The sequence below is a fragment of the Syzygium oleosum genome, unplaced genomic scaffold, assembly GCF_021117445.2.
Source record: "Syzygium oleosum isolate NSW1041296 unplaced genomic scaffold, Sole_v2.1 Sole_v2.19, whole genome shotgun sequence".
NCBI lineage: Eukaryota > Viridiplantae > Streptophyta > Magnoliopsida > Myrtales > Myrtaceae > Syzygium > Syzygium oleosum.
This window is the reverse complement of record NW_026607503.1, coordinates 4,116,108-4,258,163: the sequence shown is the minus strand read 5'-3', so window position 1 is coordinate 4,258,163 and position 142,056 is coordinate 4,116,108. Positions and strand designations below refer to the sequence as shown.

General features: G+C 40.5%; 10 protein-coding genes and 1 long non-coding RNA gene across 21 annotated transcripts; 6 read left to right on the top strand and 5 right to left on the bottom strand.

Annotated features, from left to right (window-relative positions):
* Positions 1 to 2,085: 2,085 nt before the first annotated feature.
* LOC130140532 (uncharacterized) lies at positions 2,086 to 3,759 on the bottom strand. Its single transcript, XR_008818519.1, has 3 exons — positions 3,582 to 3,759; positions 3,375 to 3,428; positions 2,086 to 3,110 (listed from the first exon to the last, which is right to left on the bottom strand). It is a non-coding gene; the product is annotated as an uncharacterized LOC130140532 (long non-coding RNA).
* Positions 3,760 to 10,950: 7,191 nt separating this feature from the next.
* On the bottom strand, positions 10,951 to 13,184 carry LOC115673939 (DELLA protein GAI). The gene has a single exon (XM_030596204.2). The coding sequence runs from the start codon at positions 13,149 to 13,151 to the stop codon at positions 11,292 to 11,294; it is 1,860 nt and encodes a 619-aa protein (XP_030452064.2). The 5' UTR covers positions 13,152 to 13,184; the 3' UTR covers positions 10,951 to 11,291.
* Positions 13,185 to 42,929: 29,745 nt separating this feature from the next.
* Positions 42,930 to 48,447, top strand: LOC115673981 (glutathione S-transferase DHAR3, chloroplastic). Of its 5 annotated transcripts, none has more exons than XM_030596246.2 (8): positions 42,952 to 43,080; positions 43,161 to 43,202; positions 43,901 to 44,176; positions 45,111 to 45,201; positions 45,339 to 45,482; positions 46,230 to 46,347; positions 47,497 to 47,637; positions 48,039 to 48,447. In XM_030596246.2, the coding sequence occupies exons 3-8, from the start codon at positions 43,951 to 43,953 to the stop codon at positions 48,123 to 48,125; spliced, it is 807 nt and encodes a 268-aa protein (XP_030452106.1). In that variant the 5' UTR covers positions 42,952 to 43,080; positions 43,161 to 43,202; positions 43,901 to 43,950; the 3' UTR covers positions 48,126 to 48,447. The 5 variants fall into 5 exon arrangements, with proteins under 5 accessions (XP_056176132.1, XP_030452106.1, XP_056176133.1 ...); XM_056320158.1 differs by having other exon boundaries at positions 42,953 to 43,080; positions 43,161 to 43,206; positions 43,905 to 44,176; XM_030596245.2 differs by having other exon boundaries at positions 42,961 to 43,080; positions 43,153 to 43,202.
* A 3,713-nt stretch (positions 48,448 to 52,160) lies between these two features.
* LOC115673980 (senescence-associated protein AAF, chlorolplastic) lies at positions 52,161 to 59,408 on the top strand. Of its 2 annotated transcripts, none has more exons than XM_030596241.2 (13): positions 52,161 to 52,222; positions 52,758 to 53,150; positions 53,544 to 53,696; positions 53,844 to 53,917; positions 55,836 to 55,912; positions 56,029 to 56,100; positions 57,569 to 57,637; positions 57,833 to 57,879; positions 57,995 to 58,124; positions 58,218 to 58,286; positions 58,394 to 58,497; positions 59,034 to 59,109; positions 59,228 to 59,408. In XM_030596241.2, the coding sequence occupies exons 2-13, from the start codon at positions 52,816 to 52,818 to the stop codon at positions 59,372 to 59,374; spliced, it is 1,353 nt and encodes a 450-aa protein (XP_030452101.1). In that variant the 5' UTR covers positions 52,161 to 52,222; positions 52,758 to 52,815; the 3' UTR covers positions 59,375 to 59,408. The 2 variants fall into 2 exon arrangements, with proteins under 2 accessions (XP_030452101.1, XP_030452102.1); XM_030596242.2 differs by lacking the exon at positions 52,161 to 52,222 and adding an exon at positions 52,436 to 52,535.
* Positions 59,409 to 61,235: 1,827 nt separating this feature from the next.
* On the top strand, positions 61,236 to 64,961 carry LOC115673979 (myosin-binding protein 3). 4 transcript variants are annotated; one of them, XM_056319884.1, is made up of 4 exons: positions 61,236 to 62,859; positions 62,977 to 63,201; positions 63,277 to 64,695; positions 64,786 to 64,961. In XM_056319884.1, the coding sequence occupies exons 1-3, from the start codon at positions 61,533 to 61,535 to the stop codon at positions 64,692 to 64,694; spliced, it is 2,970 nt and encodes a 989-aa protein (XP_056175859.1). In that variant the 5' UTR covers positions 61,236 to 61,532; the 3' UTR covers position 64,695; positions 64,786 to 64,961. The 4 variants fall into 4 exon arrangements, with proteins under 4 accessions (XP_056175859.1, XP_056175858.1, XP_056175860.1 ...); XM_056319883.1 differs by having other exon boundaries at positions 63,277 to 64,961; XM_056319885.1 differs by having other exon boundaries at positions 61,239 to 62,859; positions 63,289 to 64,961.
* Positions 64,962 to 68,413: 3,452 nt separating this feature from the next.
* Positions 68,414 to 70,092, top strand: LOC115673984 (HMG-Y-related protein A-like). Its single transcript, XM_056320195.1, has 2 exons — positions 68,414 to 68,601; positions 69,338 to 70,092. The coding sequence occupies exons 1-2, from the start codon at positions 68,551 to 68,553 to the stop codon at positions 69,836 to 69,838; spliced, it is 552 nt and encodes a 183-aa protein (XP_056176170.1). The 5' UTR covers positions 68,414 to 68,550; the 3' UTR covers positions 69,839 to 70,092.
* A 9,958-nt stretch (positions 70,093 to 80,050) lies between these two features.
* On the top strand, positions 80,051 to 85,172 carry LOC115673983 (THO complex subunit 4D-like). 3 transcript variants are annotated; one of them, XM_030596249.2, is made up of 6 exons: positions 80,051 to 80,254; positions 81,100 to 81,243; positions 81,325 to 81,393; positions 82,588 to 82,775; positions 84,332 to 84,382; positions 84,777 to 85,172. In XM_030596249.2, the coding sequence occupies exons 1-6, from the start codon at positions 80,051 to 80,053 to the stop codon at positions 84,937 to 84,939; spliced, it is 819 nt and encodes a 272-aa protein (XP_030452109.1). In that variant the 3' UTR covers positions 84,940 to 85,172. The 3 variants fall into 3 exon arrangements, with proteins under 3 accessions (XP_030452109.1, XP_030452108.1, XP_056175895.1); XM_030596248.2 differs by having other exon boundaries at positions 84,774 to 85,172; XM_056319920.1 differs by having other exon boundaries at positions 80,051 to 80,259; positions 81,105 to 81,243; positions 84,774 to 85,172.
* A 17,466-nt stretch (positions 85,173 to 102,638) lies between these two features.
* On the bottom strand, positions 102,639 to 104,730 carry LOC115673999 (transcription factor MYB20-like). Its single transcript, XM_030596285.2, has 3 exons — positions 104,256 to 104,730; positions 103,931 to 104,060; positions 102,639 to 103,592 (listed from the first exon to the last, which is right to left on the bottom strand). Exons 1-3 carry the CDS (start codon positions 104,386 to 104,388, stop codon positions 102,896 to 102,898), a joined length of 960 nt encoding a protein of 319 aa, XP_030452145.1. The 5' UTR covers positions 104,389 to 104,730; the 3' UTR covers positions 102,639 to 102,895.
* Positions 104,731 to 117,162: 12,432 nt separating this feature from the next.
* Positions 117,163 to 120,640, top strand: LOC115674000 (ADP-ribosylation factor-like protein 8c). The gene is made up of 6 exons (XM_030596286.2): positions 117,163 to 117,543; positions 118,823 to 118,904; positions 118,985 to 119,017; positions 119,112 to 119,233; positions 119,967 to 120,128; positions 120,259 to 120,640. The coding sequence occupies exons 1-6, from the start codon at positions 117,506 to 117,508 to the stop codon at positions 120,374 to 120,376; spliced, it is 555 nt and encodes a 184-aa protein (XP_030452146.1). The 5' UTR covers positions 117,163 to 117,505; the 3' UTR covers positions 120,377 to 120,640.
* Positions 120,641 to 120,922: 282 nt separating this feature from the next.
* Positions 120,923 to 124,692, bottom strand: LOC115673998 (probable inactive receptor kinase At5g16590). Its single transcript, XM_030596284.2, has 2 exons — positions 122,918 to 124,692; positions 120,923 to 121,849 (listed from the first exon to the last, which is right to left on the bottom strand). Exons 1-2 carry the CDS (start codon positions 124,239 to 124,241, stop codon positions 121,197 to 121,199), a joined length of 1,977 nt encoding a protein of 658 aa, XP_030452144.1. The 5' UTR covers positions 124,242 to 124,692; the 3' UTR covers positions 120,923 to 121,196.
* A 6,049-nt stretch (positions 124,693 to 130,741) lies between these two features.
* LOC115673901 (plasmodesmata-located protein 7-like) lies at positions 130,742 to 132,410 on the bottom strand. The gene is made up of 3 exons (XM_030596162.2): positions 131,530 to 132,410; positions 131,331 to 131,444; positions 130,742 to 131,228 (listed from the first exon to the last, which is right to left on the bottom strand). Exons 1-3 carry the CDS (start codon positions 132,272 to 132,274, stop codon positions 131,221 to 131,223), a joined length of 867 nt encoding a protein of 288 aa, XP_030452022.1. The 5' UTR covers positions 132,275 to 132,410; the 3' UTR covers positions 130,742 to 131,220.
* Positions 132,411 to 142,056: the final 9,646 nt, after the last annotated feature.

Sequence of the window (142,056 nt, the reverse complement as noted above, 5' to 3'; positions counted from 1 at the left end):
AAGCAAATGCTAATACACGATTAATCAAGTTCCTGAAAAGAGGAACGTGAGCCTGATGAGGAACTCCTATCTTTTCACTTGACAATTTGGTATTGATTTCTTGAAACTGATTCTCGACTGCAAGGCATATTTTCTTTTTCATCTTGACTAGGGTGTGTTTGGAAATTGCTTTGCCAAGGGTCCTTGAGCAAATGCAAATACCATTTGGCAAATTTTATGGAGAGCATTGGGAAGATACAATTGCATTTCCAAAGGCCTCTAAAGGCCTTTAGCCCAAGGTAGGTCCGAGATTCTTTGAGTTTTGAACATCTTCGAAATGCAAATAATTTTTTTTATCTTCCAACTTTGCCCTCGTTCAACTTTCATAATTCCAAAAATGTCCCCACCTCACGCAATGCCACAAATGAGTTTAGGCCGCTGACGGTGCCAGATTTGGCTGCCGACAAGTCAATATGGCATCGGCCAACCTCGCCCTAGGTCGCCTGACCTCAAGCAAGGCCTAGGTCGTGGGAACCCAAGCGACGGTCGCCTGGGGTTGCACGACCCAAGTAATGTCGCCTGAGCCTGAGGTCATGAGTCCTCAAGCTTGGCCAGCGACTGAGTTCCGCTGGCAAATAGTTCAAGAATTTAAAAAAAAAAAAACTAACAAAAGTCCTTTACAAAGTGTAGTTTTTTCCAAACGGCATTTAAGTTAAAGTTGCTTCCCACCGTGTTTTTAAAATACACTTTACCAAATACTATTTGCATTTTAGAAAAACCCTTTCACCTAAAGTCCTTTGCATTTTTCCAAAGACTTCCCCAAAGTGTTTCCAAATGCATCCTAAATCCCTCGTTGAATCTTGTAAATATGCTTTCAAAGTTGAATGCACCCCTTCAGCTCTTGAAGTAATATGACTTCCAAAATGCATGTGCAAATCATTCCAAGTGGGCACAAAAAGATTTTTGAAAAGAAGCCATGACTATTTAATATAATTAAGAACCGATGGTTTTTCCTTATAACAATCTTCAAATTGCCGAATATTTTCATCATATTTCGCTTCACTCTTGGAGTTCAGAACCTTGGACCAATCGGACATAAAAGAATCTCAATTCGTTTCTTCTTCAAACTAAAATTTACATTTTACCACAATATTCTCCTCAATGTGTTAAACATATGACAAGATCGCACTTCTAAGAAAAATGAATCGAACTACATTCATCAATGCCAACTCTCTATCGGTGACAATAGCTTAAGGTTGACAATCAACACCCACTATGTTGCTAAACATTGTCAAAGCCTAAATATAATCTTCCTTTTTCCTTTCTAAAAAATGCAAAGCATGAGTAGAAAGAAGTATTAAAGCTTCAAACTCTAATTATATCCAACATTAGTCTTGTAAGTACAATCCATTACAAAGACACTTGAGAAGTTTTTCATTAGTGCTATGGAGATAGGATGATAAAAAAAAAAATGTGTCAAGTGACCCTCCGCGTGATGTTTAAATTTGTGGATAAAAATCCACCTGCACTAAGCTCATCTGATAAAGCTCGAATCATAGTGCGATCATTTGATATTCACGACGGAATTTCTCTTTCATGTTGTAAACATTTTTAGAAAAAGCTTAAACGTTGGGATTTCTTTGTCACAAGGAAGAAAGAATTTGGCGAGGAGGTATGCCGGCTTTAGACATTTTTTGCACATGCAAAGCTTCAACTTCACAAAAGCAACAACAAATCAAATGTCTAGACATATCACTCGAAGGATCATGATTGTGTGATGCACTCAATATTTGAAATGACCATGATCCGTTCTTCTTTTTATAACAGTAAACTTCAAAATGACAGCTAATCAAACGAAATCTTATCTATCTTCTCTGACGTGCAATAGAAATATTGTGTCAATCACGATAATTTAATGCAATCAAGAAAAACATATTTGTCTCTCTTTAATCTTTAAATAGAGACAACATAACCTTAAGCAAGAAGATGCCTACGCACACTACTCAAAAGATCCTCTCGGGTTAGAAAATTACCAGGTAAAGTTTCAAATGAACTTGTTGACATGATTGATTGTTCTAACCACAAAACCCCTCTTCATTGATAGACAAAAATCAATTCCATTCAATAGATATTCACCTAAAATAGTTAAATCCACGTTAGTTTAGACCAACTAAAACACAAAGTAGTCCGCTTTCTCCTCCACTATGATCAAGAGGTCCAATTAGAATTCATGCTACCCCATTTGGTTTTTGGGTCTACAAAAAATTCTCAATCTTCTTCTTTAGGAGCCCCAATTGTAGCAGTTTCTTGTTACTTGACCTTTGTACGATCACGTAAGATATCCGGGTCGCTCACGCAATTGTCGAACAGATCAATTTAGGCCCATATCGACCAAACTTATTGAGTGTCCTGTTCAATCGTATATTTGGACACCCTATTATTGCAACTACACAACTCCTCGAATGAACGCTGGCGTGTTAAGATATTGCAATTCTACCCCCGATAAAGAAATTTCTTCCTCAAAATTTGACGGGCCTGATTCATTACTCAAATAACTCAGCATACTTTTTCAGCGTTTCCTCCTCACCTTCACACGTTGCTTCCTCGATTCCTTGAAGACGCCATAGAACTCTCACCGGAGAATGTGCTTTGTTCGCAACGCTTGCTCCTTCTGACCAATATTTGATTAGGCTTCCCAATATACAACACCGGTTCATCTATCTCATTATCCATCGCTCGATAATCAAGTTGCTGCAGAAGAGAACGTAAGTATTTGTTTAAACATAATAACTTTGCCTCCACATGCAGCCTATGGCACAAAATATCCACACCCCAGCGTTTTCACAGAACCTGTATATTCTCAAAAAAGTGCAGTACATAGGCCCAATCACTGTATAATATTGAGATAGAGCAGCACACAGGATCACTTGCATATGCACAATACACAGTACATGCAACGAATAGGGTTAGCGATCAACCGCGCATGCGCAGTGGGTGACACAAGCTCGATAACTCCTGTACACTTGTACTCAACACGGGCAGCAGAACAAAAGGATAACCAAACTTTTCCAATGCTGCACAGTCCATCCCCTAGTCCGCAATATAAGGCCTCCAAAGTAGATCATGTCCGCCTGATCAGTCCTCCACCAAAAGATGTATCAACTCTTAGATTTGTCTAACCTGGGGATATAGAACTCAAATGGTAACAGGAATTGAGTCTAAGTCATAGAACTATAACGACATATACAACCAATTTATCGAATAAGACACATACTTTGACTTTCTTGTGTTAAAAATTTGACTCGTGAACAAATAAGTACTGAAAATATAAATGAGGAGTGAGTAAACATTAACTCGGATAACAAAACTTCCATGTATAAAGCAGAAAAGCTGACCATAATAAACCCCTCTCGCATTGATAGATTCTTGCTTCAGTGGCATTCCTGAAACTATCCATGATTCATTAAGACAAATACACACTTTAATATCAATAATGCATTACAGTTAATGCACACAGATAAACATATATGTAACATGATGTGGAAATACCACATAGAAGACCACTAATATGCACAAGCGGATTCAGTACAGTCGACATCTACCTAATAATGGCTCATCTCTAATAAGACGCACCATGGTTATCGCCCTGAAGGATAGACGGCAATGCAAATATTCTAGGATTTCAAGAGAGAGGGAGAGAGAATCAATAAAGCCTATATTTTTATGGGCGATATAGACGATTGTCTTTAGGAAAACGTGTTCCAAATTGTTCGACATGAATTCGGAAAATGGTACGACCGTAGGTGGGAAACTGAAGTCTCATTAATTTGAGCGTGCTGAGCTGTGGCTGGGTCCAAGTTCTTTGGGTCGTTTCTGGGCTGGTTTGGGCTTATATGTGCCATGCACTCCCCAAGACTTTCTATATGACTGAAATAGTCGTTTTATACCGTGGACAACCGACTGAATCTCAACGGGTATCCAACCAAGAGCTTGGTCAAAGCACAAATTTTGTAGCAAAACACGTAAAAAATTTTGATGGTCAGTGCTTGTCTTTTGCTTCGGTTTATGGGGTCGTACTTTCTTATTCTCGAGTATTTTAGAGATAGAAGGAAGCAAACGAGTATAACGGGGAGCCTCTGTCGGTGGGTTTGCTATGTTAGTTCCACTCTCAATAGCCGGTCCGTCGTGCCTTTGAGTTATTGAAAATTTAATAAGAAGATTTAGCAGTGGTTCCTGCAGACCATTTTACAGGAAATTGGTTGTGCAGTTTTTAGCAGAATTAGGGAAACATTATCACGTGCCCATCCAAAGGCAACTACTGATTGGAAGGAGGGGCTCACCACACCTATAAACTCACCCTTGCATGTGCATGCTTTTCATGGGGGACTAAAAAGTCGATGATGGTCCAAGGCCCCCACTATACATTAAGAAGAAGCAATGATGCAGTGAAACTGCGTAAACAGCGCAAACTCGTACACGCACATGCACAAAGGTTCCACACACTCGAAGGGAAATAGATCGATATACACTAACTTAAATGACAAAAACACAGAGATAACGAAGAAATTACGAATGGGCCAAAAGACGAGTCGAAGAAGACGAATCATGCGAAGAGAAAACGGCCTCGAAACACTGCGAAAACCATGGATCTCGAGATCGAAAACAACCTCGGAACGAGCTCCTCGGCTCGGCCCGCCGGGTCATCCTCGATTCACTGCCGATATCCTCTCCTTTTCAATCTTGTGATGGCGACAAGTCACAACAGGTTGGTACGTATCGAGAATAGCCACTTCCAAATGCTCGAGAGATTATATCGTGATGACACGGTCCATATCGCACAAGGCATGCAAAATCTCATGAGCCGCACTCAAACTCTACCACAGCGGCCAAGCTCACACCAATCAGAGAAGCCACTCATGACCACAATACTCAAATTTTATGAATCCACTAGTTAATTGTCCATCTGATTGACCCAATCATGCGCGCGGCAAAAGCCTCTCGCCTTTTCGCACCCTTCTTCTTTTTGCAATCGCTTACTCTGATACCAATATACACCGCCGTATCTCTTACCGACGTCGCAGTCTTTTTTCTCGAACGCAACAGGTTGAAGTTGATGATTCGCACTTGAACATGTAAACCAGATTACACTAGAAAACACATGATTAGAGAGAGGCCTTTTCATGGGGGGAAGGAAAAGGGAGGGAGGAGATTTAGTGGAGATATACTCATACCCAATTACTCACACCCATGTAATAAAGAAGAATTACTTTGTGATTTATCTATTACTTTCCCTTTTTAATTTCTTGCCTTTCTAGGAGTAGTTGTTGAAGAGGGCCAACACTTAAATGTGTGCAAATGTGAAGGAGGTCTCATGCATTCGGGGGCCCATGCTGTCTGCCAAAAGCAGAGAGAAAAAGCAGAACCCAAGAAACAAAATAGGGCGAAAAATGAGAGAGAGAAATGAGAGGAAGTGCTTGCTTGGGTGGAGATTGTCAATGATCACTATCATGGAGCCACGCCCACTAACCAGTCCATTCCAGAAACATCATATGGAACGAGCCTCTGCTTTGCCCAATCGATTATGGCCACTGTAGAACTAGATTAGATTGAGATCGATCGGCCCCAAAGGAAAAAAAAAATTAGAGAGAGAGAGAGAAGAAGAAGAGGAAAGTGAAGTTTGTGCAAGGCAACTTTTTGATAGCAACGTTTACACATTTCTTTAATCAATCATATGAACAGTCCTATGTTGACTTGGCTTCTTTGATGGTGTGGTGTGAGAGAAGACCAGCCATCATGACAGCTCTGTTCCCCATTACTTATTGCCACCGATTTGACCCCAACTCATTATTAACTTCAACTTAAAAAGCCGTTTACTCCATGAAAAATATAAAATTTTAAAATATTTTTTTAAAATAATTACTTGTATATATTATGAAATGAATTAAAAAAAAATATTTTTCGTTTACTAATTATTTCAAAACGATCAATTTTAGGAAATATTTTATAAATCGTTCATTTTTCGCGAAACAAACGGAGTCTTGTTAAGAAAGTATTTACGAACTCGACAAATTCAAAAGGTTAGAGATTCAGATTTTGGGAGGTATGGATTATGTTACTTCCATCATATTTGTCGAGATAGATACACTCGAAATGACATGTTAACCCCCTTTAATAATACGATCTCGATCTGTATCATCATATATAGTCATCGAGGAGATATTTCTTAATCATTGTATTTCACATCATCGGTCGACTCGATGCACACGAAAACCTAATATATCACATGTGAACCACACACGCATCGGATCTCATTTGCAACCACGAAGCGATTATGGGGAAAGTGGCCGGTTAACACGCTAATCACACGTTTGGCTCCCCCGCCGCGCTCAATTAACGAACGATATGCCATGCAGCGACTATCGAATAGCCCCTCTTTCCATATTTACCTCTATGCATCCCATTTATGCACGAACAAAGCTCGTGCCCTTCTTGCAAGTTCACAAAAAAGCATGGATGTGATAAGGAGACGAACGCAAAGTGCGGACGTGGTAATCAAAGATCGGTGCATGAATGCAAACCGACGGTCACGCATGCAAGTCCACATCATCTGACTTAGGGCAAACTAAGACTCACAAGCAAGATTTTCCAAAGACTTTCTTCCTTAGATATTATGATGGGGGGAGCTCTGATGTTTCCTCGAGGTTTCACTTACCTGCCGTGAGCTCCCACTAAACCTGTCAAAATGTATACTAAATCTATTTCTTAATTTATATATAATCAGCTGGACTGTTATACAGATTAGTTATATTCAATAAATGAGTTATATAATATAGGTTAAATGAGTCATAAATTGTTATGGCTCTCTCGCACTCACTCACTTCGCACCCTCATTTCAGTTTGTGTATGAGTTTTTTAAATATTGAAATAGCATAGGTCGAATTGTATGGGTCACTAGATTTACGTTGCATGAGAATAAATCAAATGGGTTAAATAAGTTTATTTAGGTCGGGTCATTTTTGGACCCGACCTACCCATTTAACGGGTCCAGCTCCCGCCCTCTTCCAACCATTCAATTCAAACCACCAACGGTCAGTCTCGGTACAACAGTTATTTACCCGATCCAATACAAGCAAAGGTTCGAGACATCAAGCCGGTCGCACGGTCCCGCTTGGGATCATTACGTGCGACTTGGGGATTCATGTCGCGTTCATGTTTGCGTTGATAAGACTCGACGCCTGATTTGGCCGACGGGTTAGATAGATGCGTTCAGACTTTTATCAGGAAAGAGGCGTGATCAGCCACAAGGGAAGGTCCACCACGGACTCGATACTTTGGGACATATTTCCATTGGAGTGTATACAAGTAATTGAATTGCGGGTCCCCATTTATATCTAACCAAAGTATTTAATAAGGATGACCTACCCAAGATCTTAGCACATTAGGCCGATGACAATTCACTTGCAACAATATCAATGAGTTCTAGGGGACAGGTACCGAAAAAAATCATAAACATATTGCACTTGTATCTATTCAGTCCAAACCCTTTTGATTGTGCCGATTTAGTCCTGAACATTTTCGCAATTTGCCAATTGAGTCATTCCGGCCAAATTTGGCCGGAAATCGCCAACGTGGACGCCGGCCCTCCTAAATGGCACGGCCGACACAGTCGTGGACAATTTATACAATTTTTAAAAATGAATTTTTATTTTCTTTTCTTTTCTTTTTTCATTTTAGCTGGTGAGGGTCGCGGACCTGACCAGTTCTAGTCGAGGCGACCCTCGCCAGCAGCCAGCAAGGATCGTCGGCCAAAATGAAAGGAAAAAAAAGAAAAAAAAAACAAAATCGAAAGCAAATTATTTTAAAAAAAATCATAACTTGTTAGTGTTCACATCAGATATTTCTAGCCAAAATTGACTTAATGAACTTAATTGGCAAAATATGAAAAAGTCTAGGACTATATCGATGTTGGATTGATCGACCAAATGCGTACACGGATCGAGCTATGAGGCCGGGTTATTAATCGGTTGGTGCCCCCACATCACTAAGTCAGTGTACGTCTATGACTAGCTCTCATGCATGCACGAATTTCAACTACATCGACCAATTAATCAGAGTCGTGAGACAGCTATTTCACGGCTTAGATCAAAAGTCCGGAGAACTAGAGCCAGCTAGGAAGCTATAAATTGTGGTCATTTCAAAATCGGGTTTTGACAAATCCTCCATCAGTATGCCCTAAGTCGATACCGTAATTATCTTTGGATTAAATGTTAAAAAAATGAGATCTTTTTTTAAGCGAATATTTTTAAAAAAAATATTTTTCGGATCATTTACTTTCCGTGAAATAAATACATCCATCATATAAAAAGAATCAGATTTTTTTTTTTTGGATAACCGAGGTGTCCGAGCCAGCTTGCGCGCACCTCGACTATTCCTCGGGAGAGACTAACACAGTAACCCACCGCCATGGCCCCCACTTAAATCGCAAGTGCTCAGCTGGAGAATCGAATTTGGGACCAGTGCGCTTAACCACACAATTCCTTCTTTTCTCTTCGTTTAATTTGAAGGTGAAAGTGAGTCCACCAAATCGAGCCCCGGTTGTCCCCCAAAAATGCCAAATATGGTCCCAGCACAACATGTGAAGATTTCCATCTTTCCCATGATAATGTCTTCAGAAAAACTGTGCAGGTCTAGCAAAATGGCCCCTACATGAAAGCACCTCTAATTATTGTATTTGCTTATCTTTTTAAAAATATGTACATACTGGATTTATCGATTGGCCGAAAAAAAGATTGGCCGGGCGATAATATGAACGTAGTCTCCCGTGAAGTCTTAGGGCATGCTTGTTTAGATATATAAAAAGCGAAAAGGCAACTTTTACATTATAGTCGAAATTTGAGTTATTATTCGAGTCTCAAGAAAATTCGGAGAAAATTTTAATTGAATCTATTTCTTAAATTATTAGGAAAGTTAAATCAAAGTACATGCACAACCAGATTTGGAAAAACGAAAAATAAATAAACAAATGCCCCAAAAGTCGTAAAATTTGTCGGAAAAGTGCACTTCAGTACTTTCGTTAGCTCCGGTCAATTCGAGTGACGGAAAATATCGGCGAAGTAGAGGGCGATGACTCCATATAGTGGGCTCGTTTCGTAAAATTTGTAGCCCCTTTCTTCTTTCAAGCGTTTCAAACTTTTTTTCACGACGTGACGCCACATCAGTGCAACCTGTCCTTGAAATATATCGTGTCACATAGGTAATTTCCGTCACTCAAATTTGACGGAACTAACGGAGGTTACTTAATTGCAACAACCTGACAAGCTTTTTAACCACGAATATACTCTTCGGTCGAAAGATTTAGGACCCGATTACGATTCATGCACAAAAAAACAAACGTCAAACCGATCACTCCAAATTAGGTTTTGCTAGGTTCGATTCTCACACACAACGGGCACACGGTACACCTTGAGATCGGATCACAGGAAGTGAAACATTTCCTTCGTACATTCCCTCACCCCCCCTCCCTAATCCCAACGCAGGTAAAGGCTCGACCCAGGCGCAGAAAAGCTGACAAGAAAACAACCATTTCAGCAACAAAAACCAAAAGAGACGAGGGCACCGGCATCTTCCCCCCACCCACCCTTTTGCATGAAAAATTTGCATCCAGATCCCCTTCATCGTTTCGGCCCTCGACCGTTCAGTTGTACCCGGTAATGGAAAGGCAGAGAGAAGCGCGGTCCTCTTTTGATTCAGCGTCGTTCGTCATCACCGATGAGAGCAGACGGGGGGAGACGAGAGGGGGTTCTTGTTTCAGGGCCTACCCAGATCGTCGCCCCTCTCTGCTCGTTGCCGCAAATGGCAAATTGGGATTCTTCGTGTATTTGGTAAAAGATTTCGCTTTCGGGAATTGTTACTCGCCTCTTTTTGGTGAAAAAAATCGCTGCTTTTCGCGTACGATCACTTCGCCGGTCGTAGTAGGCTAGGACGAAAGGGAGCGAGTGGATGACAGCAGAGACCCGGGATTTCCACTCCCGGAACCCCTCCTCAAAGATCCTACTGTCGTGCCTAGAGGGCTATGGCTTTACTGTTTTCATTTTGGGTTTCGATGTGATCTTTCTGCCATTGATGCTGAACAAATGGTGCCATGCGCAATGTCTTGCCGCATGCTAAATACCCATGTCGACGCGAATGATCTGGCCTCTTACCAAACCGGAAAACCGACCGGACCCGGAAGAGGTTTCGGCCTGGAGTCGCTCACGAATCAGAAGTTTCTGCAATATACACTAAAGCTCCTAATGAATCGTTCGTCTCCTGGATTTATGTTCTAAGAAAGAAGAAGGGTGGACTAAGCAGCATATCTGATGATTCGGTTTTCCCTATGTCCTAGTTCTTGTAATCGCCATCCACAGGGCCTCATATGCTTCTGCTATCTGACATCCACCATCGCTCGCTCAAAACCCAACTCGGTCCCTCATTGTTATCAGTCACAACAACCTTCATTTAGGTCCACATCAATTGCAAACACCAGCCCGAGTTCAAGAATCACCATCCCTTTCCTCTCGGTTTCTGTACCATCAGGTCACATCATTACCTGCACCTATCATTAAGCTCTTATAGGACAGCTTCTCACACACCCGCATGAGATTTTAAAGGATCTAAGGTATGAAACGGCAGGCTTGGAGGAATACCCGGATTGCGGATCCGCAGGTTGCTCTTGCACTCTTCGAAAGTTCATCCCCCGTTTCTCTCTTTCATCAGAAGTTCGAAGCTTGCAACAAAGAAACCGGAAGTCAAACGCCTGTCGCGCCAACAAAAATACCTGATCAATTAAGTAACAGCAATCGCACATAGGCATATAACAATCATTCGTCATTCATAGTTCCGGAAACCCATTCGAGTAATGAAAACCAGCAAACAAGTTTTGCCACACAAGAAGCGATAAAAGCAAAAAACCAGGGTCCGCCAGCGGGAGAATCGTCGTCGTCGTCGTCATTTTATTCCAAAAGTTAAATTCAGAGGATACACATTCGCATTCATCCAACAACCCTGAGTAGAGCCCAAAGGTCTAACCAAAATCAAAATTCATGAAATAAATCAATAAGGGGAAGATTGGAAGATGTTGCAGAAGACTACACAGAGGCAAAAAAAGCAAGAAGTGGAACTACACGCTCTGAGGTTGTTTCGTAGCCTCTCTCTTAGTACCTCTCCCCAACTCAGGCAAAGCACTTTTTCCTTCACTGATCATCTAAGGGGGTCAAACCGACACCACGATCTATCTCAATTTCGATTAAACTCACAGCTGAATGACACTTGATTCACCGAGTGGCGGCGAGTTGCCACGCCGAAGTGGCGATCAGAGGCCTCGTGTGCCAACCGAGCATGAGACAACCATTGTTTTCCTCTACTCTGTAACCTTCTCCACCTGCAAACAGAGCCAGTAACATGCTCGCCTGCTTGAACGCGTTGGACCCGAGATGGACCGGGTCGAACCCAGCCGATCCCATCCGCGCCCGCCACTGCGCCAAGGTCTCGTGCCGCTCCACTCGATCCGTCCCCTCGCAGGCCACAACATTGCAAATCTGCCGACCCAAGTAGACCTCGGACATGACCAGGTCCTGGCACGGGGGAGCCACCCCAGACCCTTCCAGCGAGTCGAACAGGCTGGAGTAGTAATGCAGAGCTTCCGTGAACCGTTCCACGAACACCGGGCCATTGTGATTCGCCTCCTGTTCCACCATCGTCACAATCTTAGGTCTCATAGCCTTGATGGAGGACAGAACCTTGTCGATCGCCCCCGGTCGGGCGAGCAGGCCGTGGAGCTCGAACACCGAGTTGACCGCCACCGTCTCGACCTCGGGTGGGCGGATGTCCAGCATGGCAGGCTCGAGATCAGCCAGCGAATTCGCAACGAAACCCCGGAATTTGAACTCGACCCCGATAGTATCGGCCAATTGGGCCAGCCTCCAGCCGACCTGCTGCAAGGCGTCGGTGTTGTCCGGCTGCGGCGGGCCAATCCCCGTGAGCCGGAAGGCGGGCGGACCGCCGGGCCTAAGGGCCAGAGCCTGCATGAGGGCCGGCCACTGCATACCCTGCTTGAGGCCGAAATCGATGACGTGGACGCGGCTGGCGGTGGCGAAGGCTTCCAGAATGGCCTGATTGGCAGTGAAGTGGGCGAACTTGAGGTAAGGGCAGGTCTCGTAGAAGTGCATCTGGAGGATGTCGTTGCACGAGGAGTCCAGGCCGCCGTCGGGGGGGTAGATCCGGTAAATCCGGCGGGCCAGCGCCTCGGCGAAGTAGGTCGCTACCTTGCGCATCGCGCCGTTCTGCGAAGCCGCGAGCAGGCCAATGTGCTTGACGAGCGCATCGGCGAGCTTCAGGTTCTCCTGCTGGACCGCCTCGGCGCAGGCCATGAGCGTGTGGACGAGCCGCACCCCGGTCTCCTGCGTGTCGACCAGGACGACCGGCCGGGTCGACTCGGGGGGCGCCGCTCCAGCGACCGACGAGGAGGACGAGGACGACAACGAATTCGACCCGCCGTTCAGGGTCTTCAACCTCTTCCGGGCGGCGCTCTCGAAGTCCGGGTCGCTCTGCGGGTAGGCGGCGACGCCGGGAATCGCCCTCAAGTCGTACTCCGAGTCATCGTTGAAGATGACCTGGGACGGCGTCTGGGCCTGAGACTGAGACCCAGTATGCGAACGCTGGTGCTGCTGCGTGAGGGTGGAGGACGACTCGGCCGGAGCGAGGACCGGGTCGGCTACCTGCGGCTGCGGCGGCGGCGCCAGCGGAGGGTTGAGCTCGAAGAGCATGCTCTGGACCCAAGAGGAGAGATCGGAAGGGTTGTAGTGGACGGCGTCGTGGGAGAGGTGGGAGATGCCGTCCTCCTGGGCAGTGCCCATCACCATCTCCAGCTGCTCCAGCTTCTGGGCGACGTCGGCCATGTCCGACGACCTCACCTTGTAGCCAAGAACCGCGAGGAGCTCGTCCATGCCGCCACCGCCGCCGCCGCCCACGCCGCTGGGATCTTGGTCGTCGCCCTCCCCCCACATCATCATCAACTTGGCCTTGCCGGAGCCGGGCATTGGGGCCGCGGCGGAGGAGGACGACGGTGGCTCCCCCTTCGGGGGGGCGCCGCCGCCGAAGGCGCCAATACGGGTGTCCTGATGATCCCTCTTCATCTTTCTTTCTCTCTCTCTCTCTTTCTTTCTTTCTTGGCCCCCCGCTTGCTCTTTCACTACTCCTGTGGGTTTCTGTGGGGGGGGGTGTGGGTGGTGGGTGGGGGAAGATCAAATTTAGAGATCTTGGGGAGGACTGTGAGTGGGGGGGGAAGATCAAATTTAGCTCAGAGCTCTGTTATAATTAGCAGGAGGATGCTTTTGCTGGCATGTCTTCTCTGTTTGTTCAAGTTTTGTTTCTTGATAAAAGCAGGGAGGGAGGGAGGAGGAGGAGGAGGAGCAGCACTTGGGAGGGAGGAGGGGAAGGGAAGGGTGGGAGGTCCAATGAAGGAACAGCAGAGGCTGTGGGGGGGGGGGGAAATTGGAAGAGATAAGGAACAAGGGAAGGGCATAATAATGGGGGTCACTGTCTCTCACTCTCTCTCTCTCTCTCTCTCTCCTGTGTTTTCTCTGTTTCTTCTCTTATCCTTTTTTTTGGGGATTTTCCTCTCTTCTTTTTCCTTTTTGTTCTTTTTATTCCGTTCATTTTCTCTTTCATTTTGGATTCCAAATATAAGGGGATAATATAACGAAAAGCTCCGAAACGCCCATGATAAATTTAACTTGTGCGCCCGTGACAAATTCGCCGTCCGTTAAGTTTTCGTTGAATTTTACCGTCAAATTGCTGAGTTTGACGACACGCGAAAGTTGACGGGTGTACCAGCTTGAGATTTTATTCTCTATTTGTCATGATTGTATCTATTTGTGATTTTTTGTGGTACTAATCCAATTTAACGGAAACTAATAAAGGTTAAATTTGTCACAAGTATACCGATTTTGGGTTTTTGATGGTTAGAAAATTAGTTTTTGGTAAATATATCGCAAGTGTACTAGTTTGGTCGTTACAAGTATATTAATTTGGGATTTTTCATGGTATGAACCTAAATATAAATTCCACTTTTATCTTAGGTATTCTTAAAGGCCTTTTGGTTTAATAAGGAAATAGCAATTTGCCCCTTCAAATAATTACCATCCAACATTAAGGCTGAGCTTGTTTCACAAAAAATGAATGATTCAATTTTCACGAAGCAAACGGAGCCAAATAAAAAATAAGTTAATTCAATCCATCTCGCTCTATCTCAGGTCGAGTCGTCAACCTATTTTCTCATCAGCAAAAATTTGGCCATGCATTGACTACGGACGATATAGATGAATGTTCCGATCGGACCGTTGGCGCCGATCGAAATAACCGGAAAAGAACCGACACATTTCCGCGAGCTCTCAACAGATCGCGCCATCTCCTGTCGTCCCATTCCCCGACAAATACGCAACGACCTCGCTTTACACGTCAATTAAACTCGGACTCTCCTCGCGACGAATCGATTCTACCAGGGGGGGAGCACCGCTCCCGTGCAGCGGCATCGGCTCTCGGCCGACACGGCCCGTTACCGATTCTGCCCCCCCCCGGGGAAAAAGCCGGGAGTCCCGCCGGTACTAGCGATCCCGGGTTTAATTCCTTACGGTTGCTATGACCCCCGCTCCCGGGAAAGAAGCGTCTAAACATTATCGCGAACGATTTGTATACTTTGGAAAAGGAAAAGGAAATGAAAGGCACGTATGAGAGAGAGAGAGAGCCGTAGCAGCACCGCAAATGGCGGAGAGAAGAAAAGGTTGGGGAGACGGCGACGGCGATAGGATCACAGCTCGCTCGGGCGCGCGCGCGCACAGGCGAGGGCGAGGGCGAGGGCGAGGGCGAGGGCGAGGGGGGGGGGGGGAGGGGTCAGGTTGGCCTGATGAGGGTTTGGCCGTACGACGTGAAATCAAATTCTCGGGGGAGATTTTTGGGGGACTTTGAGAATTGAGACGTGGGGCCCGCCTCCCTTTCATGGGATTCTGCCCCCCCTCCCTCTCCCTCTCCCTCCCTCTCCCACCGCCCTCCTCGCCCCGCGCGTGCTCGTCACGACTCACGAACAACCATACATCTGTCATTTTAATTTCGAGTTAATATCGCGAAGGATACGATCGTAATAAATTTATACCGAGCTGATTTTTTTAATCACCAAAATTCTTAAATTGATATAACTGTGGTAAATTCATACCGAACGAATTTTTTTTTTTACCACCAAAAACCCCAAACCGGTACACCTATGACAAATTTACCCTCTTTTAGCTTCCGTTAAATTTTACTGTTAAATTGATGAGTCGGATGACACGCGGCAGTTGACGGGTGTACCAATTTAGGGTTTTACCCCTCCGTTTGTCACGGGTTTATCAGTCTGTGATTTTTCGTGGTATTAATCCAATTTAATGAAGGATCAAATTTGTCACAAGTATACCGGTTTAAGATTTTTGGTGGTCAAAAAATTAATTTGGAGTAAATTTATCGCAGGTGTATCAGATTTGGGGTTTATTGTGGTCAAAAAATTAGTTTGGGATAAACTTGTCATAAGTATACCAGTTTGGGCCCAAAATAATATGACTACTGTTTACGCTTCGTTTGTTTCGCAGAAAATAAATGTTTTGAAAAGTAATTTTCTATAAATGATTGTTTGTGCCGCTTGAAATAATTAGTCGATGAGAAATATTTTCGTTGTCAACGATAATTTATGTCTAAATATTTCATGGAATATTTCTCGTTTGCTCATTTTTGCAATGCGTTTTTTTTTTTTTGCGAAAAAATAAATGATTTGAAGACTATTATCGTAGAAATTTATTTATTGTATCGCTTACAAAAATGATATCGAAGTAAGAAATCCTTAGTTATGATCATACCGAACCTCGAGTTCAGCCTATCCTTGAAGGGGAATGTTAAAGTATTTACGTTTTAAACCACGTATTAAACCGTAAACGAGTGGCAATGATTTCGTGCAACTTTTACAAGCACATCCCTTCACAAGGAGCCGACGTCAAGATGCCGAACCTTCTCAAAGGTGATCCATCATAAGAGATCGTCCTATAACTTGCCCTTATGCTCGTGAGCGACGGCGCTTCTCGCTCGACGGGTGGATCTTGTAATCAAGCACCCTTCTACCTTCACGCTCGAGGGTCAATCTCCATTCGTCCTAGAAAAACCTTTGCAGGTCGATCTCCATTTGTCTGTTTGTTGCGGGTTCTAAGACAATTTAACTCTTCCAAAATGGTATTACATCAATTTTAGAATTAATACCACGGAAAAGCCCAAATTAGTACACTTATGAAAATTTTAGCTCAAATTAATTTTTTGACAACAAAAAATCCAAAATTGATATACTTGTGACAAATTTACCCAAAACTAATTTTTTTTACTACAAAAAAACCTAAAACCGGTACACTTATGACAATTTTACTATCAGTTAGTTTCCGTTGAATTTGATTAATACCACGAAAAATCACAAACTGGTATTGGAGGGTAAAACCTCGAACCGGTACACTTGTCAACCATCACGTATCATCAATTTAGCAATTTGACAGTAAAATTTAACTAAAACTAACATAGGGTAAATTTATTACAAGTATATCAGTTTGGGGTTTTTAATTATTAAAAAATTAGTTTGGAATAAATTTTTCACAGAAAGACCAGTTTGGGGTTTTTCGTGATATTAACCCTTGATTTTACCAATTTACTTTCTCGCAAGAAAGGTTCGAGGGTTTAAAAATAAAAAAACAATTAACGATGCCAGATTAAAAAAGAAGTAAAAAGTGAAAGTCACTCTAAACAATATGAAATTTATAAGCCCCCAGAACTTTTACTAAGCATGTATGGCGAGACTAACTTCACATTAAAATCATCGAAATCCATTGCAGTAAATGTCGAACAAATGCCATGATGAAATCAAGTCCTCGTAAAATCAATTTTGATTCAAAGTTACCTCTAGAGATCTTTTGTAACTCAATATATTTTATGTACAGTGAGAAAACTACTAGGGAGAATTTGGCCTGTGGTCAATGAGTTTTAGTGCATGTTGTGACCATACTAGTACTTTTTCTTATCAAAATAATAGCGTATTTTGACTTTAGAAATTTCCGTTTTTTTAAGTGAAATTGCACCGAAAGTCTCTCTACTATTGCCCGTTACTGAATTATAGTGCATGTTGTGACCATACTAGTTCTTCTTCTTTTTTGTCAAATTATTAGTGTACTTTGACTTCGGGAATTTTCATTTTTTTAAGTGAAATTGCACCGATGGTCTCTTTACTATTGCTCGAATTTCAAAACCATCTCCATATTTCTTTTTGTCTAAGATACTATACATTTTCTTTTCAAATGAGAAAACTACTAGTACAAGGGAGAATTTGCCCTGTGGTCAATGAGTTTTTAGTGCATGTTGTGACCATACTAGTATTTTTTTTTTTCGGGTCAAAATACTAGTGTACTTTGACTTTAGAAATTTCCGTTTTTTTTAAAAATGAAATTGCACCAGTAGTCTCTCTACTGTTGCTCGTCAATGAGTTTTAGTGCATGTTGTGACCATACTAGTATTTTTTTTTTTCGGGTCAAAATACTAGTGTACTTTGACTTTAGAAATTTCCGTTTTTTTTTTAAATGAAATTGCACCAGTAGTCTCTCCACTGTTGCTCGTCAATGAGTTTTAGTGCATGTTGTGAACATCGAAAGATTATTCACGACACAATTTTTTTATCTTGACTAATGTATTAAAAAATGTTGCTATTCTCATCGTGCTAGAGGCACGGTTTATCGCTAGTGTTAAATAAGTGGATTTAAATAGTGAAGAAGTGATGATGCATGCTGAGGAATTTTTTTATTTGTTCTGGTTTTTCTTTTTCAGATTCTACACTTATTACATTCTTAGAATGTAATATTAAATATTTTACTATTTAATGAAAAAAATTGTATATATTAGATCAATTAGAATAGTAAAAAGGTTATCTTACCTCTTAATCAGAATTTCATATTTATTTTTATACATCACAATATTTAATTTAATGTGTTTATACTCTTCCATCTAAAGTTTCTACCTCAATGCATACTGCAATAAGAGATTTTTTTATTGAGATGGAATGGTGAGCATGAATTCCATTTTGTTCAAGTGGTCTTCTTGGAATCATGTGTTGATTTTCTTTTTCAATTTAAAAAATGATAAAGTCTAATTGAATAATACATGCTAAGTTTTTTTTTTAGAGTGATGGGTTAAAATGTTTCTTTTTCTTTTTTTCATTTCGAATTGAAGAATATGCAATCGAGGATGTTATTTTTTGTGATTTTTTAGCCAAATAATAAAAGCCCAACTAATAAACAAAGCAAAATGTGATTGGTGTAATGGAAAACCTATTGAATAAGGACTTTAAATTTAATTATAGCTACACATTTCTCCTCTTCTTTATTGTGCATTTTATTCTTATCACTATTTGCACGACAAGAAAGTCACGTATAACGTATCTTAATATCTCATTTTACCTAAGTTTCAATCGCTTATGATACTTCATTGCACGTCATATATATCGTATCTTCAGCACCGACTTCGCGATATATTTGCTCGTCTTTTATGATCCTATAGCGTACTTTATGCTAAGTAGTACTAAACCAACATTTACAAATTTTGCATATTACAATTGCAATACAATAATTTAATTAATCGCGAGTCATTTTATACTTTTGCACTATCTACACGAGGAATTTTGCGAAGGGTAATTTAAACACAACTGTCCACTGAGAATGCTGATTTGGGATACTTAAGTAATGAAAGATGACAACTTTTTTCAATAAATTACTTTTGATATACGGGTTTATATGGTTTTACCATTAATTTAGTAGATTGAGATTATAAATATAAAAATGCTTACTAGTATAAATTTTGTTTAGTTGAGTACAAGTATAAAGGGAAAATGACACAAAATAGTCCATGGACGTTGGTCTAATGTGCAATGTGATTCATGAACTCTACCTCAATGTACAATGTCATTCATGAACTTTTAATCTGTTCAATGTGGTCTCTGAAATTTTGCTGCTTGTTTAATCTAATCACCGGACTATATGAAATGTTCAACATGGTCCCTAAACTTTTCCTACTTGTTTAATTTAGTCCCCGCACTACATTGAACAAATTAAAATTTTATAAACCACATTGCACATTAGGCTAAATTCAGGGATTATATTGAACAAATTAAAAGTTCAGAGACTACGCTACATATCGGACAAAAATTTGAGGACCGTTTATGTCGTTATCCAAAATACAAATTATAGTTAATAGACGAAGCCCAAACCGAAGAAAAGTGGCGCGTGGTCTCCACTCCGCGACGCCTCGAGCGTGGGGGGAAGGACAGCCTGCATCCCACGTGACCCCACATTCACACAACGAGGAGCAACCGCAAAAATAATGCCGTTAATTCCCTTTTTTATATTCCCCCCCCCCCCCCCCCCCTCCGAAAAACACAAAGGGGGGGCCCCACGCACGGGAAAGAAGGGTCAACTCGGGCGAGCGGACGCGCCGACCGGTCGAGCGGGAAGCGCACGCGCCAATCCCCGCGCGGGGGGTGGCTCCGGGGGCCCACGCGGCGCCGCTGCCAGCGCGAGTGGCTCAGCACGCGTGTCCGGAGCGCGTCGAGCGTCCGGGGTTTGGGGGGGCTTCGGGCAGCGATCTGCGTCACCCTCCCCCCTAAGGGTGTTATCCTCTGCGGGCGCCCCCACGCTAGGAGAGGGTGGGGGGACGGATGGAGATCGGAGCGCGGAGAATCAGACGTCGACATCGGTTCCCGGGGCCCACACCGACCCCCTGGGGGGCGGGTCCCATGAAAGCCGCGGGGGCCGGCAAAAAGAAGGGCCGTTACGGTACGACGCTCACGCCGTTTCGGGAAAGAAGTTTTTATTTTCCACGGGAACTTCACAAAAATCTCTCACGTATAATATATATAATTATATAGTCGATGGGAAATTTGGAAAAACCAATATTTTTTTTTCGGGTGGATACCAAACCGGTACGCCCGCGATAAATTTATCATAAATTAATCTTTTGACCATAAAAAACGATAAATTAACTCTCTGTTAATTTTCGTTAAATTTTATCGTTAATTTATTAAATTGGATGGTACCGGACAATTAACGAATGTACCGATCGGAGATTTTATAGCGAACGGGCGATGGATGGAGGGGGAGGGGAGTGTCCCATGTGACGTTGGCGAGCAATTGGGAGGGGAATCGTCCTTTTCTACGATTTTTAATTTTGCTTTTTTGGGGGGGGGGGGGTTCCCCTAACAATAGAGACCGAACAGTGAGAGACATGCGAAGGTTGCAAGAGACCAGGCCGACTGACAACTCCTGCACTCCAGTGCAGTGCCCCTCCCCCACACCATGTGATCCCGCCACGTTGCCCGCCCCTCCCCCACACCATGTGATCCCGCCACGTTGCCCGCCCCTCCCCCCACACGAGATTCTCTGCCCCATACGATGGGTTTGCTTTGGTCCCCCAACCCCCCACCCAGCTCCACAAGTTGGGACTTTTCCTCAAGCACTAATTAATATTTGGGAAAGCGAAACACAAATGACAGCAGTTTTGAACTTTGACTCGATACGTAATGCCGTTCCCAAACTTTAAATTCGTTCGATATTGTATTAGGAACGCGTGGCAGAAGCTCGATACCATTCACCCAGGGGGATAGCCAAAGAGAGAATCCAAGTCCGAACCCATCAACATATTCAGTTGAACTCACATTTATTCAAAAGCTTAAGCCAATGAATTATGATTCAATTAGGATATATTAACTGTTCAATACCTCACCAATTCTCCGATTTGGGACTTCTCTATGCAACAGTGTGGTCCTTGAACTTCGATCGAATGTTCAGTGTGGTGGTCCCCAGAGTTCAGAAATCATATCGAACGAATTAAAAGTTTAGGGGGGCGAGATTGCACGTTGAGCCGAAATTCATGGACCGCATTGCACAAATTAGAATTTATGAAACGGCGTTGCATTTTGAATCGAAGTTCATGAACCACCTGTTCTGTTATCCCCTAATGTTTTAACATAACAAAAAAATTGAAGAGAATAAATTGTATTGAATAATCTTTATGGAGGAATTTTTATAATATAAATGAGGTTTGCCTGGACCGTAGAACTCTTGTAGGAACTTTTGGTAGAATGCCCAAATGGTACCTCCTTTTTTGGTCTAAAGGAGCTACATATGTGCTGGATGAGGTGGTGTGAATTTAGTACGAAAACCATTTTTTCAGTGAAACATTACTCGTCGACTTTTAAAAAGAAAATGTGCTTTGGCTGTCTCAACTTTGATTTGCTTATAAGATGGCATATCAAAAACGTTTATTGAATTGCATAAGCACAAAAGCATGACCATCACGAAACGGCATTGCGAATTTTCTCGATCGGATATGTTCGGGTCATCGATCTCTGCGGATGACCTCAAATCGTACCAGCTCGCCCCCAAATGGTAAAATTCTACGGCGCGAACTCTAGTCGCCATGTTAGAAAATCCCCGACGCCTTAATTGGTTACGTCGACTCCGGAAGCCGGGAGCTCCTCCTGATTGCAAAGATTAGAAGGCCACACAATATGTTTGTTTATATTTTTTTTTGGCCATTGATCTTTGTAGAAGATCAGTTTTAGTTTTTACCCAACTGAAAATTTTTGATGGACCAAAAGTGGAAAAAGAAGAGGAAAAGAAGAATACCCTAAAAGAGGAATAAAAAACAATCGTGGTCCACTAAAAGTGGGCACTTGTGGGCTCATTGGCATCCATCTGTACAATCCCAAAATCGAGCCAATCATCAACTCCCTTGAGGATTTTACCCCTTATCCCCAAAGCTATTAGCTATGTACTACTCTACAAAAGCTACCCAAACCCTAAATTTCCTGTAAATTTTTCACCTTCTCACACCTTGCAGCAGCCCCCCCTCTTCAACCTTTTCCCTGCCCATTCTACTCTATGGGACTATTCTATGATATGCCCTATCTGCAAATCTCAAGTCCCAAAATTTAAAGGGCCAATGGCATTGACCTTCTCATCTTCTGTCATAAATGAACTTCCCACATAGACCCTAATCCTCATTCTCCTATATTTAGCAATCCACAAAAGGTCCAAAAAAATTAAAATTTCCAGTGATTTTTCTCCTATTGCCCTTTTGAAAATCTTGAAAAAGTTTTGCGATAACATATCGGCAACAACATTCTTGCCGTGTTAATTGGCTCATGTTATTGTTTTTTGGAATAACCCGTTTTATTTTGTTCGATTGGAATAACCCGTTTGAGTTTTCATTGATGAGCTTTCAGAACGCGAAATATGTTGAGCTATTCGAACTAGACGCACAAAACTAATTTTATATAAACTCGTAAAGGACGATTAGAATAGAGTCTTCTTTCGAAGTGGCATCCATCTTAATTTGTGTTTTAAAGAATTTATATCGTCTGAAATTTCTTAACGGCGATTAACTCAGAACCGTCAGTTAGAATAGACTTTTTCCATTGGTGCACCCGTTTTTACGAGCGGATCAAGAAACCCATCGTCCCAAAGTAGATACGCACGATCCACATCGTGTGAAATTTCTCGACGAGAATCGATTTTCATTCACGATTTAGAATTCAGCATCACAACGACTCTGTTAATATTCGCTGTTTCGATGCGACTTCATACCAATTCAACGCGGAATTTGGTTATTCAGTATTGTATATTTTCCTAAACTCCCTATCTCCAAGGATCTAATAGAAAAGCAGATAGACTTGGTCTGCCTTGAATTTCCCTTGTTTTTTTTTTAAAAACAAATCATGCTCTTTTTTCCCTTAAATAAACAAATTGGTATCTCTCTAAAGTGGCTTGTCTATTGTCTTTTTTTTCTTCATTGATCTCTATGATTTTGTACTGCTAGACCAACTCCCATGGGGTCTAGTACAAAATGTTAGCTCAACTCTCTTTTGGTTGCATGATTAAATTCGCTCTCGTCTTCCCGAGTTACGTCGCTCCCGAGTCAATCCAAGCACATCGATGTCTCGAAAAATTACGGAATCCCTTTCTTTATTTCGAGAAAAAGAAATAGAGAAATGTCTACGTTCGGCTCACATGATCAGCCCTGAACGCTCGCGACAACTGCGTGGAACGAGTGTTTTGCCGTCGAGGGAATTTATCGAAAACATCCACCTCAGAACCGATAGCCAGAATTAAATTATAAAATAAATAAACAAATAAGCTAAGTTAAGTTAAGACCTAGTCATGATTAAAATCACAGATAGCAATAATCATATAGTCCACACCACCACGTCTTCATCATCACCCATCAATCGATTGGCCCTCTCTATATTTTCACAGGCAAACGCCCGGATTCCTTCCATTTGTCATAAGCATCTCCCCCTCCCTTCACCTTTCTTTTCTTTTCAACTTTCTTTTCTTTTCAATAATTTATTCTTACAAAAAAAAAAAAAATTCCCCGTGCAAATGCAAGTCAATGAGATTCCTTTTCTGTAAAATTTTAAGATCCGTCAGATGTACAACACATTTCCCAATTAAATTAAGCCCCCCACAAAAAAAAAAAGAAGAAGCCAGAGTCCCATTTGAATAATTAATTAATCAATCGATTAATTAAATCGTTTGTCATTAAAAAAATAGGGCCAATTTCGTGGGGGACTCGAATTATTTGTGGTTAATACCACGAAAAATCCAAAATTGGTATATCTGTGATAAATTTATCCCAAACTAATTTTTTGACCACCAAAAGCCTTAAGCCGGTACATTTGTGATAAATTTACCTTACGTTAAATTGGATTCATACAAAAAAAATCACAAACTAGTACATCCGTGACAAACGGAGGGTAAAATCCTAAACTAGTAAATTCGTCAACTGCTACGTATAATTTAACTCATCAATTTGATAATAAAATTTAATGAAAACTAATTGAGGGTAAATTTATCACAGATGTACCGATTTGGAGTTTTTCGTGGTGTTAACCCGATTATTTAATGCGACGGAGGAATATAACATTCACTGTAATGATTAATATAATAATTGTGGGCACACTAGATCAGTGTTTGCTTAAGTATTCACGCCGGCTGCCCGGGCGCTAAAAACCAAGTACATATTCCCAAGTAATGAAAAGATTAAAATAATTGCTACATCCTTATCTAGGCTCTTTGGTTAGTGATACTCGTTCCTTAGTACCTAGTTCTCGATTAATTAAAAATTATTAACTTTATTATACGGTTTATTATCGACAAGTTGCCACGGCAGCTGATATCACGTTAGAAAATAATGGGAAACTAACCAGCCGAAAAATAATAAATTAAAAATCAATCGCGGGTTGTTCTTAGCGTTTAGCCTAAGTTGGTATTATTATTAATATTAACCACGGAAAAAAAAAACAAAATAAGATGAAATAAAATAAAGGATGTATAAAATATTTTCACACGAGACATGGTGATGGTGATAGAGTGACGAGAACTGCTCATCTTCTCCTGCGCTTTGTCTATCCAAGAAAGGAATTCATCAGGGTAGGTGATAAAAAAAAGAATTGGTACCAAAGGTACTTTCTTCCGAACCGCCATGTGATTGAATAAGTTCTCCTCTGCCGGTCGCCGGTCGAGGACTCGTTCTCCTTCCCCTTCCCCTTCTTCGAACGTCGATTAGCATTTTTCAAAGGTGAACGTCGATTAACAGAAGATGGTTTTGCGAGTAGGTTTCTCGTTGTGGATATGTCATTCTTGTATCTAAGATTTTTCTGTAAATTGGATAGTAATCCTTAATTACTTTCCCCGGACACCAAACATGAACAAATCTAACTGTCGAGTATCAGAATTTATCATATCTCATAATTACCATCGCTCGATCTTGATGGTGCCACTCACGAAGCGAGTGATAAGTCTTTTCGACGTATGAAAAATCATGAAATGAATGGCAAGTCGTCAATCAAACTTAAAAATGGAGCAAAATTCAATGGTCAATTAACATGTTCATGATGAAGGAAAACCAAAAAAAATATATATTAGCAAAATAGGAAAAAGATCTTGAAAATCACTTAGTCTTCCTAATATGACAACCAGTCGTAATTCAGTCATTTTCGTCGTAAAATTGAATCTAGTCTCCTTTACGAAATACCAACTTTATATTCTCGAGCTTTAAAGTCCTTTTTTTTCCATAAAATAAAGAATCACTTAATTGTGACGTTCAATTGAAAAAAATGCTTATTTAAGTTCACAATAAAAATTCTTAAAATTAAACAATCGAGTTACAATAAGTTGGCATTTTCGAGCAATTGGGGCTAGTAATTCATATAAGAGTTAATATCACGAAAAATCCAAAACCGGTACACATGTAATAAATTTACCTAAAACTAAATTTTTCACCACAAAAAATCCCAAACTGATACACCTATGACGAATTTACCCTCTGTTAGTTTCCGTTAAATTTTACTGTCAAATTGCTTAGTTAGATGACACGTGACAGTTGATAAGTGTATCAATTTGAGGATTTTACCCTACGTTTGTCACAGGTGTACCGGTTTGTGATTTTTCGTGATATTAATTCAATTTAAAGAAAATCAATATAGGATAAATTTGTCACAAGTATACCAGTTTGAGGTTTTTAGTGGTAAAAAATTTAGTTTGGGGTAAATTTGTCACAATTGTACCAATTTGGGATTTTTGATGGTAAAAAAATTACTTTGGAGTTAATTTATCACGGATGTACCGATTTGGGGTTTTTCGTAGTATAATCTTTCTTATAATCCCTCTTTTGAGTTATAATAGTTCATAATCTGCTAGAATTGGGGCATAAAATAACAAGACTCTAGTCATTATAGCGATAGAATTAGTTTAGAAAAATGGCATTTTTCATCTAGTCATTAATTTGCTAAAATTAGACTTTAGAATACCCTAAATAGTATTGCTATCTTGAGTTAAGTATGTTAATTGTTTTCACCCTGGCACTTAGGTCTCATAAGAGAATCATGTTTTGATATTAGTAATGAATTAGTTGATGACGTGCCAAATTATGACAATAAAAAATATTACGAAAAATTTTCACTTTTCATTTAACACTTGACCTTTCCCATCAAGTCCTTAAATGTTTAATTTGTCTGATTATATTCTTAAATTTACACAAAGTTCTTAATTAATCAAGTTCCATCAACGCTAATTTCAATTGACTTAAGTTGACTTGACTGTCGAACCGTGTTGAAACACGACGTGAGGAAAGATCGTGCCTTTGTGGTCCAATCAACCCCCGTGAAATATGACCGGAACCATTTTGCTTCGGTGGGGCAAAAGAAATACTCGGCTGCTTTCGTCAAGTGTGAGCTCAATCCACGCGCATCGTGAGCGTGCGAGACTTAGCTCCGGCGACAAGCCCCAGCAGAGAGATCTTTTGATGCATCTAAGGCGCAATGCTCCCCTACCGATGTATTTTTACATCCCACAGTTTCAGCAAATTGCTTCGCCCCGTTCATCTTCGACATAAGAGCGCTTGATCTGTGAGTTATTACGCACTCTTTCAAGGGGTAATTGGTTCAAGGCAAATCTCCTGGCTGTCTTGCACCTCCTACCTCCTTTATCACTAAGCGATCAGTTAAGGGCCGTAGCTGGTGATCCAGACTATTTCCTTTTCGACCATGAAGCTTATCTCCCATCGTCTCCCCGGCCGAGCTTGACCCGGCCGAGGATTCGGATTCGGATTCGGACGTGAATTTGGAGAGAGGGAGGGAGGGATAGAGAGAGAGAGAGCGTGTCGAGAGGGACGGGTGATGACAAATGGATGTCAAATCAGAGTGCCTGTGAATCACGTTTTGTGCGAAGGCTCGGGACTGTTTCGTTACACTGGGGGAGACGGAAAGAAAAGTCAGTGGGCGACCGTGTCGCCGTACCTGAGGAGCCCCCCTCCCTTCCATCATCATTGACTGCATTGCTCATTCGACGCTGTACAACACACGCCTGGCCCGATCAAACTCAAGGAGATGATGAGTAGGAGGAATTGAGAACCAAAAGCACCAGCACCCAAGTTTGCAAACAGAGAAGGCACGGCTGAGAGGGCCCCCCTCTCGTGGGGGCGACTGTTCCGAGTGGCGATGCTGTTTCGATCCCGTCTCGTGCTTGCTTGTCGAGTTCGAATCCATCCCCGAGCATTCCCGCGGGACTTGCTCGATGGGGACGAGCGCCCGTGATGCGCCCGAACATCTTTGGATAAAGGAGAGAGGACAAAAAAGAAGTACCGAATGTCCTTCTGTTGGACTAAAATTGGGAAAAAAAAAGGCCACTAGCTTCTCAATGAAAAGAACCAGGAATGTGCTCTGGAACCAAACTCAGATCCACGCCTTTTTCTTTACAATTTTTCAAGTGGAGGAATTATTGGTAGACCAATGATAAAGATTTTTGGTTAAGAAAGATACTATTATTCTCACTTCCATTGTGGCAATTTCATTTCTTTGCTTTGGCTATGAAGTGTCTAATTCGCCACGAATCAAGTTGTTAGAGTTACAACGCAGCTAAATATATCGACTCTCCAGCTTAAGATTTTGTCTCGCCACGCACTAACATGTGTAGCTTCAAAATCACCTCCACGTACATTAGTGATGGGTGCCGAATCTCACGTGATCAAAAAAGGTTGTACAGAATCGAGCTGAGGACGAGCACAAATCTTTCTCGGGCTCGATATCCCCACTGGAAATCCAGGCAGTAAAGAAACCCCCATCAATAAGGCCAGATCTTACGAGGGGTCCAGATGACAATGCGCCAGATCTTTCCCATGTGCAGCATGTTCCTCCATTTTATTCTCTTGCTTCCAAAAGACAACATCATCAAATCTCCTCCTCTCTTCCCACCCTCCTAATTATGCAATTTTGCTTCTGCCATTGATTTTGAGGCAGGCCTTTTGCCATTCATTAAAGGCAAAAAAAGAGAGGTCCTGAGATGGTGGCCCTTTGTAGGGGCAGTTTGGTTGTCCCAATGTCCCTTTGCATGTGACTTGGGGACAAATTTCACTTTGAGGTCCCATTTTAGACGATGGAGAATAAGGCTGCGAATGATAACCATTCTGTTTCAGAAATCAATTTCTGGCCAGAAATTGATTTTTCTATTTCTGTTTCTGGAGGAGTTTCTAAGCTAAAAAACATGTTTGATAACGACACAAAATTTCTGTTTCAGAAACAGAAATTTGTTTGATAACGGCACAAAATTTCTCCTTCTCATGTGACCGGCGAGTGGACGGCGGGCGGCGGATAATCGCTTCATTTCTTTTAGAAATAGAATAAAAAAATTAGAAAATCTGGAAAATTCCTAAAAATCTAAAAAATATTCAGAAAATCCATAAAATTTTCCAGAAAATAAAAAAAAGTCAGATTTCAGAAAAATAGGAAATTTGTTCATTTTTTCCAAAAAAATCAAAAATTTCAAAACTTCACAGAATGGGCTTAGAATACTTGCAGTAGCCACCCACTTTGAGTGAAGTTTAAATTTTTTGAGGTGCCAAAAAAAAAATCAAAAAATAAAAAATTTCAAAACTTCACAGAATGGCTTAGAATACCTGTGGCCACCCACTTTGAGTGAAATTTAATTTTTTTTGGTACCTAAAAAATTTAAATTTCACTTAAAATGGGTGGCCACAAGTATTCTAAGTCATTCTATGAAGTTTTAAATTTTTTGGTTTTTTTTGGGCACCTCAAAAAATTTAAATTTTACGCAAAGTGGGTGGCCACAGGTATTCTAAACCATTCTGTGAAGTTTTGAAATTTGTTATTTTTAAATTTTTTTGGGCACCTCAAAATATTTAAATTTTACGCAAAGTGGGTGGCCACAGATAATCTAAGTCATTCTGTGAAGTTTTGAAATTTTTGATTTTTGGATTTTTTTGGGCACCTCAAAAAATTTAAATTTCACACAAAGTCGGTGGCCACATATATTCTAAGCCATTATGTAAAGTTTTGAAATTTTTGATTTTTTTTTTGGCACTTCAAAAAATTTAAATTTCATTCAAAGTGAGTGGCCACAAGTATTCTAAGCCATTCTGTGAAGTTTTGAATTTTTTTTATTTTTTTGGAAAAAATGAACAAATTTCCTATTTTCCCGAAATCTGACTTTTTTTATTTTCTAGAAATTTTTTATGAATTTTTCTGGAATTTTTCAATTTTTAAGGATTTTTTGGAATTTTTTTGGCCGCGGAAGGCGGGCTGCCGATGGTGGCGGGAGGTGGCCGGTGGTCCTGGCGGCAGCTGGTGGGGAGGCAGCCATGGCACGAGACAGTGGCAGCGCGCGGCGGCGGCCAGTGAAGGGTAGCGGCGGTCGGCGGGTGGCGGCGGTCGGCGGGTGGCGGCGGCCGGCGATGGGCGGTGGGTGAGCGACCGACTAGTAGTGAGGGAAAGTGATGAGAAGAACAAAAAATTTTGTTTCTCATTTCTGTTCCAGAAATAGAGAAGCTAAAAATTTTAACTTCTGATTTCTCTTTCAAACTATTTCTGGAACAAAAATTTGTTCCAGAAATAGAAATTAAAATTGCGTTACCAAACGGATTTCTGTTCCAAATCTATTTCTGGAACAGAAATAGAGAAACAGAATGGTTATCATTCGCAGCCTAAGAGTCCGTTTATTTGAGAGAAAACTGTTTTCGAGAATTATTTTTTGACTTTTCAGTGTTTAGATGACGGAAAACTAATCGATCTATCAAAAATGTTTTCTATGGACCAAAAAAAAATAAGCTTAGGTCGGGGAAAAACGACTTCCCCTTCTGGCAATAAAGAAATCGCTCTTCGTAAATCGCCAAATAAATGAAAACGAACCGTTTAGTTTTTCTTGAAAATGATTTTCATAATAAAAAAAATTTATCATGAATTTTTCAGTGAAATAAATGCACCATTGAGTGATGCTGTACTGGTAGGCCAAGAGTGCAGTCCCTCGGTTTTGATTGCTGACTGACGGAATTTTTTGAGTTGTTGGGTGTTCAAACGGCCCAAAACTATTTCTCTTTCATTTCAGATCTTGTGGTGAATGGTTGGGCCCAAACTATTTTTTGAGTTGTTGGGTGTTCGTTCTACAGCCGAAACCACAGCTTCCTCCTTTGGGCCCCCAAAAAAGCAGAACCACTCTCAGAGTGTTCACTCCATTTTGATACTCGAAAAGTATTTTATACGTCGATTACACGAGATACGACTAACTTATCTCATGTTGAAATCGACCGATCACATTGCTCATGTGCTACCAACTTCTACATTTGAGTGTTGAAACTAACGGGGGGCGTAATAACCTTCATGACTCTGATTTGATTGTAATTTGAGTTTGTGCCATTGAAGGACTATGTTAGAACCTTATGGAGTTTTGTTTAAATAAAACAGTAGTGATTGTATCCTTTTGACTAGGTTAGGGTTTCACAAAATGAAAATGTTCTTTGATTTCACATGATGCAGCTCTTGAATTGATATCCTGTTGGGCTTAGTGTTGTGTAAGCCCAAGCAAGCAATCAAGAGGGTGACGAATTGGGTTTTTCAAGAAAATACAAATTGATTTTGTAGAATCAACCCCAATAACAATCATGCTTGTACGCACTATGTGAACTTGCAATATAAATAGCAAAAATTAAGGAGTTTAGGGAAAGAGAAATAGCAAACCTGATTTATAGGTTCATGTACTTGGCTACATCCTCTCTCCGAGTTCTAACATACTGAAGACACTGAATTCCACTAGTTATGCCAAAAGCACAACTACGACCTCCTCACATATGTAGAACCGTAGAAGTTTCTCTAGCGGGGGACCAGACTCCTTTAACAACTACCCACTATAGATCCAATCACTATTGAAATCAAAAGCTGGTCACTTTTGGGTGTCAACATAGGCCAATCCTTCTACGTTTGTTAAGACTTTGCAAAATCTGACTCTGACTCTGACTCGTGTGGTTCTAAAATCCGAACCAAGTATCTGCATGGCTTAAATACTGTGAGATTTTGGTGGAATCACTGCCAACTGTTCTAAAAATTTAAGCTGTTAGATGAAGGCATTGTTTTAATATTTAATTATTCTAACACTCCCCCTCACGCTTAATATTTAATTATTCTAACAAATACAAATCTCTGTATACTTGATAAACTTACCAAATATAATGGGCTAATTTTTGTTTTCATCAAAATTGTTGAGGGATGTTTTCCAACATGCGCGTGTGCCTCTGTGTTGCAAGTATGTTACCCGTGTTTACGAACTACGGTTCATGTCATTCTCGTTGATGTGATATTGTACTCTGCTCTCACTCTTCAATGCATTGACCACATAATAGTTGTCCATGTGATGTAGTACAAATAATGTGTGGTTTGATGTCATTATACAGTTCATACAATCATCATTGATAGTGACTATTTTCATAGTAATTGTATCTATGTATACAATTTGTAATTGTAATTCATAATATCTAGCACCCGTAGAGTGAGAATGACAATTGAAAGAAGGGCGCTTTTGAAAAGAGTTATTACAGTTGTGGCTATAGTTGGAAAAAAATCAGGAGCCAATTGGCCAAGCATCTCTTGTACTTTGGATTCGAACCATTTCGGATTAGCTTCACATGAAGAATTTGATATCACATCTCGGAATTGGCATTTCATAGCCCCTTACTTTAGGTTTAATTCCAGCTTAACCATCACGATGGCCTCTGTGGTCACTAGCTAGCCACCGCCCTCGAGTAAGGGTGATAAATGGGTGAATTTGGATCGGTCATAAATGAGTTTTGACTCAAATCCACCCACTTAACTTACATAGGCTTATTTGTTCGATAAACAATTTTGATGGCTTATACCCAGCCCAGCTCAGCCTAGATCCAATCCAAATCCACCCATGTAAATTGTAACCTATCCAAAATAACATGGAAGAAGGTCCATAAGATCTCAGAAATAAATGAACGAAAAATAACAGAAATTTGCAAAATTAAATGAGAATCCTTTCTTGTCCTTAAAAATGGCCTGCACAAAAACTTCAAAACTTTTTACAGACAATTGAAACCACGTCCACGTAGGGCTTGAACTTTAACCAAATCCAAAGACGAAGAAGAGCGCTCGAGTTTCTTCTCCCATGATGAACTCCAAAGCCACGACAGCGGAGGACAATCCGCGACGTTGAGTAGAGGGGGCGGGGACAGACGTGGGGAGGGCTCCGAATCGAAGCTTAACGATGGATTCGAGAAAATCGGAGGCGAACTTGTTGGAGACCATCGGAGGGCTGTTCTTTTTGCCGGCGAAGGAACCGAGGTGATGAATACGGCGGAGGGGCACCGTTGGTAGCAGTGCTCTTCGCCCTTTTCCCTCTCTTCTTTGACATCAAGTTCTCTGTTTCATTTTTCTTCACCTAATAACTTCTTTGGGATTAGATGGATTGTAAATGGGTTTGTTTTTAAATCCACTAAGATCCACGTCTAATTGGGTTTTAATAATGTAAACCCACTTTAACCTGTTTTAAATTTTCAAACAAGCCATATTTAATCTGGCTCATTGAATTTGCGTTCAAAAATGGGTCATGTGCCTATTTTGCTAGCTCTACCCCGAGACAGATTGATCATGATTTTTCAAACTTATGTTTTAAATCGAAGATCAAACTGGAAAGCGAATAGAAAAATGCAATTCCAAAAATCCATTCCATAGTCCGTGGCCTAGAGTCTTCCCTTCCCGAGGATGGGGCGTGCTACTATGATCGAAATCTTAAACCATTCTAGGAGCCGTCATCAACAATTTCCTAGGCCAATTTGACATCTATAACACTTGTGGTAGAAGGAAGTCGACTAATCACCTGGTGATCTAACTGGTCTTCAAAATCTAAATATCCAGCTCCACGGATTGGGTTACGCATGGAAAGGACTAGCATCCCAGGTTGCCCTTGCCGGATCATATTCCTTGGTTAAATTCTAGCATGCAACATAATGGGATTTTCTAATTCTAATATACATATAACTTTCTTTTGGGTTTTGAAATTTAAAAAGTTTGCCATCAATCCTCGGGTGAAATCGCCATATCACGGGGTGAATGGCGACCCAACTCCGTGCTGCCTTGTGCAATTAGTATCATTTTTCTAAAACATGCCATGCATTCCAAACAAATTCAATCGATGGAACCAATCCAAAACAAATAGCAATCTCAAAGGAGCATGAATCCAATTCCATAGAATAGCCAATACAGCTCGTGGATGCATGAAGAATTTTAATCCCATGAAAACAGCATTCCCTCTTAACTGGCATAAATTCTATTCCCAATCAAATCAGTAAGGCCTCAGTTTCCTTTAATAGCATTTGTAGGCCTAGGACAATAATCACAACGTGGCCCAATGCCTTCGAATATCTTTTCTATTCTTCTTATTTGGATTGGAAATTAGATTCCTCTCTACTTTTGCTTTTGTCTCGTTAATTGAGAGGCCGGTCGAAATAGAAATATCGTTTCATTAAACTCGAGCCCACCTACAAGAGTAAGGGGTATCAAAACACAGAATTTCCCAAAAAGGGAAAAGGAGGGGGCTAGAAACTCAGTTTTGGTGCAGATGACCAATTCTAGACTCTAAAAAAAAGCCAAGAGGCTAATACAATTAGTGATAAGTGGCTCAATATCCCAAGGACAGAGGGAAGAATATTTCAGATAGCTTATCAAAGTTGAACAGTCAGACTCCAGTGTTAGTTTTAGATGAGGCTCTCCAACAAAGTGTTGGAGAGCATAGAGACAAGCAAGGGCTTTGGCTTGAAGGGCGGAAAATGTTCGGACTGGTCGCGCGAGGCCTTCCATTAATCTTCCTTCTGAATTGTGGCATACGCATGCAATTGCCCCTTCCGTGGTCCCTGAGAGGTAAGATCCATCGATGTTTATCTTCAGCAAATCATGGTCTAGTGGTTTCCATATTGGCCGTAAGTTCAGCGATACTACTTCGCGCTTTAAGTTGCTTCTATTCCACTTTGCGTAATTGCAATGCATATCTAGAGCTGAGTCGATTATGCTGATTGGGTCCGTCTGCTCATATTGGAAGACAAGGGAGTTACGTGCTAACCAGATTTTCCAGAGGGTGACCGTGATGATCTCGAACGATATGTTCTTCTGGGTCATATCATTGTAGTTTTAGCAACCACTCCTCAAATTTAGTGACTTGGTGAGAAAAGTGGATGTTGAATTCGAGATTTGACCAAACCTGCTTTGTCTTGTCACAGAGGAGGAATAGATGCTCGACTGTCTCGGGCTTTTTGCAACTGTCGCGCCGCGCTTTTTGGGGTTTTTTCGGGATTTGCGCGCTAAGGAGGTATTTCCGTATAAGGGTCTCTCCCAGATCATACCTCACGTGACAGTGGAAGGTAATTTCTAAATTTGTGATTTTGGAGTCGCCACTAGTCATTATTGGTAGGTAGACTAGAAACCTAATCAAGATACGGGAGAAATACCCCGATCCTACGAATCAGAGATTCTGAGTACGAGGACTTGGTTACGTTATTGATCCCAAATTGAGATCCCTAACGCCCTTTCGGTACCTAAGAACGATATGATGTCTAACGTGTCATGCGAATTTCCGAGGCTTACCCACTAATCCTATCCGTTCTAATTGCAGGAAGGACCAAACAAGTATTTAATGCACAATCAAAATCAATCAAATCAATCAATCCTAAGTGGTCTCTAAAATAAAAATCAATCAAAACACCCCAAACGTTAATGAAGCTCTAAAAGCTTGTTCATTTCATGATTCACACATTTTTAGGGTTTTAGGGTTTTTTAGAGGTTATAACCCCTAAATTTGGAATTTTTCAAAAATGCCACTTGGGCACTTCCGAAAATTCAAATTTCACTTTTTATGGCTGGCCACGATGATTTTGAATCATTCTATGGATTTTCAAAATTTTTGAATTTTTTTTTTCGGAAAAATTTTTAAACCAAGAATTGATTTTTTATGATTTTCAGAAAATTTTTATGAATTTTCCAATTTTTCAAATTTTTTTTTGATTTTTCTGAATTTTTCGATTTTTTTGATTTTTTTGATTTTTACTTTCTGAATTTTTATGAATTTTCTGAATTTTTCAAATTTTTTTTATGAATTTTCTGAAATTTTTGAATTTTTATGAATTTTCTAATTTTTTTATTGTTTTTTTTATTTGAATTTTTTTATTGTTTTTTTGAATTTTTTAGATTTTTTTTTTAAAAAAAATTCCAGCCGGGAAAATGAATCGGACCGGCCCGGTTCAGACCGGTTCGGCCGAGACCGAATTGGCCGGCACCGACGCCGGCGCCGATCACCTCCTCTGGCGAGCACGACGCCAAAAACGGCGCCGTTTTGCCATTTTTCTCTTTGGCATTACGCCGAACACCTTGCATGCACAATTCTGGATTTTTGATTATCAAGGCCGCGACTTCGGATCGAAATCCGACGACCTTCCGGAGCTGATTTTTGATTCTGTGTAAACCTCATGATACCATCTATCGATTTAGCCTAATCGACATGCCGCCGGACCTCCGCCGGCCGGCGAAAATCGAGCTAAAAAACGTTAACCTAAACTGAAACCACCATTAGCTAAGATCAACATTTTCAGAACTTAAACCATCAATCTACATCGCCCTAGCCATCTAACACGAGTCTAAAGACTAGAAAATCAACAAACAAAGTTCATAGAAGCTAACTTGAACGGCCTATGGCCACGGGATGCTCCGGCGAGGACCTTCAAGCTCCGGCGAGGGGTTTTAATGGAGGTCGAGAAGATTTTATGCACGTTTATCACCCCAAATGCAATAACACAATGTAAATCGTGGTCAGAAGCAAGTTTTATGCATCAATAAGCTCATAATCGCAACAAAAATCATCTGATTTGCAAGATTACATTCTGATTATAATCTGAAAATTCTGGTAAACCGTGGTGAGAACCAAAGTTTACCTTCTTCGTTGAAGGATTGGACGAGGTTTTTGGAAAAATTGGCGATTGTAGAATTCTTCCTTGACAACTGAGCTTCAAGAAGATGATTTCGGACTCGCCGGAGAGGCTCTGGACTCGCCGGTCGAGGCTCGTTTTCAGGCCTTCGTGATAAGCTTCGTCTCTGGCTCACCGGATGTGGAGGATCACGATCGGAGCCGATTTGCCGGCGTTTTCTCATCGGAGAAAACGCTGATCACTCGGTCCTCGAACCCTCTACACGTCTCTCGAACTCTCTCTCTCTCTTTCTCGCTCTTTCTCTCTCTAATCTCTCTCCGTCATTCGTCGAACACATTCTCCCCTTCTTCCGTCAATTTTTTTCGTTTTTTTGTTGATTAATTTCCCGCTCAAAACTTGTTGGAACCGGATTTCGATCGGTTGGGGTGGTTAATTGGTGCCAGCTGGACATTTTCCAGCTAGCACAATCGATTAAAATGTGCCAAAATAACTGGAAATGATCGGTGAAGTGGTGGGTTTAATTCGGTTTTCTGGGTTTATTGTGCTTCGGGCTGAGTCGGGCGAAGAAGACAACTTACCCAGGTCGGGTCGGGTTGACCCGACCGACCCGGCAGACCCAGTTTTGAGTAAATACTCAAATTGGACTCAATTTCAACCTATTTTTTCAAATTAAACCCCAAAATTGAATTCCCCATCATATTTCGAACCAAAATATATAATTTTTCCCAATTTTTATTGTAATTGAGCCCAAGATTTTCTCATTTTTGTACTCGGGTTAATAGGGTTTTGCTCAATTCGATATCCTAATGACCTGATTAGGTAAAATTGAAGCCAAAATTGAATTACCCACATCTCATTAACCCTAGAAATGATGGTCTCACATTTCGACAATTTCATATTGGGCACGATTCCCAATTTGGGTTCAAAATTCTTGATTTTCAATCAAATTTCGGGAATTTTTTATTTTTATGTCAAATTGTACAATTGGACCGACCATTATGTAATTCAAGGTCCCAGAATCATTTGTTGTGAAGACACTATGACCTAAAAATGACTAGAAAAACTTTAATTTCATTTTTGGTTCAATTCGGGTTTAATTTTGCCCAATTTTGGGAAAAAAATATACCCGATTGAGATTTTCCAAAATTGACAATGTATTCATGAAATTGGATTTAAAATAAGACTAATGACTATTTTTATGGAATTTTTGGATTCTATTTGCTATTTTTCTTGATTTTCTTCTTTGTTTTGATTAAAAGAAATTAAGGAAAAATTAAGGAAAATTCTAAAAAAAATATTTTTGGTTTAGAACTAGGTTTCTAGGCTTGGCCAAGGTTCCTAATCCTATTTTTGAGATTTTTGAAAAATTTAAAAAATGAGCTAAAAATTAGGTGTCAACAGCGACACAAGGGACAAAATGGTTAAGCTAATACCCTTCTCTTGAACAAGTTTACCCTTGTAGGTAATGCATTTTGGCAGACGCTCCATAGAAAAAGTCTGACTTTTGGAAGTGTTTTTAGCCTTTAAATTTTGCTCCAGAGATCATTGTGGGTTTTGTAGGAAGAAAAGGGCTGCCCCAAGCCATGTGTGGTCTCATTCTTTCATAGCTCATTGTATCCGCTTTTGATGGAATAACATCCGGACCGATTTGGTGACCACACTAGCGAGTCTTCCTTTGGGGTAGATGGTAGTGGAGTAGCTAGGATTTCATTCACAACTTCTTCATCGAACAAGTTGTGTAAAAGTTGCTCATTCCAGAGAGGTTCTGCTGGGGAAATCAATTCTGCTACCATGTTGGGTTCATGTTGGTTTTTTAGTCTTCCTAATTCGCCCATTTCTAGCCATCTATCTTCCTTGATTCTGATATGCTGCCCGTTACCTACTTTCCACCTCACCTCCTTTGAAATGGCATCTTTTCCCATAAGAAGGCTCTGCCAGCCCCATGATGGGCGAGAACCCTTAACTGCATGCCAGAAATCGATGTTTGGAAAGTAACATCATTTTAGAACTTTGCACTATAATGCATCTGAAGTTTGAGAGACTCTCCAGGCTTGTGTTCCTAGTATCGCTTTGTTAAACGTGATGAGGTCTTTGAAGCCCAAACCTCCTTTGTCTTTTCTTTGCTTCAGTATCTCCCATCTTCTCCAATGAAGGCTGGCTTTTGATGCATGTGTTTTCCACCAGAATAAAGCTATCTTCCTCTCTATGGCCATGCAAACGGACACTGGGATTTTGAATATGGACATCGCATACTGTGGTAAAGCATGTGCCACTGCTTTTATTAAGATCTCTTTACCCGCTTTGGAGATAAAACTTTCTTTTCATCTTTCCAACTTTATGTTTACTCTTGCCAAAATCCATGCGAACATCTGTTCTTTTGTTTGGCCCCAATCGGAGGGGATTCCTAGGTACTTTCCCGTTTTGTCAATCTTCGGAACTCGCAATTCTTGGGCCATATTCCTTCTCAGCTGATGTGAGCACCCTGAACTGAAAAAAACTCCTGATATGTTGAGGTCGATTTCCTGACTTGTTGCGAAGCAATACTGATGTAGAATAGAGGTTAAGTTTTGGCATTCACCAACCTTTCCATCTATAAAGAAAATAGAATCGTCTGCAAAAAGTAGATGGGAAAGTGTCGGGCAAAACCTGTTGAGTCTAATTCCTCTAACACTCTCATTATTCACAGCTTTCTTCATGAGTGAGGAGAGTACGTTTGCAACAATTATGAATAAGTAAGGGGATAAAGGGTCTCCTTGCTGAGGACCTCTTAATAGCGCAAAGAAAGGAAGGGGTTCTTTGTTAAACTTGACACTAAGGGAGGCTGTGGTGACACATTGCATAATCCATGAAACCATCTCGCACTGAAACCAATCTTAACCATGCATGCCTTAAGGAAGTCCTACTCAACTCGATCATAGGCTTTTTTCATATCCAGCTTGAGGATGGCTTGAAATTTCTTTTTCCTCTTCCTGATTCTTAGCTGATGTAAGACATCTTGAACAACTGGGATATTATTTTGTATTTGTCTGCCGCTAACAAAAGCGCTTTGCTCTTCCGCTAACATATTAGGAAGCCAAGGTTTTAGGCGACTTGCCAAGACCTTGGAGATAATTTTGTAGTCGAAGTTGCACAAGCTAATGGGTCTGAACTGGTCTAGCGTTTCTGGGTTAGACTTCTTGGGAATTAGAACAATATGGGTACTATTCAAGTTCGGGTCAAGATGGCCAGAGTCAAAGAAAGTTCTCACCATAGTGAATACATTGTGCTGGATGATGTCCCAATGTTGTTGATAGAATAGCCCATTTAAACTATCTGGTCCCGATGCTTTCTTTGCTCTTAACTGGAAAGTTGCTTCCTTTGCCTCCTCCATTGATACACTTCTTAGTAGACTGCAATTCATTTGATCCTCCATTAAGCTAGGACACTGTTCTAGTACTGGCTGAAAGTTTCTTGGGCCATCGGTGGTGTATAGAGACTTAAAGAACTGCTCCGTCATGTCCTGTAGTTGCTTTGGATCTCGACACCATTCCTCATCTATTAATTTCAGCATGGAGATCTTGTTTCTTTGTCTACTTTGTACTATGGTTGCATGGAAAAACTTAGTGTTTTTGTCTCCCCACTGCAACCAGCTGATCTGTGATCTCATTCCTCAAAACAGTTCCTCTTGTTTCCCTAGTTCATCTATTTGTTGGTTCAAGAACTTCACCTTCTCTCTATTGTGGTGCACAGTTGGAGCATTCGTGATTAGGGGTGAGTGGTTCCGGGTTCCTTATAGGTTCCACACGGAACTTTGAACCTACCCTCGGGTACAGGTTCTCCATTTTTTGGAACCTAAAACCTATCCATCGGAACCTGGAGCCTGTAACCTATCATGTCACAGGTTCCGGGGTAGGTTCCAGGGTTTAACAGGTTCTTTTTTTATTTATTGCATTTTTAGTTAAACAAAACAAAATTGAACGCAACAATACTGAACAAGCTTGTCATTCATCAAAGAAAATACAAAAGACTAGTTTTCCTAGCATTATGGTTCAAATAAATATAACTAAAATGAGAAGTCATTGCGTGAATCGATATTAGGGGTGAGCAATTCCATGTTCCATATAGGTTCCACCCATGATAGTAAGTTCATCATTTTTTGGAACTTGGAACTTACCCTATTACAGGTTCGAGGGTTGATTCCAGAGTCTACTTGAGTTCCACCTGTATTATTAATTGAACAATTGCAGTAAATCATCACCTATAATACCCACCACTTACTGCTATGATCCACTAACCACAACTTATATTTAGACACACGAAGAATATGAAACATTAATAAGTCATAAAATGAAAACTCAGACTAGTGGTTCCAAATCATACACTCATCATCTAATACCGTGAAACACCACATGATCACGAGAAGACAGGTTTAGGTTCCAGGTTCCATCTCCCTGGAACCTAGAACCTACCCATCGAAACAGGTTCTCCAATTTTTGGAACCTAGAACCTATCCTGCATATCTTGGAACCTGGAACCTGGAACCTATATGTTCCCATTGGTCAGGTTCTCAGGTTTCAGGGTAGAACCTGGAACCATGCTCACCCCTATTAGTGATCTTCTGAAGCTCCCTTTTTAGTCAGTCAATTTGGCGTTTCGCATTTGAGAACTTCTTTTTGCTCCACTTCATTAATACTTCTAATACTCTTTGTAATTTCCTCAGGAGTTTCTCATTTTCGAATCCAGGTATACTCCACATTGACTGAACAACTCTTCTACATTCTTCATCTTCCAACCAGTATGCTTCAAACTTGAATTTCCTCTTCCTTTTTGTGGTTGCTGCTAATAGTGAAAGCAATAGGGGATAATGATCCGAGCCAACCGCAGGAAGGGCAAGAACTTGTGCATTTGGGTACATTACTCTCCACTCCACATTGTATATGACTCTATCAAGTCGCTCTTTGATGTGTGCCTCTTTGCCCATATAAATGCGCAACCCTTGCTCTCTACATCCATAAAGGAACATTCACTAAGAAAGTCCCAAAACGCAGCTAACATGTAATGATCCGCCCTACATCCTCCGACCTTTGAGAGGCTTTGGAAAGAATGGAAATTGAAGCATCCTCGGGGTTCGTTTGTTTTATTGAAAATTTCATGATAAAAAGAATATTTGAAAACCATTTTCCTTTTTGCCAAAAGGGACTGTTTGTTTTCTTCTAATTTTAACTTATTGTTTTTAGTCAATGGAAAATATTTACGCCAGGTCAATTGACTTTCCGTAATCCAAGCACCGGAAAGTCAGAGAATAATTTTCTGAAAATTGTTTCTTTCAAACAAACGACCCTAAATTGATTTGAGAAATTATTTTATGATTTACTAAAACCCGTTAGATATTGCATCAGCTGATGATCTTGTTGTTGGCCAAAGACTCCCCTTAGAGGCACCGCAAGTACAATTATATAAGTTTGTCGATGTACTCAATTGTCCCGATAACCTTTTGAGGTCGATAATATGGTCAGTTAATTTAAATCGATGATAAGAATAAGCAGAAATTACTCTTCGAAATAGAAAGAGTCTAGGTGTAGATTTTCATAATAAAATTTAGTTAAATGGACCACACTTCTTTAGCTGTGGTTTGACATGAAATACTTTTTACCACTTCTTCGATATTGAATTTTCACCAATGAACAAATATGTTGCATATAATCTTTATAGCCCTAATACGATGTGAGAAATGTTCCTGTTAACTTTCATAAGGTGTTTGACAAGCACTTTACAACTGCAAGTCCACCATACCTCTAAAGCTTGAAAAACATATTACCAATTACAGTGACATCCTAATCCTAACATGAACGTTGCTACCATTGATGTCATCCAACTGCTGGAGCGCCAACTTTTTATTTTTTATTTTATCATAGATTGGACAGAAAAGAAAAAAGAAAAAGTTTTGGGCTCAGTTTGTTTCGCGAAAAATTAATGATTTGAAAAATATTTCTTTAAAAGCGATCACTTGTTATCGCTTATAAAAATAAATGGACGAAAGATATTTTCATCATCGGCGAAAATAATTAGATATAAATTATTATCGATAATGAAAATATTTTCCATTGACTAATTATTTTAAGCGATACAAGAGACCATGTTTAGGAAAATGTTTTCTAAATAATTCATTTTTCAACGAAACAAACGGAGTATTAATATTATCAAAAATCCTAAACCGGTACACACGGACATCTATTAGCTTTTGTCCAATGTCTTTTTTCAAATTGCAGAGGTGGAAACACCCGTGTTAAACAACTCGGATGATGAATGTGCGACGCGGATCTGGCATAGTAATTCAACAAAATGGATATCCCAAACGATAGTCGTTTTCTCGAGAAAAAGCCGAAAGTGAATCAAGATTGTGAAATCCGCTAATTTTGCTCCGAGAGCTCATTCGGATTTTGAAAATCTACTAAAATCCACAATTTTGCCCCAACTTTGCTCTGAGATTTAGCTAGAGGTTACATGAATGTACCGATTTATAATTTTTAGGATGCAAAAATTAATTGGGTTAATATCACGAAAAATCTCAAACTGATACATCTGTGACAAATTTACCCCAAACTAATTTTTTTGACCATCAGAAACCCCAAACTGGTATACCTGTGATATTTGACCACAAAAAATCCCAAACTTGTACATTTATGATAAATTTACCCTCCGTTTGTTTCAGTTAAATTGGATTAATGCAAAAACAAAAAAACCACAAACTGGTACACCTGTGATAAATGAAGGGTAAAACCCAAAACTGGTGTATCCGTCAACTACCGCACGTCATTTAACAAAATAATTTAATAGTAAAATTTAACGGAAACTAACGCGGGGTAAAATTGTCACAAGTGTATCAGTTTGGGATAAAATTATCACAAGTATACCAATTTGAGATTTTTCGTGATATTAAGCCAAATTAATTTGAAGTAAACAAATTTTTTCGACGTGGCATTAATTCAGAAAAAAAAAAGAAGAAGAAGAAAGGGAGAGAAAAAAGAGGAGATGCTTCCCGATGCTGTCCTCGTTGTCTTTCTTCCGGTTCCTTCCTTCACCCACGACCCGATAAAGCGACGGCTGCGTATGTGGCTCCGAATTTGTCGTCCCACATCGCAGGGGCGCTTTGCAGATATTCGCGTGCGTCCTCGCCAGCCTCGCGCCTCTCCTCTCTGCACAGGCTTGGTCGGTTTGCTCGCGCCTGAACTCCTCCTGCTTCGTCTTCGCCATCTCATACTTTTTTTTTTATCTCGTCAGCTCTGCAGAATTAGCGCACCGTTCGCAGAGCCCCGAGTAATCATCGTTCTGTGAGTTGCCCACTTCTCTACGATGACATTATTGCAATGCCACCGCCGCTGATATCACCGTGTCGTGTCGAAATGTAGATGGGTTCGCGCTGGAACGTTGTTGTTTTCGTTCGTTTCTTCCGCTAGCTTTTTGGGTTGTTGAAGTGGGGGTTTTTTTTCTTCTTCTTTTTAGAGGATTGTCTCTCTTTGCTTTTGCTTTTCGGTCCAATTGTGTTGTCGTAGCTTGGTCATGGAAGCTGCTGTTGCCCACCCAGAAAGGGGATAAAGGAGAAGAAAAGGAAAGAAATGCCATTCGATTCACGGGTTTTGAGTGTGGGTGGAAGCTGAATTGGATAAATGCCTCGGACCCATTGTCTTTCGCAATGTGCTTTATCCAAAAATGGAGTTAATAGTTAGTAGAGGAGTAATTACTTCATCGAGCTAGATATGAGTTGACAAAAGATGGAAGGGGAATGTAAAACTGTCGATTTTAATGATGAGGGAATGTTCATGTTGGGGGGAAAAAAACTTTGAAAGGGAGAGGAATGTGAAGAGATTAAGGTTCTGTGCAATGGAAATGGAGAAGGAGAGAGAGAGTTTTCAGTTTTTTCTACCTCTTAGATGAAGGGGGAAGGGACACCATGCTTCTTGCAGTATAGAATTGATTATTCCGTTTGATTTTGTGCTTTTGATAGTTACAACTTTGCATATATTGACAGGTAGCTGCAGAAATTCTCATCTCTTGGACGCAACCGGAAGCGAATATCAGATGTCGACCGCAAAAATAACACCTACAGCCTCTGTCCTCTCTTTGACGATAAAAAACCTGGGTTTCGGTCTCCGCCTCCCAAGCTACACAATTCTACCTAACAACTTCAAACAGCGCAATGGTTGCTCCCAAAGAAGACTGTGTGTAATGGCGAAATCATCCGCCTTGAACCCTCTAGAAGTCTGCGCTAAGGCTTCTGTAACCATTCCTAACAAGTTGGGTGACTGTGAGTTATGCTTCCTCCCCTTTTACCTCTAATTGTTGCTCATGCTCTGTTTGATCATGGGGAGAGTGAGCCAAAGTGATGGACATTAATGGAATTGTCTAAACAGAGTGTATAACAAGAGTAGCCACATTGTATGAAATTGCATATTGGGAGTAAATTGTCATGCTTCTTATAGATATGTGTCCTTGAGTAGCCAAAGGGAAAAAAGAGAAGAAATTTGTGTTTTCCTTTTCCTTGCTGCTGGAGAAAGCTGATAGTTCCTGATATTATCCCGTTACATGGGTTCTCTAATATCTTTCTAAGCTATATTTGTATTGCTTAATATGCTTGCTCTGTATTAGTTGATTCATGAAGGGGGCAGCATTCATAAAAGTACTGTTATATGAATGGGAAGCTGTTAAGTGCATCTTGGAGATTCCAATATTCTTCTGCATTTGGAATTGTTTAGTAGAAATATTCATATTTGCCCAGATGATTGAATGAGATAAGTTGAGTGGAAGTTGTCTATGACGTGCCAATCTATTGTGCAGTAGTTGTTGTGAATCGAGGTCATTTTGAGAAAAAGAAAAAGGAGAAGTGGTCACCTTTCCTTTCTAATTATTATTATTTTTACTTTGTTGTCTTAAGTTACTCACCGGGATTTAGACTGTAGGCTCTCACATAACACTTGGAAGAGACATTCAAACTATTTACTTTTACTTACATCCATGTAACTTTTTCGTGACCTGCATTTAGCACATAAGCGAAGATGATAGCATGATATTGTGGTTGCCTGGTATTAATCTAAGCACCATTCCAAATGATATCCGTAATTTGTGAGTTATATACACCTGTCTTTCGGTCATCATGCATGAAATGTGTTATATGTGGCATACTGGTTGGAGTTAGTCTGCATACGAAACTAATTATTGGCTCCCTCAAATTCCCTCTTCAGGTCCTTTTTGTCAGAGGGTACTACTGACCATGGAGGAAAAGCATCTTCCTTATGACCTCAAATTGGTGGATTTGGGTAACAAACCAGAATGGTAATTTGTGGTTACTTCTCGGCTTGATATCTGTGCTTCTTAATTTCAAGCATTTGTTTTTGGATGCCTCTTTAGTTTGTTCCCAAGTAGTTCTATCAGCTAGTACAATTTTTCATATACTTACATCTCGTGTGTAGGTTTTTGAAAATCAATGCAGAAGGTAAAGTTCCAGTGGTAAAACTTGATGAGAACTGGGTTGCAGATTCAGATGTCATCACGCAATCCCTGGAAGAAAAGTACCCTGATCCACCATTGAAGACCCCAGCTGAGAAGGCTTCAATGTATTATCACATTACTATTATCATGTTGTTGTGCTTTTCTTTGCAGAATAATCATCTTATTGATTATTTCTGATGATATAAGTACTACTTTTATATGATGCTGTATGTTGTTTCCATTCTGTTTTTTTCTGTTGGGTGGATCAATCTGTTCATCGAGTTTAGTGGTGTTTTCTCATGACATGTTTCTCTTTACTGCATGCGGTTGTGCATTTGCTATCCATCCCAATTGCAACACCAAAAAAGATATGCTCACCCGATAACAATAAACAGCTAGCCGTTTGATATTATTGACGAAATATGTCAAGTTTTGTGAGTTGAAATTTCTAATCGAACCATCATTCAGACTCAAATATGCTTTTCGGCCTTTGATATATTTAATTTGGTAGTACCATGGATCTGAGCATCTGGAGGCAAGAAACCTGTCTCAGCTTTTCCTGCTAAAAAATTCAATGGTTTCCAGCTGTCACTGTCATTCAAGGTCATTCAGTAAATTTAATGCTATTCTCTTTTCTTCTTCATTTGATTTAGCAATCACCATGACTTCATTATGTTTTGTTTTTATTACTCTGATTCATTACCGATCTGCTGCATGTGTTTTTATTAGCTCTTGGATACAGTCTACTATATTGCCAATACCACCTGGCTTGAATTCTCCAAGAATGGCAACGGAAATCAACTGTAGGATATGATATTTTTAGTAAATTAAAGGTGATGAAATAAGCTATATGATGTATTTCTTCTGTGTAGTGGGTCGAAAATATTTTCAACATTTATTGGTTTTCTCAAGAGCAAAGATTCTGCTGATGGCACTGAGCAGGCACTCCTTAATGAGCTCAGTTCTATCAATGATCATATCAAAGAAAATGTAAGTCCTCCTTTGACTCTGTTGTAGGCACTCAACTTTTACTGCACAGATGTTATCGAAGGCCTATCTGAACTGGCAGCAATATTTGCTCTTACCTTTTAAAAACATTGCTTGCTGCCTGGTATTGATATCTTCCTTTTTATATATGATGGACTGATTACAAAGACCAGGCCTCTGAATAGGATTGCTTCTCTTGTTAGTTGTTTCATTATATAGATTTTACATTAACCAAGTGTGAATTTGTATGAACATTATGATGTGTCTTAGGAGGAGTTGGGCATATGACTGTTGCCGATCGTATGGTTTACGTCCTTATTGCAACAAACAATCGATTGAACAAGTACCAGATGCTTGTTGGCCAACAAAAAAAGCAAAAACAAGTACTGGATTCTTAGTTTGGGGAACTGTCATGAGCAGTATAATTAATATCTTAGTTAAAGTTAACGTTGCACTTGAACCTCAGTAATAGTAAAATAATCAATGTAGAATTTGGCTGATATAGGCAATAGGTAGAAAGCACCTAAGAAAGTGGGGGCAGCGTTATCAGCAATAGATAAATTCCTCTCTAGAGGTTTATTATCGGGTTTCAGAGTTTTTCATGTGGCCAAAAGATTAAAAAATAGAGAGAAAAGAGGGAAAATCAGAGCGTTTCATAAAGCCTGTAGGCTATTAGCATTTTTCTATAGACTGAGCCAAATTTGCTAAGTGTAGGAGTGGAAGAATCAATTTCTATCCTTTTAACCTGTGATAAAACTACATTGAGGCCTGACGTTTTTAGTGCATATGCTAACCAAATCATTACATAGATTTTGATCTGTCAAAACCACAGTAAAAAACTAACTAGAGATAGACCAGCTGTAGATAAGTGCTGCATAAGTACAATCGTAGAAGTAACAGAGTATTATGGTAGCAGGGAACAGAAATGATGGTGCATGAACTAGCTGTAGCGGCAGTTTAGCTTCTGATGAACGCCATGATAAACAATGGACAGGGACAGGTTAAATTAGATATTGAACAGCGTGGTGACACACTACATAGCACTTGAAAGTCTTTCACGGCTTGTTAATGAGCTGCAGGGCATTCACATAATATTGTTTCCTAATTCCTGCTAACTTGTCATTGTTAATTCAATTTCTTCCTATCCTCTAGGGCCCTTTTATCAATGGGAAGGAGATTTCTGCAGCAGACTTGTCCTTAGGGCCAAAGTTATACCACGTGGAGATTGCTTTGGGTCATTATAAGAATTGGGCGGTGCCGGACTCTCTACCTTATGTGAAGTCTTACATGCAGGTAACTGAAATCGGTCTTCCATTAGTATGACTGCTACTCGACTGTAACAAATTGAATCAGCGTGAAAAGCTAGTGCTCAATATCGATTGATGTCCGGAGATGATGATTCTGCCGATATTGCTATTATTGTCTCTTTCACCTCTGCTTGCTGCCTGATCATTTTACCCAAAATCCTATATATGCTGCTTTATCTAGACCTGTTTTGATTGCAGCAATAATTCATTGAAATTCTTTAAAATTTCACAATCTTTATTACAATGATATTTTGTCACATTTAGCAGACTTAGAAAATGCTTGCTAATTGGGCTCTCTTTTGGTAGAACTTATTAGGCAGTTGATCGGCCTATATTTCCTTTTAGACTATTGCCTTATTCTAATAACGCTCTGTTCCTCACACCCAGAGTGTCTTTTCAAGAGATTCTTTCGTCAAAACACGAGCGCTTAAGGAGGACGTCGTAGCAGGATGGCGTCCGAAAGTCATGGGCTAAACATGTCTCCCGGCGCTTTATGCCATTGCTGGTGATTTCGTATGTGTACATACCTTACCCTAGTAGACTTTGCAAACTACAATGATCAGTGGACGGATTTGTCATGGTTTTACCGGCGGAGTTAATTGATAGAATCGGCAATTCTACTTTTTGCTGTCTTGATATGGCGATGGACTTGTAATTCATCAATGACTCTTTTAGCAGGAGTTTACTTATGGTGCATCACAAGCATTGTATTGTACGAGGCTTGAGGTGGCACTGTATCGGCTTGTTGCCATGTAAAGCAGGCTATTCTATTTGTAAATCTCCTCATTTCCCGTCATTTGTCTTTCCAACCATACGGGTTTGTCGTCGTGTTAACACAATTCGTCTGTTTAGGATCACACCTGCCAATTGACATTGCCATCTACACTTGTTAAATCACCTATTCTCGTGAAAAAGAAAAAAAAAAACAGTCCCCAGTTCATACAAACACAGGATTTCTGTTTGGCTCGACAGAGAGACGATACACTTTACCAGAAGCATCATCATCTGCTTAACATATGTTAGGATCCAGATAGTACAACCTACTTTTCCAATGTGCAAAATCATACGGGGTTGAACACTCCTTGGAAAAGGGATTGTTTCATCTTGGGCCGGAACTCGGCATAGCTAATCGAATTCCATCTTTTACATGGTATGCTTCGGCGGAACTCGGTGTTGCCAAAAGCGAACATAAAGATAGAGAACTTCTTCACAGTCTTGCACTTTGGTTATTTGAGAAGGACCAGAGAACTTTTTGACGCAGTGTCAAAGTGAAGCCTTAAAATTAAGCCCAAAACACTAAGTTTTGCAATTTGGGCTTCGTGACTCTCGACGGTAGATCTCCGACATCCCCTGTCACCGGAAACGACACAGTCATGGCTGGTCCCTTCGACAAAATTTCTTCACGGCTATCTCAATCTGTCTTGTAGATTCATATAGCGTGGTGTTCTGTTCTTACAGCAAGACCGTGATCCCCCATGGTCCATCGTCTGTCATTGTCAAGGTATGCGATTACCTCACTTCTTCTATTCACGGATTCCACACCCCGAAGATGGGAAGCTTCGCGCAGTAGTAGAAGTGGTTCTTCTGAAATGGTCCATACGAGGACGATGAAGTAAGTTTCTTACAAGGTTTTTTCTGATCTTTGTGTCCACCTTTCTGATTCTCAAAGAACGAGGACGAGGAGATTGATCAAGAAAGATCCGTTGTTCTTATTATTCATCGATAGAGCGTCACATCTGGAGATCATAATGTATTTATGCAGTTACTTATTGGTATCTAATCGAATGTACGAAAGGATCCTGGACTAATCATAGGATGCGATGAAAAAGATTCCAAGAGATGTCGGCCGCGCCGATCGGCAAAATGTACTGATTTTATTTTTCATAAAACAGAGAAATGAAAGCCTGGTAACGGAGTTATCACCTCCTTTTGGTTTGATAATTGGCACCCTAGGGGTCCTCTTTACAAATTATTCACGGACAGGGATATTTACAACTCCGGGATTCCGCGAAGCTCTACGGTTAGTGATTTTTTCTCATCCGATTGGCCCCAGTCTTCGGTCCTAGACACACTTCGCTCCTGGCTGCCTACTGGTTCTCTTCAACCGGGAGTTAGCGATAGTATCTCTTGGCAGGGACATCCCTCCGGCGACTTTTCTTCTGCCAAGGCGTGGGAATCCATAAGGATCAAGGGCCAGAAAGTTAAATGGAGTTCATTCATCTGGGATCCTTCCATCGCCTCCAGATACGGGTTTCTGTTATGGATCACTACTCTGAATAGGCTTCTTACGCAGGAATATTTATTGAGGCACCATAGGATCGACGAAGGGTCCTGTGCTTTTTGCCGCTACAGACCGGATCCCACCGATCACCTCTTTTTCGACTGTAATATCACGGGCTCCCTTGCTAGCTTTTGGGCTTCCAAATGCAATCTTTCCTGGCGCAATAAACCGTGGCTTAACAACCTCCGATGGGCTATACGGGTCATTGGTGGCCATAGCTTCCACCAACGCATTGCTCGCTGCTCCCTAAGTGCCTTATGCCACATTATTTGGACGGTAAGAAATGATATCCTTTTTAGGAGCAAACCACTTTTTATACCGGCCATCCGCAACCATCTTATTAAGGTGACGAGAGATAGAGGTTTATCCTTTAAACCCGTCGAAGATAGTCCCCGCAACCGGAGAGTTCAAGCAAACTGGGGCATCTCTGCCTCTATTTTTGATTCCTAGTATTTGCTTAGCAGTTGTATAGCTGGCTTTCGCCGGAGTGTTCGGCCTCCTTGTTCCACCCTCGCGGCTTTTTTCTTTTCTCAATTGTACACCTTGTACCCGTGAGAACACCATCCTTGTTCCCTAAGGTACGAGGTTTTTGAGTACAATGTCCTTTCTTTGTACTTGGTGCGTTAAAAGTATAAATACATCTTACTTTACCAAAAAAAAAAAAAAAAGCCAATCGAGCGCCAAAGTTCTTCAGAGTACTTGATTTGTTTTTCCATCACAAATGAGTATCATTAATCACTTCACCATATCTCTAGATCATATCCATGAACTCAAGCTATCAAACGACTAAAAATGGGAGACATACTTAGATTTACATTGAATTTAGAGCGCTTCATTGATACTTCGCCCAATCCATGCTGCCCATCTTCATGGGAATCATCTCCACGAAAAGTCTTCCTTTGCTTCTAATTAAAAAAAAAGGCACAAACTTTACCTTAAGTGACAATTCTTGGCCGAACTTTTTTTGTCTCATAAAAAATCACCAACTTCAACTTAAATCCCAAATTTGACCTAAACAATTTGGAAATTTCATATTACAGGGGCCATATTTGGAACTAGAGTAAAAGTCAGCGCTTTTTATTCAGACAAAAAAAAGTTCGAGCCAGAATTGAATTAGCCCGCTTTCTACTCCTTATGACTACCAATATACAGGAAAGGGGAAAGCTATCTAGGGTTAGGAGTCGGAGGAATTTTCATAGTGACGCAAATGTAATTAAACTTTTAATAATTTTGACCCCAAAAAAAATCCCTCTAAAATAAGATGATTTGGAGGGATTTGAAAATATTTGATGGTTTGCATCTACTCTTTCTCTTCTTTCATTTTCTATAAATCATACAATTCATCATTTCTTTTCTTTTCCCTTTCCCCATTCAAACACATATATGCCCCGAGAGCCATCATGAAACTATGTTATGTACTACATGCACATCATTTATATTTTGAAACTAAAAATAATCCGCAATATCAAAATAACCTCTACACATAAGTTTTCCGACATATGTGACCAACTTGAGATGTCACGAAAAGTTTGCACACAGGTATGGTATCTTGAAGATTAAGGTTTACCGTCCACAAAAGTAAGTTTTGCGTATTAAAAGTTAAGACGGTCAATGAGCCAATCAACACTCTACCTATTTGAGAAGAGTCCGACATTACTTTGAGGGTCGTATTATTATCCATCCTCAGTTGGAGGAAAGCGATAAGATTGATGGGTCATCGTCTCGAGCATCGCCCACAAATTTAATCGAAAATAAACACGAATGGCGGAGGAAAAAACACAACTCTTTATTCCTTTTTCTTGTTGGCTTTCTCCAACAACATAGACTCAAGCCTCAACTCTACTTTCTGTTCCACATCTCAATTCAAAAAACTACAATAAAAGAAGAAGAAGAAGAAAAAGAAATCTGTCCTTGCTCTTCATATTTGGTGAGAAAAGTACAATAAATTTTCTTTCTTTGTTTTGTTTTGGGAAGTGGCATTGCTATCTAATCCACGGTTCCTGGTTCATCCAAAGTTCTTCTGCACCATGAAAGATTATCCAAGCTGACACTCCACCTCATCACCGTGTACATCCCAATAGCGACTGCGTGCTCCCGTCCGTCCTTGCTGTCTCCTTCCCATACCGCGCAGACGCTGGGGCGTTCCCCGGGGGCCACACGTTGAACGTGTGGCTCCAGTTCCGTCTTCCCTCTCGCTCCCTTCACCTTCTTCTCTCTCTCGCTCTCGCTCACTCTTTTTCTCTCGCTCGCTCTCTCTGTGCGTGCTCGAAGCTGGTGTTTCCTCGTATGGGTGAGTTACAATCACCCACTCATTTTTTGCCTTGCTTTGCAAAATTGCGGCAGTATCCTTTTGCGAATGCGCAGTTGTTCTTCGACTGCCTGTTCCGGATCAAGGGATGTGATGCAAATGCGCCATCTTTGTGCACTGTCTCGGCTGGACTTGGTTCAGTCCGAGAAGCTGGTCTGTCTTTCAAAATTTTGACTAGGCTGCAAGAATTCGTCCCTTCTTCTTCCCAATAGGCTGATAATTTATGATGGGTACCAGTCGTTTTCATCGGTAGTTCAGTCTGGTTTGGTGATTCTGTTCATTTCAAAGTGACACGGTAAGAGTCCCATTATTGTTGATCCATGCCCGTATTATGTGAACTGAGTTTACATGCTGGTCCAGTCTATGCGTATCAAATTAATGCGCTTTTGTTCATACCGATGCTTAGATCAAGCCTTCGATATTTGTCTTAGCCTACATCCATTTGACTGTTGCGTAAGTTTCTCGCCCCGATCTTGTACAGCGTATATCTATTTTGTTCTGACTTCGAGCTAAACAGGGTGTCAGGCAAATCCCGGCCTTGATCAGTTGGCTGACTGGGTAGATCCTCTTTTGTAATGGCACTCACAACCAGCAAGCTTTCTCGAAGTCCATCATTGACTGATCGGAATACCATCAGTAGATCATGTGGGACGACACCCTCTCTCGAAAGTTCGATTCAGCTAAGTCCTGTCCACCCGAGTCAAATTGAGCATAGACGTTGGCGTAGAGGACGTCTCTTGTCAGTGAAACCGAAATTTTCGAAGGATATCCTGCGTTACCTGTGCGGAAAACCTCTTCCTACTCACGGTGGCACTCGGGGATCGTCAGTCTTATGCTTTTCCACGAGAAGACCTAATACCGAAGCAACAGAATGTGCCAGACAGTCTAGGGATTCTTCAAACATAACTAGGTAAGACAAGTCACCCAATTCTGTTCATATTGTCCTCCAAATTGCTCTTCACTTTGTTGAGTTTTATTTCTCGTCGAGAGATGCAATAAGAATTTGTCATGATGCTACATTTGCTAAGCTGATGGGGTTGCTGCATATGGAGAACTCTGACAGCATTTTTGGCTGAAGATTGCTGTATTAAGCCTACACAATAGTCTGTTCCTTTTAGTTTGATTTTTTTTCCTCGTAGTTGCCATGCTCAATTATTTGCATGTGGTATGAAATTTTCTTCTCAATTTGCGTGTTGCTGATATCCCATAATTCTGACATGATACCGCCATTTAAAGTTTTATCAACACAGCCATAGCTATACTCTTAAGTGAGTAATGCTCTTGTGTGTGTGTAATTTTTTAGTGCACAAATTGGAGAAGACAAAGATGACCCACTAATTGCACCATACAGAACTACTCAATCAAGGCAGGGTTTAGCTGAAGCTTGCAGATTTGTGCGGAATGATGCAAAGTTTGTCAATGAAAGGGCTCGCAGTGACATTGTCTTGCTCTCCCGGTATCATTGACTATCTTGTGTCTACATATTATCCTTTCAAGAAAGCATGGGAAAATAATTAGCAAATCCTCCTTACATTACGTAAGAACTGCGTGCCTTCCATAAGTAATGCGTTGCTATCTGCTCATTGTTTACACTCCTTATCAGTGGCATAATGAGATTGGATGCTCGTGCACGTCAAGATGTCGCTATCCTTGGCTCAGAGTTTCTTAAGCTCGATGGTAAGTTATTACACCAATGACATTTTGATCTTATGTGGTTTAAGCATCTACAAGTTTACTAAAATGATAACTTGAGCTCCCCCAAAATCTTTGACTCAAAAGCGAACTTTGAGATTTAGGTTTTCTTTGGGGAGGGTTGGTGGAGGAAGGTTAAGTAATTTGTCTGGATTATCAACTATACTGCCAATGTGTACAGATTTTTGCTCGATAAAATAAAGGGAAATGTGGTGGCCGGGGCATCAGGGCCACCTCATGCTTCCTCGGTCGAACGGTGCTTTACTAATATACATCCTATCCTCCCTAAGAAAAGATGCGAGTCAATGCATAAGAAAACAGAAGAGTGATATTTATTCCTAGTTTCACATTTACATTATGAAGTGGACTGAACTTAACAACCAAAAGGGGGTTAATTGATTGTTGTAGGAATTTTAAAACTTTTTCCAGCAAAACAGCGTGTAAAGGATGAAGCAGTGTTTACAGACAAAGTATCTTCTGCAGAGCAAATATTTTCTATCAACAGAAAGTATAGGATAAAAGACTTTGCAAAGTGATTTATGGTGGTTCGGTCTTTCCACTTGGCCTACTCTACTCTCCTAGCACTAATAGCCCAATAACAAGGCTTAAAACCTACTCTACAAGTACTTTGCAAAATAATTAGCACCAAGGCACTCTACAAGTATCTTATGCACAGCAAATAACTTCAATCAGAAAAACCTTGTGAAACCTTCGAAGCCTTTGACAGCTATTGTAGAAGTTCCCTCGACACCGAGGCACCGTAGCTCACTCTGCAGGTACACAACCTTCACTTGATGCTGAAAGCTCTCTCTTACAATAATCACATTAAGACTCTCTCAGAAAATGCACTCAGATTGCACAGGGTTCTCCTCAAAGAATAAGCACGGGAGAAAAGAACAAGTGTCAAAACTTTTTGATCCCCTTGACCACCTTCAACTTTCCCTTTTACTCGTATATATATATATAGTCCTCCAAGCTTTCTCAACACTTTGGAGACTTCAAATAGGTCAAATTATCTGTTCATAGATTGTCCATATCTCAGAACATCTTTCTGCAGCCAATTAATGGACTTCACTCGAAATAGATAAAATTGTCTCTGCTTCCTGTCCGATGCTTCCTCTGTTTTGCCAAAAATGGTTAGCCCTGTTTTGACTTTTTGAGAACATTCTTTCCACGGTATTCATGGTCTGAAATTGGCTCCAAAGCGCCAATTTGAATTTGGATTTGAGTTAAATTGATTTAGAGCTGGGTCTTTGTTTTAATGTACGTGGAGTATCATCCACTTTGTTTGTAGTGTGAACTTACTCTACAATGTGGTCCATCTAGACTTTGTTAGTTTACCCAATTTTAATCTGTTTACCTTTGGTATTTAGGTCATTCCGAGCATGTTGATGTACTCAATGTTATCCAAGTTCTTCTCCTTCTAATTGATCCATCCAAGCACCTCGACGGTTACGCATCCATCACTTGTTCACATAATTCTAAGGTCTTTCCAACTCTTAACACTTTCCACTCGGTATCTTGTTCTCCATTTGCAGAGTAAGGAAGCTCTCCACCAGCTCAGACGTCCTGTTGTTAGCATCATTTGCATATGAGCTTATGTATGTAGAGGTCGTTTGCACACTCAAATACACATATTTGTTCACACATAGTGTTTTGTCATCTTCAAAATACGTAGGAGTTTCCCAACACATTAAAACTTCTAATGCGAAGATCTTTCTGCCTTATTAGTTGTTGGATGTACAGTTAAAGTGGTCAATGCTAGTGGTCCAGTATCTATTAACCAACTTCCATTGCACAATGGCGGCCACTTTTTCGCTTGTGTGCGTGTTTTTATCAAAATATTTTGGTCGTAACTAAAGGGGAAAAAATCATGATGCTTATCTTCACCTTCTGCTGGCAGCTCGGGCAAGAGAGGATACTGAGAAAATTGACCGTAATGTGAAGAAGAAAGCTGAACGGCTTAGTCATATTGCAACCGTATGTGCAATTCATTATGTCTCTGTCTTTAACAATAGAGATAGGATGATTGGTAGCTTCTGCCTCTATCTAATTCGATCACATTCTTCTTCACTTATATTTTCTTTCTGGCTTAGATCTTGAAAAACAAAGCACAGTCTAAACTAAAAACTGCTGCAGACCAGCACTGGAGTGACGGAGCTTTGGAGGTTTGTACACTTCATATTTTTCATTCTGTTTCTTTTCCTTTAATTGCTGATACAATTGATACATTTATTTGAAGAAAAATGCTAGTGATGTGCACTGGACATTCTTCCATGTTTTATATTAGATTGCAAATGCGAGTGTATGCTAAACACGCCTTGAAGCATTATTGAAGGTTTGTGATGCATGGGATGAGCTATGGTGAAGAATTGTTTTGGCTTTTTTGACTCCCATAGACCTGTGGGCTGTCAGTGTATGTAAATTCTGGAGGATGGCTTTTTTGTTATCAGACTTTCTAGCAGGATCTCCTTAGGTCATCCTGCTTGATACGCAAAATTAGAATAACCGATCATTGTAGAATTGAATGTTATGTACCTGCTAAGTCTATGATTAGCTCGCAAACTGAGCCCTCATCAATATGGGTGACAATTATCATTTGTTCCATGCGGTTGGTTGGCCATATTGATACAGTTGCTCCTGCGTCAAAGCACCTTATCAACTTTAATCCACCACGTTATGTCAATGATTTCTTTGGTGCATCTATTGCTTCCTTTATGCCTTGGGATCAGGTCATCAATGCAATTACTGACGCTCTTGACCAGGTCTTTTTTAGTCTTATATCACTTATGACATCCACATTTGTGCACTCTCAGTTGTATGAACATAATTTTCGTTATCATACAAAACTGGGTTTTGAAGGGCAGCATTGGTGCACGGTAAAGTTGTCGCCATGTGACGAAAAGGTCACGGGTTTGAACTTGGTATCTATATTGGAAGTCCTAAGAGATATTGTGTCTAAACTGGAAAGAATTTACGATCTGCTCTGTCTAATTGAAATAACAGGAATAGATTTCTCTTGCTTGACATCATTGTTGGCTATAAAGAACTCGTTACTTTTAGGTGATTCATCTGTAATTTTTCGAAACTTACTTTCTGTCGGTCTCTCTGACGATGGCCGGGACAAGTATTGGACTAGTATCTGCATGGTGTTCCTTTTTTTGTGAGTCTGATCTTTAGGACGTGTGGGAGAAAGACATATGTGACCCATGCATACCTGTGTGTAAAGCAATGGGGTAGAGATCCCTGTAGATGGAGTTGAGGGTAGTGCAGAATATATTGTGCCAATGTTGTTGTTTTCCACCCCCGTCTTTGCTTCTCAATGGGCTTGAACGATGTTTCAGGGTGCAACTATAGTATTTATGTGGATATTCTACCTAGGGTTCATTCTAAAAGTTTGTTTTCTCAGTTGTGGTGAAACAACAGTTAAGAGTGGAAAAGATATTTGTCTGTTTGTCTGACTGTCTCTCTCCCTTGCTCTACGCATGTGGATGTGCCCATGCACGTAAGTTTGAATGTTCTAACTCTGTCTTGAATACTTAACATTTTATCCTGTATGTGAAGATTGATCTCAACTTTCAGATCTGTTTAATGGAGATGTCACTTCCTTATCTCATCACAATTTGCTACTTTCAGGCTGATCTGCGTCTTGCTGACCTTCGTGCAAAACAGCGTGCCCTGGAAGATTCCCTAATGGCTTTGGAGGTGTGTTAATCAACTCTGTGATTTAGATGTGCTATGATTCACTTTGTAATGTATGTTCATAAGAGTTTATTATGCTGATCAACGAGAACAAGATAATGGTCATTTTCCTTTCATGTTTATCATCCCAAAGGGCATATGCCTTTTGAGTCTTTTTTAAGCTTTAGTTAAAAAAAACTTAATTAATGGATTTTGCAGTTTATCAAAAACATCCATGACAGGATGGTGAGCAAGATGTACAAATTGTAAGTTCGACTGCTGATAGCTTATTGTTCAATGCGAAATCTCCTTTAGAAAAAATAGACCAGAAGAATAGAAACTTACAAGCTCTCATCCTTATCATTTCATGTTTCTCTGTAGTCCTCTGCCTTCAGATAATGATTCTATATCATCTCAAGATGTGATGGGGCGCATAATGCTCGAAAAGAATGGGAAAATGCTGGATTCCTTCCCAGGGGAAGTGTCTGCTGACCGCATCAGTGCTATCCAGGTCCCTTATTAAAATGGTCGTCTCTCTCGATTTTCTTCTCCTCTTAGCGTCATTGAAGGATTTGAACTTACACTATTAGTTTGATGTAAGTAGGAAGCTTATTGGAGTATGGCATCTGCACTATCTGAAGCTGATGGAATAGACTACACTGATGCTGAGGAGGTCCGAACATCATCTAATTCCAAATGAATGTAATCTTTTCTTAAATATGTTCTCAATGCAATTGGTTCGCTGGTGGTTTTTTAACCTCTTGTATTTTGGGAAAGCAGCTTGAGTTGCTGGTTACAACCCTCATAGATCTTGATGCTATGGATGGTAAAAGTAGTGTGTCATTGCTGGCAGAATGCTCCAGTTCTCCTGACGTCAGTACTAGGTGAGCTATCTTGCTCAAGTTAAACTTTCAAATTCGGATGTGATATTACAAGGATACATAGCGAGATCTGAGGAGTGATGGCCCTTTAGTTTGTTGTACTTTTTAAGGATCAGAATCGTATACATCTGAGTTTCTTTATCATCTTTCGACCCCCCAAAAAAAGTTTTCTTATCATCTTACACAATTATTTGTCCTTGATGCATGCAATTTGTTTATCTTATCTTGTCTCAGCGATAATGATCTGAACCATTGTTAAAGCAAGTTTTACTAGCACCTGTGGGAAGACGTTGATAAGATTTTAGATTTTGTCTTTTAAGACCAAAATTGCATCCTGTATGCCTTTTGTACCTCTTCAATACACAGAAACTGTCTGAATATCTCTATCTGAAGCCTGCTAGTTTGAAGTTATCTCTGGCCATAAGGTAGTTCAGTTTGGGATTCTGGTAATGCAGATATGGATCTCTGTTTATAGACGTTAGGAATCTAATCAAGGAATCTGCTAAAATACTTAACTTTCCCTCTCTTTGTTGGTCTAGACGTGCCCTGGCCAATGCATTGGCAACAGCACCATCCATGTGGACACTTGGAAATGCAGGAATGGGAGCATTGCAGGTAACTATTTTTTATATGACCAAGCTTGTCATTTTTTGAAGTAAGATAAGTTCCGTAATTGGATATGTAAATATTCTACATTAACTGTGGGAGACCTGATGTTTGATTTTCATTGCAGAGATTGGCGCAGGATAGCAATCCATCAATTGCCGCTGCTGCTTCCAAAGCCATGTACGAATTAAAGAAACAGTGGGAAATAGAGGAAGGAGACAACTGGAGGTTTACGATGGACAAGGACCAGAAGGTGGATGATGCAGACACTTAGAGGTTTCTGGATACTCATCTTGTACATATATATATATGGAAAAAAAAAGGCCCAAGTAGTTTTAGGATGAACGCATTTATTGGGCATACCGAATGTGAAAGTGCGCTTCACTGAAGAAGGAAAGAAAAGGGAGCTTGTTAGTTGTCTGCTTATTGTACTTTTTCCCGCCCTTTCAGTATCAAGCATGTCAAGAAACCTAGGCAAGCTCATGATCTTTTTTAATGAAGAAGCAGTCGCATAAATGGTACGAAGATGTCTTGATGTCATAAAGGTTCAGAAACACTATTAATTCAGCCAGCTTCTTTGTAGAAGATGAGTTTTTATCTGCTTGGCCATAAGTAGAAGATATTGATGGAATCATGATTTTTCCATGGTTTCAAGGAGAAGCGAGTAAGACCGATGATTGGCCTCTAAGAATGTGCCTTGTAACCCCATGTAGTACCCACATGCAGAACCAAGAAGCATCCTTTTCAGGATTATGGAATGAATATGATTTTGCAGGGCATCTCTACTAACTCCTGCCAGTAGTTATCCCTAGTTTTCTGGTTTCGATATGCATGCGTGACTGCGAATTTCCTCTATTGTCAAACCAGTAACTCAATTCACTGGCTATTTCTGCCAATGTAGGTCGAGATATAAGCCGACTTTGCTTGGTGGTAAATAAATCTGGGATGGTGTTGGTGGTTGGGGTTGAAGATTAAAAGGCAAATGATTCATGCATGTAAATCCCCTTAATCGAATGTGATAAGAGTATCAAAAGGAAGACCTTAGTGCCTGCATCATTACTTCGTTTGGGGCCTCTAATGGTTGGTTTGTCATGTGATCCTACTTTTCCCAGGGATCCACACCACATGATTAGATGCCATCTTTACATAGGCCTGTTGCAACTCAGAATAATTGCGAAAGACGTACAAGGCATACAGAATCTGTTTCGGGATCTCAGAGACTATAATATCAGGAACATGGGTCACATTTTGGCTTCAGATAGTTGATTTCTTATACTAGCCCTAGGAAAAGAGGCTCTGTTTAAGTCTTAATGTTTAGTTGGTTCATACCAAACTCCAATCAATGTTGGACTTTAAATCCAGGAGAAGCTTTTCTGAAAGCAGGGGAAAAGCAAAAGCTTGAGACAGAGGCCTTGACCCCATCACTTTAATTTTCTTTCTTTTTTGTTCTGTAGGAAAGCTCTGTGGTCAGAATCAAGGTTCCTCGTTTTGGTCCATTATCTTTCACTTTCTCTTTTTCAAAGACTTTCCTGTACCTTAACTTTACCATGATGCCTGCCACTGTTTGACACCCCATGTTTCATCATTCTTGCCCTTCACTCTCATTTTTAAATCCTTGCACGTTGTAATGATGGTGTAACCATGAGTAGAGCCCCATGAATTGGAAATGGGAACCAGTACAGGACTTATGATGCACCCGACGCGAAATGGGACCGTTTTCGACCGAATTCGTCCGGTTGTTTTCATGCACTGTCTATCATTTTGTTAGCAACTTCTGCTGGTTCTTCTTTTCCAAATGGTAAAAACTAAAAGGGATAGCAATCAAGACCTATTCCGCCAATAAGACCGAGGAAGAAGAAATCTTGCCTGCTTTAGGGAAAGGGAGTGGCTCGGTGACCGATATGAGGGATGGAAGTTTTCCATATACGGTGAACTTTATCCCTGGTATGATTATATTTACAATATACGAGTGAGACGACAAAGCTGTTATAATATAGAGCGTTTGCCATGCCGTGGCGGGGCAGGTGGGCCTATGTTTTCTGATCACCTTTACGACCCCGCGTGAAGCAGCGCTAATCAAGCTCCGTGGAGCCCGATTCCGGGTGGTGTGTGTTTCCACCTATTAAACCTATTCCTAGTTCATTCTTTGGATATTTTAGACAGACATTCTCTCTTGAGCCCTCCCTAGGGAATGGTCTACTCCTTTTCCATGGCCATGGACATCCCATACTAATGCCTGGACATGTTAGGAATAGCATATATAGAATACAAGTGTCGCATTCACCTGATAAACTCTTGACACACTGTAACTGGGTAGCAACTGAGCCTCCTCTCTCTCTCTCTCTCTCTCTCTCTCTCTCTCTCTCTCTCTCTCTCTCTCTCTCTCTGTTTTATATGAGGTGGATTTAGACAAGACAAGGAAAGCAACAGACATGGCTGCCAACAAGTTTGCAACCATGTTGCACAGGAACACCCACAGAATTGTAGCCATTCTGGTGTATGCTGTCCTCGAATGGTTTCTCATCTCAATGCTTCTGCTGAACTCTTTGTTTGGCTATCTCATCTCAAAGTTTGCTGACTTCTTCGGCCTTAAGCCTCCATGCCCGTTGTGCTGCAGAATCGGCCGCGTATTGGAGCATGGCAAGAAAGCAGATTACTCTTTTGTCGACGAGGTGTGCGAGACCCATGCTGCTGAGATTTCCAAGTTGAGTTACTGTATAAATCATCATAAGTTGGCCGAATCACAAGGTATGTGCAACAACTGCTTCGCCTCTGGGCCAGTTCCGGACACATCAAACGGAACGACGAGGACAGCTTTTGTCTCTATCATGACGGAGGATACATGCCAGAATGGAGATGACATTTTAAGGTGCTCGTGCTGCAAAGAGAACTTAACCGGAAAATGGCACCCTTCTTGTTTGCTATGGAAGCCTTCTTGGAGCGCTTCGGATGTTATCCAGAAAGGAGGCCTCTTAATAGATGAAATGGTTGATGAGAATGCAGGAACCAAATGTGAACAGCTGAAGAAACCTGATGGACTGCAAAATCAGAGGGAAAGTTTGCGTGAGATAGAAGATCACAATGATGAAGCTGAAGGCGTATCGGAGGAGCATCAGGTACTTTCTGACGTTGATAGTTTTAGTTTTCGAGAAGCATCCGAGGAAGATTATTCAAAGTCCTTGTCGAGTATACTGTGGAATGAAAAGGAAGACACTAATGAGGACATTAAGGATGCTACGTCGGAGGTTGTAGAGAAGTACTCCTACAGCGTGAGCAATAGGAGTCCGACTTCCAAAGGAAAGAGCACAATATCTTGTCATAACGAAGATGATTTACTCAATGCCATTGATCTGCAACACAAGGACTATGATGCTTGCGATTGGCATCGGGTGATCCCTTTGGATCTGATAGATTACTCCACCAATGAAAACACGAAGTTTCACGCCTTGGTAGAGGAACATCTGCGCAAGTGCGATCATCATCACGAGGCAGCTTTCACTTCGAATTTGGTTTTCGAGACCGAAATCGGTCTCTTAGGAGAGTCATTCATAGTGGATGAGAACATAAAGAAGTCGGCCTATGCTGAGATGAAGGAATTGGGAATTTACATGGTTGATGTTGAGAGTGCTTCAATTCTCCCATCTGAAGAGGGGAAATTAGAACACGAAGATGCTTCAGTTGCTCCAGCAGCTCAAAAATTGGAAGCTGATAATGACAAGATTGAAGCAGATGGGATGGAAGAATCAAACAAACCAACAGGTACACATTTAGTGGCATAGTAGGCTTTTGCAGCATCTTACTTCATGTAGTGTCACACTTATTCCAAACTTATCCTATACTGGCCCAAAAACAACAAATCCTTACCTTCCATAAAAGTAATTCATTTTTGGCCAGGTGCCGTATTGAAGGATGAAATGTGTTGCATTGAAATAGCAACAGATCTCACCGTGAGAAGCACAAAAGTTCCCACTTCCGATCAGTCACACCCTCAAGAACTACTTACTTCATTAAAACTCTCGAAAGAAAATTTCTCTCTCGTAAAGGGCCAGAATGTTGAAGTCACCGACATCTCAAGTGAGTTTGGACCTCAGGATGGACATGGTAAGCTTCACATTTCTTTCTAGTGCAAGAACTGAGTACTTTATTGACAAATGTGTAGAGTTGATCTGTAAGAAGATTGTCGTGTAGGCACGCTTCCTCCAGGCACAGCAGATGCAGTAAAGAGTTATGTGCAAGATACCGTGTTGACCGACGAGATTCAAGCAAATCCAATAAATTTCCAGCCAACGGAGCCTGAAGTTGATGAAGAAAAGTTTCCTGAAACACCAACCTCGGTGGAAAGTCTCCATTATTTACACAAGAAATTACTGCTGTCCGAGAAAAGAGAATCTTCTATGGAGGAGTCGTTGGACGGAAGCGTGCTCAGTGAGATGGAAGTTGGTGATGCGGCGATATCCATCGAAAGGCTCAAGACGGCTTTAAAAGCAGAGCGAAAAGCTCTGAGTGCATTATACGCTGAACTAGAGGAGGAGAGGAGCGCCTCTGCAGTGGCCACCAACCAGACCATGGCTATGATCACGAGGCTTCAAGAGGAGAAGGCGGCAATGCAAATGGAAGCACTGCAATACCAGAGGATGATGGAAGAACAGTCCGAGTATGACCAGGAAGCCTTGCAGCTTCTAAACGAGCTCATGATCAAGAGAGAAAGAGAGAAGGAAGAACTTGAGAAAGAGTTGGTCATGTACCGTCAGAAAGTTTCAGATTATGAGGCCAAGGAGAGGATGAGAGCAATGAGAAACAACAGTCCTGAAAATTGGAGCAGTAAGAGCTCGTCCGACTTCGGCAATAATGCAGAAGATGGCGACAATCTATACATTGATCTGAACCGTGAGCTGAGAGACAATGATGCTGGCAACCTCTGTGGCCACCAAGGACTTAATTCCCCCAACAATACTCCGACCGATGAAGTTCTAAACTTGGAGGAGATGGCACTAGATTGCGTGAAGCACATGACTTCACTTGATGACTCCTTGGCAGAATTCGAGGAAGAGAGACTGTCCATTCTCGATCAACTGAAGGAATTGGAGGAGAAGCTTCTCATAATGAGCAGCAACGAAGAGTTCGTGAATGACAAAAACTTGAACGAGCAATTCTCAAACTATGATGAGAACGACTCTGATGAGCATCACAATTTAACTTGCCAAGAACAAAACGGGGTTTTGGACGTACTTCCGAAAGAACCAAATGAAAACTACCATCCTGAAAAGGAGACAATGTGCTTGATGGCGAAAAGACTGCTTCCTCTTTTGGATGCCACAGAAACTGAATATGAAGATGGTATGATTGTTCAGGATCCAGGTGAAAACATCTCCAGCTTTGAGGAGGACGGGAAGAAATTAGCCATCGAGGAGGAGGTCGACCACGTCTACGAGAGGCTACAAGCCCTCGAAGCAGATAGAGAATTTCTAAAGCATTGTATGAACTCCATTCAGAAGGGTGACAAGGGGATGAATCTTCTCCAAGAAATACTGCAACACCTCCGCGACTTGAAGAGCGTCGAGCTCCGTTCGAGGAATATGGATGAGGGCAACTAAGGTGATGATTTGCTTAATCAATCTCCTAATCACGTGTGCTTGCTCTTATATCTTGTTCTCTTCTGTTACGATTTGCTGAATTGCGAAGCAGGAAATTTTGTCACCCGAGTCTGTTCATATGCTTCATCCTCTGGTAATGGCATGTTGTTTGATAGACCTTGGTCGAATTGAGTGGTTCGAGAAAACAAGGTTGCTCCCAATATTAGAGTAAAACTACTTGGCTGTGTTCTTCTACATTGTAACATCAGGAAGAAGTTGGTTTGAATATATCTTTCTGCAGAGTACAACAATCTAAGCCAATATGTATGACTGATCGATCATTCTTTGAGCAACTGAGTCTGCATCGTGAGGTATGACCCTATATTCTTTCTTTTTTTCAATGTTGACTGTAAAAATGAGATGTAAAGCTAGTGATTGCAGCACCAAGAAGCATCTAATTCCGGTAAAGTGGACATTTTTAGCAGAACCAAGAAGTGAGGGACGGAGAAAGAACTGCATTGTAAGCGGCAAGCATGTTGAATGGCCTCAATGACAGCCTTTCATCCTAGAAATTACAAGGCACTTTTCCTCGCGTAGGTGCAACCTGCTAAATCAATCCTAACCAATTTCTTTAGTCAATTGCGAAAGGACAACAAAATCAGACACCAGTTAAATATGTTCTCTCATTATCTCATCATCTCCCGTGATACGATTAAGTAATGTCCATTTTGATGGCTCCCGAGCCCTTCCACGGGTACGGGAAGCAAGCGGTATAAACTAAGCGCATCAAATAAGGGTTGCGGCTATCAGGATCGGCAGATTTTCCTTCCCTACAAAAATTTCCTCTCATCACTATCTGGTGAGCAACTGCAGATGATAAGACCAACTCCTAGTCGAATAGATTCATGGGGCGTACGTTTTCGAACTCGGAGATGGTTGATTCCGGTATGCGCTCTTCCCTTCAGTTGCTAACAAAGTAACGGTCCTACAATGACCGGCATTAGGTTAGATATCAAAACGAAATTCAAGAAACCTTGAATCTCTTGCACCAGCTGCTTCAAATGGCTCTCTCTAGGATAGTGGCCAATCATCCCTCCGAAGGTGAATCATAAATCAAAGTTTTGTCACAAGTAAAGTCACCCAATTGTGGGAAACCTAATCAATTCCGTACTGTGTAGAATTCTGAGTATCTTGTTGAAGCATGGAAAACTTAGCTAAGTTCAAAAGTGATATAGTAACGACTAAATTAGCAAAATTGAATAGTGTATGATTAAATTCGCATCCATAAAATAAGTTTATGACTGATTAGGTAATTTTTCCTGATGTTAATGATAGGAGGTCTAAGATCTTCTGATGTACTTGGTCAGTGGGATTTAGTTGTGAACTTATTCTCCTTTATATGTTATTCAAATGTTCAATTCATGTGTACACAATTATAAGTTGCAAATCTCTTGTTATTATTGATAGGGAAAATTGTCACAAATCTATTGCACTTTTGCCAATTCAGTCCTAAACATTTTACTCGTACCAATTGAATCCTAAATATTTTCATGTTTTGTCAATTGAGTCTATCTGGTCAATTTTGGCTAGAAATCGCTGAAATGGATGTCGAGCCATCTTATGTGGTACGGCCGGCGCCAACGTGAACAATTTTTAATAATATTTTAATATTTTATCGAATTTTTTTATTTTTCATTCTTTTTCTTTGCTTCTTTCTCTAGCTGGTCACCGGGCCTCATCGATGGCCAACGATCGGCCAGAGGTGAGAGTCGGCCAGGTCTGGCCTCGACCTCGCCAGTGGCTGGCTGGGGCGAGCTTCGCCGAAGACCGACAGGACCGGCGGGGGCGAGCCTCACCAGAGGTTGAAGAGGCGAGGCCTGGCAACCGGCTAGAGGAGAATGTTAGCTCCATGTGGCCCATAATAATTTTACATGGGAGGAGAATGAGAAGGAGAGGAAGACCTATTTTCAACTTACAATTTATCCATCAAGACCGTCCGAGGGAGGAAAAGGAGAGGAAGACCTAGTCCCGAATCCGTACGGCCGCAACGATCAATTCAAGGATGGCGGTTACTAAACAAGGTATGTGATTTGAATCGAATCTTTCGAATTTCTAAACCATACATATAAATTATGAATTATTGAATATCTTACTGGTTGTTCTAATGTGGATGAAGCCCAACATTCATCAGCTGATATTAGCCTTACAGAGCAAACAAAAAAGATAGTTTGACTCGACTAAAGCTGACCATAGGAGAAAGGCCAAAGCAAAGACAGAACAAGAGCAAACAAAAAGACAGAAGAAGGCCTGACCAAACTGAACTGAGCCATGGACCAGCTATCGACCATGAAAGCCAACAAGCCTGCACCAGTGATTTCAGTCAGCCTCCGGTGAAACAGCCCAGACATTGCTGCAATTCCTGAACGAACCGTTGGGACACGACAGCGAAAAGATTTATCGGGTTTCGCTCCTGTCGAACATGAGATAATGACATAAACAGTCCCTAAATTTTGATCCAATGTATAATGTGATCTATGAACTTTTAATCTATTCAATATAGTCTCTGAACTTTAACCTATTATGCAATGTGGTCTCTGAACTTTTAATTTGTTCAATGTAGTTCCCGAACTTTCGGTACATGTTCAATATGGTCCATGAACTATATGAAAATGTTCAATGTGGTCCTTCCATTGATTCCAGTTCAGGGACTATATTGAACATTTTCATATAGTTCGGGGACCACATTAAACATGTACCAAAAATTTAGGGACGACATTGAACAAATTAAAAATTTAGGGATCACATTGAACAGTAGGCTAAAATTCAGGGACTACATTGAACAAATTAAAAGTTCAAGGACCACATTGCATATTTGGTCAAAGTTTAGGTACTGTTTGTGTCATTATCCCCTCAAACATCGAACGAGTGCTCATTTGGATAGCTAAATTCGACTTCACGCGCGACCTCCGGCATCCAAATGGTCCGAGATGAACCTTCCGATGAGTGCGCGCGAGCTGCTACGGTTAGCTTCGAGCCATCATCCCGCACTCCGGCGCGTCAGATCCGGCGCGTGCACGATCAGTACGATCCGAGGGTGCCAGATGTACCGGGCCGATACACTCCGGGGCCGGGGCCGGGGCCATGAGGTTTCCTACAAATTACCTGTTCATCGGGATAAATAAAATAAGTAAATTTCTTTTTTTTTCCTGTCAAAGCTCTTGTTGGTGGGTGGGTGGGGGGGACCATGTGACCCTGAGTGATAACTAAAGTGATGCCTCCAAAAATCCTCTCCTATAAATATATTCATTATACACAGAGGAGGATAACCTTTGTGTATTTATATATGTATATAAATATAAATATCAATTTTTTTTCCTGCCAGAAACCTTTGTATTATTTAAATGCACAAAGGGAGACCATACTCTTGCCTGCAAACGCGCCCCCCCCGCCCCCCGCCACGTCATCGATCTGCGCGACCCCCCTCCACAGCGGATCGTGCGCCCCTGGATCAAAGTCGCCATCACGATCCTGGCCGTCCAAACACAAAATCCCCCCAGCAGAAATTTAAAAGAAAAAACCAGAAATTTGTAATTTAATGCCCTGAAAAAGAAAATCCACTTCCCTGCAAACTCTTCTTTTTGCCCCGGTCTTTGCTTTTCTTTTTTTTTTTTTGGCTTTTTCTCGGGTCTAAATCTTACTGTTCTTGAGGAACAACAACCTCTGTGGGGGGGGGGGGGGGTGTTGGGGTGTAGCTGCTGCTCGGTGGGGACTGTCTTAGGATTTTCGTAGCTCCACACGGTCTCTCTCTCTCTCTCTCTCTCTCTCCTTCTGTCTCAGAGAGTGTGTGTGTGTCTCTCCCTCACTCTCTGTGACTTTAATGGCTGCTACAGAGTTTAATAAGCCTCCACCACTCCCTCCTTATCCTGAGGTAACATCAACCCACCCTCTCCCTCTCTTTCTCTCTCTAGCCCTTTTATGGGAATCAGCAGAAAGACCAAGGATTTTCTTGTGCAAAAAACCATGTCTTTTGGGGGTTTTGTACGGTGTGGAATCAAGGATGAGTGGCTGTGGGACGGTTTGGTTGCCGTCATTTCGGGTGTTCTTGGGTTTTGGGTATCTTTTCCTGTGATGGGTCTGTGGGGAAATGCTCGAGCTGAGGAGTTTTCTTGATCTTAGATTTTGACACCTGGTTCCACATGGCATTCCTTGGTTTGGTGTACTTTGTTTGATTCGATTTAACTGCTCAATTTCTTGATATGCTGACAATTGGTTTGGGTGGATGTCACAATCTGGATCCGATTGGGGGGCGCGCTAACTAAATTGAGCTAAGGTTTCGTCCACATTTCAGGAAAGAAAATATAAATCTAGGGGAATTCACTGGGTTGATCCAACCCTAAACCTTTTCGCCTCCAAGATTGAGGTCCAGCTAATTGATTTTTATTTCCACCCTGATTCTTTCCTTTCTTGGTAATTGAGAAATGCAGTAGTTTTTTTGTTAATGGTTGGGATCCTAGAGAAAATTTTTCCTGTTTGTCTGAACCCCTGTCATAGAGATGATGAAGATCAAGATTTTTACTTTCAGTTTTGCTTTCTCTATCTAATGACACCCTTTGATTCTTCTGTCTCTTTCCTTTTATTTTCTATTTTGAGATGTGTCATTACAGGTGATTATAGCGGCAGTGGACGCATTGAGGGAGCCCAATGGGTCCAACAAGACATCAATCTCGAAGTACATAGAATCCAAGTATGGAGAGTTACCAGCAGGTCACTCCCAGCTCCTGTCGCACCACCTCAACCGGATGAAAGAGAGCGGGGAGCTCGTCTTCTGGAAGAACAACTACACGATACCCGACCCCAACGCGCCGCCCCGCCGCGGCCGTGGCCGGCCGCCGAAGCCCAAGGAGCCCGTACCCGCCCCAGCCGCCCCGGCCCCGGCGAGGCCTCGGGGCCGCCCTCCGAAGGACCCGAGCGTGCCGAAGCCGGTGAAGCCCAAGGTCTCCACGGGCAGCGGGAGGCCGAGGGGTCGGCCGAGGAAGATGGCAAAACCGACCGGAGGGTTGGGTGGATTGACGGAGGCGACGGTGTCTGCTGCAGGGACCAGGAGGCCGAGGGGCAGGCCCCCGAAGGTGAAGGCGCCGCTGACTGAAGTGAGTGTAGAAAATTAGGATATGAGACAGTTTGCTCTGTGGGTTTCTTATGTCTGTTCAGGTCTTCTCTAGAGTTGGTCTTGGCATTAGGCAGTTGACTAATTTGTCTGTGTAACTCCAATGTGCAATGTTGATGTGGTTTAGGTTAGTAGCAGTAATGACAATCGGGGAAGTCTATTTCCACGGTCTGATTTGTAACTCTGTAGTTCTCTGGTGTTATCGTAGGATGTTCACTTTTGTTTTGCTCGTCTAGTGGGATTGTTCTTGTCCAATATGTTTCTGGGTGTTGTTCCATGAAACGATCGGTTGTGGATCTGCAGTCTCAGTTCATTTGACTTGGATGTTTGTGAGGAAAGTTGGCCGGGCGAGTCAAGCCACACTGTTTGATGATGATGACAGAGCGATTGCGAGAGAGCAGACAGGGCACGAATTGCACAGGCAGACGTTGACGTGATTCTCGACGGTGCTGATAATAAGGTGTTAACAGCAACCTCGCTCCGTACCCACTGATCTGTCCCACTTTAGCAGAGATTTGACGATGTCCGTACGAGGAACTGTTCTTGTTGGTAGTGGCGTGGCCTTGGAGTCGGCTATGAATGGTGTCTTGTCGTTCAGGATTTTAGGCCCACTTCGCGAGAGTATTTGGGGCCAGCATTGCTCGGTTGTGAAATCAGCAGTGAGCTGCAATCTTAGCAGAGGCATGTTACAACAAGAGCGAGTCTTAATCTGATCTTTAAAACGATTACACAGTCTGTGTTGTAAGCAAAAGCTGCTTGATTTCGAGATATCGGTAAACGGCTTATCAGCATTTTCTTATCATGGGTCTGGAATCACATAGGTCTTTCGAATGGTTTCGGATTAACATGTCCATGCGTTGATAGGTCATTTTGATTCCGCGACCTAATTATGGTGGACAACTAGGGAAAGTTCTCATTCGCAGATTCTAATTCCTAACCCAATGACAAAGATTGGTTTTCAACTCCTCTACACGCGTGTCGTGACCTACCCTTGGGATGTGCTACCTAGGGGTTCGGCTAATGGATTATTAAGTCTAAATCTAATTCGGGCCCTCCCAAACCCTATCAATTCGCGATTTAGATTTAAGTTCTTAACATGCAAATGTTTTCATGCTGTAGTCGTCACTAATCTATTTTACGGTGGGTCGATTAGAAATCCAAATAAAACATAGGGAGATATGTTTTATTCCTACGAACTAGAGATTTTGAATTCTGGGACTTGGTTACGCTAGAGCGAGTCTAACGCCCTTTCGGTACCTTTTATTTTCAAAAAAAAATGTTTCAGCAGGTAGCCTGGATCTATTTTATTACCTATTCACTAACATGCAAGGTGACCATGCGGGTGTTTAATCCACCAATTTAACACCCAGAAAATAGTGAATAAATTACTAGTTTAGGATAACAACGTACGTTTTAGCAACGTAAACATCTGCATTGTTAGCTAGAAAATCACACAGACAGTCCTATTATGATTTCTAATTAATAAGCACTTCAATCAATGTGTTCTTTAGGATTTTCTCTTTATTTAAATGAAAACTAACCTACATGTGATTAATGAAACCTAACATGCAAACTATATGATGCGACGATATAACCTACTTCTAATGACGGGCAAATGATGCATTTTTTTGGGTTTTTTCATTAAAATTCGGAATAATAAAAATGCCTAAAATAACATGCAATCTATTCTAGAAAGACACTCTAACTTATTCTAAAATGACTTCCTTTTGGATATTTTTTTATGAAAATTCGAAACCAGAAAATATCCTAAATAATCCATTAAGACTAGAATAATCACTAATTTAAACTAGGAAATAAGCTACCCTAAATACCAATTTTAATTAGAAAAATATCCTATCTTTTAGATATACCCGGGATACCCTAAACATGCAATATCTCTAACTTAAATCCTAACTAATATCTTTGGATTTTCTTTTATTTCAAAAATAAAGTAATCAAACAAAGGATAGCAATCGCACTCAAACAATCCACTCAATCTGCAAAGTTTATTTATCACGTTCAAATTAGGAAAACGATTCGAGCTAACGATCATATCTATATGGTCATAGATATCGATAGAAAGCCGACTGTTTGAATTTGGAAAGCAAATAAGATATATTATCGTATCGAAGTGGTTATTGATAAAATAACAATCTTCCGCACCGTCGTGTATTGTAAAACTTCAAGATGTTTGGAGAAACTTTTAAGAAGGAAGTGTTTGGAAATTCGGATTACAAAAGTCTCCACAAAAATAATAAAACGAAATGGGTACAGAAGATCCGAATATGGGTTTTCCAGAACAAGAGTAAAATTGGTTCCGATTGGAGAACCACCAAACTTAAATCATAACCATTTCTCAGGGACTGAAATTGAAGATGTTACACGTATCGTACCTTAGGGTTAAGGTCAAATAGTCGTTTAGGTATGTTGCTAAATTAGGAAAAATTCCTAATTTGGGGTATTTTTGAATATTGCGGATATAGCACACATTATCCCTAAAATATCTAGCAATCCACAGAATATTCACAAAATATTTAAAATATCCGAAAATCAAGAAATTAAATATTTAAAAATATTCGGATAACGATCTTACCTAATTTGTGGATATTTCCAATTCGAACTCGGATGGGGCTCAGAATTGTGGATTGGGATGATGGCCGATGACGAGGAATCGACGACGGCGGGACTGGGACACAGCGGCAGCATGGGCTTGGGCCTCGGTTCAGCGGGCAGCAGGGGCGTCGGGCACGGCCGGGGACGGCTTGGCAAGGTTGGGCGCGGAGCGGCAAGGGTAGCGGCAGGGAGATTGGCAACAGGGCTCGTCGGGTGCGGGGCTTCGGCGGCGTGGCAGGGGCACGGCCAGGCACGGGCAGGCGCGGCTCGAGGAGTGGCCGCGAGAACCGGTCAAGAGGGAGCAGCAGTAGGCGGGCTGGTGTGGCAGGGCACATGGGCACGGGTGGCCGAGTGATGGACGTAGTCGGCCGAGCTCGCCGGCGCGGACGGCGACAACGGCATGGGCACGCGCATGAGCGAAGCTCGGCCGGTACCCCCCAAGCGCTCCCCCCATTCCAAGGAGTATAACGACATATTTATAATCTACCTAGGTTAATTGACCAAGCTTTTATAATATAATGAGCTTTTTTAACCTGATTTTTCTATTTAATTCCTCAGTGGACTGAATTATTTCGGGCTTTTCTTTAATTAAAGTTTAATGGGTTGATTTGAGCTCAAATTAAGACAACCTAGATCGCTTTTACCCTCAAAATTTTCGGTCCCTATCTCCTTAGCTTGGCTGAGTATTGCTCAATGTGCGAGCTAGACTCGCGAGGCTGACTTCAAGTTCATTCGCCACTACAGGCCTAATGCATAATGCAATTATATGGGTTTAAATACTAATTCAAATACTTCTAATTTATATGCAATTTAACTAATTTTTTCTAGGGACCGGGATCGATCCTTAATTTTTATGCAATGAATGATAAATTGGGTCTCCAAAATTTAGGTGTCAACAATGCGTAGGAAAAGTTCTTTCATGATTCGGGTGTATGTGAGTCCAATTCATCTAAGTCACTGATATTGATAGATTTCACATGATTTAATGGTTGGGATGCACTGGGTTCATATGCACACAGTGCACCCAAGAATGTCTTCTTGCACAGGCTGGACTTTGAAAAAGTAGGGGTTTTAAAAAATACGAATAGGACCAATGCCGATCGAGGCACGCCAAGCCTGACACATTATCCTGTCGTGTTGTGCTAGGCACGGTTGGTTATAGCTCGATTTTCAAAATTTTTTTAAAGTGTTCTTAGTTTAAAAGGAAAAAAAAATACACTTTATGTTTCAAATAGTGAAAAAAGTAAAAAAAAATCGAGGAAAGTCAATGAAAACAATCAATCAGTTAAACCAAATTGAAATACAAGCACATCTCCAAAAAAATTGGATAAAAAAAATTAAACTTGGTGGCCCTAACGATCGCACACAAATTAAACTAAAAGAGAATGTCTGATAAATTTGGTGTTTTCGCCGTCACATCCCTCACCATGATTCAGATGATACGACGTCATTGTTGTCTTCTTGTTCATGTTGGTTACGTTCGTTTGGAGTCAATTAAACAATCATGGCCAACGACAACCATTTTTTAATTTCTCGCATACAAGCTGGACTTATTGTCTTTCAGGATTCATTGGCTAGTACCGAATGTTAACTCAAATGATACCATAGACAATGGTGGGGTCCGTAAGTCCCGAGCCATGTTGGAAAGAATCGGAAAACTAGTCACTCGCCCCTTCCATCGCTTCATAATGTCGATTTGTCTTCGCTAACTCTTCTAATATATTTGAAGTAGTGTGTTTCCATGTACGTCTCCAACTTATTAGTAGATGAAGACGAAAATTAGTGAAAGGTTGTGGGGTGTTTTCTTCTTACGAAGCATAGACCATACAAGTTTCTAGGCACAATGAGGGGCGCCATCTCCGTTTATGGGTGAAGCTCGTCATATCAAATCGACTGTTGTGTGCAGCGTACATATTCCAGAGCCTACTCATCACCATCGCCAATATCGGTTCCACTCGGGCTTCCTCACCCAGTCCCAACAAGGAGAGTTGCGGGCCCTTCCACCTTGAACCTCGGACACAAGGTAGTGGATGCCAAAAAAAACAGGTGGAATGTCCTGGTGATATTTGAGGGATTTCGCAGTATTTTGCCACTGCTACTTTCGTTTAGAAAGGGCTCACCCTCCTTGTTCGTTGATTTCATGCATAAAAACAGAATGGCTTAGTTGCTTGAGTAATTATTGCTGGCGCTTGAAGCATCCATCGCGTCTTAGAAAACTTGAAAGACGTCCCCAAAGACTTCGATAATCCTCCAATCTTGTCGTGTCAATGGCGGGAAACCGCCATTTTCGCTCGAATGGTAGGTAGAGCGTCAACACACCCATCTCCTCGCACGTCTTCTCCAATATCATGGTATGTTGAATTCCACCTCCTTCGTACGTCCTAAGGGAACTTTTCTACTTGTCTTCCCTGCATCACGTGCGAGAACTCCAGCTCTCAATGCCTTAGTGGGTGGATCTAATGTATTAAACCGACCAGGTATGTTTGCCATAGAATCGTGAAGTCTGCGGATGTCGTCTTGCATGCACAAGCTAATGCAGTGGCACACGCACCACACAAGGAAGGAAATATCATTACAAACAGAATTTATCTATTAGACTAGAGGGTGGATCAGGTGGTGTTCATGTTAGCATTATCTAGCTTGATGATGAAGATTTATCAGAGATACCAAACTCATTGACAGCTTATTAATTCGATAGCTACATTTTGGAAATCATACGAAAATATTAACTTCGTAAATGTAAGAGCTCGATTATGTTATTCACATGCCTCGTTGACCCAATGGCCAATGACGACACAGTACGTACAATTCAAAGAACTAGTCGATACATCAAAAGCCAAACAAACTCGAAAGTTACACTTCAACAATAGATTCACCAACGTCGTCATTTTCTCTTTGTGTAGTGACTTCTAGCTTGTGGAGTTTGTTCCTCACAAAACAGGCTTGAACTGAGGTTGCACGACTGTCTTTGAGCAGTAGACCAAGTAGGGATCTTCGACAAGGCTAAAGGATTGCTCGGCGAAAAGACAGCAATATGCAAGCTTTTGCTGATTCCTCACGCCATCATGCTTGAACAGGCTTCCGGTATGCGGTGTTGTACTTCAAGAGCTCCCCCGCCCGTGGACATCTCTTCCTCATATAAACATGGGTGCCTCCTCAAGTGACCCATCCCACTTGACGATTAACCAACAAATTCTTTGCCACATAGAGTAAAAGTGGCCTTTTCGAGACGGTCGGCATCGATCTCAAGTAGGATTGTCCTCCAAACATCGGAGGTTCTTCTCTATGAAGCCGGCACCCGACTTGCTTAGGGCTCTTCGAGAGTACGGGTATTGTCTGGGGAATCCTCTTGGCAAGGACTAACTTCCGATGCACGCCCGTGCAATCCTCCAAAGCATAGGACTGTTGTGTCTCGTTGTCGTTGAATTCGGCTAAGTTTTGGGGTTAGAGCCGGCACGCATACGTTGCCGTTGTTGTACTCACCGGACAAGTCCCAAGACAATTGCAAGGTGAAGTCTTAAGTTTGAACCACTAGGGGTTGCCCCAGTGGACACCCTTCTCACTTGCGAAGGGAGAGACGGGGAGTTCGCTTCCCCACCTTCTCCAAGGGGCTAGGGGTGGGGACACGTAATTTTAAGTGCGGGTTTTGACTCCCACGCTCTGCAAGAGGTAGAGCAAAAGTCTGAAAGTGAGATGCGAGGTAGAGTAGGAGTAGGAGTAGGACCGACAAAAAAGAAGAAGAAGAAGTCTGAAGTTGAGTTATAATGATTGGACAAATTGTTTCTGTTGTTATATATTATGGACACTATTAAAGACATTGTTTGAAGACATTGTTTGAGAAAAAAAATTTAAGAAAAGTGAAAAAAAATAAGAAAGAAAGAGAAATAGTAATAGAAGTCGGTTTTAAAGTATTTAAAAATTGAGATGCATTTGCAATATTCCTCAAGTTTAACACTCTAAACAAATTAAATCAAAATAGATATTAAAATAGAAATAAATTACTTTGGAGTTTACAATCTACCTTTTGACAAACAGTCTCCATCTATGTATATAATTTCCATTTCTCAAACAAACGGTTGAGGTCAGATTGATGAGACTTTAACATTTCCAAAATTTTTTTTAAAAAAAAATACTCGAGCACAAAAGAAGAATCTAAGTCTTCAATCGACGACTCGATCAACAGAGGCCGGGTAAGAAGCTAGAGGCAGAAAAATCACTAACGTGTTGAGAGCTGCTAGTCCACAAATCTAGTTGGTCGACAAGATAACCCAGTTTTAGCCGACAGAGGATATCGGCATTGTCTTGAAGCAAGGTGTCGACAAAAAAAACAATCAACACCTATCGGGCCATGATCTATGCAATTGTCGAGCAACTGTAACCAATACAACAGTTAAGTCATGGAGCCGACAATTTCAAATAAAACCGTCAAAGGAGCAACTGTCAAGAAGTGGGAGTCGATGCAATTGGCCAGGAAGTGGAGCCAATGATTCCGGGCGTAACCGACAACAGTAACTGCGAAGAAGTGAAAGCGATGCAACCATTGAGCAACAGCATCATTAGTTTCAAAATAACCATTTTGTTGATAAGAATTTCTAGATTGTAGCAGCCGAGTCGATGGTGTTTCATTTTCTTGTTAATTGTAAACTGTCAATATTAGGTATACTTGAGTTCTAGTTTGAATAAAGGACAGCAAATCAATCGAAAAAGCACCCGTTGATCATCTTCACTTCTACATCATTTTTACATTTCCAGTCCCTTCGACATAACCGGCAACCATCGTTCCCAATCTCAGCATCTTAGGTTTCTCGTGAATAGACCTGTCAAACGGGTAGGTCGGGTCGGGTCGGGTCGGGTTGGGTTTTGGTCGTGTCGAAAATGGTCCGACCCAAATAGATCAATTTAATCTGTTTTGACCTATTTCCATGTAATGCAAATCTAATGACCCATACCTGACCCTACCGATATTCAGCCCATATCCAACCCGAACCATATTGCTAAAACATTTCCATATTTAACTAAATTTAGGAAAACTCGAACCCAAACTGATATGAGATTGCGAAGTGAGTGAGGGCAATATTAAGTGAAGGCGGAGAGATGAATTGACTTTAAATAAGTTGTAAACTCATTTACGATCCATTTAACATTTATATTATGTTTATACCCATTTAGTGATTATAACTAAATCATTTATTACCCATTTGCTGATATGTGAGTTAAGAAATAGGTTTATGATCCATTTTGACAGGTCTACTGGTGATTCACATTTCCTACCCGAGGATCATCAAAAGACCCTTCGCACCCCCTTGTCGACTTACTTATCGGTCCGCACGCTTCGAAAAGACCGTTGGGAAATGTCGATGAAACCCCGTGCGCAATTATCTTCCAGTCATGTCAACTTTTCTTCAGCCTTGACCAGAGTTGACCTGATGATGCCTTCGCGAACAAAAGGAAGAGCATCAAAAGGAAAGGGAAGTTCCTACCTTGTCACTGCCCAAAAGGAAGAAGCCGTGGTGCTTCGGAAAGTGGCTCATGTGATGGAAAGTTTTACTTGGTCCTTAAGAGAGAGGGAGAAGAGTGAAACAGTGCTCGGTGGGGAACAGCTTCTCAAATAGAAATGTCATCAAATATATTTCTCTCAAGGCGATTGATATCCATAAACTAAAAGTGAATAATTCCTTAATTTCAACATAAGGAGAAAAATATAACGGAGTCAATATTATAGGTAAGAATCCCGATAAAAAATAATTAAATACGAGAATAATTAGTCGAGGATGGAGTCTAATATTTATACAACCGAAGCGGTTTCTAGTTGCCGGAACCGCAACCGGTCTCTCATTTTTCGTCCGAGACATTCTTGCAATGCATTATTAGTGCAAAGTCGAAGACTTTAACATTTTTTTCGAAAATCGATGTATATACTACTAATTTAAGCTGAAATCTGGGAGAGCTGGTCTCACTTTCAATTTCCATTATTACCCTTCCTCGCAAACAAATTCATCGCGAGGGTACCAATCGAAACATCCGGGTTGACCGTGTAATTCGGACATTTCCTTAGTTTTAGTTAACTCACGCACTATCCATTAATTAAAAATCGCGCTCGAGATATATCCTCAACGGTAGTCTTATACATGTGGATTCAAACCGATGAGAAGATTGCGTCAAACCAGGTAAAACCTACTTGGATCGAGATTTCCTTTAATAGCTAATGCTCAGGATCTATTCTAAGCGGTACTATATATAGGGTGGATTCGAACCGGTGGGAGAAGATTAGGTTAGACCGGTCAAAACCTCTTAGAAAAACGGTGGAATTAGAATGATATAATTATGAATTTTAAAAAAATCAAGCGTGATGATGATGCTGATATAACTCTATATAATTTCTATTTCGGGATAAAATAATAATAATAATATGTACGGAATTAATCCGATCAATGATGGGGAAACTTCGCTAAAACGCGTCGTCGCTAAAAAAAAAAGAAAAAAGAAAAAACGCGTCCTCAAGCCGCGCTATAAAAGCGAAAAAAAAGCGAAAAAAAAGAAGCGAAAAAAAAGCAGGAGGCATTCGATCCGCCGGAAGTGAAACCAGAGCAGAGCGAGGTGAACGCAAGTTTCGCCGCCGCCATCGCCCTCCCAAATTCCGCCGCCGCCGCCGAAGGAAACCCTAAGTCTCCGGCGACTGTCATCACCCTCACCGGCCGGCCGGTCGGCAATGGATCCTCAAATCTCCTGATTCGATCTCGCTCCATCGGTTTCCGTCGCTGTTCTTCTCCGTTCGTAGCCGTCTCTCTCCCTCTCTCGCTCTCGGTCTCTCTGTGTGCGCGTGTGTGGAGAGAGCTCTTTGATCGCCGCCGGTTCGGTTTCAGGTAATTCCTTGGTGGTTTCGATTGGTGTCCTAGGGTTTCCGCGCGTCCTGATGCGCGCCCTTTTTGTTTGTTTTTTTTTTTGGGGGGGGGGGGGGTCGCGGTAGAAGTTTAGTGTTGTTGATGAAGATGGGAGATCCGGAACTTGCGGTGGATTTCGCAGCTTGTTGTTCTTTCGAGAGTGTTTGTTCGGTCCGAATGCTCTGCTTGAGGATATGTTGGGTTTCTTTCCTTTAGGGCTTTTGCGAGTTTTGCTGGCGTGGTTCCATGGTTTAACCGACAGGCTGTGTGTCTGAATCTGGGGAAAGTTATGTAGTGTTGGTCTAATCGCTGAGATGCTGAAGCGGATTGATTTTTCTGAGGGTGCTATGGTTGGAACGTGCAATGTGTGGGGGGCTGCTGCTTTTGATTTCTTTCGTCGCCAATTGTGGATTGGAGGCTTCGTTTTACTTTGTTATGCTCTATAAGTAAGAAACAAACAAAGATGTTAGATTTCTATCGCTGTATGTTGTGATTTCAGTAGTCTCAGAATCATGCAATCATTGAGCACAAACGTCTTTTTAGCCGTCGCCTTAGTTGACTTGAAGTGACTGTGTGAATTCGAGCTAATAGTGTTTCTTGATTTTGGGACTGGTTCCCATATTTAACACGTTGAGGTCTTAATTAATGTATTCTTTCTGGTTTTCCTTTGCAGGTCTTGATAGTTGGTTTTCCCGGGAAGTTTTTGCACTACTATTTACATGGCTACTGCAGTTGACATGTCGCTCGATGATATCATTAAGAACAGGAGAAACAGTGACAGATTTAGAGGACGAGGTAGGGCTCGTCATGGCCGTGGAGCTGGGCCAGCTGGCAGGTCATTTAACGGTGGGAGAATGATGGCTGCAGGTCGGAGAGGTCCTCTTGGCGTCAATGCCCGGCCTTCTTCTTTCACCATTGCCAAGGCAAGCTCGGATCTGTGGATGTTTGACTGAGATTCTGATAGTCTCGTATAATTTCAAATATAAGAGGATCTATTCGTGCCATAGAAAATGAATAATGAGATCTCTTCTTTTGCATTATAAATGAAACCTCAAGAGGATCTCTGAACGTATTATATGGGGAGCAGCCAAATTTGGTAGATCATTAATGTGCTCTTCCGACCTGTTGCTTTCGACCAGTGTGTTATTGATGACACTAATAGTGGGATATTGAGGTTTATGTTTTGCGGAATGTACGGCGAAACTCATGCAGAAGTCTTGGTTCCACCACTACATAGTGCTTTCGCCACCTTTTCTAAGGGAGCTTTATCGTGTATTCTTGGAATGGAGCTCTACTTAGTAGGATGACATCGCCTATCTGTCGGCCCAGTCGTCAATATGAATATATAGATCAATTTTTGTGTAGAATTGATTTACTCTTTGATGAACGGTTGTTTAAAGGGGGAGTTATGGATTTTCTCGCTATATGTGCAACATCTCGGTGCAAGATTCGGTTTTCTTCCAGTTTATGGGCTTTTGCGAAGGAGCTTCCTTCCCTTAACTTCAGAACTGGAGCACCTGTGGCATAGCACCAATCCATATCATGTGGTCCAGTTCCATCATTCCCTACATCCATCTGTTGGCTTCATTTGCCGCTTTTGATTGCTGGTTGTTTAAGCATTGTCTAATGGTTTCTCCCCCATTAAGAGTTAGTTTTATTTTTGTGGAATTTCTCTCATAATGAACTTGAAGAAGGTGAATTATCTTTGGTCATTGGCTGATGCATTCCTTTGCTCCATTTCGCTTCCTTTTTCATTTGCATTCATCAGTCTACTCGCCGAACAAGGAACTTCCCATGGCAGACTGCTTTGTTTGAAGATAGCATTAGAGCTGCTGGTATACAAGGAGTAGAGATTGGAACAAAATTATATGTTTCCAACTTGGACTATGGAGTGACAAATGAGGATATAAGGGTATACATCGAGCCATGCAATTTTGTCTTATGCTTCGGTATCGGTTCTAGATAATCTCTTAATACTGGCCATGGACCTCAGGAACTGTTCTCTGAAATTGGAGATGTGAAGCGATATGCAGTGCACTATGATAAAAATGGTCGCTCCAGTGTAAGTACCTCATAGATGTCCTATGCTTTATTTTTCACAAAATTATTCTTGATTTGAAGTCATGAGCTGTCTGTTGCATTAGTTTGCAATTCATTTGTTTTTACCAATTGAAGCCCATACATGGCACTTGATTGAAATTTGACGAAAGAACAAGATGTTCTTTGTTATGCTTGAAGAAGATCTCACGTTCATAGTGTGAGTGTATTAAGTCTTATCTCCAACATTTCTCCTTAATTTTGGCATTTATTTGTTCAGTGATTCGTCCCTGATGGGGGATGACTATGAAATTTATTTGTGCAGAGAAAAGAAAACACACGTTAGTTGTCATTTAACACGACTTTGTTGTTTCACTCTTGATTCATGCAATAAAGTTCGCCTATTTTTGGTAAAATAACTTTCTCGGATAATTTGATGGTTCTTAGAGAAGATACGTCAGAGACTTCATTGATATGTCAAATTTACATTTTCTACACCTTGATTTTTACTTTTTACAGCCTTTGTGTCATTACCCAATTTTGTAATTTGAAATTTTTGTGGGAACACATTACCAGTGCCTGTGCTGGCATTTATTTTGAGTAATAAATCTGGCTTTGCTTGCTTAAATTTGGTCATGCTAAATGTTTTTCATTCGAAGAAGTTTTGTGGGAGAGCCAATGATTGAGTACAAAATTATGATAAAGATTGTTGCTAAATGTCAAAGAACAAAGGACGAGTTCTACATAGTCACACATTTTTAGCATATCGAAAACATTGCACAAAACATGCTGTAGTTGTTAACAAATGATTTAGTGAATTTAGTGAGGGATAAGAAAATCTTGTCTGATAGGTAAGCTGTATCAATGTGTTGGTTTGATGTGAATCTGATGTTGTCGTGCGTACTTCACCTTAATGCATGAAGGTTCTAATTTTGTAACTTGTTTTGGGTTTTGTAGCTTTACATCTTTCAACATTGTCTTGTTAATAATGTCTGTTACTTCCTATAAGGAACAAGGAATGGGCCTTGTGGTCCATGTCTGTGCCACCCTTTCCTAAACCCAAAATATCTCGATCCATTTCTTACCTTCCCTCTTCCCTTGCATTCATGTAAGGAAAGATAAACTTGTTGCTGCTTGTTAACTCTGATGCTCATTTTAATGATGGATCTGTTCCTGCCAACAAATGTTCTGATTTTGTTAAAATGTTAATGTGAATCAGGGCTCAGCTGAGGTCGTTTACACCAGAAGAAGTGATGCATTTGCGGCTCTCAAGCGGTACAACAATGTTCTTTTAGATGGGAAACCTATGAAGATTGAAATCGTGGGTGCTAATGCTGACATTCCTGTCTCTGCTCGTGTTAACGTGACGGGAGTTAATGGGAGGAGGAAGAGAACAGTTGTTATGACGTATGTGATCTATTCTTCTCTCATCTTTGTCAAAATGACTTTCAACTTAAAATGCTCATGGATTTAGGGCTTGTCTAGATAGGCTTTTGCTTTTTGTTTTTTATTTAATTCAAATCTTTCGACGGATGTACTTTGGCTGATTCTTAGCTTGTAACACCTTCACAATATACAGATTTTGACTCATATGTTCACATATAATTTTTAATTTTTTGAAATTTGGATAATATTTTAAATTTTGGTTTGAAAAGTTTCTTTTTACTTTGACTGAAGCATAAAGAAAGATGCCCTTAATGTGATAGGATTTTGATAGCAAGTGCCCTCAGTCACTCTTTTGATACTAAAGGAAGTTTGTTACTTTCAATGCAGAGTCTCTCTCTTGTTATGTTTAATAAATGCATTGGGAATTGAAACTTTTTTTTTATCAAATATAATTAACGAGCGCCTAGGGGACCTTGTTTACAAGGCCCAATTTGAAATTTTCAGCTTGCTTTGTACTACTTTTCCGCTTTATATGAATGCTCCTTTACTTTCGATTAGCTAGCTTAATTGTTTTTCGTAAAGATTCTTTAGTCTAGTCACTGTGTCAGAGATTTTTTTCCTTTCTTGTTTCCCCTTTTTCGAGGTAATAAAAAAAAATTTATCTGGGAAGGAATGCTTGGCTAATACCTGCAACAAGCCATATGAGTCTGTGTAAATATAGCTCTATCATTTTAAACTGGCATACCTCATCATTGGCCAAAAGAAAAAATCAAGACCCCATCTATGACAAAGTTTTCTGAAAAAATAACTTATGAACGTGTCTCTATAAATGTAGAAGCAACTGAACAACTATAAGCAGAATGATGGAACTTTCCTTTTCTGGCACATTAAGCATGATGCACAAGCATTCAAATTAAGCTTCATCAACAACTAGGCAAAGTATTTTCCTTTGGGGTCCCGCCCAGTGAACTTTCATCTGCCAATCATTGGTTTCTGTTGTTGTCAGCTTATCCTCGCAAACCAATAACAAAGTTGTGTTTGGAGATTTTTGGAGAAATTTTTACCAACTTAAGTACCAACAGACGTATTTTGAATAGGATCCTAAGCACTGTTAATACTAGGATCACAGCTAGATTTTTTAAGAGCCCTCTGTACTGTCTCCAGCTAAGTAATCATGCTACAAAATACCGTCGAAAGCTTTATGAATCTGAGTCATATCATCCATCTGATCTCGCCTTCAGCTATTTCCAAGCATTGTCTGCCATCATGGAATTACCTTGTGTGGTTGAAGGCATGTGAGCTTTTGCTTCTTGCTGAGTCTGCCCTCTCATCCAATTCTCATTTCCGCACTCTTTCATTGGAGACAATCAGGATAACTGGTTTGCCCTTGTATTCTTGGTTTTTTGTACATTTTTACCATCATATTATCTTTGTTCAATTGTAAAATTTGGTTGCGATGCTACTGTTTTATAGATAGAGATGATGTCCATTTTCTTTACTGCTTTGAAATTGTTGAATTATATGTTTTGTCTTTGGTGCTGTTCTCTGGCGGATGACTTATACATAGAGTGATGCAGGCCAGGGCGAGGTGGTGCTAGAGGTCCTCCTGTTGTAAATCGAGGGACTGGGTAAATTCTCCATACTTTCTCCGTTAATGAGCTTTATTGTGAGATGCTTATGTTGTGGCATCAGGCTGATGATGTTTAGTTTCGGGTGTTCTTGTGTGCTTCTCTTTTGAGGGCGATGGAGATATAGAAGGCTAGTCATATATATAGCATACCACTAGGAGATTGCACCTCTAGTTAAACTTGAGGTGTCATGACTAGATTCAGGATATAAGTTCAGGTGATAGCTGTGGAAATTCAGAATCAAAAGTTGGATCTTAATGGAACCTGCTGGCTGCCATATTCTAGGCATTTGAATTGGTTATAGGGGCTGAATAGGCATCTTGTGCGACCTTTAGTTTTGCAGCAACTTTGCTCAGTCAAATAATATGTTACACTTGGTGAACTTGTGCAGCAGAGGCCGTCGTGGAGGTTTTGGGAATGTTCGTGGCCGTGGCCGTGGCCGTGGCCGTGGACGTGGACGAGGCCGTGGCCGTGGAAACCCACCTGTTGAGAAATCTGCTGATCAACTTGACAAAGAGTTGGACAATTATCATACAGAGGCCATGAACACTTCTTGAGCTGAGCTTGGCGAACTGATGCATCAGAGTTATAGTTGTTGCGTTTTTCGGTTTTAGTTGTAAAATGTAGTCGCTAGTTTTCTGGATGGAGCAGTAGTCGGGAACGTGGTCTGGCTGGATTTTCGTAGTGTGCTTGAAATCAGTCTCTGTTTATATGTAAGATTGGATTCGTGATTTGGATCTTTTGGAATTAACTCTTTGGTTGCAATCATTTGTGCTGCTTGTTATCAAAATGTCGGATGTCAGGATACGGTGATAACTTTGACCGTATGATCGGATGTTCTTATAACGTTAGGACGGGTAATATTGCTTCACTGTATGGTTTCTCTGACGTGCCCAGCGAAAAATCTGCTGTGCCATCAACGGGGCGGATGAACTCACTGTTCATGGGTTGAGAAAAACTCTGCGGGGGAACCAATCACATGTCCGCGGGAACAATGCTGCCCTAGGTCGTGATGCTGATATGAAGGCATTTCCAGTAATTGCTCGTCTGGGGTGGAAATTGCAACGTCTCTGTTCTGCCCATTGCCGCCATATTTTTGTGTCGTGTTTCCACGAGTTTTGCTTCTGATTACAAGAAAAAGGACACACGGCTTGTGCTAACTTTGCATGTCTGTGTTTGTGGCCGTGACAATGTGGTCCGTTGCACGGTTTAATTTGCTTCGTTCTCTCTCTCTCTCCCCGTCGTGATGGATGCTCCGACTAAAATCACTGGGCTTATTCATCTCTGATTTTAGGAGCTCTTTGTAAGTTTTCGTTTGTTGATCACTGATCAAGGCTACACCAGGTGTCGAAACGGGGGCTCATGCGATGAAGAATTAAAGCATGACACTGTCCGATACCATTGTTTTTCTGGTTTTCTGGTGCTTGTTTTAATATGCTTTCAACTGCAGTTCTTCGGAGCAACCGTCTTTGAAGTTCTTTCTTTCTGTTATTCAGACAGACTCTTGATATAATTGGTACTTAGTGTTCTCTCAGTCATGAAAAGAAGGAAAAGGGTATGTAGAATTGGAGCTTGATTGAAACTGCCCCATTTCTGGAGGATTGGAAGATGGGGAAGAAAATAATGAAATGTTAAAGAAGAGACGTGTATCAAGTACCGTGCAAAAGAACCTGTGGAACCGATAGAATAGGCAAGGTCATTTCGGGAGCATTGAGTATAGGGTGTTCCATGTTATACCCATCTTGTACCTTATATCCTATGCCCGGAGAGGATACCTTGTAGAAAGATACGGGGTATTTTTTATAATATTAAAGGGATAATGACATTGCAAGCACCTGTACTTTTACCCTTTTTAATAATCGAATACCAAACTTTTTTATGTTCAATCATGTATAATCAACTTTTCAAATGTGGGTCAATAGGAGTCCTCTGTTAAGATCGCGAATATAAAATGCCAAATTGGATGCTAGGGGCGGTAAATAGATGTTAATTGTCCAATTAGAGTCCAATGTGGCTTCTTGAAATGATGTCATGTCAATAGAGACATATTGGCTCCGAAGATCGTCCAAGTTTGCACTCCCTCAATCTCCTCATCACCCAACCACCTAAATAGAGATGATGGAGTTTTTGCTTAGTAAAGCAAGCTAATTGGGACATGACAATTTATTTTATGAACACTTCACATTGAGCCAAATTTGAAAAAGTCGAGGTACTCGATTGAACAAATAGAAAAAGATTAGGTACTTGATTGTATAAATGGATAAAATACAATCGATTTGCTACCACATTATCCCGATATTAAATAAATCGATATGTACTAACTTAATTATAATTTACCCTTTTCTTTACGAGTTTTTCATGTTTAATGTGCGGAATGAGGAGAAGAAATGTATTTGTCTTAAGTATTTTACTTGCGTTGTTATTATACCATGTTATTATGTAACTGTAAGACATGAACATGTACTTTTTTTAGGAATCCACCTATGTCTTTATGTTGAATGTCAAATGTGTTAATAATTAAAAATTACGAATTTTATTTAATAAAAAGCTTTTAAAAAAGCATAGAGTAGTATCAGGTACCTTGAAACTCAAGGAACCAGCAGGTTCCGGGTTTTATGGTGGTTCCAATACCTTGTAGGATAGGTTCCACGTTATAAAATTTCGGAAACAGTATCTATAAGATAGGTTTTAGAGTAAGGCAACTATCCTACCCACTTTGGAACTTGCACACTCTTATCTGGGGGTGGCAATTCTCGACACGACCCGTTTGCACGATACGACACGACATGTAATTGACTCGCTTAACCTGTTTGGACCCGAATGGAAACGTTTAAATCAACGTACTAACCCATCATTTTTTGAACACTGCGTGATTAGGCATGTTTTAACATGTTCAATCCTCGTATCTAAACACTTTTTTCACACTTCAAAATCTATCAAAATAGCACCCATATTAAAACACTCAAATATAAAACAAAAACACATCAAGAGATATAAATTCCATAGAATAACAAGAAAAGCACAAACTCAACACTACACTCCAGATGTAATGTGAATAGTAATATTGCTTAGAAATGTGTCCGAACGTATTAAACTTGTCAATACAGATTATTATGGATAAACATATTTATTGTGTACACATATGAACGTATATTTGTCACCATGTTAAGGCATCGTGTCCTGTCGACACCTGATACAATAACACACTCAGTAATTGTATTAGTCAATTCGCGTCGTATATTAGGCGTGTCGTGTTCGTGTCGAGACAATTCAGCATGTCAACACGATACCACGCTAATTGTCAGCCTACTCCTGCCAAGCAAGCCCTTTTCTTGTTCCCTCGAACTTGGAGTATTGGCCCAAATGATAAAGCCCAACAACATCACGCAATCTACTTCTTCTTCTTCTTCTTCTTCTTCTTCCATTTTTCCGCTGAAGATTCACAGATTTTGAAAAACGAGATGATAGATGTCTGAAAAAAAAAAGCTTACTAATTATTGGATAGATAATAATATTTGGCGCATGAATGAGATGAATAGTAAAGTTGTTTCGACCTAGATATTCGATTTAATTGTGCACTTCTCCAATATTCACTTCATAATCGAAAATGTGCAAGAACCAACAAATATTTTTCCACTTATATTATCGGTAGAAAAATACCCTCAAAAGGAATTTGAATTATCAACAAACGACTTATTAAAAATTATTAATAAAATGACAAAAAGAGAGTAAGAAGCCATCTCTCTTAAAAGTTGCATATACGAACAAGTTTAGTACGCCAATGAAACAAAAGTTGCCTGATAACGCCGAGTGGGGCCGAATTCCAAAAAAAACCATCAACTTTACACTTTGTCCCAAATATACCCTGAACTTTTTTTTGTCTCAAGAAAAATCACCAACTTTTATCTAAGTCCCAAATCTGCCCTCCGTTAAAAATCCGTCAATTAACGTCGAAAAAAAAAAAAAAAAACAGAAGCAGGCGCTGTAGCGGTGGCCAAGCCTTCGCCGGTGGCCGTCGCCACGGCCGCCCGCCGGAAGGAGCGGCGGCCCTCGCCCGAGGCCTTCCGAAGGCGGCGACCCTCGCCGGCCCGGGCGGCCGCCGCGCAGGGCGCGCGGCCCCGATCTAGGGCGAGGGTCGCGCCCTCGCCGGCGGCTCGCCGGGGCCGGCGAGGGTCGCCGGCCTTCGAGAAGGTCCAGGCGAGGGCCGGCGACCCTCGCCGGCCCCGGGCGAGCCGCCGGCGAGGGTGCGCGGCCCCCGATCTGGGCGAGGGTCGGCGGGCGCGCGGCCCCGATCTCGGGCGAGGGCGCGACCTCGCCCCGGATCGGGGCCGCGCAGCCCCGCCGGCTCGCTCCCGGCCGGGCGAGGGTCGCCGCCCTCGCCCGGGCCTCTCGAAGGCCGGCGACCCTCGCCGGCCCCGGCGAGCCGCCGGCGAGGGCGCGCGCCCCGATCTGGGAGGGCGCGACCCTCGCCTCGAGATCGAGGGCCGCGCGCCCTCGCCGGCGGCTCGCCCGTGGCGGCGCGAGAGGGCCGCCGCTCCTTCCCGGCGGCTGTGGCGGCGGCCACCGGCGAAGGCTTGGCCACCGCCGCAGCTGCCGGTTCTCTGTTTCTCTTTTTTTTTTTTTTTTCTTGACGTTAATTGGACGGATTTTTAACGGGAGGGCAGATTTGGGACTTAGATAAAAGTTGGTGGTTTTTCTTGAGATAAAAAAAAGTTTAGAGTATATTTGGGACAAAGTGTAAAGTTGAAGGTTTTTTTTGGAATTGGGCCCGTCGAGTGGATAAATAATACATGATTACTCGATTGAACAGTGATTTAGTAATAATCGTGACAGCCCCTCCTTTTTCTTCCTTATAGTGATTCGAATTTCGTTAACGAGTGCTCCAAAATATGTTCGACAAGCAATAAATCGGAAAAAAAAAAAGAGCTATACAGTTTTTTTGATAAATGGTTCGAGGGTACTGGTGAACAAACTTTCGGATTGGTAGGGAGAATCCGAAATTTATGGAAGTTTGCACGATAGCCTTTTTGGAAAGGTGGAAAGAGATTTCGGCAGTTTCGTTTTCAGGACTTTATCTTTTTCATCGTTGCAAATCTGCCCCCCTCCCCTTAAGTGCACGATCGAAGCTGCCACCTCATGCGAACCCTCTCCCCAAGTGCGCATGACGACGTACGTGACGTCAAGGTCACGTCACTGGCTGAAATTACGTAGGTCCTTCGCTTTTGTTAATTCGCTTGGTTTCAAAATTTTTTTTTTCCTTAGATGAGGCAACCGGACAATGATTCTCTATCACGCTTGATTATATATAGATGCCAATTTAATCCTAAACTTTTCCATTTTGCCAATTGAGTTTTAAATTTATGCGCGTAATTCCAATGCAGTCATTCTGGCCAATTTTATCCGGAAATTGCTGATGTGACGGTGTGCCACGTAGGACGGTCGGCGACGACTGAACTGCCATGTCATCGATTTTCAGCAAAAATTGATCGGAATGACTATATTGGAATCTTGTACATGGGGTTATGACTAAATTGATAAAATTTGAATGTTTATGATTGAACTGACATTTCTACGATGAGTTCATGATTAATAGAGTAATTTTTCCTATTTCAACGTGCCTTGACTATTAGTATATTAGTTATAAATTTTATAACCATCTTTATCCACATGGATGAATGATTTGGATCAACGAGTTGTAGAATAGAAATAGGGTCGGGGACGGAGAATCTTGTTACAAGTAAATCATATTCACCGATACAAATTAGTTGCACGTGAATTGCATGAACTCAATATCTTCAAGATGGACTAACGACGCCCTCATTGGCATCTCCGAAACTATCAACCATTGATGCATTTAGTCGTAAATTTCACAACTATCCTTATTCATGTTGATTAATGGTATAGATATAACATATATACACGAGCGCAGCGGAGGAATGGAAAAAAAAATTCTTTTACAATTTGCACGGTTCAAGAAGGAAATCGAACTCGAATATTCTTGGCTAAGAAGCCTAATCAGTAGTCACCTGTTCATATATTTCTAACTATACTTGAAAATATTATGAAAGCTATACAATAGAGTTGTCTCGGTTTTCACCTTGGAAGCAGGGCAAACTATGTCAACGTATATTTAGGAAAAAAGGTGGAGAAGGAAAGAGAATAGAGGGTAGAATATATATATATATATATATATATATATATATATATATATATATGCATGGGTATGTATGTGTGTGTATATATGTATTTATATCAAAAAATTTTTGTTTCTCTTTAAACTTCCCTAATTACCTATATTAATGCTTAATTTACAACTCTTTTATAAATTAGGAGCATTAAAATTAATCGAGCATATGCATAGAATGTGCTTGAAGTCTAGTCTTTTTATTAAGGCAAAACCTTCGATTGTCTCACTTTTGAGATATTCCACTATTGCCCTGCATCAAACTCCATATAAAAAGTAGAATTACTTGTTATTCTCTCTTCATTAAGTAAATCAATTTGCACAATTTTATTATCTAACCTCATTGAAAAAAAGAATTACTCACTACTACGTCCATTCAATTAAATAATCACCAAGTTTCTTCCAAAACACGATTCCTTATTTTTTGGGTCGCGCTTTTTCAACTCCTCCTTTGACTTAGACACTCATTTTCTTTGTGTTTTGACCATACCATCCTTTGTGGGGCGTGCCACTTTTGATACAACTCTAGAAGAGTGATTTTTTTTTAATTATTCGGTCCTTCTTCTTTTTCCTTGTGGATCGCACTTTCTTTTTTCTTCTTTCTTTCCACGTCTCTGACATCTCAGTTCTTCGCTTTTGCAAATCGTCTCTATATTTTCTATCTGACAAGCCATTCTCTTAGGCCTCCCACTCCTTCTCCTTCTTCTTCAGTAAATCTATCCTGCATCTGCAATCCTTAAAAAACTGCTTACTTTCGCAATCCACACACTCCTCATTCACTATCGGAGGTATGATTGTGGTGAAAGCTTGTTTTTTTTTCTTTTTAGTTTTCTTGTTCTCGAATCATGCTCATCCTATTCTCTATTGAGTATTTCTTGATATCTTTTCTTAAAAGTGAATTTGACTTTTGGATCGTGGAAATTCTTGATTTTGTGATTCAATTATGAATTTAGAGCATAGTGTGTATCAAAACAGTGTTTGTGAATCAATTGCATAGTTGCTTTGTAGTATATAGCATACTTACGTCTTATAAACTTTTTCTTCTTGTGGGTTCAATTTTTTACTATCGTTTCTATAAGTTCTTCGTCATTAGTTTTGTGATGCTGTTGTTGCTTCTCATTAATTGACTTGTTGGAAATAATGATACATGATATGTTTAATCTGGTTGTTTGATCTTAGGAGAATTGAGGTAATCTATTTTCTTTGATGACAATGGAGGCCAAAGGCGATTTGCAAGAGTGAAGAATTAAGATGTCAAAGGCATGAAACAAAGAAGAAGAAGGAAAGTGAGACCTGCAAGGAAAAAAGAGAAACGATATCCAAATTATAAAAGAAGATCACTTTTGTAGAGTTGTACTAGAAATGGTGGGCTCCATAAAGGATAGTATGGTCAAAACACAAAAAAATGGGAGTATCTAAGCCAAAGGAGAAGTGGAAAAAGCGTTGCTCTTTTTTTTTTCAAACATAATTAATCTACAATTATGCAAGTGCCTCAAGACTAGTATATTTTTTTAAGTGAAATGTGCCATTTATCTCACTTGTTGCTTTCCCATTTAGCACTTATACACATATTACTTTAAGATCGTAATGCTATATAACATTGAAGAGGAAAACATGAAATTGGCCAAAGAAACAGGATAAAAAAATTCAATTACTAAAAGATAGTAAGTTACATAACATTTACAAGAATTATTCACTATAACATTTCAATTTTACTATTGATTAAGGAAGATTATGGCATTTCAATACAAATACTCAGTGATAGGGCATTTAGATTTATGTGCTGTAAAAGAACTCTTATGATTGTTGAGGTAAGTTACTAAGAATGTGGGTAAGTTTAAAATACTTTTCACACAAGCAGTTATGAAATGGAAACTCTCACCTACTAATGGAATGAATATAGTTGCAAAAATTTAAAATTGTATACGTGTTAGTGCCTGTATTCGGTTGTGTAATGATGTTTTACACCGCCTGTATACCATATAAAAGCCCAACAAAACATACAATAAGTTCAAGTTGCTTACAATGTCTTACTGGAAAGTGAAAAGTTGAAAAATTCAACCTTACATGACTTCGAGGTTAATTAGAACATTTGAAGGATGAAAACTAAGTTGTCATTTACAAGGACTTATGAAAATACACCAATTCTTGATAAAAATACTAAGTATATGTATCGCAGCTTATACCAATTTGTGGTATTTTACAATATTTTTTGTGAATCACTAAGTATCAACATTTTTAGGTCACGAATTAACTCTATAATCAACTTACCATTCACAGAGATAAATTACTTACTCATTATAAGTAGAAACTAGTTACAACAACTACAAAGTACGACCAATAGTAAATTTCTGAGTTTTCTATATTCCAAAAGTCAGCAAATTTCTGAGTAATTTCTCGATCGACTGACAATGATTTCAACGTCATATGGAGAGGAAATCCCGAGAGAGTTAGAGCGGAAAGACGCTCCCCCTTAGACCGCTGAGTTGAGGGAGACTATTCAATGACATTTGTCAACTTCTTATGGTCCTTACCCTCTTTCTAATCTTCCAAAGTTGATGATGATGCTATGGAAAGTCTGTCAACAATTAATTTTTGCACTTGCTATAAAGCAAAACGAAGGATTTGCATTTTCTTGGGTTCCCAATAACTAAACCGTAAAGACAAACTAGCGCACATTTGTTAAGACAAGATCGATCCAGGTTGCTTTTTAAGCCAATGTTTTTCCATCATTGCAGACATTAGATAAGGGTGAGGACAGGGATGTCGAGGCCTGTATGGGTCATAGCGCTAGAGATTTTGTGCCATTTTCATGAAAAGGGATATAACCATGGCCACCCTCCACTTCTTCCCAGTTCACATTAGGGAAACGTAAATTGATGTGCTGTAACTTTTTTTTTCTTTAATTAGTGTGTTATGACTTTCTTTTTGGCCAAGCAAAGGGGTGTCCAAGGTTGGTAAATTATCGATTATGCATATCGATTACGTAGACCAGCGTGTTCAAATGTAGGGGAATATTGTTGCTTAAAAATTGGCGATTGAGCGAGCCTGTTGGTCCTATCCCACCAAGATGCCAATGGAGACCAAAGACGGATGATACACGTAAGCACTGGACCCGTCATTTGAGGACTAATCAAGATTTCATAAGACCGAGGGTATACTGAAAAATCAAACCTAGGACATTCGGCTTGCAAATCAAGTCTTGGACCACTTGAACACCTACTTTAAAGTTAAATTAACGTGTCACGATAAAAACACATTAAAAATGTGTCCGAGCCTTTAAACTTTTCTCGTGAGTCATGAAGTGCAAAATTGATATCTCCTTTTTTCCAATGTAAAATATGGATAATATGCGTCACGAGAATACCCGCTAATAAAATCCATCACCTTATAAGTAATCAAGTCTTAAAATATGCATACTTCGAACACTGTGGAAGCATTACAGGCATATAGTGTTTGTAGCAGTAGATAAGGATGGGTTCGAAATGGGGGTGCCTATATGCAAACCCATTGAAGAGATAAAGATAGTGAAAGAAATGCTCCAATCCCACATCATTTTCAACAGACTTCACATTCATGAAGCGAAAGTCATCAAAAGCGAGGAGCGTGCACGCAAGTTCCAGAGATTCTGCGCGAAAGTCTCGCACCTCTCATCTTTCCTCCTTCTCTTCTTGTTTTCGGTGGGGTTCATGTGTCCTCTCTGCATTCTGCACATTTCTTCTTCGTACGAACTTTTATGCTGTCGTGTGGTATGTGCATGCTTCAATGTACGCCAGTTATTATTCCACTTCATTTCTCTTTCCTTGTTTTGGACGCATTACATAATAATGAGCAAAACCCTAACTATAGTCCCCATTTTCTTTTTCAAATTACTGTCCATACAAGTCCATCCCATATAAAGTAGCTTACCTAGTGCTCATATAATTGCAGAATACTAATGATCGAATTGGGAAATTTATATACATTATCTGTTTGTAAGTACCCATTTAAAAAAATTGGTATGTTGCTAACCTTTCTTTTTTCCTCTCTTGGATGATGGGGGAAGTATAATGAAGCGTCGCCTAGCTAGTGGTTCGTTTTGCACTCGGAGATAAAGTGCTCAATCTGGCATATGAAAGGGGAAAATCCAATCATCAATTTAGTTGAATATTCAAACTCTTTCTTTGTGTGAAAAAGAAATGGAAAAATAATGATGCACTGGAGGCCGGTGCCTTTTGTTTGGTAGGTTTTGTAATTATAGTGCCAGATACCTTTGTCCATATTGGAAAAAAACAGATAAATGAATAGAAATTATACGAATGACCTTTTCTGTTTTTTCTTTTTTTTTTCTTTTTCATTTATAGAAGATGGTGAGGATGGCGATTCTCGAATCCCCTAATTCTTTTTTGAATTTGCAATCGTTCGACTTCAAAGGTTTAAATCGTTAGAGGGTGCGACACACCTTGCTCGATAAATTTTAGGGACAATAAGCTACGCATGGCCGATCATAGTGTGACCAGTGCGTCGGTGATCTATGCTTTAGAAAAAGTGATATGAAGAACATTTTACTTTTTTCTGTTTTTTTGGGCATTCTTGCGCGTGGGGGTGGCTGATCTTGGACATGATCCCCAGGACAATAACTTTTTCCACTGATTCTGGCAGGCTCATTAGCTCTCTCCTTGACTAAAATAAAGGGCGAAAAGAGGTTGCTCACGCTTTCCATTTTTATCAAAAAGATATTAATTGACTATGTTGCTGAGTTGGGACATCTATAGCCACTCTCTCTTTCTCTAAATAAAGAAGTGTGACAAATGGCTTCACCCCATTTGCATTCTTAGCTTCTCTCCTCTCTCTTTCCTTTGATTTCATCCCCACGCGTAGACTATGATTGTGCTTAATTTCCAAAGAGAAAAAATAGAGAAATCCATAGAAAAGCACTGTTATTGTGGTGTGGATATTCTCTTTTTGCAGGCAATGCTCTCATCAAAATTCGAATATTCAGTTATTTGTAGAAAATTAAAGTATGTCCATATGTTAAGATTGTGTCCAAATTGATTTTCATGCTTGCACCAAAATTAAAGGGAGAAGGTGTGGCATTAGCCAGCAAGTTTGCTTCCGGCTTTTGACCTTGTAATCCAAGGATAATTCTACAAGCCAAACCAGAGGTGTAAAGCAGACTTTGGCAGGTCCCCCTAGCTTGTAGCTTGTATGTCTGGCTTTTGAGTTAGAATGAGTAAAGTTTAATCCACAATCTAAAAGCGGGGAATGAAGATAGAGCTTATCTCAACCTATCCTTTCGCTCTTTCTTGTTTAGCCACATAAATTATAGTTGGGAAGTTCAAACTTTGGAACACCTTTGTCTAGTTAAATGTCGCAACTCAAGCAGAAGTCATAAGTTAACCCAAAATCCATAACCATGCCAAATAAGCCCGAATCGAACTTTTTCATCCAATCAAAGACGGGCAGGCCTTCAGAAGTATTTATGGAGTGCTTAAGGAATTACTTTCTTGTGACCTCGCTTCTTGATATTGTTTCAAAAGAAAATTAAACATAATCTAAGGCTTGCAAGCCAAAACGGGAAATCGCCCAAATATTTTTTTTAACAATATGCATAAAGATTTGAGGGAGGATTACCAAAAAAGTCCTAAACCTATTGCAATTGTGCCAATTCAATCATAAATCATTTTTTCGGCCAATGTCCTAAATTTTTTGCTTTTATACTAATTCAGTCCATTCAATTGGCCGGAAATTATTGACATAGACACCGACCGTTCTACGTGACATGGCCGGCACTAACGTGAACATTTTTAAATAATACTTTAATAAAGTTTCAGTTTTTTTTTTATTCTTTTTCCTCTTCTTTTCTTTCTCCTTCTTTTTTTCCCTTCTTCCTTTAGTTGGTTGCCAAGGTTGGCAATCGGCCAGAGGTGAGGATGGAAGAGCTTGATCTTGTTAGCCTGACGATGGTGAGCCTCGCCCTTACCAGCCACTTGTCATTGATGGGCCGGCGAGGGCGAACCTCGCCAGTGGTCGACAAGGGCGAGCCTCGTCGGCCCAGCAAAGACAAGCCTTGACCAGCAATGGCAAGGTCGAGCCTCGTCGACCCTCGCCTCTGGCTGATTGCTGAACCTTGCGAATGGCTAAAGGAAGAAAGGAAGAAAAAGAGAGAAAAAGAGATAGAAAAGAAAAAAGAAAAGAAAAGAAAAGAAAAGAAAAGAATATAATATATAAAAATATTTGAAAATTTATTGAAATATTATTTAAAAATGTTCACGTTAGCGCTAACCGCCCCACGTAGGACGACCAGGGTCCATGTTAATAATTTTCGATCAAAATTGGCCAGATGGACTAATTAATACAAATACAAAAGGTTTAGGACTTAATTATAAAAAAAAAGTTTATAATTGAATTGGCAAAATTGTAATAGGTTTAGGAATTTTTTGGTAATTTTCCCATTTGATTCATTTGCAGAATCAAAATTTACGTTAGCTCAATCGGAGATGATGGATTCATAATTATGTCGAACTTAAATTTGGATGGTGAGAGATTCATGGATTCTCGACAATTATCTTACTTATCATAAATGATGATTCAATCCCTCTAAGTTACTTATGCGCAATATATTTGACATGTAAGCATATGATTTCCATGGAGCCTTTTGATAACAATTCGTGGTTATGGTTTCTATTGCATTTGCTTTATCAATAGCAAAGATTGGAAATTCAAATTCATTATGCATCTCTAAATAACCAATAAGGCAGAACCTCCATAATGATCTTAATTAATTAATTTGGGTAAAAAGAGAGAGAAAGAAATCGATGATCTCTGTAGTTCGTATGGTGCCATTACTATACTATAGCCTTGCATTAGTCTTTGTAATTTTTGTTTGTAATCTCATTGGAAAAATTACCGAAAAAGTTCTAAACTTATTGTAATTGTGCCAATTCGGTCATAAACTTTTTTTTTTCCAATTGAGTCATAGACCTTTTGCATTTGTGCCAATTCAGTTCATCTGGCTAATTTTGGCCGACTAGTGCTAACGTGGATGTCGGCCGTCCTATGTGGCACGGCCGGCACTGACGTGGACAATTTTAATTATATTTTCAATTATTTATTTATTTTTCTCTTTTTATTTTCTTTCTCTTTTTTTTCTTTCCTTCTTCCTTTGGTCAGCGAGGCTCAACCTCGCCATGGCCGGACAAGGTTCGACCTTGCTGTCGTTGAGTGAGGTTAAGCTCGCCTAGTGACGGCGACATCGAGCCTTGCCCAGCCATGGCAAGGTCGAACCTCACCAATGGCCGGTTGTTGAGGTCCGACGACCTACTAGAGGAAAGAAAAAAAAAAGAAAGAGAAATAAAATAAAAAAAAGAAATAAAAAATGAAAAAAATATTATTAAAAATTGTCCATATCAGCGTCGGCCGATCAAAATTGGCATAAATATAAAATGTTATGAATCAATTAGCCAAAAAAAAAGTTTAGGATTGAATTAGCACAATTGTAATATGTTTAGGATTTTTTCGGTAATTTTCCCTAATCTAATTTAATGAATGAGGTCAAACATAATACCTTCACTTCCAAGTATCCACACACACACACACACACATATAATATATATATGTATATATATACATACATACATACATATATATATATATATATATGTAATTTCACATGAAACGCAAGCTTTTCTTCGATTTTTCAAGGAATAATTTCAATATATTGAAAAATATACTAATTTCGTGTCAAGTGTAACTAAAGATGTGTTCTCCATTCAAAGAAAACTCGTATTTTATTAAACTGATCCTTCAAGAAAAAAAAGCCATGGAAGTTTAATGATCTAGTTGTTGCTCTAGCCTTGTGAAATCAGAATTTATATGGGATAAGTGCACTGATAGTCCTCAAATTTGTCACGAAAATACAATTAAGTCATAAAACTTTTAAAAAGAGCAATCAAGTTTCAAAACTTGTCACCAAAGTACCAATTTGACAAGTTTTAGGACTTGATTGTACTTTTTGAAAGTTTTAGAACTAAAACGCACTTTCGTAACAAGTTTTAGGACTTAATTGCACTTTTGAAAGTTAGATGACTCAATTGCACTTTCGTGACAAGTTTTAAGACTTTTAATGCACTTAATCCAATTATATTGAAGCCTAAAATTTGAGATAGGTTGGAAGTCGAGTTTGGAGGCATTGTGGTCACAGAAAGGAGGAGTCCAGTTAGATGAGCTCAGTAACTTATAGCTACTGGGTATGAGCCGGGTGCTCGACAGAGTCTTGACGGGTTGCTAGTTTGCCCAATCGGGCACTTGGCCGGCTTGGAAGTGCCATTCGACATTGGGCATTGGCTGGGTGCCCAGATGTTGCGATCGTCATTTCAAGTCTCATCGTGACCTTTTTTTAGGGAAAGGTGAGAGAAATATGAGAGCTTGTGAGAATTTATGTATTGTGGCTTTGGGAAACACATAAGAGATTGGAAGATTGATTGTAACTCTGTAAGTCTCCGATTGATGGTAGATTCTTTGTGACTTGCTTTTCCTATGGAGTCGATATAGACACTAAAAAAATCATAGCAGTTTCATGATATCTTAAGAATCATAGTGTTGTATTAGTATTATTTTTTTGTTGAATGTTATAACAATATTTTGGAATATATAATTGCTAATATAATCTCTAAACAAATTATCAACAACATCCATCAGTTGTAACATATGATAGTTTATTCATTGAATAAAAGAACCAGATAGTTCAAACATGCCAATCATTATTTATAAATAAGTTACTAGGTCACCGTAATTTGTAGTTAACTTATAATAATGAAAATAATGTACTCATATTTTTAATCAGCAATCATGACATAATTCAAATTTATTAATATGCTTGTTAATACTTTACTAATAAAATTTACATTACTAATTGAGTCAATTTTCATAATTGATTTTTGGCGAAAAGTTAGAAGCATTGATGATTCCCTCACCTTTGTACAAGTGGACTCAAAATTACCCAACCAAATTTAAGATTAAGGAAGGACCATCCCCAACATGTCGGCTCCTTGGGATCAAATAGGTTAATGTTACGTCTGGTCCAGCGGAATTGAATTAGTTCAAATCGGAATGAACGATAATACGAAATGAAATGAAAAAAAAAATCAATAATTGATTGCAATGTTTGGTTGTCCACCATAGCTAAATAAAATTAATTATTTGCATAGATGTTGCCCTATATATATATTCATAAGTATAATTAATTGTAAACTCATGATGCACCAGGTTAGACCTTTCGATTAGCATTGACCGTATATAGACCTTATATATATTTATACTCATGTCGTTGTTGCTCGTATTCTACGGTTTGGGCTTACACGACAACGCAATCCTTTGCAATCCTCAGCAAGTAAAAAGGGGAATCAGAAATGTCCCTCTCAATTCGAATGATTATATAAGTAAAGAGAGATGACTTTATTCTAAACTTTTATTTGCACTTCTTATGTTCGTCAATACAGTAATCTCTGGCCGAACTTGATATATTTATTCATATGGCATGCCGAGATGATATTACCCGACTGATGAAACGTCCTCGATCGTTTTGTAACATGCACATTGATTATCAAATAACATGCGAAATAGGTGAGAACGCCCATTTCCTGATTAGCTTGTGGCACCACATCAACGAATATCAAGTGTTGTGCTACACGAATACGCTTCTCCAACCTATTGATTCCTTTTTATTTTTATTTTTGGTGATTGGCTAGAAAGAATTAAGGAATAGGAAGATATAAGTTGCAACGTCGGGTCGTACAATTCGTTGAATGAGTTGCAGTCTTCGTCTATCTAACTACCTAGAGACTTGCATTTTATATGTTGCCAATCATTTTGGAGTCGTATCGTATATTTATATGCGCGTCCAGTATTGTACGGGAATCAAAGTAACATGGCGACTATTGTGTCGACGAACAGCTAGCAAAAATAATTCGAGATGGTGGAGATCAATAGGAATGATACGCCGGACCGATTGACAAGATTTCCTAAGAAAGATTTCTTCTTCAGAAATAGTAATAATTGATTCCCAAAACGTGTGCTTGGACAGCTGACATGGATGTAGACACAAATTATTATTAATCGGTTGAGGTATGTTACTTAAAAAAAACAAGGAAAATTAAAAAAATTCATTCACTATTTTTAAGGGTTAATACCATTCAAAATTCAAATTTTTATTCCATAATATATTTTTTCCAAACTAATTTTCGTCCAGCACAAAAATCACAAACCAGTACTCACAAATGGGTGTGTGTTAACAAACGTGGCGGATCAAGACAGATCTGACATGTAGAATGACAGGTCCAAGGCGGAAAATTCACATGTGTTGACAAGTATACATTTTAAAAGTGAGTAAATTTGGGTTCGGGGGTATGCATCATAGAGGTACTAATTTGAGAAAACATTCGGTGGTGTGTCTTTTTAACTCCGTCCAGTTATAATTTAACAAGTGTTCAATAACGTGGAATTAATTAAACATGTGTTCAGCCATGTAAGTGTGTTCGCCGGAGTTGCAGCACCTCCCCTCGCCATGGCCACCAGTGGAGTCGTCGGCATTGCGTCCTGGTCGTCTAAGCCGAGTCGCCCCCCACTCGTGTCAATGACGGTCGTGAACAAGAGGCGTGACTCGGGCGAAGGCGATGAAGGCCATGATGGAGCGACGCTGGCCTGAGGTGTTTGGCTTAAGCCACCGTCCATGGCCGACCAAAGACAAGGAATACGACTTTTTCCGGCAGATCCGTGGCCTGGCAAAGAAGATGGCTTTCATCTTTAGATCTATTGTGCATCTTCTTTGTTTGGCTCAGAGAAGATGGCTTTTTCTAGCCGATTTGGTAAGCGACGAGGACCTGGCCTGGCAAAGAAGATGGCGTTCATCTTAGATCTACTATGCATCTTCTTTGTTTGGCTCAAAGAAGACGGCTTTTTCCGGCAAATTTAGTGAGCGACAAGGACACCCGTGGCGTGGACACTCGACATCTCGTCCTTGGCCGATGATGCCGCTGTTCCATGGTCGGTATGTTGCTCACCCAAGGCCTGGACACGACGTCGGTGACTGGATCAAGGAGAACCAAAGAGAGGAACAAAATACAGATTTTTATTCGATTCGATGTCTAAGACAGCAACGTGGACACGTGTTAATTTAGAAGATGATATGAGTAAAAAAAAAAATACACACCATGGTGGTTTGAAATCAGGGAATATTTTCTCCAATTTGAGAGATAATAATAGTTTGAGATAAATATATTATAAGGATACCTGTTTGGGGTTTTCAATGGTACAAACTCTATTTCTAAATAGTAAGCTTTACATTCTCTAATTTTCTGTTCTTTTCTTTTTGTGTGATTTCTTAAATTCTATGGTATGAACAGAAAACTTTCAAAATTTTGAAGGTGCAAAGTGTGGGCTAAAATAGTTTTAGGAAATGATATGTTATACTTTTCCAAAATGAAAATATAGTGCTACGTTGCCATAGCAATGTCAAAGATGGTAAAGATGGTATATGGTCCACTTTGAAATTTAAGCCTACATGTTGCTTAGTCAATGGCGGAAAGGTGCTTAAAAGAAAAGCAAACATTAGAAGATTTGTAAGCAAAACAGAGAGCATAAACTATGATTACAAAGCATTCATTAAAAGAACCTAACCAAGTGTTTACCAAAATCTTTCAAAAGTTGCACTCCCTTTTAGGTGATCATGCGTCAGGTTCAATAGTTGAAAACAACATTTTGGACCCTTGGTTTTATTTATTCTTGTAAGTTACACGTGTTAATAATGCTTGTTACATAGCAAATTTCAACATAATTTCTCCACGCGTTTGGAAAATATTAATTAATCATTTGTTAGATCACCAATAGCCAAATAAAATATAACGAACCCGAACCGTAAGAAGGTAAACCACCCTTTGGTATTTTGATCACATTACGGTGTCTCTCGTTTAAAAGAACTTCTAGGCTTACCATTAAATGATCGGTAAACCCTCTTAATGATCGCGATGATGATGGTTCTCATGTTTTTATAAGGACTAATCGGATGATCAAAACATTATCATCTGCAAATAGAAATGACAGGCATAATGTTTTGCAATTTCAATGACCGACTAATTACATTTAGATGCAATCAAACACAGTAATTTTCATTGCTCCTCTCTCTTTCAAAGGAGGAAAGACAAATAAATAAAATGGGAAAGCCACACCAGAGAAGGGTGCTGTCCTTTTCCCCCTTCCCTAACATGGGATGCTTCTTATTCTCTCTGTGATGTAATGCATGTAGAAAACTGCACACAAGAAAGAAGAAAAAAGACCAAATTTTAATTGTTCATTTACTGCACTACCTCATTGGTCCAAGATGACTGATCCAAAGCCGATCTTTGGCACGAATTGGCCGGATGAGGATCGACCATTAGCGTTTTGTCATCGACGTTATCGACCAGAAAATCCCAGTTGATGAAGTAGTCGTCATCCCACATCTTGATGTGTTGGTTGCCACCGTCGCTATGATTACCAAATTCACCATAAGACCAGTCCAAGTCAGGAAACTGCAATTCTTGAAAGAAGTTGTTGCTGCTGCCGCCGTTGTTGTTGTACGAGGAAGAAGATGAAGAGGCCGAGGAAGAAGGAGGGCAAGCGACCAAAATGTCATTAGGGTCAATCAGAGGGACCTCGTCTGTGCAGAAACTGTTTATGTCCGTGACCTCGATTGTGTCGAGCATGCTTGCATTTGCCATGTAACTTGTTCTGTCTTCGTCTTCTTTGGCTTCGGTTATGACCGAATCGATGAAATCATCAGCTGACGGCGTTTTTGCGGCATCGGCTGAAATTGTTGAACAAGATTGCTCTTCCTTTTGCTGGTGCTGATTTTGCAGGCTCTGGGGCTGGTCAGATGGGTTTGAGACCAATGGCTTGTGGGTGACAGGGTCAATGCCCATCTTCTTGAGCTTTTTCTTGATGTGAGTGTTCCAATGGTTCTTAATCTCGTTGTCGGTTCTTCCGGGTAGGTGAGAGGCAATCTTCGACCACCTGCAATATGTCAAATCAAAGCAAGAAGCTTTTATAAAATTTGGCCCAATGTGTAGTTTAAATGAATCTAGAAACAGGGGAAGAAACATATTGTTCTGATAATTTTCCAGTTTCATATAAAATTGGGACAGATAGACAGGGTCTTCGAATTAGTCTCTCTTGCAATGTGCATGTGTATAGGTGTTACCGAGACTCAGTCTCGTAATGGGTAAAATAATCTGAAATTACATCTTCAGGAAAGACCAAATGGGGGATATAGAGTCTGAAGCGAAAGAATGAACAAGCAGAATTGGCCAGAGCAACTAGATTTTACATGCATAGCTTGAGAAAGTATTTACCTGTTGCCAAGTTGGGCATGGAGGTCAATGACCAGTTTCTCTTCCTGTTCAGATAAAAGCCCCCTTTTCAGGTCTGGCCTCAGATAATTCGTCCACCTGAGCCTGCAACTCTTCCCACACCTCAGTAATCCTGCCAATTTTTTCCATCACAACTTGTTCAGACACCGAGACAATCATACAAATAAAACATTACCAGGAAAATGTCTCTCTGGGGGTTTCTTGATGTCAATCGAATTCTCCAAGAAACCCATCACAGGAGCTTTCAGATGAATGTGAAGGGGGAGAAAGAGAGACTGCAGAGCAGATGGGGGTGTTGGGTTGTGACCTGCAAGTTTAGGAACAGCTCTCCAACAGCATTGGCCATGAGTGAGGATGAATTTGATGAGCTTCTCGTCCTCTTCAGTTGTCCACGGCCCTTTCTTCAACCCCACTTTCTCACAGCAAGGTTGCCTTCCCATTCTCAACACCCAACCAAAGCTTCAATTCTGGAGAAAAAGAAACAGAAAAGGAAAAGACAGAAGCACACAAGCTTTTGAGCTAAAACCAGCCAGAGACAATGTGACTTGGCCAACCCTGAGGAGGTATTTTGCAAGAGAAAAAACGAGAGAAGAGAAGATGAATGTGAGATGAGAAACCAGGTAAGCTAGAAATAATGTATCCCCACTTCCGTATATATATACACAGAATCATCTCCTTGTCCAACTAATGAACAGAACACGGCTGCTTCTTTATTTTATTGAAGGCGTGTTATGTCTGGCCCTTTTCTTTTGTTTATGTTTTCTGGAGGCAAGTCGGGCTCGGCTTATGACACGTGTGTTCGACTCTCATTTGGGGTTTTGCCTCGCGCATTTAACTAGTCCATAAGGTTAATGAGATAATTTACACCTCCAGATTAACCGACCTAGATCAGCTTCATAGTCTAAAAATAGTAATAATAATGATTAGGCTGCTAAGCGTGCCACACATGCCGGTGTTCCTTTGTGAAAGCGCCACTTCAACTCCTCCTCTCCCCTCCTTTTTTATCCTTTGCTTGAGTCGAAGGCGTGAGGTAAGTGTCTCCTTCAATTCATTTCAGAACTAAAAGTTTAGTTCCTCACCACTCGGCCTGCACAAAGTAAAAGTAACTCTCACTTCTCTCACATCTCAGCTTCAGCAGGACGAGAGAGGGAGAGAGAGAGAGAGAGAGAGAGAGAGGATGTGTATTCTAAAAGAGTTACTCAAAAAGATTTGTCAGTCACCCATGCTTTTACTGGAATTCTACACATGATGTGGGGTGGTTCCAACATTACGTAAAGACTTCACCCTTTGTTTAAGAAATTGTAGAAGAGTTATCAACATTGAGATAACGATGGGTTGTGGTCATTAAGAATTAAATATATATTCAAAGGGTTCCTTGCCTGATTAGATTTATCAAGTCTGGTTAGATTGAAGTACTTGAATCTCAGTGCCGTGCCGATCGAAACGAAGAGTAAAGTACATGTAGCTGTCTTGAATTGGCATATATTCAGGTTTAGCTTGCAAGGCTTTTGGCTGTTATACATGAGCTATCACCGTATGCCCGGGTTTACATTTTTTTCACTGTTTTGCTTTGCTTTTAGAGAACCCCATTGGTCTGATTATCTTACAGACAAATCTTTTCTTTTCCACCCCCAAAAAAACTGCGCTGTCAAGGAACAGACAGCATATGCTTCACAAATCGGCCTTCATAAGCATTCACAGACAAGTACTGTAGAGATAGAAAATCATATGCTTGAAAGAAAGGATTTACTAAATGTAGAAGGCATTGCCTTCGAAAGAGGTTTTTGTGCTCCCTGGTGATGTGAACCAGAGGACAATGAATGAAGCGGTGAGAATCACAGATGAGGCAGGTTTGATGCGCCTATTATCAAGTGCTGCTGAGAGTATCCCCAAGTCCAAAAGGCATCTGAGCAAACCATTCTTCTTCATTAAGTGGACATGAGTTTATGTGAGATTGTGAAAAATGCGGCGTTTCTGATGGGAGGAGACCTTGTGCATTCGAGTATGATGAGACGAGTACGGATACTTTGAATTTTAGGAGAGTAAATTGGCTAAGTCTGTTCTCTCAGGAACATCACATGTCGCCCGAGATTTGCAAATTATGCGCCATGATCTCCACAGGAATATAACGATGAGTCAAGCATTTGAGAACGATTTCAAAGTCTAGTGCGAATAAAAGCGCTAGAGGCATGTTGAGTTTGCTTTGACGATATAAAGTAGCCTTTGAAGATCAGTACGCATGAATGTCCAAAGAAAGATTGGAAAAGAGTAATTGATCTTTTTTGTGTGGGATTTAATTGGTGAGGCCTGCCTGTGAGCAAACAGAATTATCTTCACGTTTTGGATGGTTATAGCGCATGCATGCCCTTCGCGCCTTCGGGTATACTTCGATCGACCCATTGTAATCTTGTTCTCAATTTAACTTGTACAGAGACGTTTGTGTGTACCTCTTTCATTCATCTGACGTACTTGAGAGTTGTCAATCGCAGTAGTATCTCTTTGTATCCACACTGGAAGACTGCTACTTTTTTTTTTCTGTCATAAAGACTATTCTCGAGATCGAATGCGCAACCGTCGTGAGGTCTGGTTTCGACGACGTGTTGGCCAAAGAATCAGCCAAATCCGTTGTGCACGAGGAAAGGAAACTCTCACAAAACGGGTTAAAGCAAAGCGCGAGGAGTTGAAATTGAGAATTCGGACTCTCATACCAACTCGAACTTTGGGTTGGGTGCACAACCAGCTTACCCTGGAGTGTTGTGCAAAATATATCTCGTTGCTTAGTAACTAGATATAGTGGAATGAAAAGGTCGCCTAATAGTATTAACACCCGGTTACCCCTCGAATCAAACATCGACATGTTCAAGCATGTTGGAAACTCACAGTTATTGACGATATGTGACTAAATGAGCGACAACATGTCAACATGTCACGTGATATAATCGTTACATTAAAAGACGAGGAAGTTTTCAGACCCATGCTTTGATTCCGAATCTTATCAATGAAACTCAAAACCCCCTTAAATCTCGGTTGGAAGTCAAAAACCTTAGAGACGAAATAATATACGGATGGTTTTCATGTTATGTACCATTTTATTCATCTCTAGTTAATACTTCATGAATAGTACACGCATACCCACCGGGGTCTGACTACCCAAAACCAGGCAAAGGGCTACAATAGTCCAGTCAACCAGCTCATCAGATGAGCATGAAGCCAAGTATGACGAGTCAATTCTCAAAATTCCGTGCACAAATTTGGAACAGCCACTCCATTGGACTCATTGAAATTAGATCGTTGCGTGGAGAAGATGAATCACCATGTCGAAAATATATGTAATGTTTGTTAATTCTTGTGGTGTGTGAACTATATATATCGAGTACCTGTCAGCCTCATATGTAGAATTTATCAAGAAAATTCTCTTCATGACACTACTTCTGATGAACATGCACAAAATTAACATCAGATGATCATGTATGTCGGTTCAATCCCGGTCATAGCAACTATGGACATCAACGTTTTCCCTTGCTTCGGGGATTGTAAGAACAATAACAGCAATTTAAGACTCAATGAAATGTCTCTCATTAACCTCTGCGTTCCTAGTTTCGGTATATAATTTGGTCATCTGAGTTGCTTGTATCGAAGATGCCATTGGAGCTGATCGTGCCAAGCTCGGAACTAAAGTCTCCAGTTACGGACTGGCGCACCGGCTTCTTCCTCAAGCCACCGTGAGATTGGCAGCTAAACAACACTCTCTTCTTACACAATGTCTCTGCTTAAATGTTTCCCCCATAACCATTCCTATTGCAGAAGATAGTATCAGCTGCAGAGGATAAAGCATGCATGTAAAGGTCAAACCAGTTACTCTCAGGATCAGAAACCCTCCATGCGACAGATCTTTCTCCAAGTTCCACTTGCAGTTGTCGTGATTTTTATACAGAGAAAATGACTTTGACACTGGCCATCATTCAAATGTCTCCTCTCAACGCCGTTGACCACACAAGGCCTACCTTGTCGCACACTCCTACAAGTGATTCTCTCCTTCCTGGCCAACATAATGCCCCGAATCATACTCCAAATGAAAATTTCCATATGAATAATCAGCCACCGATAGTACACCTCTAATATGTCTTTTTCCATGCATCGTAAATATATGACACTCGCAATAAATTCTAAATCATATTTATGAGTTTGTGCAACTAGTAAATTGCTAGTCAGGTTACTAACGACGATAGTGACTTACAACCGTCAATGTAGTAGTAACTCATTAATTTTTTTTTAATGAATTTACAACTCATATTTGAATTTTAATGGTGTAAATAGCAAGCTACTGGCAACATTAATAATCTACTAGAAATTTATAGTGATAAAATAGTTATTTTTATTTATAAGATATACAACCGTTCACTGACATTGCTGGTAAAGTATGTATGCAATTTGTACTCTACAAACGAAAACCGTGTTCATTTGAATGACGGTTGACATGTTATTAACCAATAAACGTTGGCACACTCACAAACTCAAAATGATGTTATCAATCTACTAGGAATTTATAGTGGCAAAATAGTTTTTTTTCGTAAGTTAACCAATACTTACTAGTAAAGCATGTAAACAAATTCGTAATCTACTAATAGAAAATGCGCTCACTTGGAAATATGAACGATTGTTCTAATTTCCAAGGGTACTTCGACTTGGAAAATCGTTAGTATGTTACATCAATCGGAAAATCTAAACGATGTTAACAATCTACTAAAAAAATTTCCAATGGTAAAATAGTTATTTTATTCATAAGTTACAATCGTTAATCAATACAACTTGTAGCATATGCAAACAAGTCGTAGTCTACTAGTAGAGAAACACTCTCATTTGTAAAAATGACCTAACTATACGTAGTCTATAAGAGTATTTCAACCTAATAAATCGATTATTTTATTAGTATGTTACTGACAAATAAACATTGGTACTTGTACAATGGAAACAATGTTAATAATATAATAAAATCTATAGTGGTAACATAGTCATTTTGTTAGTAAGTTACTCAACTTCAAAGAAAAAACAATCAGTAAGACAACACACCAAAAAATGGTTTTAAAGAGTTTTTTTACCAGACTAAAGTCTCTAAAATAATAAAGAATTTCAAATTTATAAACTAACTTATTTAATTTCTGAACAGAAACAAAAATAATTGAAATTCGAGAAGTTTTATATTTCCTGAAACCTTCAATTTTTGTGTAATGATATCCTCTAATTCTCTTATGTATTGAATTTGGATCATCATTTGCATGTAACTCAATTTTCAGGGTTAATTTTGGATTGTCTAGCTCAACAATATTTTAGGGACTAAAATCCCAATTTTGAGAAAGATCGAGGACTCAACTACAAAAATCATTAATTATAGCTTCTCATATATATAGGAAAAACTGTCCAATCAGTCCTAAACCTATTGTACAGATGCCAATGTGGTCTTAGACTTTCCAACCTTGCCAATTTAGTATTACTTCTTTGCGCGAAATTCCAATGTAATCCTTCCGGTCAATTTTTGCTAGAAACCGCTGAAGTGGTGGCGTGCCACGTGGGATGGCTGTTATGCCGGCCACCTCGTCAGCTTACCCGACTCTTTTGCCTATCGAAAAGGGAAAAGACTTGCATTGCCAGGTTCGTATGGGATTCTTATTTATTCAAGGGAATCTTACCAGTGTGGATTCGTTTTGTATGGTGCCTATAGATTAATCACTCTTTGTCCTTTATACACACGCTCGTTTCGTCATGCAACGCGTACCGTAGAATTTCCACTCTCTCGTATTTTCTAACCATTCGAGTTGCTGATTCAAGGAAGGCCCTATCGACCAAGACTGTCCAAGCATGGACTTTGGGGATACAACTGTTTCGTACCTAAATTAGCACATGCGTATGGTATCTACACACGCACAATGAAAAAATAAATACTACCGAACACAATAATAATAATATTAATAATACTACCTCAATTGTTGTTGTTGACCAATGTATGCATTCGAAACTCGAGTGATGAGCATGTTTGAATTTCTCTCCATCTTCTCAATAAACTGACCAGCCGACTATTTGCATGCACGCTAGTGAAGGTCATCAATGCGAATAGACATGTCTCCAATAGGCAAAACCACCGATGGACTAAGCAGATAGGTGGGTACAGCCGGGATGATCGGCCTAATAGTAAAAGAGTCATCTGTTTCTTTCACGAGATAATGAGACCAATTCACGCCATAAGCGAATTTCTAACGTGCGTATGATGCGTTGCCTAATTATGCTGTTCCTTGTGCGAAAAGACTCTTCATAACTATAAACATCTCGGTAGATAGTCGGGGCTGTGGTGACGGGTTTTGCCGACCTCGGACCTTCGACTTGCAGGTGGTGCGAACTATGAAATAGTTACTTCTCAAACTAGTGTGGAATGATGACACTCAAAGAGGATCGCTAGCTGGTCGTTAGCTCTGTTTGTCCCTTCTGACCCTTTTGTAGATAAAAAAAGGGACTCATGTATGTAGTATGCTAAGATATAATACTAGTGTAATTTATTGAAAGTCTTTTTTGTACACTTGAAACAAAATTCTAAGAAAAAAATATATGTAATCTATAAACTTCTCATATGTTCAATAGATTCCGTGTATGTGCACGGGTTTAGTAAGTTAAGATAGCAGAAAAGAGTGCACGAGTGTTAAACACGGTTTCACATTATTTTTCTTAAGCTTATCCATGACCATGAGCTGTGTCCTCGGATGAGCATTGATTGTACTGAGAAGCACTCTCTGCAGAATAGATAAAATAGTTGGTGAATGGAAACCCAGAACGCTGTGAACTCTCGTCAAAATGGAGGGGAGGCTACTGGTCAGTACATGCAAGAGAAGCTTCTCATTTCACACTTACATCCTTGACATTCAATGTGATATTCCCAGGTTTTGACTGCAACTGGGGCTATAGTTTATTCATGCTTTTGCGCATGCACTGGGTTGAAGTAGGGCAACTTCAAACAGGATCAGAATTGTTCTTTGGCCCAAGTGCTAGGGCTCAGTTTCGGTTGGCTTAAGTTGAGCTCGCAACAAGCAAAAGCTGTCGGGCTATTTAGTGGCACGGCGAAGTTGGCTGAAGCAATCCATTGTGGAGTGAGCGCTCGCAGAACTCAGCACGCCGGTCACAAATTGATTAAGCAGATGCATAATACCTTTTGGCTCTTTTAGCCTTGCCCATTTTAACTTCTTCAGATTTGCCAAGCTGCCAATATGCAGAGGCATTTCTCTTCAGCTTCGAGTATCTATTACCTCGAGACTCTGTAGATCAATCGACTTCTCTATGCCTTCAGGCAATTCTGTACGACATTGACTGCCCCGTAGCATCGATGCCTCTAGGTGGTGCAATGCACAAATTGAGTTCGAAGGCCTTTCAATATTAGTATACGCAAGATTAAGACAGCGCAGAGTCTTCAGCTTTCCTACACAATCGGCTACTTTTAAGATAGTGTAATGACTTAGTGAGAGCACCCTCAAGTAACTTGATAGCAAGTCACCGAGCACTTTTTAGGACAAGTCGAACCTCGTGCATTCCGCTCCTACCTTTGACAATACGAAGCTTGTGCATCGCTTCACTTCCATGATAAGCCCTGAATCCATGTGCCACATCGATGTGCTTTAATACAAATGATGCATGACGAGTTACCGACGCAATATCTTCTTGGCCTTTCTACTCAAACTCCCCTGAGCTATAGCATGTCGAACCAGCAATCGAATTTGCCAGGTCATTTAAAAGATCATGCATTAAATAGACCAGATTTCTTGATACTCAAGACTGTCGAAGAAATGATTTGGACACTACAGCTCATTAAAAAAAAAGTCTTGGGCTATCTCCCAACTGTTCTTTCCCTTGATTTCTTCTGGTAAGCCCTCTGCCATCCACCAGAAGACCAACTCATCTCTTACAAACTCATAGTCCTAGGAAAAATTGCTCAGTAAGGAAAATATCTCGTGAAATGATAAGGGAGATGAGGATGCCTAAGCTTTAGAGTAGGAAGGACGTTGTTTCTTTCTCTGTTACGTGAAATGATAAGGAAATATCTTTTGTTGTTCAGTATAGCTTCTTCATTGAGGCCGACTTTAGTGCGCAACAGTATTGCTAAACGATTTCGCTGCCAATGGTAACCCTTTAGTTTTGTCGATTATTATCTTATTTATGACTTCAAGATTCGGGTGACTCTTGAATGTCTCTGAGTCCGGGACTCCGAGTTTCACACATTGAATCCTAATAGAAACGGGAATGACACGGTTGCGTGCGCGTGTATATATATATATTATAAAGTAGCAAGTTAGTTACGAAATCAAAGTTTCTAAAACCCATCACAGATGATATGTACCACTCTAAAGTCAATTAAACCCAACAACGATCAATATACACAATTCATACCCATGAGTGTCCAAAAATCCAACTACTGAAATCCGCATTGATATCGCTTTCGTCTTATTTGCCGCTAGCTGAAAAACCTGAAAAACATTGGGATGAAAGCGGTGAGCAACCACAACTCTATGAGTAGTGCATGCCTTTTCTAAGTAGATCGAGCACCCAATCTGCGTTTGTATGAGGTTAAAAACGAGTTTTATTTTTTCAACAAAGTTTTATCCATATCAAAAATACTCATTTTTGCAGTATTGCCAAATCAAAATATCAATGGTCTAGTCTATTGATTAATCTCAACAACTCACATACCAATGGTCTTTTGTATTAACTAATCTCATCAAATTACATGTTGATGGTCCATTCCATCAATAATCTAATGCTCAATATCTAACTATGGTCATGCTTAATGCATGTTACAAAGGTGATCAAGTTTCCACCTTTTGGCTAAGTCTTTACCTATATTTGTCGATGGTTCAGCCCAAAAGAACGTCCTGACAACAATATGCATACTCCCTCCCTCAATGGGTTTTGATCATAACAACATGAGCACAAACCTCATTCTCCAATAATCCCACAATCAAAACCATAATTCATCCCATAAATCAATTACACAAACCGAATCAAATCACCTTTCACAACTTAATTTATCAAATAGAATGCATTTCATAGAGCATTTCAAAAATCAATATATATGACCTTTCATAAACCATACTCAAAGTTAAGAGTTTTTTGTAATATTTCTTAACTCCGTTCATCAATCAAAAAATATATATCACAAGACATTTCTCACCCCATTTGAAAACTCATTTCATAAACCAGTAACATTTCAAAACGTTTTTCAGAAAACGTTTCTCAAATGCATTCACAAATAACTGAAAAGTAGTAAATGTCCGATCTAGATTTTATGTGACAAATATGCCCTTTCAGAACTCATTATATCAAATCTCTATTGCTTTCAAGACGCAAGTTTATAAATTCATAGAAAAGATAGCATACTCACTAGGAAAGCTAAAAACCGACTTAAGAAAGTTACTTGAGCCAACGCACTCGCATTCCGATCAATTAATTGAAGAATGATATCAAAATCAGAGTAAAACACTACTCTAACGACCAACTTGACAACTCCATGCTTAATCGTCAACTAATTGACTCCTACGCGCTAACGAAGAAACTCGTTTATAATGGACGTTCATATTTTCTGTTACGCATGTTGTCCGATACACGTAACTCACACGCGAAAGTTCATAATTTCATTTAAATCTCACAGCTCCACAACACCTTAAATTGTAATTTCCACAAAAATCACAGCCTAATAGCTCCTCAATCGAACTTCGAGTTTAATATTGACATAACTTTGAATTTGCTGTGCCATAACTCTGAAAATTACCCCGATTAGACAAATAATTGGCTTGAACACTTACCATGCGTTGCAATTCGGAGTTGATTCAGCTTGTCGAAATGTCCGAATTGACTATCCTTGAAACTTTTTCCCTTTTTCTCCTTCATGGACAAGCTCTCTTTGTTTTTCTTGTTTTCTCCGTGCATTATCTGACGAAGAAGAAGGGTAACGAGATGGGCTTGGGCTTAAGAGATATGGGCTGGGTTTATTAGGCCATTATAACACCGAGAGCATGATAAGCAAGTAAGGCCATGCACATATCCCTCGGGAGTTCCTTCAAATCATGTCCTGGATTGCCCGCTAGTAGAGGTGTCTAAATGGGTCTTAAACCCATATATGAACCATTTAAAAATAAATGGGTCATATATGGGTTATTTTAATTTTAAAGAGTCAACCTTAAATGGGTTTTAAATTTTAAAGCTTAAAGATAAATGGGTCTAAATGGATTGAGTTTGGAACCCATGTCCAACCCACCTACTAGATCCATCCACACACTCTCTCCCTCTTTACAAAAATGTTTAAAAAAAATCGAAATTTAATTATTTTTTTCTCTCTTTTTCTTTTATTTTTTCTTTTTTCTTTTCTTTTCTTTCTTTTTCTTTTTTTTTTTATTCCGGCCGGTGGTCGGCCATGGCGACCGGCCACCGGGGCGGGACGACCTCGCCGGAGGCCGGCGAAGCTCGAGCTCGCCGGCCTCGGGCGAGGCTCGAGCCTCGAGCGCCCGATTCCGACGACCTGGAGGCTCGCCCGATCCCGGCGAGGCTCCAGCCTCGCCGACCTGTGGCGAGGCTCCATCTTCGCCGACCTGTGGCTTTAAAAGGGTAGTCCACTCTCCGTAAGACTTGAAGCCAATTTAGATCCTTACCCTCATAAGACGAGTAGGGTTCGATTGATCGCAAAAACGTCCTTATCATTGCTAGTATATTGAAATCATTCGCAACACAAAGCGAACCTTGAGCCGTCATGGCAGCATCATTGTAGACACTGAGCCAAAGCCATCTTTCCAACAGCCCATCCCCACGATGGGAATTATTAATCTAAGTAGTATGATTGATGGCCAATGGTTAATTATCTTATAATCTAGTGTGCTTCTTTGTCCTTGCTGAAGAAACGAGGCCCGGTCAAGGATGTACAAGGCAATCTTTTGCTCATGTAGTATGAGAACCCCAACGCTCAATCCCAAGCCTCTAGTGGTGAACACTAGTCTAGAGGTTGGAGCCAGGTCCACCGAGGATCATTGAGGCCAAACCTGGGTCCATAGAGGCCGAGTCCAGAACCCCGGTACACACACTCGAGTCCACATAGGTTGGGCTCGGGACACCGGTGCCATGCCCAGGGCCTTGGCGTTTGGGCCCGGGTCTATAAAGGTCAAGGCCAAGACCCCAGTGTTAGTGCCTGAATCTCTAGTGCCTAGGCTTAGGTTCATTGAGGTCATGTTCAGGTCCATATAGGCTGGGCCCGAGATAATGGTGCACGTGCCTTGAGTACATTGAGGTCGGGCTTGGGTCCACAACGCTTGGGCCTCAATCCATGGAAGCCGTGCCCGAGTTCACAAAGACCAAGCTTGGGACTCCAAAGCCCATGTCCGAGTCTGAGTCCACCGAGGCCAAGCCCTGGACCCTAGTGCCCATGCTTGGGTCCCCTGTGCCTAAGCTTGGGTACATTGAGGCCAAGGCTCGGGATTCCGGTGCCCGTGCTCGGGATCAGGTCCTTGACGTTATGCCCGGTCCTTAATGCTCGTGCCCATGTCCCCACGCCTGGGACTAAGTTTATCGAGGCTGGCCTGAAACCTTAGTTGCAGTGCTAGGGTCCCCCAGCCTAGGGCCATGTCCATTGAGACCAAACTCAGGACCCTGGCACCCTTGCCTAGTTCCATTAAGACTGAGCTCGAGTTCGTCAAGATTTTGCCCAGGTCCATCGAGGCTAGGTCTAGGATCTTGGAGCCCTTGCCTCGATCCCCGAACCCAGGGAGGGGCGCCCTAGACTGGGTCCCCGGTGCCAGGCCTTGGTCCATCGAGGCTAGACTTAGGACCCTAATGATAATGCTCGGGTCCCCGATAGCTTATGTGCAAGTCACTAATGACCGAATAGTGTATATCTAATTAGGAAAATCTGATCAAACTTTTCTTACCAAACAATGGAAAAATATATGCTAATTCATTTTTAGGTTTCAATCAAATACCGAAAAATATTATCATTTTTCGCGAAACAAATAAAATTTTAAAAAAAATTAAAAAAGGAAAAGGCAGAAGCCTTAGGTGACCAACGAGCAATGCCACTGTTCACACTGCTGGCGACCGTTGCAATGGTGGTTGCTCAAGATTTCTCCCTCCCTCGTCTTCTGGCTCTGTCAAGGCTCGACCATCAAGAATGATGACTGTGAGACTATCGTGGTGGTGGTCCCTTCCCTTGACGAGTGATCCACCGCAACTGGGTATCCATTGACGACGTCGCCCGGTGACAATTGGTATTTGGATCTTGACGTGGATTCTCTCCTTTTGTTGCGGCGGCCTAATGTGACCCCACAGTGGTGGTCTCCGTCAAGTACGCTAGCCATTGTGGCTATGATGGTCTTGTTACCTGTTGTAAATTAAGTCGGATCACAACTCATCGTAGCGAAATTCTAATTGTCAGAATCGCGTAATATGCAACCTGTGTATTCTCTTTGCAAAAAAACACAAATAACACAACAAAAGAAGAATGATTCAGCATAAATTTTTACACGTGAAAAACCCAATATGGGAAAAATCACGGGACGCTAATCTAAAAACTACTCCACTCAATGGACACTCTAACAGTGTTTTTCTAACAATAAATCCTCACAACTGTCACAAAACACACCCTCACTTGATGAACTCTCATGATTTCTCGTATTTACACACATCGTTGAAGATTTTTGTGATGTCTCTGGAATATTTTCTTGCCTCCACCCAATCCCTTCTGTTTATAGTGGTAGATCTCCGCTCAAGTTAGGAATTCTCCCTAATTGATTGACAATCACCTCTCAATTAGAAATATCTCCGATTGACTGGAATTCCTCTAATTGGACAATCACTATAATTGATTCCATCATGATATTCTTTCTGAATAAAACTCCTTATTTAGATTTCTTCCTTTTCAGCGTCCTATCCTTCTTATTAGATATTCCTGATGAGCAATCATCGAGATATCTCAAATCGACTCCCAAACACGTCAGCTTGCTCCCGACATTACCACTGTGGGTGGCCCCCTTTCTTTTTTACCTTTTAAGTAATTTTTTATTAATCCTTCTTATTTGTAAAATACTCATTGTGATATCCGGTGTTTCACCAAATAAAAATAGACATAAAAGAAAATCCTTTCATATTCTCTCTTTGATCCTTATCTTAAGGACAATATTTTTGCGAAGGGTTAAAGAATTTTCCACTGGGACATAATAATATTGGCTGGTCGCAGGGAGAAACTGGTTGCAGAAAAATAGAGCTCTTGCACAACCTGGACAACGGTTATTAAGACAAAGTAGCAGCAGAAGACAACAGACGAAGCAAGCAAAGCAGCAGCGCAAGCTACTCCGCTGCATCGACAAGTATACCGTCGCTTCGTCGCTGGGTCGGCGAAGCTTCCTCCGATCTCTCTTTCTCTCGCTCGCTCGCTCGCTCTCCCTCCCCCCACCAAGATTGGGGCTTTCTTCGTCCTCACTTCAGTCTCCTGCGAAGATTACAGTGGTCGACCCACCCTTTGATCCAATTTCCAATTTGGAGGAGATGGGTCTCTGGGATTCTCTTCTCATCTGGCTCAGGAGGTAATTTTGGTCCCCCCTTCTTGCTCTTTCTTGTTCTGTTCCCGCCGATCTGCTTGCCAGAAACCTCTGTGTGCATTCCGCAGTGATGTTCTTGATTTGGTATAGAAGGATTCATAATATTTGTTCTCTCGTATGTCCTTGTGTATTGGTTGATGGGTCTTCGTACATGTCGGAGGGTAAATTTCAAGAGCTGCACTGTGCCCGGTTTTGTGCTCAAAATATCAACTTTTTATGGTGCCCTGGAATTGCTGTGACTTCATGTGCTGATTTTCTTGATGACCTTTGACCTTTGAGGTTGACGGCTCCGTGAGCTACTTCCAATCAATGGCTCGTTCATTTCTTGTTTTTCCTCCCTATATTTGGTAGTGTTTTTTTTTCATATTTCGTGCTTCTAGCATTAGTAACTGTCCTTGACCTACTTGCATATTGGTTTTTCTCTCTCCAATTGTAAGAGGTGATGCTGAGTATGGTTGAACGGCATAATGTGGAGTGGTCTATCCTTGAGTTAGAATTTGGTTCCCATCAAATTCAATAGTCAAGCAGTTGATGAGTTTGCAAACAGAGTTTAAGAAGCAAATTTAAATTTCAACTCCCCTGACACGAAATTGAACACTCGCGGAGGAAGATAAATTAAGCTTTATAAAAAAACTCCCCTGACACTACCCAACTCGACATTGCGCACTTAGGGTGGAAGCCGTAAGCAGTAAAACTGCCTCAGCTTATGCCCGTCAACTCTATTTTATACTGAATCTTTGCACACCTTGCTTGTTAAGTCAGCTCACCAGGTTTTAGGGTTGGCCGGACTTACATAGGCCAGAATTTTGGAAATTTGATGATGGAACACTCTTCTTTGTGGATGGGACATGATTATTGCATTATCTTCCTAGTAATTTACCATCTGCATCTTTTAATTATCTGAATAGTCCATCATTTTGTGATGCTTCTTCTCTAATGCCACATTTTTTGGAGTATCGGGATGAAAAACACTTCTATGATGAGGAGTATCTATTTACAGGATTCAGCAGGTGTTAGCCCTGCGTATAGTGTCAACAATTGATGATTGCAAAGATAGCTCTCATGCATTCATGTCGCAAAGTTAATTTTAAATGGTCGGATCTGAAAAATCTGGCTGCATTCCTCTTATCATGCAAATGCTTCAGAGAAAAGGAAAGGACACACCTTTCTCTTTATCATATATTGATTCCACTCAAAGATCAACATATTAACTTCTATATGCTGCATTTTTTGTACATTGCTGACTTTGTCCTGGCCATGGCAGCTTGTTTTTCAAACAAGAAATGGAACTTTCCCTCGTAGGTCTTCAGAATGCTGGAAAAACTTCTCTTGTAAATGCTATTGCTGTGAGTAGATGCAAACTCTTTATGCTATTTATGACAGTATTGGCGACATGTTCTTGACATTCTACTCTGATGTTTGACAGACAGGAGGCTACACTGAAGACATGATACCAACTGTCAGTGTTTGCTTTTGGAATTACTCTGAATTTGAGTACACTTTAATCTTTGGAGAAATTTCCTTAAGTACTTTGTTTTTGATGTTATATGCAGGTTGGTTTCAATATGCGAAAAGTTACAAAAGGAAATGTGACAATAAAACTTTGGGACCTTGGAGGGCAGCGGAGGTTTCGCACCATGTGGGAGCGTTACTGCCGCGGGGTCTCTGCAATCGTGTAATCTCTCCTTGCGAATTAACCTTTCAATTATTGTGCATCCTGGAATCTCGTGCAACAGTAACTTGGATATGCTGGAAATTGATTATTTATTTGCCTCCACACAAGTGTTTGATATTTATTAGGGAATTGAAATGGAATGTGTAGAGAACAGGATGGATGAAATCCTTGTGTGTACTGCATAATGGCCTAGAATCCACAGTTTTGTCAAAGCTTTGATGATCTGGGCCAAGTGTTTTCAACTTTTGCTGCTCGACTCTTTCAAGTTTTTTTCTGGGCTTGAGGACATGTTCAGGATCGTCTTGCTTGTTTAGAATTATGAAGGGGACATCTTAATTGGAATGTATCTGCTGACTTATCCAAGGACGGGTCTTCTTCTTCTATCCTTTTGACGGCAGGGGAATTGCCTTTACTGTTGTTTTGTTTGAATGAATGATGAATAATTTCATCCCATGAGAGACTCTGTTACTTGTGTTGTTAACATGTTGTGCTGGTTCTCTAAATGAGACTATATGGGGAACTAAGATTAGAACTTCATCATTAAGAAGTCGAATGCTGCGTGGATTTGCAAGTTAATCTTGTTCCTCTGTTCTAGTGGTAAATTAAATTTTTGGAGATAATGGACGACGTTGCACCATTGTGCTATTATCCATTCAATGAAATCTTTGGATTTTTACTGGTCGTTCAGCTGGATTCACTTTTCTGCATTATCTTTTGACATGTGCAAAGGCAGATATGTAGTCGATGCTGCTGATAGAGACAGCGTTCCTATAGCACGAAGTGAGCTGCATGAGCTCTTGATGAAGCCTTCCTTGAGTGGGATTCCTCTTCTGATGCTCGGGAACAAAATTGACAAGTCAGAAGCTCTTTCGAAGCAGGCATTGGTAGATCAACTGTGAGTTTGTAAAACCTTACCCAAATTGTTATGCACTCTTTTGCAATTAAAAAAAAAAAGTACTCCATTGCCTTGAACAATCGGAGGGTGGATTGTATCTTAGATTAAGTTCATGACTCGTTATTCGCAGAGGGCTTGAATCCATCCAAGACAGAGAGGTGTGCTGCTATATGATCTCATGCAAGGATTCCGTCAACATAGATGCTGTGATTGATTGGCTCATTAAGCACTCTAAAACTGCGAAGTGAGCAACTGTTTGGCCTGAACTTTTTTGGGTTCGATGGAAGAGTGGTTTTTGCTGAATGATTTGAGCTGAGAAGCAGAACCGCGAACAAAAACCTGTCTCTCTCCTCGCGGTGGCACGTGTACTCTTTTTGTTTCATTGGTGGTTATTTGTGTTCCCTAATAAGAGTTTCTGTACAGAATCTCAACTGTAGAAGCAAGATCTCCTTGTATTGTTTTCCGATATTTAAATCAACATAACGTGTAATGATATCTTCTCTTTGCTTCGACCGATCATAACCATACTCAGCTTTAGTTTGTTCACAGTAAGTTACAACTACTTATCGAGGATAAGAGCAAGTCGTTTTGTTTTGTGTCCCTCGTTTCGTCTGTTGTGGTACTTCTCTTTGTTGTGTTGCCAGATTGTATAAGTTTGCTTTTCAAATCTATCCCTAAAAAATACCAGAACTGATGCGAGCACTATGCCAGGACCTCGAAGGCAACAGTAGTTAGCATAGTATTTACTATTTAGTACATGGGAGATTGTATTTAGCATAGTTTGCCCCTGGGGAGATTGTACTGTCTTCAAGACAGAAAACTGTTCCATTGAAAATTTACATAGACAAGACCTTCTGCTTGTAAATAGAAAAGAATTGAAGGTCAGCAAAATATTGAAAGGTCAAAAAAAGAAGGGTTTGTTGCACTTCGACGCCAAGAAGGGTAAAATATACCAGTCATCCAAACTATAAACCCAACCTAAAAAATAATGAAGCAACCAATCGTTCATATTCCACAGCCCAAATGTTCCGATCGCAATTGCAAAGGTAACCGATGATCATTCATCAATTAGGAAGAAGGCGGCGCGCCCGACTCGACCGAGGTCTGATGTGAGTATGGCCCGTCACCCAAACCACTGTGCTCTTCTTGCTCTTGCGGCATGCTTGAACGGCAAATTTCCTCAATATTGTTCACGACCTGAGCCATCGGAGGGCGTTTATCCGGGTACTGATCAGTGCAATGCATCGCGAGCTGCAAGAGCCGGACCATGTCCTCCTCGACATCCTGGTACCTGAGGAGCTCGACGTCGAACACCTCAGCAGTCCACTCCTCCTTGACCACCGACTGGACCCACCTCGGGAGGTCCACCCCATCCTCGTTCAGCAGCGAATGCGTGGGCGCCTTGCCCGTCAGCAGCTCCAGTAGCAACACCCCGAAGCTGTACACATCGGCCTTCTGAGACACCTTGTGGGAGTCCGTCACCTCCGGCGCGCGATAGCCGTCAACACGGTTGGGAGGTGCGGTGAGGGTCGCGATGTGGTAAAGGCCAAAGTCGGACACCCGGGCCTCATAGGACTTGGTGAGGAGGACGTTGGATGACTTGATGTTGCCATGGGATGTCACGGCCTGGGAGTGGAGGTAGGCGATTCCGCAGGCCGCACCGAGGGCAATGCTGCACCGGGTGTCCCAATGAAGCGGAGTTCGGCCAACTAATGAGTTTCCTGCAAACATCATGCAAAGAAAGCGCATTGACAAGACGGATTGCAGAATCGCAAGTTAGGATCGAGGTATTCGTGGTCAATTATATTCCAACCAATTAATACTTTTTCCAGTGATATGGTGATACCTCATGCGACCCTGTTGATCCTCCTGGACTTGGGAAACACATACGTATGATGCACAGAGAACACTTATTTACATCAAGTGGACGATGCATCGCATGTTGTTCTTGAAATAGCAATGCTAGGGGTTGCACAATGTTTAATAACACCGGTACATTAAATGACAGTAATAACAAGTAACGCATTGTCTGATAGCTTCAGTTCAGTTCAGCATTGGGACTTGTTCCAGGCTTTGGTCAAAGCGAATATGCAGGAGAAGATATTAGCTATGTGGAGTCTAGATCTGTCCATGCAAGTCAACCTCCCCAACACCAAAAATTGCGGCAAAAAACTCGCATCCCAATGTACCTACGAGGTTCTCTATAAGAGCATAAGACAAGCTGCTAAAGTCCCGCAGGTAGCAGAAGATGGAGAATCCCCAACTTCAGTAATGTTCTAAATGCATGCAAAAAGGGAGCTCTACATCTCCAAGCATTAAAAGCTAATGTTACAGTCACTCCAAGTCCAGGGCTCAGGTAGATTAGGCCATGAATAATCATGTGCCAGAAGCCGAAAAGGCGAAAGTTCCTTGCACATTTCAAACCATTCTTCATCCTCAGCTTTTCGAGGTGCTCAAATTGCATCTTAGACTACACCAAAGGCTACATTACTCTCCTTTGAAAAGCGTTTTTCAATTGGGTATTTAAAAAAATGAGATTTTGTGAACCAATGTGGACATCTCTTATCATAGGTGACAGTGCCAAGTTCTTCTCAGGAATTTGATGAAACCCATGTAGGTTATGAACTCGGATGCACTTAGCATGTATGCAAAACCACGACAATGGAGACACGAAAGCAGATGACAACCATACAAACACATCGAAAGGCATCGACACAAGACACCACGACAAAACCAAACCAGACGACGGTTAGGAAAAGTGAAGAAGAGGAGAGCGAATGGATGCGCACCATGTAAAAGTGCGGACAAGCTTCCGGTGGGCAAGTAATCATAAACGAGAAGCTTCTCGTCCTTGTCGAAGTAATAGGCCCTCAGCCCCACGAGGTTCTCGTGCTCCACCGCCCCGATCTCCCTCATCCTCTCCCTGAACTCCGCCTCCCCCACGCTCGAGTCCTTCAGCCTCTTCACTGCCACCGTCATCCTCGTCTCCAGGGTCGCCTTGTACGTCGTCCCGAACGTCCCTCTCCCCAGTACCTCCGCCGACGCCTTCAGCAGGTCGTCCATGTCGAACGCCGCTGCCGACGTCCCCTTGCCGAAGAACACCAAGCTCTTGTTGCCGCTCTTGCCGCCACTGATGACAGCGGCGCCGCTTGCCTTGGACTCGCCGAGGCTCCTGGCTTCACGGGTCGGCGGGATTTCGGCCTCGGCCGACTTCGCCTCCACCAATTTGGGCTTCTCGCTGCCGCCATGGCTCTTGCGACGGCACAGGATGATCAGAACGAGGAGAATCAAGAAGAGCCCGATAACGGAGCCGATCACAATCCCGGCGATCGCTCCGCCGGATAGCTTGTTTCCGCTCCCGGTGGTGGCGTTGCAGGACTTGAGCGGCGGTCCACAGAGCAAGTTCCCCGCGAAGGCGGACTGGGGCATGGCCGAGAGCTTCGACGGGATCGGCCCGGTCAGCTGGTTGGACGAGACGTTGAACTCGTCGAGGGTCAGGCTCAGGTCCGGGATCGACCCGGAGAACCGGTTGTCGTCCAGGAAGAGGGTCTTGAGCCGGGTGAGGTTGCCGAACGCCGGGGGGATCTCGCCGGACAAGTTGTTGGAGGCGAGGTTGAGGCGGACGAGGTTCTGGAGGGCGAACAGGAAGGGAGGGAGCTCGCCGGAGAAGGAGTTGCCCTGGAGGTAGAGGTTCCGGAGCTGGGGGAGGGACGCGAGGTCGGCGGGGATGGGGCCGGACAGGGAGTTGAAGCGGAAGGAGATGGTCTGGAGCTGGGTGAGGTTGGCGATGGTGCCGGCGGGGAGGCCGCCGGAGAGTCCCCTCCCGGGGAACCGGAGCTCCACGACTTCCTTCTGGGCCCTGTCGCAGATGACGCCGTCCCAGGAGCAGGGCGGCCCGGTGAGGTTCCAGAGGAGGAGGCGGCCGCCCACGCCGGCGCGGAGGGCGACGAGGGCGGCCCGGTCGGAGGCGAGATCGGAGCGGGCGACGTTCAAGAAGCCGCAGCAGGAGAGCGCGAGCACCAGGAGTGCTGCGACAGCGGACATTCTTGGAATCAAAGCAGAGGGTCTCGCGCACCCTTTCGCGGGCCAAGAAGACCCAAAAACGAACACCATCGCCAGACAACGCCCCCGCCGCCGCCGACGACGACGAGGAGCAAGAACAAGAACAAGAACAAGATGGGTCTCCCTCTCTCTGCGTCAACGATCTTCTTCTTCTTCTTCTTGAACTCTGCACGCTCTGCGCAGCAAAGGGTCGTCGCTTCCTTCCTCTCCGCACCTTAAAAAATCCCTCCTCTGCACACGTTTTGCCCTTCCACCTCTGCAGCGAAAGAAAGGGTGAACGAGACTCGCGGTTCAAATCAAAACACGACCTTCACCTTGACTTGACCTTCACCTTCGTCTTCACGCATGTACCCTCTCATTAAATTCCTTGCACGTTTTTGCTCTTCCTCTCCTTGATCTCGTGATCCTACTTAATCCGGTAAGCACTTTAATGTTTCGCAACATCATCGACCGCGGGCCCGTTTCGAAACCCTTATCGTCGCCCCGACGGCCGGTCGAAACTTACGGATTTGACATTTTAATATGGCGCCGCGGAGTTAAAAAAGGGGGCGAAGAACCTTCCAAATGGAATCTGATCTGGTGGTGTTCAGTGCAGACTTTGGAGACTTGCGAGTTCTATTATGTTGATTTAATTGGGGAGGGGGAAAATCTGCAAGCTGGATCACTTTCATTGCCCCCATTAATTAATTAGGGATCATGCTAGTTCGATTAAGGAGCTAATCCTTCTTCTTCTCTTTTTAAATTATGCACAGGTGTGACTTAGTGTGTGCAGCTTCCGTCTCGGCACCCATTGCTTTCCCACCGAATATAACTTTGATATCCAGCAAAATTCACGTTCGCTCTCGCAAGATAAGATAAGCGCTTGAAAAGATGTAAAACTTATCACAAAAGTATAATTGAATCATAAAACTTTTAAAAAGTGTGAATAAATCCTAAAACTTATCACGAAAATATAATCGAGTCACAAAACTTTCAAAAAATATATGCAAGTCTTAAAATTTATCAAATTGGTCCGATCAAGTCCTTCTGTTGATTACATATTTTGAAATTTTTAGGACTCGATTATACTATCATGATAAAATTTAGGACTTGATTGCACTTTTTTTTTAAAGTAATAAGACTTCGTTGCACTTTTTTTGACAAGTTTTAAGACTTTCGGTACACTTATCCCTTCACGTGTTGCCCATGATGACATCGTATAGTTAACGGAGAGAAGCATATCTTTACTTTAAGAGTGTGTAAATATGGCGTATTCGAAAAGACGAACATGCTTACGACTACATTAGGGAAAATCCCACCACAAAATCCTAAACAGTTTCTCATGATGCATCAATATCCCAAACTTTATTTGTCCTACTAATACCCTCAAATATGTATCAGTGACCCCAAAAGTACCATCCGTCACATAATATGACTTGAATTCATGCAGTGATCGAGAAAAACGAACCGGCTTACAACTATAATAGTGAAAGTTCCATAAAAAGTTCCAAACTTTTTATCGTGGGATACCAATATGCCGTGTATTATTTTTTCTTATTAATATCTCGGAATACGTATCCACAACCTCAAGTATGATTCGTCATAGTTCTACCATAATGGCTGTCAACGATCCGACTTCCGTCCGGCTACTATGGAAAAATGTCTACCCGAAGTTGTCTTTTGCAGCATAATTCCTAGATAATAATTGGCATGAAGACTAGTATAACCTAACACGGAAAGATGCATTCACTCCCTCCCACCGTAAGAATTCCCATCACAAACATCAACAAATGTCACCATAATAACCAGCACTTAGCTTTTCTTGAATCTTAATTAGCACTCAAGATTCAATCGAGTTAGGTCATCGGTCGTAGGTTGTGTAATTAATCGATTATTTTCTTATAAATTCGGACTATACTTTTATAGGGAACGGTCGCGGTCTAGGCTAGTTTTCCAATCAATCTTTGGCATTGGGTGGACCTTCTGTTCACCAATCCATTTCATCCATGGACCCCCACCATTCTATTGACAGGTTTGAAAGAGCTGGACCCAAAATTTTATTTTAATTGAATTTTGTCATCAAACGAAGCTAATAAGCCAAAACGCCAAATCACATTCGTACCAACTTTCGGCAATACAGGTCAGCAAATGCATCATCAGCTTGAAATTTGATTAAAAAAAATCAGAAATTTGATTGGGGTATTTAGGCAATGCTTGAATGTTGTTGAAAAGATTTCTTTTTATGTATGTTTAATTTTGGAAGATACGAGATATATTAAGATACGAAACATATGAAAATACCCTTTTCATTCCGTGGCCAATCTAATGTCGAGTTAGTAGAAATTATGGTCACATCAGGTAACGGTATTGGAATTTTCGACGGAAGGACCACATTGAATGGATGTTTGAGAGTATGATGTATTGAATAAATAGAAGAGTTCAATGACTATATTAAATATTGAAGAAAAGTTCAGGGAACACCAACATCATTATTCATCATACTTATTCACTTATTAATTTTATTTGGTCCCGAGTTAATTTTATTTGCATCACATATGCATGTATTGATGAGCACAATTTACCCTTGAGGGAGAGCATTATATTAGTATATTATATATACTTTTTTTTGGTCAATATATCATTATTATATATACTATTATTAGATACACTTTGCGTGCACATTTTTTGACAATTTAACCTTGCACTTTTGAAATAGGTTGTCTATGATTCTCCGGGTAAGATATAACGAGCTTGTACATAGTGATTCATGACATTTGAGAATAATTTAGTCAAAATGAACACTACCATCATAAAAAATTACTTTTTCCTCCTTAAATGTTAATTTGCGTTGCTATATATCGGTTTACGTTTAAATCATATGTTTTCCACTATGTTAAGGTACCAAGAGATCGTTTGATAAAATTGAAAAATTAGCGGTAAATTTTTTAAGTACCGACCGTATGTTAAGTGCCGAAATGTCTAAGTACTGAAAATAAATAAAAAATATTCACTAATAGATGGAAAATTGAATACTAGATTTTATGAAGTTCTTACAAACTAAGGAATAGTGAATATTGTTGAATGGTTTTGTAGCATAATTAATGAGATTTTAATTCTTATTGAATATTTTACCACTTAAAGAATTATGTAAGCGTTTTTTTTTACTTACCGCATTAAGAGATTTTTGGTTTAAAGTAATAAATTAAGTTATGCGTTTTTAGAGACTATCAAGTGCACTTTACGATACATAAAATGCTAAATGCGATTATAAAACACCCCTCAATTCCTACGACGAAAGCAAATAAATTGACCAGCGGTGAACATCCCCAGAGCCACCAGATGTTGGCCAGAATTTTGCCTGATGCTTAGGGAAATGGTAAGCATGTAATCTACTTATTCCCAACTTACTTTTGCTCCTCTCGACCTAAATTTAGGATGACAATTTTCAGCACGATCTAATACAATGACTGAAATCAACAAGTTTGGATGATTTAGGCTAATCGTATTTGGGTTAATTTCATGTCAACCAACCGGCACGGTTAATCACGATGCCGTGTTCGTGTCAAACCTAGCAGACATGAAATTGGCTCATATAAATTCGTTTATATTAACGAACGAGTGTCGACACGAACCCTACATGACTATTTCAGATACGAATAGTTAAAGACTATAGTGTCCGTGCAATTCACTTCCAGAATTTCGGCTTGACGATAATGTATTGACTATGAACATGTTTAATTTGATTTGATGATATCTTGATGATAAATTGTTGTAATCTGTAGACATGTTTTGGGAAAAACCAAGGATATTTCTCGTCAAATTTGTGTTGTCACGTTGATATCGTATCATAGCAGGTCATGCAACCATGTCGATCCCCCCATCCGTTATTTGATCGAGAAATCCACAGGTCGTGTTGTGCCAACCCGCTAATCTTCAAGTCGTCTTTGTGTTCCATAGGCCGACGCCAGATACTAACCCGCTGATTTTCATGTCATGCCTGCTCGGGATGACGTGTGTATAATACACAAAACGACAAGAACATGACGCGCGTACACGAATAACCCCTAGCCTTTAACTTCCGGAAGCTCAAGATCTTCATCATTTTGCAATTGGTAGGGGGAATATATTCTCCAGCGGAGCGAAGGAGGAGCATGGAATTTTCTGCTCCGACGAGACGAACATATGCTTCTGGTGGGCGTGGCGTGGACATATGCAGGCTCGGGCTGTTCCTAAGTTAGGTGGGAAAAGGCCGACAATGATTAGGCGTATGATTGCCGACCGGTTGATGAATGAATTTGGCAACGTAGGCCGGTGGGGACTATCGTTCATAGATTCATTATCGGAGCAAGATTGTAGGAATTTCACGAGTCCAAGTCATTTTCTTACGAAGTGTTCGTGAAGATCAAGATCACAAGATCTTATGCGTTTTGGGAACGACTTGGTATGGTCATGGCTTGTTTACGAAGAGATGAGATGAATGAACGAGTTATACTGGTCCATTGTAATCACAAGATCTTATGCGTTTGGTAACGACTTGGTGTGGTCGTGGCTTGTTAATGAAGAGATAAGATAAATGGACAGGGTATACCGGTCCTTTGTAATCACAAGATCTTATGCGTTTGGCAACGACTTGTTATGGTCATGGCTCGTATACGAAGAGGTAAGATGAATGAACGGGGTATGCTGGTCCATTGTAATCATTTCGTACGCCTAAAATAGGGATCATAACTAGAAAAAGTCCTAAATTCACTATACAGTTGCCAATTCAGTTTTAAACTTATTAATTTGGCCAATATAGTCCTAAATATTTTGACGATTTGCCAATCTGATCCTTCCGGCCAGACGTGGATGTTGGCCATCTTATGTGGAACAGCCTGCACTAACATGAACAAATTTTACAATTTCTTTAAATATTTTGAATTATTAATTTTCTTATCTTATCTTTTCCTCTTTTTTTTCAACTGTGTGTCGACGAGGGCCATGGACAAGGGCCATGAAGCCCTCGCCAACTGCGGGTGAGAGTTGCTGGTCCACAGTGAAAAAAGGAAAAGAAAAAGAAATCAATAAATTTATAAAAACTGTTTACGTCATTATCGGTCGTGCAATGTAGAACGACTAAGATTGCTAAAATTGGCCGGAATGACTATATTGACAAATTCTCAAAAGGTTAAGGACCAAATTGGTCAAATTGAAAGTTTAGGACTGAATTGGCATTCATATAATATATTTATGACTTTTTTGGTAATTTTCTCGTCTAATATACTATATAAAGTGATCTCTAAGAATTATTTTGTATCTCTTTACCCGGGGACAATCTTATGTTAACCAAATCTCGAAAGGGATGGCAGAATGATCGAGGGTTATTTTAGAAACGGAAGATATTGTGTCCATATACAATAACGTCTCTCCACTCAGAGTGATCTTACAGGCCAGTCCCATGACCCTACAAGTAGAGCTTTACCGAACGAACTCAATGAAATGGTTTGTGAGCATTCTCGAGGATTAGTAAAGCCAAAAGTTTGAATCATTCTATCTTAAAAGATAAGTGCTAATTTGATTTGAATGTCATGCCTAATCTGTGGGACGGTTAAGCCGAGTACCACGTCCAATAGTCCTTGCCCTTGCCCTTGCCCAAACTTCCCATAAATTGAGAAAAATCAACTTCTATGCATAAAATTATTGGGCCGGGACGGGTCCAAGAAAGCCCATGTGGTCCAGAACAGGCCCCCAAAAGATATTGCTCCTAGAGGCCTCACAAATTTGTGTTTCAGGCTTGTTAGCATAGGTGGGTCTAGGCTGGCCAAACGGGTGCTATACTCTGTGATCAGATCTATTGGGTATCATCACCGGCTTTTCCATTGGTCAATCTTAGGGTGCATTCGGTTCGGCTTTGGGGAGATCAGCTTGTGTTTGCCTACATGGGCTGATGGGCCAATAAAGTTAAGGGCCGATCAGTTGATAATTGATGTACACATTGGGACATCCATGTGTGCATAATTAACTTCTGTTTACATGGTCGACATTTCTTTGTGTCTGTCTCCATGTTTTCCTTCATTCATCATGGAAAATTACTCGGCGTATGCACAAGACGCCAATATGGTATAACCGATCGATTACATTAGCCGCGTGCAGGGGCGGATCTAAAGATTTTTTGTTTCCTCGTGGGGGAAAAATTTGATCCGGCCAAGACAACTAAATCGAGTGTATTTGTTCCGGTGATTGAAGTAGCCGGTATTCTCATGCTTAATAAGTCTGGTAATATTGAATGTTTTGTTTTTTTTTATTATCTAGAAGCGAGATTTTCATGATTTTAAATTATTTTTAGAGTGAGTGAGTGAGGGCAAAAGCCCCCATAATTCAATACAAAAGTTCCCTCTCCCTCGGGTAGGTAGGATCAATCTCACACATCCGCCAGTGTACGACTTCGACTTCGACTTCGACTTACAATTTATAACAACCTGATCCATCCCACAAGGAGTAGTCGAGATTGTGACCATTTTGGTGTACATGAGTCGCACTTACACATCAATCAACAATCCTCAACTCAATTCATGTGATGGAAAGTAAAACTCTAAAAAAAATATCCAATTGCATTACTTACATACACCATAGAACTCATAAATTTATCCCCTCATATACACAACCAATAAGCAATAGTTTACAAGGGATGGGTCTAATACAAAAGTAAACAAAACACCATGCATAAAAGGACATGTCCTCTTCCACTGCCAGATGAGACACTGCAACTTTATATCAAGTGGAGAGCAAAGCCTTCATCTTTTTTAGCCCCTTTCACTAAAATGTATAGTGACATGATACACTCATCATTCTTTCCCATCTTTCCCAAAGTCCACAAAGCCCTCCGTAGGCTTCTGCATCTTTTGCTTTTTGGGAGAATTTGCATGTGAAGCCAATACTCAAAAGGGTCAATGTGATGGGAAAAGCAGCCATCGAGATGGAGGAAAAGGAAAGAAAGAAGCAAAAGGGGGTGCCACTCAAAAGCAAGAGCAATGCAAAGCGTTTGAGATTGTGATTGGAGGAGATGGCAAAGTCACTTACCTGCATAAGAAGCAAAGCCACCAAAAGAATCAAGATGAGGACATCATTTGAGCTGAGATGAAGAAATTTTGAAAAATAAAAGATGGGTGTTTTAATATTTACCATTTGCTTCAAATGCTTTTCTTATGAAGGCGACAAAGATGATGAGGAGAGCCACTCCAGCTAATAACCCAACAATGATGGCAAATGCCTTTGATCCCTCATCGGTGCTTTTACCTGCAAATCATTCAAAAGTCCGAATTCAAGAATTGAATGGCTCATTGCAATTGCGTCGATTTATCCTTTTAAGAGAATGGCTCACCCTCATGGGCTTGAGGATACACTTGTTGTCCAGCTCCACCGGTCGTATACCTCACGTAACATTTGGCCAAGAACATGTCGCCGAAGACCGCCGTGCCGCATTCGCTCTTCAACCGCCCGATCGCCTCCGACAGGCAGTCTTGACACTCCCCCGCGCTCAAATCCCCGATGCACTGTGCCGAGCCCCGCACCTCCCCCGACCCACCGGCCCTGTACAGCCCGCCCTCACTCGCCAGGCTAGCCAGCACCGCGTCTCTCTGGCCCATGGGCCCGGCCTCGTACCCGTCCGAGGGCCCGCATTTCTTCATAACCACGGTCTTGTCCTCCACTCCGAGGAACGAATCGTTGTCATACTTCACGTAGCAACCCTCGAGCTGCACGGCCCCGCCACACGTTTTCGAGCACAGCTCGCCGGCTCGGGTCACCGCGCGGGTGATGCACATGGTGCAATCCGGCATCGAGAGGTCGCCACGGCATTGGTAGAGGCCATAGACGACGTCCTGCGGGCTCGAACCCTCGACAGTGAAGTTGTTGTAGGACGAGTAGGTGGCCGAGTTGAGGAGCGAGGTGAGGAGCGAGTCGAGGTTCGACTCGTAAGCCGAGCCGGGCGCGAACCGTTGCTGGGTGCATCCGCCGAAGAGGAAGGTGCTCGAGGGAGACGAGGCATGCGAAGGAACGAAAGGGAGGGAGAGGAGGAACGTGAGGAGGGAATGAGCAAGAGCTGATCTTGCCATGCGAGTGTACATGAGTTTGTGTTTTGTGCGTGTGTGATTGCGAGAGAGAATGAGAGAGGGAGAGGGATTGGAGGATATGCAAGAGAATCTCCACCAGACACACACAACAAAAACGAACGCAACTTGTTGAGTGGATCGATAGCAGTGTGAGACTAAGAAAAGTACTTGTCTCATATTTTAAGATGGAGATTGCGTTGTCTTGTAGCATAAAGAAAAAGAAAAGGGATGGAAGAGTCATTTTTTTTCAATCTTTTCATAAAGTAAAAGCTATAACGATCTTATAAATAATGAGTAAATATGAAGCAATTGAAGGGTAGATTTACATGTTTCTAACGATGAAATGTGCGACATATTAGAAAGCACAAAGTGTCGACCGCTAAAAGCTAAAACTAAGAACATAAGTTGAAGTAAAAGTTGTACCAAACTCTCTCCATTCTCAAAGTTCATTTTCTTATTCGATGAGAAGGACACCACTTTCTTTAACATTTTGTACAATGACGTAGCGTTATGGTGATAAAACCCAACTTGAATAGGTTAATCCAGACCCATGAAATATATCAATAATCTCATAGATTAGATAGTGCGAATCATATTGAGTAAATGACCCAAATATGATATCATGTACACATGATGCGTAGAACCGGATATGTGATGTGCATAAAAGAGTGACATGTCATGTACAAAGGCACAATGAAGCATAGAAAAAAGGGCGATGCCAATGATACAAGATTTGTATACTCAATTGGTGTATCCAATAATATGCGGCGTTCTGTAAACAATTATTTAGCTTAGCAAGGCTATATGAGCACCCAACAAATGCTTAGTAAGAAAATTTACTACACGAGTAGTATATGTAGCAATTTTAAAAAAATATAAAGAAAAAGGTAAATTAAACTAAACAAACAAAAAGAAACGGATCTTTCCAGTGTGGTTTCTTTTGTAAGAATAGTGTATCTAAACCATGTCATCTTAATTCAGTGTAAAAACTCCAACGAAGCAAAATTTGCTATCCAAACTACGTAAGCTGAAAATGTTATAACTAGAACCGGATCATCAAGCTAGCGAAAAAAATTCACCATGATTTCATATAATATATTTCATCTCATATTTCAAAAGGTACAATTTCTCGGAGTTGGGTTGAGAAATATGACTAACATGAACCCGAGATAAAGAATTCTTAAATTAAATTTATTTAAAAGTTGATTATATATTCATGTTTCACCGAAAACGGTCGTCGACGAAATATCTTTTGACCGACTATTGGTTCTTCGGTTTTAGTAAGACGAGAAGTGTTGTATGGCAATTCCGGATAGAAGTCTCAAATGAATCACAAGGAATAGGTATGCTTTGTCCGAATTTAATCAACGACGAAGTACAAACACTTTGCTGGAATTTAATAAATAACAAAGTGCGTGATAAAGATATAACATTGGAATTTAATCAACGACAAAGATATCCGAAACAACAACTAAAGCACGGGAATTGAAAGATATTTAAATTGCAGAATAATAAAAATAAAGATAATTTTGCGAGAACGTTGAGTTCTTCGATTGATTAATAGGGGCTTTATAAAGAATACACTTGGACTATTTATAATCCCCGTAGCGGTTACAATGGCAGTTACAACTTTGGAATTCAAATAAACAAATAGCTTCCTAAAGGTAGTTAGTGGAAGTTACTTCACAAGTACTTATCCAAAAGAAGTTACACAAATCCTAAATTAACGGATCTGGACATAATCACATAACAGTTATCTTCTTGTTGATTGCTCGCCCCCGATATTAATGACTTTGTCAAAAAACTTCATGGCTCTTGTCAATAACTTCACATTGTGTTGTCGATAACTTCATTGGCATGTTGTCAATTCTTTTCAAGTTATCAATAATTCTGTTCATATATGACCAAACTTTGCTCTCACTGACTAAGTCTATCACTTGTCGATAACAACAAAAATTTGTTATTTTTGGGGGTAAACATATACCTATTTTAAAAGAATTGAATGATTCATGGATCATTCGATTATTTTAAATAGATAATCATGAGTCATTATGTGCCCCCTTGTCATTCGCAAATCTTGGTTAGATTCATCATTTGATACGTTTTTTTCACGAAAGCCATGTTTTGTGTAAAATCTTCATATGACCCTCTATCTATGTCCTTAAGTAATTGCTTGTACTTAGACACTTGTGTTGCCAATTGAAATAAATCGGCAAAATTTTGGCCTTCGAAATTTTTTCTTAGATTGAATTTCAATCCATTGAAAGCCAAATTATTTCTCTGAGAGTGAAGTGAGGCATCTATTTCTAGCCTTTTCTAATCAAGCAACAAATTGATCGGCCGACTTGTTATTGCATTGATCAAGTGTGGCCAAATCAACAATCGATATCTCAGTTATCATTTTATAAAATTGAGAATGGAATTGTTTTACCATCTCTGCCCAATTACACATAGAATTAGGTGGTAATCAGTATACCAGGTAAAAGCAGTTTTGAACAAAGATAAAGGACATGACCTAAGTCTTAAAAATTCATTTTTCCCTGCTTCTCCGCATTGGACTATAAATCAATCAATGTGTTCAATAGTCAATTGTTCATCTTCACTAGTACAAATGGCAAATTCAGGAATTTCAAAGCCTCTTGGAAAATGTTGGTTATTGACTCGTTCAAGATGTGATTTCCTACAAACAGGTATGATAACACCCTTGTCTAATCTCAATCATTGTCGAAATTCTTTGACAAACTATACTAGGTTCAATTGTTGATTTGGTTGGCCATTTTGCCCCTTAGGCGGTAACGTTGATCTTGCCAAATTATTAACATTAATAGGCATGTCAGGCCTAATAGGAATATTCACATTGAGTGGAATTGGCCTTATATCTTCAACAATTGACAATTGACTGGCATGTTGACCAGTTTGATTTGCCAAATTATTGTCACAAATTTGGTTGTATCGACCTACATTAGCCTAATTATTCTTATCAATGTGCCCTTGATTAGAAGATTTAGGTATTTGCATAATTTTTATAGGGGATTGACTACTCTGACCAATATTTCTGGCATCAATAAATGAAGAGGGACTAGGAGCCTACCCTGTTACCACTAGATTAGATACTGGTGGTTAATTGGACGATTCTGGCCTCGAGAAAACAACATTCATGGCATTGAGAATGACCGGCTTAATCACATCTGACATGTGACTCACAATGTAATTGACTATATCGTTACACTGCCCTTCAAATAATCTCTTCATAGTGGCCCACATACTAAGATTTGGTACAACTTCTCTCTATTGATCTTCAGTGAGACGTCGGGAAAGGTCTGCCCCCTCACGCTAGCCTTCTTCTGTCGTTCGATTAACGGCTGAAGATTCGGAGTGCGCAAACCTATCATTGCCATTAGGATCGTTACCCGCGGAATTGCTAGGCTTTGGATAATCCCTTGTACTCGGCATTGAATTTCCTCAAATCAAACTACAAATTGTCCCACCGGGTGTGCCAAAAAGATATTTCGCTGAAAAGGGTCGTCAACAAAATATCTTTCACCGATTATTGGTTCTTCGGTTTTATTAAGAGAAGATAGGTTCTGTAGCGATTTCGAACAGGAATCTCAATGAATCACAAGGAGTGGGTATGTTTCGTCGGGAATTTAATCAACGACAAAATACAAAATATTTTGCCGGAATTTAATCGACGACAAAATGCTCTTTTAAAGATATAATGTCGAAATTCAATCGATGACAAATATATCTGAAACTACGACTAAAGTACGGGAATTGAAAGATATTTATATTGTGGAAAAGTAAAGATAAAGTTAAATGTAACAGAATGTCGAGTTCTTTGATTGATTGATCGAGGCTTTACAAAGAGTACACTTGAGGTATTTGTAATTCCCTGCAGACGATTAAATAGGCGGTTACAACTTTGGAATTCAAATAAACAAATAACTTCCTCATAGTGATTATTGGAAGTTACTTCACGAGCACTTATCCAAAAGAAATTACCCAAATCCTAAATTAACGAATCTGGATATCACCACCTGACGGTTATGTTCTCGTTGATTGCTCATCATCGATATTGATGACTTTGTCAAGAAACTTCAATACTCTCATCAATAACTTCACATTATGTTGTCGATGACTTCACTGGCGAGTTGTTGATTCCCTTCAGATTATCAATAATTCTATTCATAAATGAGAAAACTCTGCTCTGACAGACTATTTTATCACTTGTTGATAAAAATCAAAAGTTAGTCATTTTTTGATGTAAACAAATTGAGTCTAGCTCTAATATGTCCGTTTTCTAGTCGTGTTGAGATCTAATCGAATATTGAGCACTGAGTATGCAAGTCGAGTTGAGCTTGAGCTTCAAACTATACCGGCTCCGCTCGACCCAATAACACCACGAATCACTGAAAAAGTCGCGGATACGTTAGAGGGGAAAAAATACGCCAAAACTAGAAGAGGATTTCGATTTTTTATTCGAGACGAGCTCAGGTATCTCGATAACAAGAGTTGTTTTTATCTCTGCTTGAACTCGAGCCTAGATCGACTATCGAATACGCGAGTCGAGTCGAGTCGAGTTTGAGCTTGGTACTACATCGGCTCCACTCAACTCAATTATACCCCTACTGAACTGAATGGTTCAGAAAGCTCCCCCGAAGCATCAGACATGGGCCGTGAGATGGATGATGGGGTTGGAACTCGGATGGTACGCCACAAGATGTTTCCCGATCGAGGCCAAGACAAGCTGCCATTAATCCAAAACGACAACCCTGGAACGTGACACCCTCTCTTCTATCTCCTCCACAGTTTTGGCCTTTATTCGAACATGGATGGTCGCGAGAGTGGGTCATGTAAAAGGTCTTTTGGTTGTGCTAAAGGAAGAAAGTTATCGAAAGAGGGGAATCTATTCCTCCATCTTCAACATGCAATAAATTATAAATATCACTAGATCAAATCTGATCTCTTATCAATAAAGGAATGAAATCTATTCATGTAACATTTATGGGTAATGTCTTTGCCCCTTTCAATATCAAAAAAAAAATTGTAAATATCACCTACATGCAAATTTAACTATAATAAATTATGGGTAATGTCTGTGCATATAAACCATCAATCAGAAGATTGGTTCGATAAAAATATGGTCATTCAAGTCACATAAAAAACGTGCTTCTAGTTACCACTTACTCTTATTTTTTCTTTGCAAAAAAAATATTTTAACTTTGCGACGGGAGTACATGTTAAGTATATGTACTTATTCTCGATGACCCTATGAAACCCATTGGGCTGTCCTGAACTGTGAAGTAACTAGTGCACTTAAGTAATACCTGTACATCAATGTTGAATTTATCTCATGTTTGCTTATCGGATCTTGTCTGAAATAACTAGTGCAGTTTCCAATTTCCAACCAAAACCTATATTGCTTTAGTGACTGTAATCGCCCTGTGCCGATAATATAAAGGGGAAATTGCAAAACCCGGCACTGTTACACAATTTCAGTTTTCTCTGCTATGTTTCTGACATATTAAGTCTCCCAACATATCTCTGGGGACAATTCAAGGACAAAATTCAAATTTCTGTCTAAATGTGGATGGAATATACTGAATTAGCAAGACAAATTGATAAGCGGTACCTACCAAGCACAAGTTTCTAAAAAAGTTACATACGTGCTTCTAAGAATGTTCCATTATAGTTTTAGGGCCCAATTCCCTAAAAAACCCCAACTTTACCCTTTATCCCAATTATATCCCAAACTTTTTTTTGTCTTATAAAAAACCTCAAACTTTTACTTTTGTCCCAAATCTACCCAATTCACTTTTCGTCCAATTTTTTAATATTATTTTTTATTTTTTCGAATTTTTTTATTTTTTCTTTTCTTTTCTTTTTCCTTTCCTTTTCTTTTTTTTTTGTTTCACCTTTGGGCCGGTCGCCGGTGAGGCGGGGGCCGGCGAGGGCGAGGCTCGGCCTCGCCGGCGTTGGGAGAGGCCGAGCCTCGCTGTGGCTGGCGAGGCTCGGCCTCGCCGTTCTTCGGGCGAGGCCGACCTCGCCCGATTGCTTGGCGGGGCCGACCTCGCCGGCCACGGCGAGGCTCGGCCGCCCGGCATTGGCGAGGTTGGCCTCGCCGGCGGCGGCGTGGCCGAGTTCTCGCCCCGCCGGCGTGGCCGAGTTCTCGCCGAGATCTGGCGAGGCTCGGCCCGCCGGCAACCGGCCGGTCGGCCTCGCCCGAGACGGCGAGGCCGAGCCTCACCGCGGCCGGCGGGCCGAGCCTCGCCACCACGGCGAGGCTCGGCCGCCGGCTATTGGCGAGGTCGGCCCCGCGCCATTGGCGAGGTCGGCCTCGCGGCCCGGCGGCCGACTCGCGGCCCCGCCTCTGGCCGGTCGCCGGCTGCAACCGGCCGAAGGTGAAACAAAAAAAAAAGAAAAGGAAAGGAAAAGAAAAGAAAAGAAAAAAAAAAAATTCGAAAAAATAAAAATAATATTAAAAATTGGACGAAAAGTGAATTTGGTAGATTTGGGACAAAAGTAAAAGTTTGAGGTTTTTTATAAGACAAAAAAAAATTTGGAATATAATTGGGATAAAGGGTAAAGTTGGGGATTTTTTAGGGAATTGGGCCTAGTTTTAGTTATAAAACTAGTCCTCAATTTAAGTTTTACTAACAAACTTAATTTATTTCGTCACAAATCTTAGGAAAATTTCAATTTGAAATAAACTATTAATAGGCGATTCTTTCGTTCCCAAGTGTCACAATCTAATTGATAGTCCCATTAAGACTAATTCTATCATATGCAACAGTCTAGCATCTACATTTTCTATAGATCATTATTAATGAATCTAGGACTACTCTTAGGGGAAAAAAAAGCAAAGAAAGAAAGATCATTTTTTAATAGTATAAGCACAGTTTTAACTCGCTAATTTATAACTAAATTACTTCAGAAAGTTTTACTTGGTTTTAATTTGACATTCCCATAAGAATTGGGTTAAGATGAGATGAAAAAACTAAAGATTTTGTTGATAAATATATGAGGACTAGCTCTGTAACTAAAAGAAAGTACAAGAACTACCACTGAACATTTCTAAAAGCATGTGGGCCAAAAGTGTAATTGCTTTAGAAACTTGTACAAGTAGTTGCTATATGTAGATGTGCCAGTACTTACTTAGCATAGTCCGTCCATCTTTTAACGGAAAATTGACTTTTGTCCTTAAATTATCGTCGGCGATAAGTTCGGTGGCTAAATTATAACGATATAGTACATTAACCAAAACTGAATTCGGCTAATATCTCGGGGACAATTTTTGTAATATCTCCTAATATGTACAAACCATAAATAACCGAGGCTTTGGTTTGCTATTTGCATTTGTTGGCAATTGAACAAAACAAGCAGACCATTTAGTAGCTAGGGTTTGATGGATTCTTAAACATGGAATTTTATGCAAGTGTCAGTATTTTTTTTAAATGCATAAACTACTTTCTCCTTAACGCAGGGACTTAAAAACTGAAGTCTAAAATAGCCAAAGCCTTCTAAAAGAAGTTGAATTTTTTTTTTTCTAAAACACAGAAGTGTATGTGCGAAAGAATAAAAGAGACAAAAAAACGTTTCAAACGTTAAGCTTGTGGAGAGAAAATGTACAAAGATAAAATTTCAATTAGTTTAGGAATTAAATTTCGAATGTTGTCTAACGAGAGAGATTGAAATTCAAATGTGGAATGTGAGGCATTCATAAAATTAGTTGACAATTATCTTGGCTAATCAAATTCAGGTTTTGCCCGTTTATATTGTAACATATCTACTGAAAGTTTCCCCTAAAATTTTGTATGTCGATCAATTTAAGTACTTAGCACCACAAGTTCCTATAACATCCGAAGAACATATGGATTTGGACAAAATGGTGCCATAAATTCTAAACTTTATGTACGGAAAGCAATTAAATTCTAAGTTTTTCAATAAGTGCACTCAAGTCTTAATTCATTATAGAAAAGTGAAATTAAGTTCCAAATTCTTTAATTGATGCAAATCAAACTTATACCCTCTATCGAAAAATGCAATAAAGTCTTGAACACGTATCGCAAAATGCAATATGCAGGAGGCACTCCGGGTGATTTACATATCTCCGCTCCCTCAGAATACTTCTTTCTAATTTCTTCTCGAGGAGAGGGTTAGAAGAATCTTCTTAACAATGAAATGAGCGAAGACAAATGAAATCAAACACAAAAGATAATGTTGTAATCCAGTTGGCACTGACCTTACTAGACAGACGTATATAATTGTTTCGACATAATGAGGGCCTAATTATTTATGGGCTGGCCCGGAGATGGAATGTCCAAGTCATGCCAAATTTAGGAGAAATTATTCTAAGCTAAGTTGCAAAAAATGCAAACGTGAAGGGGACAACTAAGTTCAACTCGTCGGCCTCTAATCTATTGGGCGGTAAGTATCTAGCTTTTTATCATAAAGGACAAACTAGTGAAGTGCCCACCAATTTACTTTTCATATCTGTCCTACTCCCTAAAATAGATCTAACACCAAAAAGGAAGAAGATTCTTAATATTTGTAGACTCCTTGACCTTTAATCCTAAAACTTTCATTTCATGCATTTCAATTCTAAAAGTTGTCGGTGTCATACACATGGGTCCTTCTTCGGGTGGGATTAGAGTTGGCTAGGCTCGAGATTTGCATTTAACATTCGTGCAAGATTTGTGCCCGCCCATTGCCAAAAATAGTGTGGAATATTCTTCGGGTGGGACCAAACTTGGCTAGGCTCAACCAGGCAAGTCGTGCTTTCTAACCGAATAATCTTTTTCCAAGCTTGTCCAAAAATCAATCTTCAAGCCCATTTGGCTCGAGCAAATAAAAATTTTGCTGTAGTACTATTGCCACAAGTGGTGCTACTGATCATTCAATCTTTTGAACACAAAAAAGTTAGTTGGTTCACCTACTTATTTCACCGAGGAGAGGGAGAGTAGGTATGAAATTGCAATTCTCCCACAAGTATTCTTCTTTGCCCATGAAGTTGGTGAAGGATAAGCAGCTAACCATATGTGGGACTCACCTATGTAAGTATAGCCTCAATTATTTATTTAATCTCTTGATTAACTTATGTTTATTATAAGTTTACCACAAATATTTTATCCATGAACATCTTTGGATAATAATAAAATAGATTCTTAAGGATCTACATGTACAACAAACAGTATTTTCCTCATTAATATCTTTATACATATTTTTAATTAATTTTATAAGATCGAGATGGCAAAATGTCAAAAGAGAATATGCCATCATAAAAGGAATTTTTTCGGACTATTTTTTTTATTCGGTGATGTGATGACTTTTTCCTCTACCTTTCAGCTGTATCCATCATTTGCATTTAAGAAGACTTCATCTGAAACTTAAATGCAACAATTTTCCTTATATTTGGTTCAAAAACACCTCAATGAGATATTTACATTTAGCAAATTTGAATTACCAACTAGGGTCGTTCGAAATACATATACAATTTTATATCCTTTTCTTATTTTAAATTCAATTCAACTCGCTTCATATTATAAATAATTGGTTCGAATTCGAGTTTCATTTATAAAACTGAAATTGACCAATGTGACCTTTGAGTTTTATTTATAAAACCTGAAATTCACCAATGTGACCTTTGTAATTAACTAACAAAACAATTAGATTTTTAGTCATTTATATTCCAAGATATATGAATCGCAAACTATTGTACTCACTTTGTCTATTTCAAGTCGTCTATTTACCTAAAAAATATGAAATAAGAGGGTATTGAAATTTTCATTTTACATTTC

What these genes read in the sequence shown, in the direction of transcription:
- LOC115673939 (XM_030596204.2), bottom strand. Translation starts at nt 13,151, where the DNA reads ATGAAGAGGGATCATCAGGACACCCGTATTGGCGCCTTCGGCGGCGGC.
- LOC115673981 (XM_056320156.1), top strand. An exon ending in TCCTAACAAGTTGGGTGACT is followed by an intron (nt 44,177 to 45,110) that starts GTGAGTTATGCT and finishes TTCCCTCTTCAG; the next exon opens with GTCCTTTTTGTCAGAGGGTA. An exon ending in ATGTGAAGTCTTACATGCAG is followed by an intron (nt 47,638 to 48,038) that starts GTAACTGAAATC and finishes CCTCACACCCAG; the next exon opens with AGTGTCTTTTCAAGAGATTC.
- LOC115673980 (XM_030596241.2), top strand. Translation starts at nt 52,816, where the DNA reads ATGGCACTCACAACCAGCAAGCTTTCTCGAAGTCCATCATTGACTGAT. An exon ending in GATTCTTCAAACATAACTAG is followed by an intron (nt 53,151 to 53,543) that starts GTAAGACAAGTC and finishes GTAATTTTTTAG; the next exon opens with TGCACAAATTGGAGAAGACA. An exon ending in GGCTTAGTCATATTGCAACC is followed by an intron (nt 55,913 to 56,028) that starts GTATGTGCAATT and finishes TTTCTGGCTTAG; the next exon opens with ATCTTGAAAAACAAAGCACA.
- LOC115673979 (XM_056319884.1), top strand. Translation starts at nt 61,533, where the DNA reads ATGGCTGCCAACAAGTTTGCAACCATGTTGCACAGGAACACCCACAGA. An exon ending in AGAATCAAACAAACCAACAG is followed by an intron (nt 62,860 to 62,976) that starts GTACACATTTAG and finishes CTTCCATAAAAG; the next exon opens with TAATTCATTTTTGGCCAGGT. An exon ending in TGGACCTCAGGATGGACATG is followed by an intron (nt 63,202 to 63,276) that starts GTAAGCTTCACA and finishes ATCTGTAAGAAG; the next exon opens with ATTGTCGTGTAGGCACGCTT.
- LOC115673984 (XM_056320195.1), top strand. Translation starts at nt 68,551, where the DNA reads ATGGCTGCTACAGAGTTTAATAAGCCTCCACCACTCCCTCCTTATCCT. An exon ending in CACTCCCTCCTTATCCTGAG is followed by an intron (nt 68,602 to 69,337) that starts GTAACATCAACC and finishes GTGTCATTACAG; the next exon opens with GTGATTATAGCGGCAGTGGA.
- LOC115673983 (XM_030596248.2), top strand. Translation starts at nt 80,051, where the DNA reads ATGGCTACTGCAGTTGACATGTCGCTCGATGATATCATTAAGAACAGG. An exon ending in TGACAAATGAGGATATAAGG is followed by an intron (nt 81,244 to 81,324) that starts GTATACATCGAG and finishes CATGGACCTCAG; the next exon opens with GAACTGTTCTCTGAAATTGG. An exon ending in GTTGTAAATCGAGGGACTGG is followed by an intron (nt 84,383 to 84,773) that starts GTAAATTCTCCA and finishes GAACTTGTGCAG; the next exon opens with CAGAGGCCGTCGTGGAGGTT.
- LOC115673999 (XM_030596285.2), bottom strand. Translation starts at nt 104,388, where the DNA reads ATGGGAAGGCAACCTTGCTGTGAGAAAGTGGGGTTGAAGAAAGGGCCG. An exon ending in AGCTGTTCCTAAACTTGCAG is followed by an intron (nt 104,061 to 104,255) that starts GTCACAACCCAA and finishes AAAAATTGGCAG; the next exon opens with GATTACTGAGGTGTGGGAAG. An exon ending in CATGCCCAACTTGGCAACAG is followed by an intron (nt 103,593 to 103,930) that starts GTAAATACTTTC and finishes GACATATTGCAG; the next exon opens with GTGGTCGAAGATTGCCTCTC.
- LOC115674000 (XM_030596286.2), top strand. Translation starts at nt 117,506, where the DNA reads ATGGGTCTCTGGGATTCTCTTCTCATCTGGCTCAGGAG. An exon ending in CGCGGGGTCTCTGCAATCGT is followed by an intron (nt 119,234 to 119,966) that starts GTAATCTCTCCT and finishes GTGCAAAGGCAG; the next exon opens with ATATGTAGTCGATGCTGCTG. An exon ending in CAGGCATTGGTAGATCAACT is followed by an intron (nt 120,129 to 120,258) that starts GTGAGTTTGTAA and finishes CGTTATTCGCAG; the next exon opens with AGGGCTTGAATCCATCCAAG.
- LOC115673998 (XM_030596284.2), bottom strand. Translation starts at nt 124,241, where the DNA reads ATGGTGTTCGTTTTTGGGTCTTCTTGGCCCGCGAAAGGGTGCGCGAGA. An exon ending in CTTGTCCGCACTTTTACATG is followed by an intron (nt 121,850 to 122,917) that starts GTGCGCATCCAT and finishes TGATGTTTGCAG; the next exon opens with GAAACTCATTAGTTGGCCGA.
- LOC115673901 (XM_030596162.2), bottom strand. Translation starts at nt 132,274, where the DNA reads ATGTACACTCGCATGGCAAGATCAGCTCTTGCTCATTCCCTCCTCACG. An exon ending in GTATCCTCAAGCCCATGAGG is followed by an intron (nt 131,445 to 131,529) that starts GTGAGCCATTCT and finishes AATGATTTGCAG; the next exon opens with GTAAAAGCACCGATGAGGGA.